Below are 121,896 nucleotides of genomic sequence, written 5' to 3' on the forward strand. Positions count from 1 at the left end.
ATAGGTAATCAAAGTTAACTAGATGTTAAAGTGATGACAGCAAATTACATAGAAAACTACTATTGAACCTTAAAAGTAACTCACTGAATAGTTTTCCCTCACACTGTTGCATTTGCTTTACGTGTGTGTCTATGTGTCCTTTCTATTGCCTTGTACTCGTTTGGCCATCAATTACGTACTCGCCCAAGCCCTTGTCAGCTTTATTAAACAGGGGATTCAATTCTGTTGTATCTAATAGTGCAGGTCTAGTGACTGACGTGTTCTTCATTTTATCTAAATATTATGGACTGGCAGTACTTGGCAAGCACTAAACCACAATATTTTTTGTTGTACGTAATATGCGGATGGTAATAGATTGCCGGAAAATTTTGATAAGGACAGCAAGAGATCGGGGAATTTTAATATGACCACATAGGTATGCTGTCTTGTTATATGTTATACAAAGTTTCCAGATAATCTCTCTCTTAAAGATATGTTTAAAATTTTTCACCTCATAAAAAGTTTAGCGAAATCGGTCCCATTTATTGAAAAAAGAAAGAATGAAAGTCAAGCATACTGACATGGCATTTCTTACTCAATATTTTTTTGCGTTAACTAAAGTCCTGAACCTCGAAACTCTACAATATTTTTTCATCTTTGGGAGAACCTTAAATAATTTACTGTGATAGCATTCATTCGAACTATAGTATCAGTTTTGTTTCCTAGGAGGTGCATATCGGTTTGTCCCATGACACAAAGTGCTTGCGTGGTATTTCGGGTGGTCGTGTGGTATACCTAACTTGGAAACCTGTTAGCATGCCCAAGAAGCCGCATTACCTGTAAGAAACTAAGCGACCATATCAATACAATCAATCCATCTGCCTTCTGTTGAAGTTATGGCCAATGACCCATTCATTTAAAAGTATGAGAAAGGGATTTATATGTGTATTGAGCAAAATAAATTACAATCTTTCGCATGAGACTGTGAATACTCCAGTCACTTCGTCTGAGCATATCCCTCTGCACGGGCATATTAAGCTAATTGCCAAAGAAATGTACAGACAGTCCGAATGGGTAACAGTTCAGAAATTAATATAGATATAATTTGGGATAAGTACAATAATGCATCATATATGAACTTGTCATAAAAAGGAACACACTATTGCTTGCACGAGTAGCAGTTGTGACTGTTTAATTGTTCACAATACCATAAAACATTGTATAATTGTACTGATTTGTATTGACAAGCAGCCATGAGTCATAGTTAAACCGCAGTAAGTATTGACTTAGATGGTTTGAGCAAATGTATTAAGCTGCTCAATGAACATGCAAAGAATACACCCTTGTTATTTTTGCCTCCCATTGCTGCGTCTACTTATTTGCAGCATACACCTGCATCGCCTTTGGGTCTAATGACACAAAAGTCAAGGCCAGCCTGGCGACCATGCTTGCCAAGGGGAAGTAGAGTAAATATTTAGTCGCTTTCCATATTAGCATAAGACAAGTATTTTAAGAAATTCATCTATTACATCATGTAATAAAAGCAGTTAATTCACTGCCGGGGCATTTGTTTGCTTTTTTGCCCTGCATGATTCAGCACTTCTGTCTGTTTATGCAACATATATGAGAGTACAGCTGGTTCAGGAGCATTATTATTCTGCTAACGTCAATGCATAATTGCAGACGAAAAGCAACAGGTGCACATGCATAAATACATGTAAAATTTTTTGCTACCACATGTAAACAAAATGTAAACTCACTTGTAGATAGCAGATAGCTATGGACTTCTGGCCTTATACACTCTTTGTAGACTTATCTACAAAATGTCCGTGTCTATAGCGTGTCTATAGATTAATGAAAATTCATATTTGTTGACAAATCTCTGCAGATTGTCATAGAAAAAGTGTATAGGAATACATAGTTCTGTTTTGTAGACTGAAGTCTATATAATGTCTCTAGACAAATGTCTATAGGTAGTCTGTAGACATTTGCTTATAGACATTTTATGCACTTCAGTCTACAAAAGCAGAACTGCATTTAGTTCTATTTTTGTAGCCTAAAGACTATAGAATGTGTATAGACAAATGTCTATGGACTATCTATAGACATTTGTCTGTAGACATGCTATAGGCTCCAGTCTATAAATATAGAACAGTATAACCCTGTACACTTTCGTCTATAAACATTCTGCGGACATTTGTCCACAGTCCACAGCGTGCTATTTACAAACGAAATCTGCTGTTGCTGGTGGCACGACATTTCCTTAGCCCACTTCAAAAGTTCCAAGTCTAGGCCTCTACTCCATATCACTCTTTACACTGGAACAGAGAAAGCGCTGTTGCATATATGAAGAACATTTGTTTTCTATTTTCAAGCGTGGGCTTGAACGTCCTCCGTGTCGAGCCGGTAGACATAACAGCGCGTACACTGCGTCTGCAGATTGACATCATGTGATCGAGTGCCTACTTAGCGCTTCAGCTAAAAACCCCGGTAATTCACGGCCGTGTTGGTAGGCTTTGACTGAGCCGCGTGGGAGTCGTGAAGCGTGCGAAACGCGGAAGAGGGTTTCAAGTTTGTAGAAGAACAAGGATTTGGCTTCCATGTTGAAAGAGTCATTCAGCAGCAGAGGCAAGGGTCAATGATGCTGGTCTGCTGAGCTTGTCGGCGCAGGCATCTGGCGTGGTGCAGGCGGGCGACTGCCGTACTGATCGTTTACAGCTGGCCCTAATTCTAAAAAAAACATCAGGACCTGTGATTCGCAGCAGGACTTCTGAGCTAGGTTCTTGTGACAGCTCCCGCTGTGCGTAGTGGTATCGTAGCTGCGGGCGAGTCACATTGTTTACGCCGAACTGGCTCTCCCGCGGGATAAATGAAGGTCCAGCATGTCAACGAAGAACGACCAGAATCTACACAAACGGGTAACTCATGCCGATGGGCGCAAGGCCTGGTCACTGTCCCCTTGGCCTAGTGTCGTCGTGCTGTTGGTATGTCAGGGTTCGCCATCGCATTTGTTCTTGCGCTCGGTATGCGTGCTCTACAGGAGTGGGCAGGTCTCGAGGTTTGATCAGGTTTCCACCAAAAAGAATCCCCGTGAATACCTTGTGCGAGTGCCAGGAGGGACGAGGGAACGGCAGGTTGCCGTCCAGCATCCGGTTTGAGGAGCGTCAAATGTCATCACTTATGAGGTGCTTGCTTCATAACATTGCAATTCGAGGTCACATCTGGGTCACTAGTTGTAAAAACAGCCTGAGGCAATTCGTTTCCCACATTTTTATTTGAGTGGCCCCACTAACGGACGCGACGCTACTCTGTGTGCTGATATAAAGCTGCCCGTACATTTCCCTCGCGTGCCACCTGGCTCGAGATCGCGTAGCCTGCTTCGGACTAGCTTCAGCGTGGTAAGCCTAGCGATGATGGCTCGACAAACCCCAAATAGAATCCGTAATCTCTGACTGATTATTTGTTGCGTACAGCAATTCTCATATGCCACGAACACCCTCTCAGTGAGTGCGCAGCGAGAATTTAGATGTCCGAGCACCGAAAACAAGATTTCATGTGAGGCGCCATCGACGGTGTCCTTAAACTCTAGCTGTAGAATTGCAACTCCATCGTGTATGACCTGAGGGCCCTTAATCGCGCACTTGAACTTATGGATATAGCAGAAATTGACCCTCCGCGAATTCGCCTAACTGGTCGGGCCCAGTTGATCCATTTTAACTTCGTTTCGAGGGCAGTGTACTTGGCCCTGGAAAGACCTAAATAGGGCATTTGTTATGTCATTGCACTAGTATTGCAAAAATGCAAAACCTAGAAACGGTTTCAACATTCTTTATGCATTAAAAAGAAGCTTCACCCTATTGAGCTTCACCTTATTGAGGTCGTTAGTTGAGGTCTTCCTCTTTTTTCGAAAGTGCTAGAAAAAATTCTGCTCAAACGTCTGCAGAACTTCTTTGATGCTAATCAGTTAATATCACACTCTCAATTCGGTTTCCGCAAAGGTTTTTCTACAGAATCAGCTTTATTAGTCCAAAAAGAAATTATTTTACAGAATATTGAAAACAAACTCTTAACACTAGGAATCTTTGTGGACTTCAGTAAGGCCTTCGATTGTCTAGACCATAATATTCTCTTAGACAAGTTAAACAAGTACGGCGTTAGGGGAAGGGCACTTCAAATTTTCAGTTCATATCTTAAAGACCGTGAACAAATAGTGAACATAGATGGTTTTTGTTCATCCAAACGTTATCTGAAATGTGGCGTCCCTCAGGGCAGCATATTAGGACCTTTTCTTTTCAATGTCTATATAAACGATGTGATAACAATTTCGACAGAAGCTGATTTTGTAATTTATGCCGACGACGCTTCCCTATTTATCTCTGGTCTTTCGGTTACAGAAATAAATTCAAAAGCAAACAATGCCCTAAACAGCCTTTTAAATTGGTCTAAATTAAACAATCTCAAAATAAATACAACTAAGTCAAAAGCTGTTATTTTCCGCGCTATAAATCGTCACATAGGGACTAACTTAACCTTTAACCTAGGCAATAATATTATTGAGGTCGTTAGCCACCATAAAACACTGGGTGTTGTATTTGATGAGCACCTTCGATGGACTGAGCACACTAATTACGTATCCCTAAGTTTATCTAAAGCTGTTGGAGCACTTTCCCGGTGTCGTGGCATTCTTCCAGTGCACATTAAAAAACAGATATATGTTTCATTATTTCAATCACACATTGCATATTGTCATCTTGTTTGGGGCACGGCATCACCGACTAACATGAATAGAATTGTGAGCCTGCAAAAGAAAGCCATTCGTATCATTGCAGACGAAGAGTACTGCGCACATTCCAAACCGCTTTTTATTCGGTTAAAAATTCTGCCCATCAGTGTTATGCTACCGCACATTATTGTATCTTTATTCACCGCTAAAACCACGTTTCGTACTAACTTCCTTATCAGAATATCAATGCTCAAGGAACGTGTACCGGCAGCCAACACTCGACAATTAGAAAAGTGGTGTCTTCCCAAAACTCGAACGAATTACGGTCAACAAATGTTAAAGTATATAATACCTTACACCCTGAACAATAATACAACCTTAATTGATGGCCCCGCAATAAATAAACGTGCTTTAATTGAATACTTTTTAAACAGTATAGCTTAATCGGCAACAGATTTATATCATGCAGTTTACATTGGGCATTTGGCGTTCTTTTGTGTGGACTAGTGTGGAATGATTTTGCACACATTGTCCAATTTCACTTTCTTTTTCTCGCTCCCCGTTTTTTATAACAGCTCACTCTTCATAAAATATTTAACTTGAAGTTAAGCATGTGTGCACTTGAATGGTGTGTGTGTGTATATATACCATGTACGCGTGTATATGTATATGTAGGTGTACATATATGTATATATATAGGGGCGTATGCGCGCCACTTCTACAGGTTTTTGCGTGTGTACGTGTGAATATAATATGTCAGTGTACAATATTGGTTTGTTATTGGTGTATGTATGTCTAAATATTTTTTTTGTTGTCGTTCTTCACAGCTTGGTGCGAACAGTTTCTTTTTTTCTTTTTTCTTTTTAGTTCTTTTTTTTGTTTCTCAAGTTGCTTTTTTTTTCCTCTTCTAGTCCGACATACACTGCTGTTTTGCCGCTGTTGCCACTGCTTGTAGGGCCTCAGGCCTCGTCAAGCTGCTCAATGAGCAGCTTTTTGTCTGGGGTCCATTTTTCCTTTCCTTGAGGAAAATAAAACTGATTCTGATTCTGATTCTGATATAGTTTACAACACGGTGCATTGCATCTGCTGTAGTATTCTGATTTGTAACAAACACTACCCTTACAAATATAAGATGTTCACATCCCTCACCGTGCTATGTAAGGCTGGTTGTTTGCTTACAAAATTTCCGCTCTTAAAGGGAGACTAAAGACAAATAATAAGTCAAGCTAAAGTGATATATTAGGGCTGGACAAAATCTAAGGTGTTAATATCATCGTGAACAGAGCCTTAATAATCGAGAAACTGAGGTAAATGCAGGACATAATTTAGAGACTCCTGTGGGACATTCAAGCACTCACCCGATGACGAAAGCTCTCCTCAGTTAAATTATGTCACTAGCAGTCTACTACTCGTTAAAAAACATCCTCGTATTGTATTATAAGATGAAATAAAATGCTACTTGTCCAGTTCTATTTCATGTAGAGAAAAAGGAACTCATTGAAATTACCGTTTACAACGATGCAGATGGTCGAATGGTTTCGTTTTCGCTCGACTCTGCGCCGCCCACGCTTTCACGTTTCAGTACTTTCCTGGTCGCGTAGTGATGCGCTGCATTTGCTGTCGGTGCTGTTGATGTCGCGGGATGCCCGAACGGTGTACGCCACTTGACGAAAAAGCATTTGCAGCGGCGAATCCGCCGCACCGTCATAGCAAGGAGCCGCCGTCTGTCCGGCGTCCTTTTACTCACCGATGGCGGCAAAGCGTGGTGATGGCGTATGCAACGCCACCACTCCTCCATATGGGTGGCGGGATATTTGAATTTCGAAAAAGGCATTCGGACCCTCCAGATAAAATTTGCTCATAAACTAAGTTTTTTTTTTCTTTTCACGAAATAAGCGTTGCGAGGTTTCTAGTAAGGTACTTATACAGGCCACGTGGACTTAGTAATTGCCTCTAGTGTTCCTTTAAAGTCATCTAATATAGTTTCATGTTCTCAAGAAAATGAGCATTAAGTGAGCGTTATTGGGGCTAAGCATTCCGATTATTAATACGTGACCTCCATATGCTACAAAGATCGAGAATCACACAGAGATTACAATAAACAATCAATTTTATGACTTGTTTTGTCACTGGTCCTGTGAGATACCCTAAACTTACGGTGCATAGCTTTCCTACCAAGGATTCCCTAAAACGGCGCGTTATTCACTGCGCCCGCTCGTGTGACCTGTCACAACGCGTGCATTATCAAGGCCGACGACTGCATCGCATACTTCAGCGTATCGATACCCAGGCACAACGCCAAATCACAATATGTAAAAGCTGCCAATACAAGTGATGATGGAGATATTGACGGATGATTCAAACAGCGTTGGCTTTCAGGCATAGCTGGCAATTGACAGTGCTACTGTTTCATGCGAAGTCACTTTTTACTTGTTTGATGCACTTGAGATTTGGCGCAGTAGTATGACCAGGTACTGTGCTCAGTCAAACCTAACGGAACGTGTCAGCCACAGCGTCAAGAACGTGCTTGTCGCAATCTGAAACGCATCACGATAAATTCCAGAGGTTTCGTTTGGATTGTAACCCACTATGAACACACAATGAAGACAACTGAGGTATGAGTGCAGCTTAGAAGTGGCATCTATACCTAGTGCTGAGTCTTTTGAGAAGGCTCACCCAGGTTGAAAAGTTTGCATAGCAGCGTTGGGAGGCTAGGCGTTCTAGCGATGGAGCCTGGGCCTCGTATACATCGTTGTGAAAAGTGCAAAACCGAGGCAACAAACTGATCTATCTTGGTTGCTTGCGGACGTCATTTGCGATTTCACTATTTCTGGGATGCAGCCCAACTTTCATCGAGGCCCGCTGTGTGATGCTCCAGAAGTCGCAGACAAATTTTGAGAACTGCTTCCACGTCTACACTTCAAGATCAGTAAGCCAAGATTATTATAGCACTGCGGTCGCATTTTCACTGTAGTGTCTCGGTACAGCCTGGCCTGGCCGTTGGGACTGCCTAATCTATTAGACTAAAGCAGATGGCACGGCTGCTGGAGCTGTTCTTTGCAAACTGAAGACCGAACCAGAGTACAAAGCTCTCGTAGGATCAAACTCGAAATCATCAAATCAGAAACTCGTGATTTCACCAAAAACCGATTTATGAACACTAACACGTTTAACTTAAAAGCAAAGGGCAGATGCCTCCGCGTTTCAGCGCGCCCAACAGTGCGTGTTTCTGTGAATCAGCAACTTCCTAAAGAGGTAATTCTTTGCCACTTTTGTTAGCTTTAGAATCTGCCACATGAGCCCTGCATCGTAAAAAGACTTGACAAGCCAAAAGCCGCCCTTCAATTCAGAGTAAGAGCTGGATCGGCCTAGAATTCTGTATGGATGTTAGATATCAGCTGCACTGCGTCTGCACCTCTCACTAGTGGAATAAAGTGGGTGACAGACCACATCTGGTAGTGCCAGCTCGTCTGTCCAAATAGGAGGAGTTTTCTGGACAGCAGAGGAACACGATTCTCTCGTGAACGTGTGGAGCCATAGGGCTTCCCGGAAATACAGGAGACACTGCGCAAATAAGTGCCACACATTCTTCTCACATTTGTGAGGGAGACTGGACCGATGGGCACATGGTTACAGATTCCGTGCAGAAAGTGACACTCAGGTGGAGCAATCGCAGGCCAGGTCTCTAGGTCTGCCAGGCTAACCCTCCTGTAGCAACATCACCACAACCATGACCACTCAACAATGAACAACTCGACGCGCTATGTGCCTTCTTTTCAAAACCTGGCAAGAGGAGGACGAAATGATTCTGTAAAGAATTTTGAAAAAAGAAGAAGAGCGCATGCCCACTTGCAGTGCTGCTTACAATTGGTGGGGGCCTTCAGTTCAGCGCTTCTGCTCCCTTCGCGGCCTGCCGTGCCCGGCACACCAGCTAATTGCGTTCGACAGAACTGAATCAGAGCTCTGCGCGGGCCTAATTTTTTGTCCTGGGCCCGCTTTAAAGAGCCCACGCCCAGCACAGGTCCTTGATATCAAGCCCGGGCCTGTGCTGTTAGTTTTCCACTGGTGCGCATGCTTTTCCCTTGATCGCGCAATGTCGTCGTATGACGTCATGTAGCACGGAAATATATATATATATATATATATATATATATATATATATATATATATACAAACAGGCGAATTCACGAGGATACAGGGTAATATAGCCGCCCAAGAAGAAAGAGTCCTCACTTGCATTAGCGCAAATTGTGTTAAATGTATCGAGAGTTGTCATAGTGTTTGCACAAAATGAATTGAAGAATGTTTTCTGTATATTTTATTTTTCATTAGGCTGAACACGGTTCGTTCTTGTGGAAAATAAAAAGAATTGACACTTCTATTTTTCTATTTTCGTTGCCAAGAAAGGCTAATAGTCAACACCTTGCAAGTGCCACGTGAGCTTCGCAGATGTTACCGTCTTCATCCCTTAATGTTTTTGGCGCACCTTTGTCTCTTTCGCGAATGTTATGCAGCCAATGGGGGGGGGGGGGGGGTTCGCATGTGCGTTTAAGTTTCTTTTGCGCAAGCTCAACTGCCACCCTTTTTTTTCTCACCATTTGTTTCAGGTAAGCAGCACGTCTTCTTCGTGCAGTCCAAATTTTCTGGCTTCACGATGATCTCGAGACGCCTGCTTATCTCTTCTATACATTGATTTATTTTCTTGTTCCATAACTTTCTGCTCCCGTCTCTCCCGTCGTCACGGTTGCCCAACATCGCGACCCTGGTGTGTTCTCTGGCCTGGAGGGACAGGACGTTGACGAATGGATCAAGCTATATGAACATGCCAGCGCTAATAACAGGTGGGACCGAACGATCATGCTCGCCAATGTCATCTTTTATCTCCGCGGCACCCCACGCGTGTGGCGCCAGACGCATGACGACGAGATAACCAGTTGGGAAAATTTCAAAGAAAAGCTCAGGGAACTGTTCGGCGACCCCATTGGCCGCAAGGTTGCCGCGAGAAAGGCTCTTGCGTCTCGTGTTCAGACATCTACAGAGCTGTACGTTTCATACATCCTCGACGTCTTGGCTCTATGCCGAAAATCTGACGACGCATGTCTGAAGCTGATAAAGTGTCACATGTCCTAAAAGGCATCGCCGACGACGCTTTCAATTTACTTGTTTTCGGCAACGTCTCGACAATCGACGCCATCATTAAAGAATGCCGTCGTCTTAAACAGGCTAAGAGCCGCCGTATCACACACCAGATCACGAGGCTACCCAACACTGCTGCTACGTCGACATGTGATGGTCGACAACGTCAGGCTACCACCTGTGATGACGTCACCCGTATTGTTCCCCACGAGCTCGAGGCCACCTGTCCGCCAGCTTTTGCCGCGACGCCTCCCGATCCGCCAGCAACCACGATTGCGATTATTCAGGCCGTAGTCAGACAGGAATTTGAAAACATGTGTCTGAACTCTGTTTACGTCTCAACCCAGCATTCCCCAGTTCTCTACCGGCCTTCCTCGTCCCCAACAGTCCTTTTCTGCCATATCTCGACGCAACCCGTCCGAATGGCGTACCCCTGAAGACAGGCCGATGTGCTTCCACTGCTGTCACATCGACCACGTCGCTCGTCACTGCCGCAACCGATGGCCACCACCTCCTCGGACATACGCCGCCACTTATTCCCACACTTTTGGACCTTTTGTTTCCTATGCCACCCACCATGAACCCACTGTTGCTGATGCGCCTGCTCCGAACCTTCGATACAGCCGCTCGCCATCACCTCGACGCCGTCAGTCTCGTTCGCCCCAACCCCGCCGCTTCTCTTCGCCGCCTATCGCCTCCCGGACCCAGCCGGGAAACTAGGCACTGCCGCTTCTGGAGGTGAAGCTGCGTTGTCGACCCTGTTCTCAAGTCCTCCGCTCACGTTACCAACGAACCAAAACCTTCTTGACGTTGACGTTGACGGCTATCCTGTCACTGCACTCATCGATACAGGCGCACATCTTTCTGTTATAATTGCTTCCGACGACGACTCAAAAAGCTCCTCACCCCAGCGTCGGCACGCGTAGTCTGCGTTGCGTATGGCGGTAGTGTGCCTATTATCGGCATGTGTACGGCACAAGTCAGCATTGCCGGCCGCCACACCCCTGTCCTCTTCACCATGATTGCTCATTGCCCCCACGACATAATTCTTGGCCTCGACTTTCTCTCCGCGCATTTTGCCCTTATTGACTGCCCTGCCAGTACCCTTCGCTTTGAGTTGCCGATTCTCGCAGAACCTTCTGACGCACCCCAGTGCCGCCTACGCCCCGCCGGCTTTATTCGCCTGCCACCAAAATCAATAGCCTATATTGAACTCTTGTCTTCCCCACCAGTCCCTGGTGGCGAGTACCTCGTCCCTCCTCTGCCCGACATTCCACTACAGTATGACGTTACCGTGCGTCACAGTATACTTACTTATACTGCGAACTGAACTCGCATACCTATCTTTAACTTTGAATTGGCAAAGCAAATTCTACTGCAAGGTATTTGCCTTGCCAACGTTGATTGTCTCGGCGACCGTCACGAGGCAGCATTAACAACCGATGCTTCTTGCGAGCTTCGCAGGCCCATCGTGCCAGCCTCGGCCGCCGATTCCAAGATACAGAAAATAGTTGCGATGGACCTGTCTTCTGTGCAGGCTGAAGACCTTTACCAAGTATTATTGTCCTACAGAGATATTTTCGACTTCGATGATCGCCCTTTAGGCCAGACGCTCGCGGCCAAGCATCGGATTCTTACTGGCGATGCTACTCCTATTCACCGACGACCTTATCGAGTTTCTGCCTCGCAACGCCGACTAATTAAATGCGAAGTCAACAAGATGCTAGGCAAAAACATCATTAAGCCTTCTTCGAGTCCATCAGTGTCACCTGTAGTGTTGGTTAAGAAGAAGGATGGCACGTGGCGCTTCTGTGTAGACTACCGCCATCTGAACAACATTACTAAGAAGGACATCTACCCGCTCCCACGTATAGACGACGCCCTTGACTGCCTCCACGGTTCCAGCTATTTCTCTTCTATCGATCTTCGTTCTGGATACTGACAGATTACTGTTGACGATATGGACAGAGGAAAAACCGCGTTCATCACACCTGATGGCCTATACCAATTTAAGGTAATGCCGTTTGGATTATGCAACGCCCCTGCCACCTTTGAGCGTATGATGGACTCCATGCTCCGTGGTTTCAAATGGTCCACATGTCCCTGCTACCTCGACGACGTCATCTTCTTCTCGCCCACGTTCGAAACTCACCTTGAGCGTCTAACAGCTATACTTGATGTATTTCGAAAGGCGAAGCTGCAATTTAACTCGTCGAAATGTCGTTTCGGCCACCGCCAAATTATTCTTCTGCGCCACCTCGTTGATGCTTCCGGAGTACAGCCTGATCCCGACAAAACTCGCGTTGTCCGAGACTTACCGTCGTAACCTTCATCCGGACGGCTTTGAGTTCCTACTGATCGTACCTAAACACCTCCGCTCAACCGTTCTAGAAGAGCTCCACGACGCACCAACGGCAGGACACCTCGGCGTATCTCGAACCTATGACCGTGTATGTCGCCGTTTTTTCTGGCCGGGCCTTGCCCGTTCCGTACGACGTTACGTAGCCGCTTGTGAACTTTGCCAATGACGCAAGAAGCCTTCCCAGCCCCCCGCTGGTTACCTGTAGCCGCTCGACATCCCTGCCGAACCCTTCCATTGTGTTGGCTTATACCTTCTCGGCCCATTTCCGGAATCTACATTAGGAAACAAGTGGGTTGCAGTCGCGGCTGACCACGCGACCCACTACGCCGTAACCCGCGCTCTTCCGACCACTTGCGCAACTGACGTTGCGGACTTCCTTCTGCATGATATCATTTTGATGCATGGTGCTCCGCGTCAATTGCTAACAGACCGTGGCGGTATGTTTTCGGCGAAAGTCATTGACGACATCATGCGGGCGTGCTCCATTCAGCATAAATTTACTACCTCCTTCCACCCTTAAACGAACGGCCTCACTGAGCGTTTGAACCGCACCTTTACAGACATGCTATCCAAATACGTTTCAGACGACCACCGTGACTGGGACCTGGATCTACCCTACATTACCTTTGTATACAACTCTTCCCGTCTAGAAACTGCCGGCTTTTCCCCATGTTACCTCTTGTATGGCCGCGAACCGACGCTACTACGAGACACCATGCTTCCGTCCACCACAGCTTCAACTAGCAATTATGCCCGTGATGCAATCGCCCGTGCTGGCCATGGTCATCAACTTGCGCGCGTTCGTCTACAAGTCTCTCAAGACGACCAGAAGCGACGCTACGACCTCCGTCACCGTCATGTCCATTTTGCGCCCGGCACCCTCGGGTTGCTTTGGTCACCATCGCGTAAACTTGGCGTTTGTGAGAAACTGCTTTCCTGTTATACCAGCCCATATCGCGTGCTCCGCCACGTGACCGATGTCACCTATGAAATTGTTCTAGCCACGCCCACTACGTCCTCCGGTGTGACAACCAGTGACATTGTCCTCGTCACCCGACTGAAGCCCTACAACTCTCCACGTGCCTTGGATATTTAAAAGCACCATGACGGCGCTTTTGCCGCCGGGGGGTAGTATTACGATATGATGTGTAGATACCCGAGAGACGAGCCGCCGCGAGAACGACGACGAAGTGGGTCTTTGCCCTTGGCGCGAGAAAATGTCGGCCTGGCGCTCTGGCTCCAGTCCAGTGTAAATGGCTTGTAAATAGCCTCCTCCGTCTGTATCTTTCTTCACGCAACAATATATATATATATAAATATATATATATATATATATATATATATATATATATATATATATATATATATAGTTGAAGATATCTGTAGCGGCTCCACAGCCACCGTAGTCCTCCATAAAGAAAGCAACAAAATCACAATAAAGAAAGGCATCAGACAGGGAGATATGATCTCTCCAATGCTATTCACAGCGTGTTTACAGGAGGTATTCAGAGACCGGGATTGTGAAGAATTGGGGATAACAGTTAATGGAGAATACCTTAGTAACTTGCGATTCGTTGATGATATTGTCTTGCTTAGTAACTCAGGGGCCAACTGCAATGCATGCTCACTGAGCTGGAAAGGCAAAGCAAAATGGTGGGTCTAAAAATTAATCTCCAGGAAGCTAAAGTAATGTTTAACAGTCTCGGAAGAGAAAAGCAGTTTACGATAGGTAGCGAGGCACTCGAAGTGTAAGGGAATACATCTACTTAGGACAGGTAGTGACCACGGATCCTGATCATGACACTGTAATAATCAGAAGAATAAGAATGGGCTGGGGTGCGTTTGGCAGGCATTCTCAGATCATGAACATTAGGTTGCCATTATCCCTCAAGAGAAAAGTGTATAACAGCTGTGTCTTACCAGTACTCACGTACGGGGCAGAAACCTGGAGGCTTACGAAAAGGGTTCCACTTAAATTGAGGACGACGCAACGAGCTATGGAAAGAAGAATGTTAGGTGTAACGTTAAGTGATAAGAAAAGAGCAGATTGGGTGAGGGAACAAACGCGAGTTGATGACACCTTAGTTGAAATCAACAAAATGAAATAGGGGCATGGGCAGGACATGTAATAAGGAGGGAAGATAACTGATGGTCAGTGGGGGTTACGGACTGGAGTACAAGGGAAGGGAAGCGTAGCAGGGGACAGCAGAAAGTTGGGTGGGTGGATGAGATTACCAAGCTTGCAGGGACAACATGGCCACAATTAGTGCATGACTGGGGTAGTTGGAGAAGTATGGGAGAGGCCTTTGCACTGCTGTGGGCGTAACCAGGCTGATTATGATGATGATGATATATATTACAAGCTTTATGTCTCATACGCAGTTCGGTGTAGCGCCGTCTTTCTGTTCTCGCTGTCGCTGTTAATATTCCTTTTTGGCTTTTTTTGCGCTGCAACGTACAATGTAATGGCGTTCAGAAAGCACCGACTCGCCCAAGGAAAAGCTATTGTGCTCTTGCGCGAGAAACTTGTGACATCTGAAGGTACGAGCTATTTTGGCACGTTTGTTAGCACATACCACAATGTGGTTCTTGTTGAAAAGCGCAGGTTAACCGCAGCTTCACCTGGACATGCTCGCTTTATTGCGGGGATGTTTATAAGCACAATTTAATGAAAATGATGGTGGGACCACCATCTGGCCACCATGGACTCAACAAGCAGATAGGAAAGCGGGGCCCGCAGCCATTGTTATTGCATTGCTTTTACGCAGTCGTCTTTCCGGTTTCGTCATACCACTACCGTCATCACACTTTCCTTATTGCTTTCCCACCACGTCATCTTTGTAATGCTGCAGTCGTCATCGCGCCTAATAATAACGCAATACCAAGAACCCCACAAAGAGTTACGCTTAAAAATAGAAGATTTCTAACCAAACCAAAATCCAAAATTGCATCGTTCCCGCTTTTAATTTCCAGATAGTGAAACATAAATATTCCATGCTACATGGAAGCCATGGCTGCAGTGTGCGCGAAAAGTGGAGACATATGACACGTAGCTTGGCATTGTGCTATAGGGAAAGTCAGAAATGAAACGATGATGCTTCTCTCGAGTAGACCAAACCACTATGTAGGATAAACGATGAAGGCTTCATTGTCGCGACAGCATTCTATGTTGTTTTAATTGGATATGCTTCATTGTGTAGCTGCGGACGCACTGTTGGGGCACACAAGTGATCACTTAACCGAGGTGCGTGGAGAAGCTTGTTGTAAGGTTATAGAATATCATTTGAAATGAAGTGTTAGCCCTCTGGGAAACCAAATGCTCGCGCATTGTTGGCTCTGGTACATGTGCGCTCGAGAAATGCGTCCTTCCAAACTGGCCTGGTTGACAGGTATGGTGGTTGCAATTAACGCTGTCACTCTTCAAGACCTCAAGAGTGTAAGTCTTGCTTTTGAAGTGTCCAAATGTGTGTCACAGAAAATTATTTAAGTGTTTATACTAAGTTCATGTGCTGTGCATTTGAAATTTTCTTTGCGTTGAGAGATGACCTCAAAGAGATGGGCTTATATGGACGTAAAAAGCATCTGACGCGCTTTTTAAATTAAATATCTACTAATTAGAAAAGTAAAAAAAAATAGTTTCCTGCGCAATCTGTTGTATATGTGTTGATCTTACGCACAAATGAGATATCATCCAAAATTCCTCGAAATTTCAATATGACGGTGCGATTTCTCATGTTCTTTGGGAAAATATAGGTGTAAATATTGAATTCAGTTTCAAACCAAAAACCAAACCGAACCAAAAGCGTAATAAAGCAGTTAGCATTTAGCTTATCTGCCTGTATCAGGTTCCGCACAAATGTTCCATTGATAATTTTTGTTATCGCCTGTAAAGAACGCAGTGAGCGTCAGGACTGTTCAACAAATATTAAAGAAAAAACAAGCGTTAAATGAAGGCACGCAGGGCAGTGGTAATTGGAGATCTATTGGTGAAGCCTTTCTTCTGCAGTTAGGGGCGATCCCAGGCAGTGTTTCCTCTCATTTTTAGGGGGCGGGTTGAACGGGTAGCTTTTTCACATGAAATATGGACCGCATGAACTAAAGCAAGCCTCCACGGAATCAACGGCAGACATGATCCGCTGAAAAGTTCAAAGGCTGCATGGTCATACATTAACTAAGGCAACTGCTAATTCTCCATCGTATTGCACGAGCGTGCAATGCCTGTCTTTAATTCATTGATGCAAAGCTAAGAAATACCCAAACTTTGGATTTCGAGTAGTTCGCGAACGCAGCAGACAGGCCACTATTACGAATTGTTTATATAACCTATCATCTATTCAGCTATCAGCGCTTGTCCTGTGTCCTCCGTTGTCCGTGTTTTTTTGGCGCTGTTTCAAATATGAATGAACCTTTCCGTTATCTTTTGTAAGGCCATGCAGGTCAATAGCATGGGAAATATCTCGCCGCCTGATTGGAGCAGGCAATCCTGAGGCTTTTGCAGAAAAGGTTGTCACAGAGACGTGCATATTCATTACGTAGATGGTGTTTTAACGCGAAAGCATTAGGAAACCCGAGTCACAGAAAATCCGGCGAAAATCTTTTTCGAACCACGCATAACCAGGACCTCTGTAAGACGCAATGAATTTACTTAACTAATTGAATTTCTCAAGCTAAAATACGCTCAAAAATCGCAAACTTCGAATCATATACAGCCTGATAGCTCTGGGATTGTAATTTGAGTGTAAGTGAAAACATGATTCTGTAACGTGGATACACTAAAAACCACTTTACCAGCATTGCTGCACTGCATAGACGGCCGATGGCGTCCGCCATTTGCGCGCGCTGGCGCTCAAATATCTCGGAGTCCACGCGGTGGCGCGCCTGCTTCCTTGAAACACTTCCAGATGGCACTCGCCTCCGCCGCATCGCAGCCCATGAGAGAGGCTGCGTTTGTACCAGAACACCCGGCTTCGTGGATAGCGTTCGCCGCGATCGTTTCCCGGTAAAATTACGGTTACATAGCTGCAGTTGCCGGAAAGCGTGAGAAGTAGTCAGGGATGTTTGAATGCTATTGCGCTCCAGTCTTGAAAGCGAAGCTTAAGCGTCCTCCAAATGTTTAGCTTGCCGCAAAATAAAGCAGTGTTTGAAGTGCTGTGAGCACACGCGCAAAAACCGGCGCATGGTCACAGTGACACTAGCCATTGACAACATCAGACTAGAAATGGTCAGATAGTTAGACGTTCTGATACAGAATGGGAGATGCTTAACTGTTTTCTTGAGCTCTTCACTGGGAGGACCGCAATCAGCGCTGTCCACCAAAAGAAAGGGCAGTCACTTGTGCGAACTATTGTTTATACTCGAAAACTTCTTGATCAGAAAGATACATCCTGCAATAAAATTTCAGTGCTAATATTTTTCTTTCATAAGGATCGACTATTCTGTATGAGATTTTACTACCCGACATTCACAGTTACGCGAATAGCACATAGAAGTACCACAACAGTAGATGTAAGACACATGTGTAAGCAAGTGTGATTATATAGTAGAATCTTGATGACACGAACTTTAGGCACCTCAGACAAGAATCACGTTATCAAAATTCACTGTGATATGTAGCGAGTCACAAGCATCACACGGTAGTGGACGCTATAGGTTTTGTTTATTTAGATCTGTCACCTTCGGCAGCAGACATTTTTCGTGTACTTCTGATTGGTCATTGCACTTTTCTTCAGCTATCCTTATCTAGGGCACAGATCACGAAAAGCTAAAGGTTCAATGACATGGCCATTCAACTATTCTAATCTTAATATCTTAATTTGAAGTATGGGGGCTAACAATCAGCAAGCATTTAACTAGAAATTTATATTCATACTGCTGCTTGTAAACTCTTCCCCCCAACCACGACCGTCAATTTATCGTAGCTGGTGTGATGCTCAATATTACACGCGAGCACTAGGGTGTCTCCTGCTCCAAAAAATTCAAAACAACTAATGTATTGCTTTCGACTCCGGGCGCTTTGGCACCCAATGCAACCGCAAGAGTGTCGTGGATGCATTGAGTCCAAAATTACATAACCTGAGCTACCGTGGTTGCTTAGTGACTATGGTATTGGGCTGTTCAACAAGAAGTCGCGGGATCAAATTCCTGCCAAAGTGGTCGCATTTCGATGTGGGTGAAGTCCGGAAGTGGTCGTGTACTTAGATTCGAGTGCATGTTAAATAACTTCAGGTGGTCTAAATCTCTAGAAGTCACTATGGCGTGCCTCAATATCAGCTCGTAATTTTGCCTCGTAAAATGCCATTATTAAATTTTAATTGTATTACTCACCTACATAAAACAACTCGGCTTCATCCCCGAGGTTAACAGGTGAAAAGGCAGCTACGTGTAAACCACGCACGTTGGCCATACAAAAGCGATAATTTGGTGACTTGCCACATCCGCCAGAGTGCTGTGCGGTACAACTACAATAGAACATTATGTATAAATTTTCACGGTACCAAATAGCCTCAAATTTGGCCTGCTTGTTGTGATAAGCTTATAGTTTACCCTCCGCAATAAAAGCCATGCTCGAAAGTTTGGTCTCATGAAAGTGTCAGGACCTGGCCCCTGTTTCCCTTGATCTACCATACCAATACTTGCAGTAAACCGCCGCGAGACCTTTCGAACTCCGCGGGTCTCCTAAAATATAATCGAAAATCGATTTCATACGGGGATTTTCCAACTGCATGGTAATTCCGTTCTTTAACAAATATGTGATACCTCACGGAGGCTTCGCAATTTATATCCTCTGCAGTTCGGTAGTTACAAGTCATACCAAAGCAGAAGAATTATACGGAATCATTTCATTCGGCATATCATAATATTTATGATCACCTCAAATATCGCATAAATATGACTATACCTAATGGCATGCCGCTATGGTTTATTCGAAGGTAAATCAAGTCTTCAGATAAGGGCAAGAAGAACCGAGCAGCTTTCTAAATTTTGCATTGAATATGACCGCCCTTAATATGCCTCGAAGAACGATGCACGAGGCGACGTGTGGAACCGTCATTGCAAGGATAAGTCGTTTTCGTCATAGAATAAAGCGTTTTGCTTGGATGAAACTGGATAAAAGTCGTCGAAAGGAGCAGCGTTAATTAAGAATACACGTCTGTACAAATACAAAGTTATGAGAATGAGGTTTCCTTCCACATCTACGACTTGAAGTCCCCAATGAAAACCTTGTGCTCAGGCGCATGCAGACCTCTATCGCTTACTTGGAAAGCAAACGCCAGAGAAGGACGTAGTTCAAATGATGTAGTTCTGGGTCTCTGTTTCGTTTGACTTTGCCTAAAAAAAAACAATGACGAGCGAGCTCAAGCATCTGCTATATATAGTGGACACTTTCTAAGGAGCTAGCCATTGCTAAGTATGTATTCTCGATGAAAGTCAACGCTCAGTATTGTGATATTTAAATCGACATGAAGGTCCAAGACAACTTTTCTCCATAGAAGGGTTTGTTGGATTCCGTGGGATGGAATTCAGATATAATTTTCCAAGAATAACGAATGAGCGCATCATGGGCACATGCTTCACTGGCTTCAAGAAATCAAGCAGATTCTTTTTCCGTGGGTGACATCGTCACATTTGCCGCTTGGTTCGAAAACCACATGTGTTTATTAGCCACAGTACCGGAGAAAATCAGGTTACGTAGATTCCCACAGAAACTATAATTAGCTGAGTCTTAAGAAGGGAGTGGCATTTGCCCCTCAAAGGCAAACGCACGCGAGCCTCCTCCAACGGGCGCGCACTCTAGACTGACGTCATGAGTCGCACGGCTGGTGCCGTGGCCGACGGAGAACTTGGCATCTCGAGTGTCGAACTGCGCCGAGTCGGATCAGTGGGACTATTTCTTTAGCTACGGACGCGTTGGCATGTCGCGCTTCGGTCATCTGGGCAGGACCTCTCCTGCCCTCTTAAGGTTTACACGAGTTTTGCAAAGTGACCGTCCTTTTAGACGAAGCTGCTGCGGTGCTGCCGTAGCTGTTGCCGCGGTTGCAAAATATAATCAAATTGCGCGGTTTTACGTGCCAAAACCATAATCATATTATGACCCACGCCGTACTGGAGGACTTTGCATTATGTAGGCCACAGGTGAAACAAAGAAAATTCAGGCCGAACCAGTCATTTCGTGGCGGACTAACCGACGAAGCTGTCGATCAGAGACCCAGCAACTATGACCAAACTCGCCGTGCATAAACATTTGCTTGAATTTAGAATTCGGATTCGTGAAACTTGGAGGAGGTGGCAATTCGGGCTTCGACCGCATGGTCCCAGAGTCGAACGACCCAGACTGACGCATGCGAGAGCCCTCCAGTGCGCGAACTTCATTAATCGGTAGCTTGCGCTCGACAATGTCGATTAGACCCTCGCCGCTGCTTTAGGTGTCGTTCTGCGGAGGTAAAATCAAGAACCCTATTTCGCCCTTAAGCACGGGCACGTAGTCGTTGATTATAGTCGCGTCTCTGCTGTCAACGCCTCTTCCCGTGCTCGGCTTCTTCTTTGGCCGTGTCCACAGTGTCTTACCATCTTTCTCATTTTTGTTGGCGCTGCAATTTCTGCACTGTTCCAGCTCTACAATGCACAATCCGGATCTTACACACCGCGGCGGCAAGCACGGTGCACACGCCCCTGCTTTTGTGCCGCAACTTCCCCGCCGCCATTGTATTGGGGGCAGTCGACAGCACACGCAGCCGGCAGCAACGGCGGCCAGCGCGGGTGTGACGCAGGTGGCGACGCGCAATGAAATGGTTTTTCCTTTCTTTCCTGTCCGCCGTACTGTCTTTCGTTCTCCCCTACTCGGTACTCGATCCACCATATTTTTGTTCACTTTACGGACGCCAGCCAGCACCGATACACCCCCTACGAGACCACGCAGCGCCACCATCTTTTTTGTCAAGTTTACGGATGTTAGCCAGCCGAGATAACCCCCCTCAACCTTCAGCTCATGCAGCGCCGCATACTTTCTTGCTGGCTTTACTAAACAGGCTTGCCGCAGGAACGGGTGCCTAAGAGAGGGACTCAGAAAATAAGTCGCCTTTGCTTGAGTTTGGCAGCCACCATCGATTGCCAACTAGTGGCCCTAAAACATTCACATGTTCGTAGTTTGACTTAGGTCTCTAATAACGACCCCTCAGAGTTAGGAGAAAATCCAATAAAAATACAGAAGTCTGTAATTTCACTCGATGGCAGCCCGAAAATGCGCTCTGATGTTTGCCGTAAATTTAAAATATTTGCTGTAAATTCTCGAAAGGTGTCTTTTAATGAAGGAGTCTCTTACACTAAGCATTCTTCGTCATTGCAGTATCTTTGTCATATAAAAACGGTTCTCTATTACCTTTAGACACTTACCGCTTTACTAGTTACCTTTCAGTTCACCGGGTATAGATTATATATGCAGCAAGAAAAACTGACAACATGCCGCAGTTACAAAGATTGTTGGCACTAAAAGCAAAGCAACAGTTGATGCGCACATAAAAATATACAAGCCCTGCTTTGCTGTATATTAAAAGCATTTCTAGTTCAAGACAGAAAGATCGGTATCAGTCTAAAGAAGTCAACGTGCAAACCATTTGAAAACAAAATAATAAAGATTGCATGTCAAGGCAAACGATGGTGGCATAAGCTAATATGCTGAATATGTGACAAGATAAGAAGTAACTGGTTGCACAAAACAGTTTGCTAGCACTGCTGAACAAAAATGCATTTAGGGTTATTGTTTGAGTATTGACATAGTGTATACGCAGAAAAATAGCAGGATGCTTACGAAATTGAACAGGGAGTATACGCTTTCAAGCATAAAGACTTTTTGCGCAGTGGGCTCGTACAATGTGACAGCACATATTCATGGAAATCTGGTTCTGGACAAAAATATTTCGCCCTAAAATGTTGAAACCTTTCTATGATCTGATGCTCAGTCTTTTGCACATTTCGTTGCCCATTGGTACTGCTTTTGATATTGTGCCTTGAAGCTATTCTTCCCCAAGGAACGGTTTAGAAGGAAAAAAACAAATATAAAGTAAACCTGAAGACTACGTTTTCAAAACTGCGGAATAACTGGAAATATGGTCATATTTCAGGTCTTGCTTAGCGAGACCGATAAACGTGAACAATGCCCATAGAGAGGCCCAAGCTTTGCAGGTAACATACAGACACCGGATACGTACACAACATCTGACTCAAAGCGCAGGAACAATGCCAGTACTTCAAGGATGCCGAAGGCGAAAATTCAAGGAGCGGGAAAGAAACTCTATTCCAATATACACATACAAAAAGCTGCGATTTCCTCTTTTTAGCCGCTATTTCTTGCAGCTAAGCAGCTGTTTCATTGGACACCTGCTTCAAACTATTGAGGTTTCTTTCCTAAGTTGAATTGCCGATCGCAATAATGCAAATCGCCTTCTGGCATGATGCCTAATAATGTCCGAATTAGGCCATGAATACTGGTGGTGCTATTGCGAATAGGTTGATACTTATTTTCCTTAAGACATATATAGAGCCGATTGCTGGACATATGAGCACTGGTGGCTGTGGTCTGAACCAACTAGCAGAATAACAAAATAGTAGCACAGCCTGGTCGTTTGATTTAGGTTTGTCCAGCGCTACAATGGTAATGGTGATTTGAACTAACATGTCGCTGCTGCCTTTGGACATGTGACATCGATATTGTTTAACGACAGCTATAAAAATTTACTATGATCTATAACCGGCTGATAGAATGTGCTCTCTGCATAGTGCCTAAAGAGAATTTACTACATTGCATGTGAAAAACTAGGCAAAAATTCCAGTTTTGATGGAATTCATTTTGCGCAAGAACTTTCAATTAGTTTTAAGGGCCTTTCAATATATTATCACGAGCCACTTCCTCAGACTAACGAAGAAGACGATGTTGGCCGGGAAATTTCGTGTGTTCAGCCATCTTGGTCATTCCTGTAAATTGTCTCTGCTTTTTATCATCAATTTGACGCGCCGTCACACATTGCTGGAGCCGCGGGATACTCATCCCACACGAGAGAGCTCCGAAGCGGTCGGTGGTGTGGTGCAACCACCATGGCAGACCAGCCGGAATCTGCGTCTCCGCCGCGGACCACGACTGTTTTAGCCCACCCTCGAAACCCTGGAAGGTTCAACGGAACCGATGACACCGACATTGAAAAATTGCTGAAACAATACGAGCGGGTGAGCGATCACAATCACTGAGACCTGACGCTCATGCTGCTGAATGTGACCTTTTATCTGAGCGATACGGCACAGTTGTATAACAATCATGAGGTGGAACTTGGGAGCTGGGATTCACTTAGGCAAAAGGGGGCTCTGTGAATTGTTCGGTAAAGCCTCCAATTGCAAAATTGTTGCGAGGAAGCAGTTGTCAGCTCGAGACCAAACGTCCATGGGATGGTACCTGTCGTGCATACAGGATGGGCTGGCGCTGTGCCGTAAATCTGACAGTCACACGCCAGAGTCTGGCAGGGTTGGTAACGTCTTGAAGGGGATAGTGGACGACGCATTCAATCTGTTTGTGCGAAGAAAGTGTGTTACCGTCGATGCCGTGACCGAAGAGTGCCAGCGCTTCCAGCCGGCCAAGATTCGTCGTATTGAACGACCATTCGCCCAGTTTCCCAGCAGCGCCGCGACGTCTTCGTGTGCAGAGCGGCCGCCATCTCACTTTTTACCACCACTGGCCGAATTGACTAGGATTGTCCGCCGCGAGATCAAAGCGATGGCTCCAGCTGGCCTCTTTGCTAACTCTAACGCCGGCGACTCGAACGGACCAGCGGTTTCATTTGTCCAAATAATCATACGTCTTTCTTTCGTTAGCAAAAGTACGCTCCGCGATCTCAGAAACCTGCTGATTGGGGAACTGAATGCGATCGACCTATCTGATTTAACTGCCACCGTGCCGAGCACACTGCTTGCTACTGTAACAACCGCTGGTCGTTTCCGTGATGTACTCCATCCTTTCCCCATGTTCTATACTTTCCCCATACCAACCCTTTTGAGCCACCGTCTACGGTGCATCCTTAGAATCTTGACGCTCCTACAAATGGCCCAGCCGCTCGGCCTCACCTAGAGGTCACCACTACTCGCGTTCGCACTTTTCCTCCGTCCGTCCTTCCGACCCCCGCCACCTCGCCGTGCGACGTCGTCTGGCCACTGTGGCTCCTTCACGCCGAAAACCTAGACGATTCAGAGCGCGGAGGTAACACTGCATGCACGACTCCGCCCCAAAAATAATCTAGTTGCTTTGCCGACTCGACGATATATGCGGGACGTGTAGGCTGATGGCGTGACCATCTCTGCACTTCTGGACACCGGGGCTCCTATTTCTCCGGAGATCCGGTCTTCGCCGTCGTCTAAAGAAGGTGGTAACACATGCTGTATCTCGTGTTGTAAGAGCGGCCGATGTAGGAATTGCCGCCGCCCTTTGAATGTGCACTGCCCGGATCACCATCGACTATCACCAAACTTCTACTTGATTTGGTGTTCTTGAGCAATGTCCTTATTGCGTTATACTTGGAATGAATTGTCTAACAACTTATTCTGTTGTAAAACTGCGCGACTAGCCTCCTGCAGCTGAAACTACCTCACCTAGCCGATGCTGCAAGCACGCCTTCAGCCCGTCTCTGCTCTTTCGGCGATGTGTGCATGCCCCCACCCCTCCAAGCCGCGATGTCTATCTCCATGATGTCGAGCCCTCCGGTAACTGTTGGCAATTACGTGCTGACCCCCGTGAAAGATGTTCTGCTCACCAGAAACGTCACCGTGGCCAACGCCCTCGTGACTGTAACCGATAGTCGCATCTGCATTCACGCTATAAACTTCCGCGCGTCTCCCCAACTGATTCAAGCTGCCATGTCGCTCGCCGCCATTACTGCAGTCGAAGACTGCTAAATTTGCTTGTTGGATCCTACCAGTCCCTTCAGGTCATCATTCATTTGTTCCACAACCAGTTACCCGCGCGTTGCCTTTCTCAAGATGATCCCTTGTGACCTGTCTCCTGCTCAAGCTACCGACCTTCGCCACTTCCTGGAATCATATCATGACATTTTCGACTTAAACGGTCGTTCTTTGAGTCAAACTTATATTGTCCAGCATCGAATCAACACAGAGGACGCGACCCCTATCCGCCTCCGTCCCTATCGTGTCTCAATCGCCGAATGTCAGGTGATAACACGAAGCTGACAAAATGCTCACAAAGGGTTATCGAACCTCCTTCCAATTTATGGGCGTCCCCTGTGATGCCATACAAAAACAAAGGCGGCAGCTGGCCCTTTAACGTTGACTACCGACACTTAAATAAAATCGTGCGCAAGGACGTTAACCCACAGTTCCGAATCGATGATGCTTTGAGTGCCTATACGGAGCCACGTACCTATCCTCCATCGACCTGTGTATAGATACCTAGTATCATATGCCCATTGACCCAAGTTGTCTATTCTGTCCGGTCTCCTGTGCCTCATATCCAGTGACACATTTTCGTTTTATCCGCAAAACATTACCTACGAATTAAGCAGAAGGGGCACAGCGTGCTCCTGGTTACAATATGCACGTTCCCAAATTGTGCGATTATGTCGGTAAAGTTAAACAACGTGTTCCTTCTGGGAGGTAGCCTCTTCACAATCAGGATGATCATGTTCAATACAGAACAGACTGGAAGAAAAGGTTTTTAATTGAGTAGAGATACGAACAGTCGAAGAGACATTAAGTAATCAAGGAGTACAGACCGCTTACGCAAATATCTTGGAAACTATCTACAGAGATTCCACAGCTGCCTTAATTCTACACAAGAAAAGCAGGAAGATACCTATAAACAAAGGGGTCAGACAAAGAGACGCAATCTGTCCAACACTGTTCACTGCATACTTGAAAGAAGTGGTCAAGCTATTAAACTGGGAGGGCAAGGGAACAAGTGTTCGGGATCGCCAGTCCGCTTCTATAGTCTCTACAGGAGTACGTTTATCTAGGCCAATTGTTCACAGGCAACCGCGATCATGACAAGGAAATTCATAGAAGGATAAAAGTGAGTTGCATCGCATATGGCAGGCATTGTCAGATCCTGACTTGAAGCTTACCATTATTATTCAAAAGGAAGGTGCTGACATATATGGCAGAGACTTGGAGAGGGACAAACAAGCTTGAGAACAGGTTAAGAACCGCGTAAAGAGCGATGGAACGAAGAAAGCTATGCCTAACATTAACAGACAGAAAGAGGGCAGAATGGATCATAGAGCGAACGGGTATAGCCGATATTCTAATTGACAATAAGAGAAAAAAATGGAGCTGGGAAGGTCATGTAATGCGCAGGTTAGATAATCGTTGTACCATTAGGCTTACAGAATGGGCACCAAGAAAAGGGAAGCCCTGTCGAGGACGGTAGAAGACTAAGTGGTGCGATGACAGAAAATGCGCGTGTGCTAGTTGGAATCGGTTGGCTCAGCAAAGAGGTAAGTGGAGATCGCAAGGAGAGGCCTTCGTCCTGCAGTGGTCATAAAATAGGCTGATGATGAAAATGAGACTGGAAGAGCAGAGGTAAAGTTGAACTTTGCAACCGCTCCATATTTTCTAGCGCCAGGCAATTGAGGATAAGTAAAAGGAGTAGCATACTACACTGCCAGAGAGCTCGATTACAAGCATACTGTGTAACTTATATGAAGTACGGAGTGTCAGTGGTGGGCCAGCAAAAATTATTACAGGTCATACGAAAGAACATAGATCAATACTATCCTCAGGGCGAGAAAGCGAGCGCGAGCCAAAATGCCTGCTTGCCTGTCCGATAATTCCCTGAAAGAAATCCTATCTTGCAACGGTGCACAACCAGCCCAGTTGTGCTTCAAGTCAATCCAGGCCCTGTTATTCCAAAATATATACCCAATTTTTAATTTTACGGTTGTGGTTTGCATTTGTTTACAACTGCTTCCCAGTAATCCAATAGTGCAAATTTATGAAACACGTGCGCAATTCTCCCTGGTAATTACTGTGCCTGAATATATGGCAAACTATGGTAAATAAATAATAAGCATTCGCTAGTTGGTTTCTGGTATTATGGAACATCCCTTACTGGAAACAAAATTACGCTAGTCGAAATAGTAGGAGTCAGCACCAAGTTTAAATAGCCTGACTAAGCAATGATTGGCTAAGGAAACTTCAGGAATTCTGTTGATACGTGGGTATTACGTTAAATTATTAAAACTAGGTTCCACAGTTTTTAAAACAACACCGCAACTCGCGAAAGAAATGGACGCATCATGTTATATAGCTAAAATATCTTAGATTGACCATTTTCGCGAAGCAGTGTGTTCTAGAAGAAACGAGGGGGTGCTTTCGGCGGCGCGCCGCACGTCAGCTCAGCGAGCATTATTGCATACACAATATTGCATTACTTTTCCTTTAAAACAAAGTGGCAGTATATTCCGACCAAGTGTGAGGTAAACGCTGACTCACGTCACAGACGCAGGGCAAGATCACTCTGCGACACGAAACAGCCACTAACTACAAGGACTTGTTCCTAGAGACAAACACTGGATGAACTTAGGTGGTCGACACCCCTTCATCGTCAACCTATTTTTCTTTTATATTCACTGGAGGACTAGGCCTCTCACTGGATATCTTCAAATGCTATTGTCTTGCGCAAGTAGATGCCAACTTGCGCCTGCGAATCTCCTAATTTCATCCCTCACTTCATTTTCAGCCACCCTCGACTGCGTTTTCCTCCCCTTGGCAACTTTTTTGCAACTTGAATGGCCCGCTGCTTATCTGCCTTACGCACATGCCTTGCCCAGCTTTATTTTAAAGGCGAGAGCCTTAAGTGGCTGATGGCTCAGAAAGTCCCGTGTCCGTCATTGCCGAAACTTGACTGTTTGCTGTTATGGCAGACAAATTCACTGGCCCCAAAATTGATGGTGCCACCCAGGACCATTGGCAGAACTCGAACTCAGTACCTTTGGTGGCAGTCGAACTCACTACCATCGGTGGGAGTCCAACCCACGACTTCTGATGATAATTAAACCACTCGAACCCACGACCTTTGGTGGGAGTCGTACCCTCGAGCTTTGTTGAGACCACAATTACATGGCACCATATTCATCATGTCACCATTGACGTCGAACCCACGTCGTTAGGTGTTATTCGGGCGAAGGTAAACAAGGCACAGGTACTTAAGATTGAGCAATTAAGGCCCTTAAGCCCACGACCTTTTATGGGAAGGATACCGCCAAGCTTTGGGGGGACCAACATTCAATGGCACCAAAATTGATAGTGCCACCACTGATAGACGAACCAATGATCACTAGTGTTATTTATGGAAATGTTATTTAGGCACTCGAAGCCACCTTTGGTGGGAGTGAAAATCACGGCCTGTAGTGTTAAGACAAAGTTAATTAATGTCCTCAAACCCAAAGTCGTTGGTGTTAAGACGAATTAAGGCAGAGTTATTAGGATATACTTAATTAAGACACATGAACCCACGGCCTTTCGTGTTAAGTCTCTCGAACCCACGACATGGGGTTTATTCAAGGCGCGTGTTTTTAAGCTACAGTTAAGATATTCGAACCCACTACCTATGCTGGGTGTTGAACCCGCGAAGGTTAGTCTTAATAACAGCAAATATTATTGCAGCGGTGCAGCGGTGGCGTAGAGGGAGAGCATCCGACTCGCGCGCAAGAGGACCGTGGTTCGAATCCCGGTGCCGCGTAATTCTCCACCAGGAAAAATAATAACTAAATCCGCGTGTAGATAAAATTGCATGAACAGGCCTGGAGTGCGGCCTGATCCTGGTGACAAGAACCGATAACGCACTCCCTCATCAGAGCAGGATTGGTCACCCTGGTGCAGTACTTGGCCACAACATCCTACATCCAGTCATGATGACCAGGAAGTAGAAAGCTTCTATGAAGACGTGGAATCGGCAATGGGTCAAGTCAAAACAAAATACACTGTACTGATGGGCGACCTCTATGCCACGGTGTGCAAGAAGCAGGCTCGAGACAAGTCAGTGGCGGAATATGGTACAGGGCGTAGGAATAGGAGGGGAGATTTACTAGTAGAGTTTGCAGTACGGAATAATATACGGATTATGAATGCCTTCTTCCGTAAGCGGGACAGCCGAAAGTGGACGCGGAGGAGCCAGAATTGCGAGACTAGAAATGAAATAGAACTCATAATCTGCGGTATCCCTGACATCATACAAGATGTGGGCGTGCTCGGCACGGTGCGATGCAGTGACGATAGGATCGAAAGAACTCGAATGAGCCTAGACTTGAGGAGGGAACTGAAGAAAGTGGTACATAAGAAGCCTATCAATGAGTTAGCAGTAAGAGGCGAAATACAGCCATTCCGGATCAAGCTACAGAACAGGTATTCGGCTTTAACTCAGGAAGAGGACCTTAGTATTGAAGCAATGAACGACAATCTCATGGCCATCATTAAGGAGTATGCAATAGAAGTCGGTGGTAACTCCGTTAGGCAGGATGCCAGTAAGCTGTCGCAGGAGTCGGAAGATTTGATCAAAACACGCCAATGCATGAAAGCCTCTAACCCTACAGATAAAATAGAACTGGCAGAACTTTACAAGTTAATCAACAAGCGTAAGACAGTGGACTTAAGGAAGTATAATATGGATAGAATTAAACATGCTCTCAGGAACGGAGGAAGCCTAAAAGCAGTGAAGAAGAAACTAGGAATCGGCAAGAATCAGATGTATGCGTTAAGAGACAAAACCGGCAATATCATTACCAATATGCATGAAATAGTTGAAGTGGCTGAGGAGTTCTAAAGAGATTTATACTGTACCAGTGGCACCCACGACGATAACGGAAGAGATAATAGTCTAGAGGAATTCTAAATCCCAAAGGTAGCGCCGGAAGAAGTAAAGAAAGCCTTGGGAGCTATGCAAAGAGGGAAAGCAGCTGGGGAGGATCAGGTAACACCAGATTTGTTGTAGGATGGGGGGCAGGTTGCTCTAGAAAAATGGCCACCCTCTATACACAATGATTCATGACGTCGAGCGTAACGGAATCTTGGAAGAACGCCAAGATAATCTTGATCCATAAGAGAAGGGACGCCAAGGACTTGAAAAATTACAAACCGATCAGCTTACTGTCGATTGCCTGCAAAGCATTTGCTAAGGTAATCGCAAGTAGAATCAAGAACACCTTTAACTTCTGTCAACCAAAGCACCAGGCAAGATTCCGTAAAGGCTACTCAACAATAGACCATATTCGCACTAATTATTAGGTGATAGAGAAATGTACGGTATATAACGAACCCTTATATATAGCTTTAATTGATTACGAGAAAGCCTTTTATTCAGTCGAAACCTCAGCAGTCATGGAAGCATAACGGAATTAAGGTGTAGACGAGCCTATGTAAAATACTGAAAGATATCTATAGCGGCTCCACGGCCACCGTAGTCCTCCATACAGAAAGCAACAGAATACCAATAAAGAAGGGCGTCAGGAAGAAGATATGGTCTCTCCAATGCTATGCTCAGCGTGCTTACAGGAGGTATTCAGAGACCTGGATTGGGAAGGATTGTGGACAAGAGTTAGTGGAGAATACAATAGTAACTTGCGATTCTCTGATGATATCGGCTTGCTTAGTAGCTCAGGGTACCAATTGCAATGCATGCTCACTGACCTGGACAGGAAAAGCAGAAGGGTGGGTCTAAAAATTAATCTGCAGGAATCTAAAATAATATTTAACCGTCTCGGAAGAGAACATCAGTTTACGATAGGTATCGAGGCACTGGAAGGTGTAATTGAATACATCTACTTAGGGCAGGTAGTGGCCGCGTATCCGGATCATGAGACTGAAATAATGAGAATAAGGCTGCGCTAGCGTGCGCTCGGCAGGCATTCTCATATCATGAACCGCAGGTTACCAGTATCCCTCAAGAAAAGAGTGTATAACAGCTTTGTCTTACCAGTACTCACGCACGGGGCAGAAACATGGAGGCTTACGAAAAGGGTTCTACTTAAATTGAGGACGACGCAACCAGCTATGGAAAGAAGAATGTTGAGTGTGACGTTAAGGGACAAGAAAAGAGCAGATTAGGTGCGGGAACAAACGCCAGTTAATGACATCTTAGTTGAAAGCAAGAAAAAGAAGTGCGCATGGACAGGACATGTTATGACGAGGGAAGATAACCGATGGTCATTGGTGGTTACAGACTGGATTCTATGAGGACGAAAGCTTAGCAGGGGGCGGCAGAAAGTTAGGTGGGCGGATGAGATAAGGAAGTTTACAGGGAAAACATGGCCACAATTAGCACATGACCGGAGTAGTTGTATAAGTACAGGAGAGGCCTTTGCGCTGCACTGGCGTAACCAGGCCGATGATGATGATGATGATGAATGCATCGCAGTGTGAATGTCAATAATTTAAATAATGTCTCGTGAGCCCGCAGGCTTTTACCTTCATCCTCTTTAGCGTATGCTAAAACGACTGTCAACGTTTTTTGTCTTTGGGTGATCTAGAACATCGACTATCCCCGTTTGCTCTCTGATCCACGCAACTACTTTCTGTCATTGAACGTTTGGCGTAAGGTATTTTCTTGCATATTTTTATCCGCAGTTATTAATTTGTTCTCGAGATTTTTTGATAACCTCCAAGTTTCTCCCTATATGTTACCACTGACAGATTCCAATGGCTCTACAAATTTCTTGCGATGACCGTGGTAAGCTCTTCGGAAAAAATTTTCAATGTCTGGCGCATGTATTTCAGCCCATTTTTATAATTTTGTAATTTTACTCCTCATGATTAGAGCGCATGTGGGTAATTCACCTAGATAAGCATACTCCTGTACCGACTAGAGGCTGACTGACGATCATAAATTCTGGTTCTTTTGTGAAGCTATACAACATTATATTTGTATTCTGCGCAACAATCATCAATCCTACCTTTACACTTTCTCGGTTAATATCCACACGATGATGTATTGTGGTTAGTGGTGCAAGGGCCAGATATGGCCAAAGAGCGACATGCAAGTGGTGATGTGGTGTCCATGATCTGTCAATTAGATTCACAGGTGTATGCAGTAGGTGGACGTTAGTTGACAGTAAAAGGGCTTAAATATCAAGCGCTGTAATGTTTGCAAATTAGATATGAAATAAAATAATGAACTACACAGTGTGGTACTAAGACTGTAATATATATGTTTCACATCGATAATATATTAAATGTAAAGGGTGAGAAACTAGCACTACCTCCTCACCAGAGCCCTTAAACGCAAGGCTGCGGAGGCATGTCCTCTACAAAACCTACTATCGCAGGAGGACCCTCTGGTGAGAGGGTGTGCTACGACATTCCTGGCCAAGACTTGTAGCACATCATTCAGATAATTTAGAACTGCCTTCATGTCGAATAATTGTTGCAATCATCCAATTATTGTTGGGTGTAGGGGGATAGGGTGTTCTAGGCTTGCGGAATGTGCTCTTCTCTTTCAGTTTCTGCTTTCCTGCACTCCACAAGTACGTGGAGGACAGTCAGCTTTTAACCTTATCTTTCACATCGTTTCTTGCGCCGCCCTTGAGTAGGTAATTCTGTGGTTCGAATGTGTGGCCTTATACGCAGTCAACAAAAGAATTCATCAGCTTTTCTTCATTTTATCGGGGGTGGTGCAATGCCTCATAGTGGCTTCATCAGATGGAGTTGGTTAGAAGTTTCGGCAACTCACAAGCGTTACAAATAGCACCTTAGATTTCAACGAATAAAGGACTTTAAGTCTATAGCGGTTACAGCTATGGAGGCAACAGAATCTCTTGTTGCCGTTGATGCAGCGGCTTCGTCTGCGAGCACCATTGGCCTCAATTCCTCTCTACCCTGGCACCGAGCGTATTGTTATATGCCGGTTAGTTCTGTATTTTGCACACAGTAGTGCATAACGATAGATAAATACTGGATTTTTACATTTACGAATCGACATAAGAGATCTAACGACACTTAGATAGTAAATATTATGAATTTTTATAACTTTCCTTACTTGATATGTTTCGTCACCGACAGTACTGCTTAAGCCTCAGCCGTAAATGTGCTCGTTTCAGTGTGCACAACGGCTGTTTCGGACAAAGATGGGCCCAGTGCTGCATAAGGAACACTGGCGTGCGATTAAGACGCGTCAGTCTAATGCTCGTGGCATTAGTACTTCGCCTGATGTTCTAGAAAGTGGGCTTGAATGTGTATCTCAATCGCATGCTTTGCTGCCTTCATACACGACTTGTCAAAGTCAAGAAGCTGCCACTGCCACGGTGGTAGCATGTTCGCTTCATGCAGTAGGAGACATGTAGGAGTGGCACACCCATTTCTTGGGACAATTACTAACATGAAGTGGAAAGGGCTCTCTGACTGAGCGTCGGTTACGAAATAGAGTGGCAGATGATGCGCCATTTATAGTCGAATAGCACAAATGCTGGCAGTTTGAACTTACTTTCCGGCAGTATGTAAAACTCCGATGTGCCCTTTGTAATTGTAGTGACCACTCATTTGATTAGATGTAGTGGCTGTGTATCGGGCTTGCTCTGAACACACCGGTCGCTACTCGTGTACCTAGTTTATGAAGCGTATCTAGAATCTTCAGAGCACTGGGTGCACCAGAGTTATAAACAACACTGTCGCAGTTAAATCGTGAATTTTAAGGTTCTCGTGGAAGTTGATGAGGCACTTCACATCACAACCCCATGCTGTGTGTGGCGGAAACTTGACTAGGTTCATTCTCTATAGGCATCTAGCCCTAAATAATTTAATGTGAGGAATGATTGTAAGTTCTGAATCAAAAATGATGAGGATAAATTGTTCTTCACTTTTTTAATTCGGCGGTAAAATGAGGTGCTATTTTTCAAACTGAGAAACGGGGAGAAATCGGCTTGTTGTTCTGAAAACATTCCGAAATACGTGTTTTTTCGGGTTATATCTAGAGATGTACTATACACTCAGTTTATTTGATCAGAAGGTATCACAGGCTTCTTAAGTCTAACGTGTTAAAATTGGTGTTTGTTTCAAGCTTGTAATCAGGGAGGAGGGGCCATCAGGGTCTATTAGTTAATACTCTCACAAATTTGGTGTTTGTTTTGGAATTAATCTCTAATAATGACAGCTAAGAGAATTGATAACTTCTAAAAATGAAACATTTTTATTCGCAAAAGCTGGTCATCAATTTTTTACACACCATTTTTTACATACATTATTATTGGCATGCGCTACATGTCGGTCTCCAGTCAAGACCTGTCCGCTTTTTAAACGTATCTTAGCTGGGAGAAATTTCTCGCGACATCACAGCTTCCATAAGCTCGGCACAACAATGTCAGTTCCGCATTTACTAGCCTAAGGTAGCGAGCGGTAGAGTCAATACTCAATGACTTTGACAGCTGTGTTTGTGGGGCTTGCTTCCAACAAGTACTGATTGAACTCCTCTGGAAGTTAATCTACAGTGTCGACTAGGCACATGAACAGAGGTCAGTCTTCATCAAATGACTGCCCCAACAGACGCGTCTAAAATGGATCCAGGATGGTTCACAAGTTCCACAAGGTTATCTGGTTTTCCTCATTGTCCTATACGTTCCTTTCAACATTGCAGTGCCATTTGTGGCGAGTTTCGTGCAGAACTCTTCACGTCATGTTTTTTTTACTAATGTGGTGCTATTCATGGGTAACATAGACAAACCAGCTCGGGCCTGATGGCTTTTACCGATCACCTACCGACCATCGATGAAAGTTCGCTGACAGTCTGCGGTTGCTTGACGTTTACCAGGTGATAAAAGGTGGGCATCAGAAGTTTTCCAATTTGAAGCGTTTTCTGGGCGTCTAAAAGGGGCCCCAGTGTGTCTCTCATCACTAATGCCTTCTCATAAAGAACTTCTTTTTCGGAAAGTATCACTCGAATAACTTCCACTTCGCTGACATCATGCGAGATTTCAGCAAGTTCCGTCAACGAGCTCCACATTTCTCCGTCAACCACAAGCTCTTGTTAGAACGACAGAAAGCTGAGCTAGTTGGTAAGGATTCATTATGCAAAAAAGAAGTGAGGTGTGCAGACAGGACACAAGAGTAGAGAAGTGGATGGCGTTCGTGTTGTCTACTTCTCTACTCTTGTGTCCTGTCTGCACGTGTCACTTCTTTTTTGCATAATGACTCTTGGTAGAAGCTTCCCATCTATTCGAGACAACCCTAGGTGGCTTCTTAGCATCAGGTCCAAAGAGTTCATTAGAAGTCGAAATTTCGGTGTACGTTGAGTAGAGCTTGCTAGCGTGCTTAAAGAAATGTGCCAAATTTGATCACTGCGGGTAGAACTGCTGAGAACGCAGTAGATGAATCGTGGCGGTGCTTTTGGCGCCAATAGTCCTGGGATGTGAACGAACGAGCAAGCTGGTGACATTCTTCGGCGTAAGCAGCAGCTCTAGAAACAGTCGTGCACTCCGAAGCATGTGGTCGGTAAGGCAGAATCGTGTTCATAGTGCATCAAAGTTTGTGTCCGAAAAGGAGAAAGAAAGGGGACAACCCAGTGGTACTTTGCGTGGCGGTATTGTAAGCGTAGGTTACGATAGGCAGAATGCGATCCCAATTCAAGTGGTCAGAGGAAACATACATGGCCAACATGTCGCCAAGGGTGCGGTTGAAACGCTCTGTCATCCCATTAGTTTGAGGATGATCTGCTGTGGTATTGCGGTGAATGATGCGACACTCCTTTAGCAATGCTGCAATGACGTCTGAGAGAAAAACGCGACCGCGGTGGCTCCGTAATTATCGAGGTGCTCCGTGGCGTAAAATCAGGTTTTGAAGGATAAAACTGGCGACGTCTTTTGCTGTGGCAGATGCTAGGGCTGAAGTTTCGGCGTACCGCGTGAGGTGGTCTATAGCAACAATAACCAAGAGATGGCCGCTTGCAGTGTTGGGAAGCGGACCGTATAGGTCAATGCCGACGCGGTCCAACGCGCGCGTGGGGCATGGTAAAGGTTGCAAGGGGCCGGTGGCATGTTGAGGTGGCGTTCTGCATCGTTGGCATATGAGGCAGAACCGGACGTACCGGTGAAAGACGCGGTACATACCGCACCAGTAGTACCGAAGCTGGAGGCGGGAGTATATCTTTAATACACCAGCGTGACCGCATTGGGGGTCGTTGTGGAACGTGGCGCAGAAGTCGGGGCGCAGCTGTCGGGGTATAATTGTAGTTGCGGCGGTACAGCAGGTTATCCCGCATGGTGAAGTGCGCGGCTTGACGACGGAGCGTCCGAGGAATCGGCGCTGGCTACTGGCTAGAGAGGAAGTCAATAAGCGAAGAGATCCATGGGTCTTTGCACTGCTCTGATGGCATGTCGGGAATGTTGAGGGCGAATGCTCCATAGGTGGAAATAGACGAGTGGACAGGACCGGAGGGCACGGGTGACTGGGATAGGGCGTTCTGCGTCTTAAAGTTTTCGGCCAGAGCGATAAACAACACGGATGTCGTACTCTTGTAGGCGCAATCCCCAACGGGCGAGCCGACCAGTTGGATCTTTTAATGAAGATAACAAGCATAGGGCATGATGGCCGGTCACAATGTCAAATGGACGCCCGTACACATAAGGACGAAATTTTCCGATTGCCCAAATGATGGCCAGATATTCCTTCTCAGTAACCGAGTAGTTCGCCTTTGGTAAGGCTTTGGTAAGGGTGCGGCTTGCATGGACGACGACGTACTCTTCGAAGCCATCCTTGCGTTGTGCAAGAACAGCACCGAGTCCGACACCGCTAGCATCCGTATGGATCTCAGTTTGAGCAGAGAGATCGAAGTGTCGCTGTGCTAGAGGAGAAGTGAGAACGCGTCATAGTTCTTGGAATGCGTCGTCGCACGCCGGGGACCAGGCTGATAGGTCATAACTGCCAGTGAGAAGCTGCGTCAAGGGGGCGATGATAGAGGCAAAGTTACGGATGAAGCGTCGGAAATATGAGCACAAGCCGATGAAACTGCGAAGCTCTTTCATGGTGGTTGGTTTAGGGAACTCAGATGCTGCGCTAAGTTTCGCGGGGTCCGGAGGATACCGTCTTTTGAAACTACATGGCCCAGAATAGTAAGCGTGCGAGCGCCGAAGTGCCATTTCTTCAAATTTAGTTGCAGTTCTGCACTGGAGAGGCACGCAAGGACTTGCTCAAGGCGGCTGAGGTGAGACGCAAAGTCGGTGGAAAAAACCACAATGTCATCTAAATAACAGAGGCACGTTTTCCACTTTAGTCCTCGAAGAATGGTGTCCATCATTCGCTCGAAAGTAGCAGTCGCGTTGCAGAGGCCGAATGGCATGACGGTGAATTCATATAGCCCATTAGGAGTTACAAAGGCTGTCTTTTGGCAATCGGCCTCTGCCATTGGCACTTGCGAGTACCCGGAGCGTAGATCCAGCGAGGAAAAGAATTCCGCTCCCTGCAGACTGTCCAAGGCATCGTCGATGCTCGGCAGAGGATAGACATCTTGGCGCGCTAATCGGCTAAGGCGGCGATAGTCGACGGAGCACCGAATGGAGCCATTTTTTAACGAGGACAACCTGAGATGCCCAGGGACTGTTAGAGGGCTGGATGATGCCACGCTCCAGCATGTCGTCAACATGCTGGTCGATGACACGGCGTTCAGCGGCCGACAGACGATATGGACGCTGGCGCAAAGGTGTTTGTTGGCCGGTGTCGATACGGTGAACGACTGCGGACGCCCGGCCTAAGGATGTTTGGCCAATGTGAAACAAAGCGCGAAAACGCTGGAGAAGCTTGATGATTTCGGTGTGCTGCGCAGATGGGAGTTCTGCGTAGATGGCACGAGCGAAGACCTCTACAGGGGCATCGGTCGCGGTGGGAGGAGTGACGGCACGAATCGGAAGTGATGCCGTATCACCAAACATGGCGGCCGGGAGAACGCAATCGAAAGCTGCAGAGGTGCCCAGGCACTCGCCGCGAAGTCGGGATCATGGGCAGGTGGACGGATTGTACACGTAAAGAGTAGCAGAACCGTCGCAAAAAGTGACGAGAGCAAACGGAAGCAGAAAGCTCCGGCGGCGCGCACAAGTGTCCTACGGCGTAAACAGAGCAGATGAGTTCCCAGCAGAGCCACACAACACAGGAAGCGGAGCGGCGGAGAAAGGTGCGATTCGATGTCAAAGGCGGCAACAACTTTAGGAAAATAATGGTCGTGAGGGTCAAAACACGGCACTGATAACGTAAGTTCGCAACGAGCGCAGTCGATAAGACCTTGATTGAGAGATAGGAAATTCCATCCAAGAATACTTCGTTCGAGGAACGAGGTAGGACAACAAATTCGATAACATGCATAACGCTTTGAATGACAACCCGGGCTGTGCACGACTTTGAAGGCTGAATGCGATGCGAGGTTGCCGTACGCAGAGAAAGAGAGGTATGGGGAATGGTCACTTTGTTCAAATCGCGGCAGAGCTTCACACTAATAATAAAAACGGCGGCTCCGGTGTCGATAAGTGCGTGTGCGGTAAAGCCATCTACGGACAGTTCAATTTTGTTCGCCGGTGCAGAATGAGGCCTTGAAATGTTAGACGGAAACGCAGTTCTTGCCTCTGGAACTGCGACTGTTAGATTTCCTCTCGGGGTGGCCTGGGTCGGCGAACTATCGGGGAAATGGATCGGCGACGTGGGGAAGGCGACCGGCGTGAATCGAAGGGAAGGCGACTATAAGACGAGCCCAGAGGAAGATTAGATTGGTCCTGACGCGGAAGTCGAGCAGGCCTGTAGCTTGAGGCTGTCACTGTCACTGTCAGGTAAACCGGGACTGCAATGGCGGCAGAATCGGAAAATGGCAGGAATAACATATTGTACGGTTATCATGTGTTCGCCTCGGTTTGACGACAGGAACTCCAGCGGCCTAGTAAGGGACGACAATCAGACGCGAAGGTGGCGGCGGCACATGGAACGTGCCGGTCGCCCAGTAGGCATCAGGAGCTGGAGGAGCGTAAGGCCTGGCCACAACGTCAGCGTAGATTAGCGGTCCAGCTGCAGGCTGCGGAGGAGGGGCAGATGGCAGCGTCGCGGCAACTTGCCTCTGAATGAAGTGACGAAGCGAAGGAGCCAAAGTAGTCGACGGCTCGGGTGCGCTATTCGCCAGAGATGCGCGACTTCCTGACGGATGAACTGCTTTATCTCCGGCGTTAAAGCAGAAATGTCGGCAGCGTCGCGACCGAAATCTAACGGAGATAAGTTCGCAGTGCCCTGTTGAGCAGCGCATGTTCATGCACGCTGCTTACGCAGCTCGTCGTACTTCTGACAAAGCTGTATGACGTCGGCAATCGTCCGGGGACACTTCGCGACGAGCGTCTGGAAGGCATGGTCATCGATACCTTTCATGACGTGCTTGATCTTGTCAGCTTCGTCCATAGATGAACTGACGCGCTTGCAGAGCGAGAGCACGTCTTCAACAAAACTAGTGAAGGTCTCATCCTGGCGTTGAACTCGACCAGGCAAGCGCTGCTCAGCGCAAAGCCGGCGAACTGCGGGACTGCCAAAGACTTCAGCCAACGTTGTTTTGAAAGCCGACCAGGTCGTAAAATCGGCTTCATGATTTCGGAACCATATGTTCGCCCCGTCATTCAAGTAAAATAGGACATTTGTGAGCTTGGCGCGGTCGTCCCACTTCTTTTAGGCGCTTACACGGTCATATTCGGTGAGCCAGTCTTCCACGTCGTGGTCGTCTGTGCCGCTAAATATAGCCAGATCGCGCTGGCGGATGACGCCAGAGCAGACGATGGCCGGGGGCACGGGAGCAGCAGCTTGGGAGGGTGCCGGTTCATCCATTGCAACAGATGGTGGTAACGTCCGACTGCTGAGTTCCAGGATGTCGAAGAGAAACCCAGAATCTCCATCAAATTCAACCGGGGTGTTCGCCTAGCAGCACTAGTTCTAGGTTGCAGCCGTAGACTTAAACAGGTCGGCGCTATATCGAAACGGGGAAGTTGTTGTTGTTGTCCTGAGTGGCCGTGGCACATACCCACAGTGGGGGATTGGCCAAGAATGCAAGCACTCCTCGTCGTCTTCTTCTCATTCACTAGCACCATGCCCACTGCCCAATGCCTTCAGTACAACACGTAATTTCAATATATCGCATTATTTTGGACATAATGTTTCTAGTCCTGGTGCAATTGTTTCAAAAATTTGTTATTCAGCAGTGCTCGCGCTCTACCTGGTGCAACCAGTGCAGTAAGAACGTAATGAACGTAGTTTGCAGTACGTACCAGCAAACTCTAGCGAGGACCAATATGGTTACTGAACGTGCAAGGGTGCCCCACCAAAATAACAGTGAAAACAGCGTCTCATCCAGTCTTTTCCAGCAACCTCACCGGTGTCGCTGTGACTCTCAGCGTGTGCCAGAGTCGCCAGTGTAATTCAGTGTCCAAAAACGCGCTAGCTTGACTGGAAGGAGCTGGAAGACGCTGGTATTCGCAACGGGGTTGTTAGTATAACAAAAAAATTAAATTTATTGCTGATTTTGGCTGTACGTGCTTTCTTGACTTGTCGCACTTTGCATGAGTTATATTGTTTCTCATTAAAACATACATTTCTTATAAGCATGGCGTAAGTTTTCCCTCTCTAATCTTTATTAGGCGAGTTGCTGCGCCAAGAAACAACTCATTTAGCGGTGACAGAAGGTTTTAACAAAAGCATACAAGCATTTCTTTTTCTACAGTGAACAAAAATGCCTCTATCACCAGGATATATCTGCATAGCAGATCGGCGATGCACGAAGATCTGTGAGCTGTGCCGGATTTTGTTATATATAACAAACTTTTTAAAACTGGGCAGTAAAGATTGAACCTGTCTTTCTGTAAAATCTGCACGTGGCATGTCACTGAGACAACTCATGCTTCTTCAACTCCCTCAGGTGTGCCATGCCACACCGTTTTGATTTTCGATCACCACATTAAATATGCACCGTCGAAGTATAAATAAAATCTTTAAAGTCATTACACTGTCGGTGGTGTGGTTTGCAGAGCGGCGTCACTTTACGATCATTACCTGCCTGAAAAAGGTATAGAGCTGAAGTAATATAAACTTCTCTTATGTCGCAAGTAGTATAACGCTCGTTTTTTGTCGAACTATTTATTAATACTGCACGTTCAATAATGTATCTAATATTTCTATTTTAGGCTCTTCATACTCGTCAAAAAGTCTGGATTCGTTACCGGAGTTTTGAAAGGCACACCTCGGGGCATAAGCACACTTGCTTATATAATGAAATACGCAGCCTGCGACCGATATCTTATTTATTTGCTCAGCATTATGAGGTTGATTGGAAATGGTAAGTGTTCTCATCTTCCTTATGAGAAAGACACTCCCTGGGATAAAAGAGTATATTCAGTCGTATAGTGAAGCATAGCACATGTAATACCAGAACTAACGTTGCATGTTTCTTTCTGAGTCCTACTTGACTGTCGCAATGAGCGCACTCATGAATTAGAGTCATCTCGCTCAGATTACTTCTTTGCAACTATTTAGCCCCCGTATCGATCTATTAGGACTTAAAATATCTGCAATGAAGGCAGCATATTCTAAAGGAAACAAACTTAATATACAAATGCAAGTTCTTGTGTTGTCGCCTGCATAATTATGGGGGCTCATTGCCAAACCAACTATATGAATATGAGGCAGGCCGTAGTAGAAAGGCTGGGAATACTCTCGTCCACATGTGCTTCTTTAATGTGCACGAGTGTTCTTTTGTATTTTGTTTCATGGAAATTCGGCCACCTTGGCTGGGATCCAAATAGATACCTCGAGCTCAGTAGTGCTAAGATATAGTTGCCAAGTTTACTGTCGAAATGGCTGATTCAAAAAGAGCACACATCTAAAACGCTTTCTTCAAGAAGAGAAGTGCTCCACAAGAAATGAAAAAAAAGAACGATTTGTTACAGGTTTACAGACGTCACCGATATAGCTGAAATGTGGCGTGGCTCCAGTGATGTATTTTAAGAGGAAGCTTTCTGTTTGAATCTTCCCATATTTTCCTGACCATAGTGTTTACAAAAAAATATTTCGATAAAAACGATACTAACTTCCAATCACAATGACAGCACAATTCCACCTGGGCGTTAACATATACAACAATTGTGAACATAGTATACAGGGCATGTTTTCAAAGAAATGTCCCAAGGTCACATGGCTTCACTAACATATAACCACATAAAGCCACGGAAATTCACAGTTATACAGAAACTAATTGTCAATTATATAAAATGATGTCGAATACATACAGTGTACACTGCAGTCATGTACAATGATGATGTGACCGAGCCACTTTACATAGTTGTGTAGTGATGCTAGCTGATGTGTATACACAAAAAGTGTCATGCATACGAGAGCAGGCACACGAAGAAATAACGGGCACCTACGTACTATGTCCATTGAATGAATGCTTTTGATTGCCTGGCTGCAACTAGGCTGGTCGACGATTAAGCGCATCTATCAGTCGGCTATACTGAGCACTATATATATATATATATATATATATATATATATATATATATATATATATATATATATATATATATATATATATATATATATATATATATATATATATATATATAGTGGCCTATATGACCACTATCGCGCAAACTCCTTTTCCCCCAAGAACAAGTCCTGTGAGAGAAACGACAGTATCTCAGAGTAGAACCTTGCCAGCAGTCGAAACAGAGCATTGTGGCGATGGCCCACGGCAACTGGCTTGCACGGGTTGCGCTATTGACAAAAGGCCGCCGTGGGAACTAAACGCCGCACGAAGCGACCACGTGAGCAACGACCAGATGTCATAAAGCGCATATTTCGAAGGCCACGGAAGCCCGCATTTGCGGCTTTCCAAAATACCCTGGCAACGATGCATTGCAGAAGTGAATGCTTGTTAGATTCTTGAAGGGGGCAATTGTGACACAGCGAAGATGGGGCTATGCCCTATCACACTAGTTTGTCACGAGTTGGGAGCACTTGCCAACCTAGACACCACATCAAATTTCGTAGATGGCCAGACAGAAATAACGTCTGATTGCGTTATCGCACCCCGCGGCACTCCACGACATAGTGCCGTGGGTTACAGTGGAAGCAATAACGTTGACATTGTATCCACATGCTTTTCGAAGATGTATGCGTAAGAACATACCTGCTGTACGTGCATACAAAATGCGACGGCTGTAGAGTAAAATGCTGGTTCCTTTAACACGTGCCGCCCGCAATTCAAGCTTACTCCCGGTAACGGGTAACGCATTTTGTGCCAAGGAAATAACAGGCGAGTTCATGCACGGGACACTTCTCACGCTGTAAGAGGCGGAGCAGAAATCACACAAGAAGCAGCCGGCAGCGAAACACAAGGATGAATTTTTCTGTGGCGCCCGAGCGCCACAGAAAAAAAAAACAAGAAGGGACTGCAGTTAGTTACCTTGTCACCCGTAATGGTGGCTTTACAACGTGGCAAATGCACCATACATGGCCGCAAATACAGACTCTGCAAGGTACGGTCTTCCTAATAAGGGAAATCTTGCCCTCGAGCATCCTGAATATTTCGCCTTAAATCTTCATGAATTGCAAGCGACACAGTTAGATATAGCATCATACCTGTAATAAAGGCCTAAAATAACATCAGAGTAACTTTTTTGAGGACGGAAAAAGGAATTGGGGTTTGTCTGAGGGGAACCAATGGGCAATGAGCAAAACGTTTGTGCCGTACCTTAAATATTTTCATACTCAGTGAAAATTGGAAGCCAACGGGATTGCCTATCTTCAATCCCGATAAACAATGTTATGTCATCGGCGAAGGTTGACACCTTCAGAACACCGCTACCAGGAAGTGGGAAACTGCGCACGTATGGGTCTTTAAGTACTGAGCACAGAAAAGGTTCAAGGCTGAGCACGAGCAGTGCTGGGTATAAAGGGCACTTTTGACGAACATCAGGAGTAACAGGAAACAATGCACTCTCACGAGCATTAACAATGTCTTTCGTATATTTCAGTAGGCATGCCTAATAGCTTCAATAAAATTTGACGAAAATACCTTCACCTGATACAGTGAAACTAAGTGACCACGTGCTCACCTCGTCAGCGTGTACGTCATTTTGTCCCGGGTAACGCACGAGATACAACGTGACAATGACCTGACAATGACCGAGAATGCCTGATGGTGTAGTATTAAGGAAGGCATCAGGCTTCCCAAGTTTCGAGCAAAAGCTGTCAAAGTATTCTAGTGAATGCTGAGATGCCTGGTTGGCCTCCGTTCCTCTGGAGGAACTCATGATGGATCGTGCCTAGGTATCAGCGGAAAGAGACCGCCACGATAACTAACCAGGAATTTAAAGTTCTCAAAGAAAGGGCTAATACAAGACCTGAAAGTGCTAGCAACATCTTTTCGGAAGGATAGCTAAAACTGAACAGGCAACCAGTCTGGGCCGAGCCAAGCTTCTGGAAGATAATATCGCAATCACAACACCAGCGGACGGTCGTAAATAAAGAGGGTGAGCCACCACAGGGGGAAGCAGGGACACTCCGCTAAGCATTGTACGAGATCCTTGGGCACCATGATCCATTTGCATAGTCAGATGCGCCATGTTATCAAAATTCGATACACAGAGCGAATAGTCGCGCGCCCGAAGCGACATAACAGGAAGTGCTCTTGTGGCCGAAGAATCTAGTGGATTCGGCTGTCTAAAAACAGAGTTTCCTGCACAGCTGGTGTGCACACGAATTACTTCTGCATCTCCTGAGGTTAGAACGAACTATAAGCTCCATACCTTTGAACATACCATTAGAGAGAAAGAGAGAACAACTTTATTGAAAAATGCCTGCAGAATCGGTTAGGCTCTCTGCACTCAGGGAGCACAATCTTTTACCGCGATGCGGCCACTACGTCAGTCTCGTGCGTTGTGCTTCTCGAGGTCTTGTTCCCTCGCTACTTCCGCGGGTCCGAGAGGGCCGCCGCCCCCTTCCTGGGGGTGCTGCCCCCCTTCTCCTCGGTTTCGCTCGGTCGCTGCCTCTCTAGAGCTGCCGAGACCTGGTGGATGGCCTTGAGTTGTGTCTCTTAATCATACCTCCTCGTCGAAGTCTCTAGCTGCAGCGGGATCGTCCTCTCGCTGGCTACTCGCGGATTTACGCTACAGTCCCAAAGGATGTGAGCCACGGTGGATCTCTCCTTCGTGCACAGTCTACACACGTCACTCGCGTACACACTTGGACACACGTGCTTAGCTAGCACGGGGGTGAGCAGGGACCCCGTCTGTATTTGTCTGTATAACACTGCCTCCGTCCGGTTAAGCCCCGGGTGAGGTGGCGGCATAGTGTATCTCTTCAGTCTGTACCACTTCACTATTTCGTTGAAGGTGGTCATTTTGTCCTTGGCACTGCGCCGCGACGAACACTCCGAGTCGGCCGCGCTTGCAGCTGCGCGGTTGCTTAGTCCTCTCGCGGCCGAGTTGGCCGTCTCGTTGTGGTTCACGTTCCCGCCTTCCGACACGTCACTGCCCATGTGGGCCGGAAACCACTTGACCACCACAGCACTTCTGCGTCCGATGTCTTCGGCCTTGCACAGTATGCGCGCGGCTTCACTACATACCCTACCCTTGGCGTAGTTCTTCACTTACCCTTGCTTCTCATACCATTATAACTTTCTTGAATGACAACAAAAATATCGAAACGCTAATACACGAGTTCCCAAGTAAAATACTCTACAAAAAGAGTTATGGATCTGTTACTTAGGTCATAACACACAACTTATACCTGCTGTAGTCTTAACGTGGCAGATTATTTACAGCATTGCTAGATAACGGTGGTTTACTTAGTTATTGATTTTTGTGTGCTCGCTTTCGCGTTTCTTTTCACAGCTACAATTTGAAAAAGTACTATCTCGAAGCATTTATTTACTGTATAGAATTGTAGATGTTCCTTTTTGTGCGGTTTTATTGCTACATTAGAAGAAAGCTCGTTGTCTCAAATGCACTGTTTGTCATCAAGGGGAGGATAGCCCTCGTCCGGCACATACGGCCTTTAGCATCCTTCCTGACGTAGTGACGTATGTTTGGATGCTGTATATAACATTGAAAAAAAGAGAATACATATTCTATAAATATTCAAAAAAAAAAGATCTCCAAGCATAAGCGACAAAGACGACGCTGCAATGAGCAGTTCAAGACGTTATGGTAGCTCACGCTGCCACGACCATATCAGTGGAGTCAGTCGGTTGCCACTAAAAGGCAACTCGGAACTTCGTGGGAGTACCAGCTAGTGTTTTTAACACACGGCGTTTGAGGGCATGTCTTTCAACTCAACAATGTAGGTGCCACTGCACAAGACCACCCCACGACTGTGGGGCAGTTCCATAAACATAGGCGCGCAAGACTCATGACAAAAAATAGTGCGAGCGCGCGTAATGTACAACGCGATTGTGGAGATGCCAAGGTTTCTCTGATGAAGAAACCAGGAATGAAACTTCAAGCATAACTGGTCTATGATCCGATATATAACAAGGATATGAACGTAAAAGTATGACACCTCATTGCCGAACGAGCGGAGCTAAATTGTTCGCACATAGCGACGATCTAATGCTCCAGCCGACGCGCAGCTCTGCCCTCTGGACGGGTAGGCGTCACTATATACGTCGGAGTAAACTTCGTGTAGAATGGCCAGACACGGATATGTGCCAGTCCGTAAGAGTCTAAGAGAAAAGGCTTGCTCCCTATTCAACTTGCAATGCGGGGGTGGAAAAGCTCTTCTAGACATATAGAAGAATTCCGTAACGTCGTAACTTCGCGGCGTCGACGAATCTTGCTTTGATACCTTGCAGCCTGATCTGTTTTAGGATCGCTGATGCTCTGACCTTGTGTCTGCCCTTGTTGTGGACAAAATGGACATTTTGCGGCACGGGGTCGCTTCGAACTCTTCCTGAATGCACCTAGGGATCGGGGTGCTGACCATCGAGAATCCCGCAGGATGGTATCCCAGCCCTTATAGGATGCGTTTACCTTCCGCTATAGTGGTCGGGTGAGTGAGCTGTGTGCGTTCTTCGGCTTCGGGAATGTCCTCGGTGGTGTTATTTGCTCCCAGCTTGATGAGATGCTAGTTACGGGTCCTGATGGGTAGCCCTAGAGCCCTTTAGATTGCGCATGAGAGAGTTGAGCTTGTCTCTCTCAGCTCTGTGCCAGTTGTGCATAGAAATTGTGTACGTGAAGTGCCATAGTACGAAAACGTGTACGTGAAGCGGCGTAGTACGAAGGCGTAAGTGTCGGTTTGCGATTTTGCGAACGAGGAGGAAAGCGTTGTCCGTGTTTACAATAATCTTGCCGATAGCCGTTCCGTTACCCCCATTGAACTAAACAAAGTCACCCAGAATCGCAATGACATTGACCCTGGGTACCACATCCCCCGTCACAAGTACTAACACTAATGCTGCTTTCGGTGACAAGCTTCGGGTTTGCCTCCATTCTCTTTCCTTTAAAGCCAAAGCTCCCGTTTGGCGAGGCAGCATCGAAGTTCGGTGGGGCGGAGATACCCCTCGATCACGTCGATCATGTCCTGCATGGCTTCTTCGACTCGGCCCTCCCAATGGCCGAACATTCAGATGGTTAATTCGTCGGTGTAGGTGGTGTGCTTGACATCCTCGACGCGTACCAACCTCCAGAGAACACCGATATTAAACAGCGTGGGCAAGATGATAGCGCCCTTAGGAGTTCCGCGTCCTCCGAGGGACCCATCATCGGAGCAGAAGTCTCGAATGCGAAGCTTGGCCGTCTGGTCCGTTAGGAAGGAGCTGATATACCTATGACATCTGGAATCAAGACTAAGGTCCAAAATGATTTTGGCGATGAGGGTGTGGAGCACGTTGTCGAAAGTATTCTCGAGATCTAGACTGAGCAGAACCTTGATGGCTCTCGAATGGCCTTCCACGATGTTATGCTTGATTACTTTCATGGCATCCTACGTCAACAGTCCGCCGCGGAACCCGATCATGTTGCACCGGCTACCATCTTTGTCTTCGAGGTATTCGTTGGCCCTGTTGACGACGACTCGCTCCACGACCTTGCCGATGAAGGATGTTAGGGAAATGGGCCTGAGGTTCCGATGTTCGGGGCCTTGCCGGGCATGGGAATGAGTACCGTGCAGGCCGTCTTCCATACTGTAGGAACAACGCCACTCTTCCAGGACTCCTTGATCTTGTCGGTCGGAAAAACGATCGACGGGTTGTAGAGGTTTCTCAACATTCTGTTGACGATTCCGTCCGGACTAGGCGCAGCGTTGCACTTGCGCTCTAAAATGGCCTGTCTGAACTCGGCAACGAAAAAGTCTTCGTCCAGCTGAGGGCGACGAGGGCCTCGGTAGTTCTGGAGTGGGGTCACCGAATCCCCGTCGCGTCAAACGGGCAGGTATTTGTGTATGAGTTCATCGACGGTGTGAGGTCTGGTGACTTCGCGATGGGCCTGGGCAAACGTAAGCTTCTGATTTGACTTTGGGCCGCTTTGGTCGAGAATGTGCTTCAGCATATCTGAGGACTTGCCGTTGCGCATCTGTTCATTGAGCAGATCCGCAATAATTAAAGCGCACCGCAGGGTCCAGAAGAGAGTACGGAAGCGGTTCACTGTCAAATCAACACTTCTCCCCCGCCTCGTTAGCTTTGTGGCTATGGCATCGCTTGAGGTCTTGGATTTGATCCAAATCGCAGCAGCCGCATTTCTACGGGGGCGAAATAGAAAACGAACGTGCACTTAGATTTTGGGACACGTTAAAGAAGGCGACGGTGTCAAAATTATTCTGGAGTTCGCCACTACGGCTTTCCTCATAATCCGAGTGTGGTTTTGGCATGTATAGCCCCACAATGCAATTCAAGATTAATACTTCTGCCACAGTGCGATGAGCCATGTGAGGAAATGACCACGCTCAACCTTCTCTGAGGTTATAAAATGTGGCGCAGAACACCGCCTCAAGCAGACACCTTTCCCTGTCTCTTCTGTTTACTACGTAAACAGCAGTTATGCACGCAAGGTAACGCTTAACTTCAACTCACCACTCTCGTGGTAGCCTAAACGTTAAAGAAATTAAACTTTAGCCGTTAGCATCACCGCTAATTATCGTCGATCAAAGCATCCAGCACAGAAAGCTTCGCTTACATCGATTCTCACGGTGCTTGGGATCTGCATATTTTTTTCGTCATCACTCCTGATATGCTCCTGATATGCTCCTGATATCATGGCTCCTGATAACATAGTTTTTAGCTTCTGTGCTTTTATAGCGTTACTAAACTGCCGGACTGTGACAATCAACAGCGGCGGTGATTCAATGGAAGCTTGCCGAACAGCTTTTTATTTGCACAGTTCAGCTAGCATTCTGGAGTAGAAATCAGCGGCGTCTCTTGCCAGATGAGCTCACCAGCATATAGGCAGCGTCTATTTATATACCAAGTTATAATGTGTTCAGAGAGCTGAATATTCTTATAGTGGAGTGTGCTGAGTGAAGCAAATAAGCTTCTAGCATTGCAAACGTATTTTGTATTCAGGCTGATGTGCACAACCATTTTCTTCGTAACTGTTAGCTTCCATACTTTTTTTTTTCAGTTCACGTTTAGTTCGGCTTAATTCAGTACCCGAGAACATTGGTTTTCTTGTAGCTCGGGCACGGGTTAGGGGCATGGGTTAGGGGCTTCAGTTGCTCTGCTACCAGTCATTCATTTTCTTCTCCTGCTTCAGCTATGCTCGCGGTAGATGTGCTCTGCTTGGCAAGCGTAGAGACTCCTTTAAAATAGATATTTTCTTGCATAACCTAACTTGCACTTTATCTTAGAACGCTTGGCGTGGGTCAGCCTGATATAAATGCACATTTCAGGAGAAGCCAGGAAGCCTACGCCTTGCTGTATGAAAGAAGAAGAGGACCGATAATGCGACTCAGCCAGAAACAAGGTAGTATTGAGCACTGCGCCTTTTGCGTTATGCTTGCATCAAGAGGTAGCGGAAACACTGGCATCCTAAAGAGACATTATGGAGAAAAAATTTGTGAAAATCAGTAAATCACACTGGTAGAACAAGGAAAGAACCAGTAACGTTAACAGTGACCTGCCAAACTATAAAAAGCATGCGAAAAGAAAATGTGCATTGAGGCCTAATCGTTAGAGCAAATGGCTGCTGCGCTTTGCAGCAGGGATTCAAATTGCGCCGCGGGATGCACTTCATTTTTAGTGGCACGAGCATCGAGCGACACTCTGGTTTCTTGCGCAGCACTTCCTGTTCACCCCTTCAGACGACCGGGGAGGAAGTTCAATATGAATCAGAAAAAAAAATAAAAGGAAATAGTACAGTATAGAAGTCATGGGTTTCATAATAGATATGATATCAAAGCATATCTTTACTTAACAGTTGGGTTGCTGGAATGAACGGACTAATTATAAATTATTATAAATAAATGAGACGACCGGCGACCATATTCAAATAAATCAGAAAAAAAAGAAAACATAGCATAATACCGATTTCATGGGTTTCGTTATAGATATGATATCACAGCGTAACTTTATTTACAAGGTGAGTTAATGAAGTTTCCGGAATAGTTAGAATTAATCAAACATCGCTGAGACGACCAGGAAAATAAAGAAGCGAAAAAATAATAAAATTACAATATAAAATATACGGGTTTCCTTATAGATAATATATCAGAGCTTAAGGGTATTACAAGCTGAGTTACTTAGCTGCCTGGAATAATTAGAATTAGGAGTCACTGAGACCACCAGGGACGAAATTCAAAATAAATCAGAAGGAACTTGAAAAAATAGTGCATTAATGTATTCACGAGATTCAGTGTAGATATGATGTAAGATCATAAGGTTAGATAAAAGTTCAGTTACTGAAGTGTCTGGAACAATTAGAATTAATTAGAAGTTACTGTTCACCGCACACGAAAGCAAATAATCGTAGATTTTGGGACGCATCACGTGAGCATGAATGCATTGAAATTTCTGGAAACCAGGAAGTGGAATGCGGAAGTACTGGCGACACTAATGACGGCACGCACGAAAAGGTGGCACGATATTTACCCGGCAAATAATGGAAAACAGTTGCCTCTGAGTTCGTTTGGTGCGTTGTGTTGGCTTATAGGTAATGTAAGAGTACCAACGCCGAGGCGCTAGTGCCACTTAGAGACACCTAATTCAAAGATTAGGGTCGCGTCCATTTTTTTTAAGTGAATGCTACTCTTCTCGACAAAAACCCGACCAGTGACCCGCCGACTCACGAGACACCATGGAACGGTAGGCAAAAAAAAAAAGCCTAAGCAGCCGCGGTGGCTTAGGGGACTATGGTGTTGCGCCTAAGGAGGAGGTCGTGGGATCAAATCCCGGCCGCGGCAGCCGCATTTGCATGGCGGTGAAATGCAGCAACGCCCATGTCCGGTGAAGTGAGGGCATGCTAAAGATCTATTGGTGCTCAAAATTAATCTGTAGTCCCCCACTACGGCGAGCTTCATAATGAAAACGTGGTTTTGGGACGTAAAACACCAGAATTCAATTCAATAAAAGAAAGCTTAGCCTTAAGATAGAACATCAACTAGGCAATCAAATTCCATCTTTCTTTAGACGACGCCGCGAATACAATTGCCCGTAGGCGGCTAGGTTATGCAGACAGTCCGCTGTCGTGCATTCTAAGAAGAATTTATGCCGACATCTGTTGCATAATAAACCTATCACTATTGAAATCCCATCCCCCTTAAATTGAGGCGGCAAGATATAGTCACATCACCGTTGTAGGCTACTTCGGTACTATACCACCTGCCGCTACCACTGCCCACCTGCTTTGTTACCTAATGTTACCTACGGCGCTGACGATCCCGGCCACATATTTATCACTTTTCTTTCCGGCAATACAATAAACACATCTTGCGTATATCTTTCGCTAACCATCTGATATTGCCGCACAGAGCTCTCTCCAGATGCCAGTTACGAGCACTCTCACTAGGTGCCCTTCCAAGCGTCTCATTGAATCGCCAATACAAGAGCGTGAGCTACGCCTCGCGTATGGTGAGATAGCGCATGTCTCTCGTGCACATGCGCGCGACAGCGCCCGATTACCCGGTGCAATGAGAAATCATAGCGCGTCTTGGTTTCCGGGCCGCGTGAAGGAGTGTTCAATGGTTGACTGTTGAATAGGCCCCAGTTAGCTCTGCCTGCAAATTGTGCGAAAGTGTTTCAGTCTTACGTTCGCCTACAATAAACCTGTTTGTTCAGTGTGCTTCGCTGAAAAGTGCTACACTTCTATTGGAGAAGCGGGTTATGATGGGAAGTCCCCAGTATGCAAGAGACTGAAGCCCCGGCCCTCAGCAGTAGGAGCCCAGAGTACAGACTCCGTTACACCAGCGCACAAACCGCTGCATACGAGGAGTCGCGCCTGAGTTTGCATCGCTTCGTGTTGCTGCGGCAGTGCACGCAACAGCTACCACTGACGGCACAACCATGACCAGTCGGGTGGCATCGTGCCTGCTCATCGTGTACCCTCCACGTATACCTGAGGCCTTTCACGGCGATACGCTCGAAGATGTGGAAGACTGCTTAGAACACTTCGATTGAGTGGTCGATTTCATTAGGTGGGGGAAGGCACGGAAGCTTCGCAACGCGTAATTCGCTTTAGAAGAGTCGGAGAGGACGTGGTATGTGAACCATGAAGTGGCGATATCTTCTTGGGAAGAATTTCACAATCGAAATTCAAGCCAACTCGTCCAGACAACAGTACCCGAACACTCGCAATCGATATTTGATACGAATATTCGCATTTTTGCGCTTTTGTCTTCAGGTCTCAAAACGAAACCAAATACCAGTTTTGCTATTGAAGACATTTTCTTGTGCCAATAATGGAAGAGAAGAATTACGTTCCTGAACGTTACTGCTAGTACGATTGCTATTTTTCATTCTATTGCGATTAGCATTCTTTGAGAACTTAACCCACTTTGCTGTCTGCATCTAACCTAGTACCGTGACCGAAGTTGCATACTTGATTAAGCCGCTAACTTGTCCACCTGCTTTAACTCATTGACAGTCTGTTGTCCGCTGCTTATCTTACGCATCCGACAGAAATTAAAACCTTATTTACAATTTCGCAACGCTTCTTTTATTCCTTGCACATATAGCGTGAACAACAACCGAGACAGAAAGCAGAACTGCTCTATTCCTTGGTAGATTTCAACTACTTCTTTGTGTTTTTCTTTCCTAGGTGATCTTTACGAAGTGTTCCCAACATATCTAACTGAACGGCTACTATAAAACAGATTCTACGCCTTCTCTCTTGAGAATATTGCCTAGGAACTTCCAACTTAATTTATCGTAAACTTTCTTAGTATCTATGAATACTACGAATAATGGTCTCGTTTAGTCATTATACTTTCAATATAATTATTTAGCGGAAAGACATTTTCTTATAAGCATTAGTGTGACCAAGATCTATTAAGTTGTTCCCACGTCTCTCTAAGCGATCTTGCACCACAATGTTATAGCTTTTTCATGCGTGCAGTAAGTCTTGCACGCACAAAGATTCGACACGAAGTACCATATGGACGACTATTTCAATGTGGGCTCCGAAACCACAGGTGCATTTCCACGTGCATTTTAGAACGTTGTTTTCATTTCTTTCTCGGCTTGTTGATATAAATGTTAAAGATTTGTCCAAGATTTAAAATTTAAAGATGTGTTCATTAGACATTTTGCTCGGAGCCGAGCAAATTTGTGGCCTCAAAAGGCCAATATTTCTTTGATCTGCGTACTGCAACATGACAAACAGATGTTTCCGCAAAAGCAGCAATGAAACAGGCGGTTGTTTGTAAGTGTGTGTCGGGGTAGAGGGTGCGGGGGCTGGCAAGGTGTTGGCAAGATGGGCGGGGGCAAGCAAGTTGGCAAGTGAGGGCTAGGCTAATATGGAAAAGCACAGCAGTTGGCGGAAACAGTGCCCACTTAATCTCGTACAGCGCTGGCGTGAGGCAGCTCGTACTTATAAACATTTTTTTTAATTTGGAGGTTTAAGCTTCACCTTTCAGAGTGCAAAGCTGTAGCCTGCAAAGATCCTTGACCACTTCTCATGCTTCCGGGCAACTGCAGGTTATGTAATCGCAATGTTTAGCGCGAAACGCTGGCAGTGAACGCTATGCCAGAAGGCGAGCTTTCTGGTACAAGCGCGGCATCTCGCTTGGGCAGCATGGATAGATGGATGGATGAATGGATGGATGTTATGAGCGTCCCATGTGGAACGGGGTGGTGGGTTGCGCCACTAAGCTCTTGCTATTATACCGCCTAATGTGCTGCCTAGGTTAAAAAAGAAAAAGGAAGAAAACACCACGATGAGCTCCCAAAACTACATTTTCCGACCCCCTATTGCGTCTTTGGTTTCGCACGTCATCGTTTTTTGACGTTTCCTTACTTTTCTTCAACATATCTTCCAATCGTCTCTTACTAATCTATTGCGGACTCTCGCTGAACCCAAGGGCTTCAAGAAGGCCAGTGGTGCTTAAATCGACCGCTTGGCAGGTGTCTTCACATTCTAATAAAACACGCCCCATCTTTTCCCTAGCTTTACCGCAGCAAAGCGTACACGAGCGCATGGATGGATGGATGGAAGGATGGATGTTAAGTGCGTCCCCTTCGGAAAGGGGCAGTGGGTTGCGCCACCAAGCTCTTGCTATTAAACTGCCTAATGTCCTACCGACGTTAAAAAAGAAATAAAGAAAAAAACCAATATGAACTCCCACAGCCGAATTTTCTGACCGCATAGTGCGAACTTTGCTTTTGTACATCTCCGTTTTCTGTCGTTTCCCTACTTTTCTCCTACCAATCTTCCAATTGCCTCTTACCAAACTTTATTGCGGACATATATACTTTTCCCCTGCTCTCGCTGAACCCAATGGCTTCAAGGAGCCCTGTGGTGCCTGAATTGAGCGCTGGGCAGATGTCTTCACATTCTCATAAAACATACTCCATCGTTTCCATAGCTTTACCGCAGCAAGCACATGCTTCTTCGTCCTTCTTATATCTAGCTTTATAGGTGCGTGTTCGAAGGCATCCAGATCTCGCTTCCAAAATTAATGAGCTTCCCTTTGAGTTATCATAAATTCTGCATCGAATGAGTGTGTGAGGTCTACTCAGTACCCCTGTTCTCCACTCGTTTCCACATCCCACCTCAGAAGGAACATGAAATAATAATTTCTAATCTCTCCCTCCTCTCCCCGGCGGTGACCCACTATACGATGGCGCATCGCCGCCACGCCGACTCGATAGCGGCAGATCGCGGTGTGCGCTGCCCAATCCGAAAAGCAAAACCGCCTCCGTTCGGCAGTGCGTGTTCTGTACGCGGCTGCCTCTTGTTGAAATAAGGCAGCAGCTTCACTCAAAGGTTGCTTTAGCAAGAAGCGTGATCGTCGGCAAATGTTTGATAATGCCCGCTTCCGTTTAGCTTCCCCTTTATTTTAATCAGCACCCGCCCTGTTACATGTTTTACTTTAATAATCTAGCCGACACAGTGGAAACCTACTAGCAGTTTAAAACTATAAGAACATGTGTCCGCAATTTATCCTGAAACACAAGTCACATCTAACTTTATGGAACGGTGCATCCCTATGGTATTGTGAACTCCGCCACTATTTATTTATTTCAGGAGCGCGTGGCATTGAATACACCTTGCTCTTTTGGCACCCGGTGGAACACTGTGCAGTTTTCCATCGGCCATATGAAGGTTAGACATTTTCCAATGTGCTACGCTTTCATATATTTGCCTTTAGTATTCTTGTACTTGTTTATATATTGCTGTAATAGCTCTGCGGAAATCGCAAGATGGAGATAATTATTTATCAATAAAGAGAAAATGAGAAATACAGGGAGAAAAAGCTTTTCGGTGCCTGCCAACCTTCGAGCTCATTCCCTGTTGATATAACCCTCATTTCCGGTTAATATAACATCTCCGCCATTTGTAGGCTCTGCGAGGTAAATCCAGTTCACTGAAAACGAGGGCTTCATATGTTTTAATTGCCACCTAACTGGAGGATTTTTCTTCAACTGCGAGGCTTTATCTTTCGAGGAACTCGTATGGGTTTCCATTGTAGCAATTCCTACGACTAGGTGGATGCCTCATTTTCCCTTTATTAATTGTACCTCAACCACAATGTTACGCGAAGGACGGCTCAGTAAGGCGAGCAACTATTTACAGGTTATATTTAAATAGCGGCTCCAGCGCTGACCAGTCAGATTCACAGAGCCGAGCCCAGTTCGTTCTTCCTCTTCTTTTATCGAGTGATGGTGTCCACGCGCCTCGTTCAAACAATCAAATACTACACGTGTGTAGCATATATTATGAAGTATAGTAGGCCTGCAACTGATTCTAATATATTAGCTTATGTTGACTAAGGTGGTATTTGTGTGCAAACATATTGTTACGCATGAAGAAAACGAAGACCAGTGAACGTGCTTGCGGTCCCGAGTGGAAGAAGAAAGAAGAGGACGACGCTCAGTTGATAAACCAGCTGACCGCTCTTGCGCTCACCTTCGCGACCTAAAGTAAACGGTCCCCTTCATCCGTAAGGGTTATAAACGGTCTCCTTCGCGCGTAACAAAGTGGTGGAGGTGCGGGGTATCGCTCACAACAACGGAACCATCACTGCCGCAGCTTCGTCGAAGCCATCGACTTGCCGGCGTCCCGCCATCAGCCGTGACCATCTTCGACATGCCAGAAGAAGGAGCCACTCCGAGGGCAGCGCCTAGCAGTCCGCTGCCATACTACCGAGTTCCACCCACCTTCGGAGGCAAAGCGGGGGAAGATGCCGACGAGTGGCTCGTCCACTACAAACGAGTGAGCAAATCCAACGGGTGAGATGCAACCGCTCAGCTCACCAATGTGGTGTTCTCCCTGACCGATACCGCCCTCGTGTGGTATGAGAACCACGAGGACGCGCTTGCGACGTGGGAACATTTTGTGGACGAGTTAAAGGCGTGTTTTGGGGACTCAGTCGCCAAAAAGAAGCGTGCGGAGCAGAAACTATCGCAACGGGCGCAGCTACCAGGTGAGACCTGCACAACATACATCGAAGAAGTGTTAAAGCTCTGCAAGGTGGTCAATGCTCGCATGTCGGAAAAAGATAAAGTTGGGCATTTGCTGAAAGGAGTGGCTGAGGATGTGTACAATTTTCTAATTGGAAAGGAGAGCCTCAGTTCTGTGTCCGAAGTCATTCGGCACTGCAGAACTTTTGAAACGCTCAAGATGCGTCGGATTGCACCAAAGTTTGGTCGGTTGGCAAACGTTACGACGGTTGCCAGTGTGGACACGAGTCCTTGCCTCGACCTTCCTTCGACCATCCGACAGATTGTCCGCGAGGAACTTTCCCGCCGCGAAGGGTTGTTGCATTCAACTGTTGACCACCATGGCGTGTACACGTCACGTGAGGCTATGACGGCGCCACATTCGGCCCCTTGGCAACCGATGGTTACCGCAGCGGCCGTGGAGTACAGCGCAGCCCCACAGTCGAGGATGACAACACGCCCGCCGACTCCGCGCTATGACCAACGCACTCAGCGCACGCCTTCTCGACGCCCGATGTATCGTCGTGACACACGCCACGAACCAACCCACTACACGCGGGAAAATGATAATATCGGCTTCATCGACGAACGACCAAGGTTTAGACCTCTCCCGGTGTGTTATTCCTGTAGTGTCCCAGGTCATATATCGCGGTTTTGCAACCAGCGTATGACCACGTGGTATGGCCAGCCGTCACAGTTTTTTCGGCCCTCCGAACGACCACACGGTGCCCCGTGGCCAGCACACGTATCGTCTGGCGACGACTATTGGCCGAGCAGCTCCCGGAATCGCTCCCCAGCATCTGACAGAAGTTTGACACCCCCACCACAACGTCGTGCTCCCCGTTCTCCCTCACCGCTGCGTCGCACCGCGTCCCCTTCGTCACCGGAAAACTAGCTAGCGCGGCCGATGGAGGTGAGGTCGCTGGAGACGTGCTACTGACAGAAATACCTCCTGTGTTGATGCTGAAAAACAAAGTGCGCGTGCTTGTAGATAATGTCCCTGTGATGGCTCTGGTGGACACTGGCGCAACAATTTCGGTCATGAGTGTCTCTTTTAAACACGTGTTAGGGCGAAAGGTATTGTTTAAATGGGACGAAGATTCAAAGTTCTGTGGAGTGAGTGGTGAGCCGTTGCGACCTATTGGTGTGTGTAGTGCTGACGCATTTTCGGGAGGCCATGTTATTACGACAGAGTTTGTAATTATTCCGCGGTCGACCCATGATGTTATTCTCGGCATGGACTTCTTGCGGGAGTGTGGTGCTACTGTCGACTGCCGCACAGGAAAAGCATTCTTAAGTGGTAGGATTCCATCAGGACTCCTGGAGACCCTGCAGATCGCGAAACTACACTGTGTGTTTGTGGTGATACGGTCATACCTGCATCATCTACCGTTTGCGTTCCCGTTGTCTGTTGCGGCGCCGATTCCGACTGCTTCGAAGCTACCGTAGAACCGATGCACTTTAACTGTATGAAGAAGAATATTTTGGTGCCACATTGTGTAGTGACGATCAAAGGCGGCCGCACTGGCTTATGGACCGTAAACTGTTCTAAGGAGCCCGTTATACTATCAGACGGCATGAAATTAGCCTTCGCCAGGGAACACGCGTCCTTATCAGTGGCTGAACTTACAGATGTGCCGCAAGAACCTGACGGCCACAGTTCGGAAACGGCCCTTTTGTCGATGGTAAATAAATCGCTCAGCACGAGTGAACACCGAACGTTAGAGCACGTTTTGGTATTCGACTTTGCGCAGAAGGACAATATACCTGCGATCCCTGCGTCTCGAACGCGCCATACCATCAACACGGGTTCGGCAAATCCGATTAGACAAAAGCCGTATCATGTTTCACCATCAGAGCGCCAGATTATCGACGAACAAGTGCACAAAATGATGAAAAAGGGAGTCGTACACGAGTCAGCAAGTCCGTGGGCAGCTCCAGTGATTCTTGTTAAAAAAAAGATGGATCTTGGAGATTTTGCATCGACTATCGCCGTTTGAATGCTGTAACAAAGAAGGACGTGTACCCACTCCCACGTATTGATGACGCAATAGACTGCCTTCATTCCGCCTCTTACTTTTCCTCAGTAGATTTACGATCCGGCTATTGGCAAATTCCGATGCATCCTGACAAGGAGAAGACTGCCTTTGTAACCCCTGACGGGCTCTTCGAATTTAATGTGATGCCATTTGGATTGTGCAACGCTCCGGCAACTTTGGAGAGATTTATGGACACTGTATTGCGTGGCTTGAAGTGGAACATCTGCATGTGCTACCTCGACGACGTCGTCATCTTTGGCCGCACCTTCAGCGAACACAACTCGCGTCTGGGTATTGTCCTGAACTGCATCAGAAACGCTGGTCTAGTTTTAAACTCTAAGAAATGCCACTTCGGAGACCGCCAAACCCTTCTGCTTGGGCACCTCGTCGACAAGGATGGCATCCGCCCTGATCCCCAGAAAACAGCAGCCGTTGAAGCTTTCAGTGCACCGCGCTGTGTCAAGGAGCTCCGTAGTTTTCTGGGGCTTTGTTCCTATTTCCGCCGATGTATTCCTAAATTCGCCGACGTTGCGTATCCGCTGACATGCCTGCTACGAAAGCACACTCTCTTTGAGTGGACTCCGGAGTGCGACTCTTCTTTTCGTCAGTTGAAGTTGAAGTTCCTGCTGACGTCACGACCGGTTCTTCAACACTTCAGTCCTTCAGCTCCGACAGAACTCCATACGGATGCCAGTGGCATAGGTATTGGTGCCGTCCTAGTTCAACGCTACGGTGACCGCGAACACGTGATCGCATATGCAAGCCGCTCATTAAGTAGGCCCGAGCAGAATTACACTGTGACGGAACAAGAATGCCTCGCGGTAATATTTGGGGTTCAAGGTTTCGTTCTTACCTGTATGGACGCCCCTTTACAGTGGTCACCGACCACCACTCGTTGTGTTGGCTTGTGAATCTTCGTGACGCTTGTGGCCGCCTTGCGCACTGGGCGCTGCGACTGCAAGAATACAGCTTCACCGTCTCTTATAAGAGTGGTCGACGACACGCTGATGCGGACTGTCTCTCGCGTATGCCACTTAGTACTACGGACTGTGACGCCGACGACTTCGATCACCTCGTCGCTTCTGTTTCGCCGCGTTTTCCAGACTTCGACTGCTTCAAAACCGCACAGCGAAAAGACGATAAATTAACACCGCTCTTCACCGCTACGACCGCCTCGACGGCAGCAAACCATTTCTGTGTTTGCTGCCGTTGAAACTACCACTGACGTTTCAACATTCCTGCTCCAATATGTGATCCTGCGACATGGTCCGCCCCGCGTGATCATCAGCGACCATGGACGACAATTCACAGCGGACGTCGTAGAGGAGCTGCTTCGTTTGTGTGATTCCCACTTGCGTCACTCGACACCATACCATCCACAGACGAATGGGCTTACGGAGCGTACCAAACGAACAATTGTAAACATGCTATCTATGTAAGTTTCATCCCAGTTCTTACTGGGATGACGTACTGCCTTTTATCACGTACGCATTAAGCACCGCCAAGCACGAGACCACCGGCTATAGCACTTTCTTCCTGCTGTACGCACGGCCACCCCGGTACACAATCGACACTGTTTTCCCCTTCTGCAGTCACGAAAATCACACTGTCACCGAGACTCTCTGCCTCGCCGAAGAAGCTCGTCGTATTGCTCGTTTGCGCACTTTGGCATCGCAGGACAGATCAAAAGTACGCTACGGCATTCGCCACTGTCCGGTAACCTATCGCCCTGGTGATTTAGTCTTGCTGTGGACTCCAGTACGGAAACGCGGTTTATGCCAAAAGCTTTTGGCCACCTACGATGGACCGTTTGTGATTATTAGCAGACTCACGGAAGTCACGTATAACATAGCTCGCCTCACGGCGAGTGGTAGAAGAGCTGCCAAGACACAAGTGGTCCATGTCGCCCGCTTGAAATTGTTCACGTCAAGACACATGGATTGACTCGCCCGGCGGGCTTCGTCTGCGACGAGAGGAATGTTACGCATGAAGAAAACGAAGACCAGTTAACGTGCTTGCGGCCCCGAGTGGAAGAAGAAAGAACAGGACGACGCTCAGTCGATAAACCAGCTGACCGCTTTTGCGCTCACCTTCGCGACCTAAAGTAAACGGTCCCCTTCATCCGTAAGGGTTATAAACGGTCTCCTTCGCGCGTGAGAATATTTTGGTTAATTTTGTGTAGTCCTAACGTCCAAAGTTGCGCTGTACACTTCCAACTACATCTCTTGCGATCTTGCGTGAAAGAGGAACACGAATTGGAACAGTAATATAATTTCTTCGTCAATATAACTATATCTACACGACTAACATCCCCGCTAATATTTTCAACAGCCTCCTCAGAATAGGTAATTAGGACACAACCTACGGTCTCTTATTACTGGCCATGTGAACGAATTAATAGGGGCTTCCTGATTGCAAGATTTAACCTACTTCATATTTCTTTATTCGTGCGCTGAGATTGACATCTTAGCGAAGTTCTTGTGATGAAAACACCGTTGCTACTTCGAAATCTTACTTTCTCATAACTTTCCCGCAATCAGCTGACGCGATGGACTGCTTTCATTTTATATAACACAATCACCTGATTTTTCTACACTGAACATGATAATGAGATTCAAAGCCCTCAACAATGTAATGTGTCGTTTTCTGCGGTATTTCGAAACTCAAATGTAGATAATTCAGGAAATTTATTTTCCAAGGACATGTGGTAAATGTCAGCGGCTATGCGCCGACAAAATCGGAAGTGTGCGCTCCAGTTAGGTGACAAATAAACCATCTGAAACCCTCGTTTTCGGCAAACCTAAAGCACGGTTTTACAAACATCTAAGCAGGAACTTGATTTGCCTCGCAGAGCCTACAAATGGCGGATATTTCATATTAACAGGAAATGAGAGAAACTGGAAGGTTGACAGGCATCGAAAGGCTTTGAAAGCGCTAAAAATATGTTATTTATTTACAGGCAACTGAAATTATTATTGCAACTACTCTAAAAATTCAACCACTCTCTGGAAGTTGATTGTGGTTGCTGCAAGTTACTACACCCCTGCGCCCTTTTTGCTGTATTTTTGTTCTTCAATACGCCAATAAGGTACAAGTGGGAGTTACGGTTAAAGTTCCTTTAGAGTGCATTCAGAAAAAGATGAGTTCAGTTTAAGCCAAGTTTGGCAAATTTATATCACTCCATGGGCGGCCAAACAAAGTTATTGCCACATTTTTTTCATTTATTCGGCGTTTCTGTTCAAGCGAGTTTGATTTATCCAGAGTCTTCCATTGTTCATGAAATGATTACTGGGTGCTTCTGCATGACTTCATAGACTGTTCATCCGTGTATTCCATTGCGATGTCAAGGTTTCGAGGAAGGTTGTAAGAGCAGCTATTCCGCCGTACTGTTTCATAACGCTGTACATATCTTGTAAACATGCTTCCTTCTTTTTCCCATGCCTTTGCATAGCTCGCCAGAACCGAGGCACTTGATTAAGAACCGCAATGCGCCATATTAAGGAGGCTTGGTGCCGATAAGAAGTAAACCTGATGTAGTAAAGAAGAATCGGCGCCATCGCTGGAAAAGTTAGTTCGACGACTTTCGTGGCGAAACATAAATTCGGCATCATGTCCTAAAGGAAACGACATGCATGCTGCCACGATCAATATTCTGGCATTTGCAAAGCCATCTGACAAAGCAGTTACTCCAGTCCTTGAGTAACCGTTGGTTTGTTTGTATTCACAAATAATAAATGGCAATTCAATTAAGCGATAATCGAAACATTCTGCCCTTACCTAACTTGTTTTGTTTTGATAGCGTGTTTTATACAGATACTTATCTTTACATCATCTCCATGACTTTGCAAGGCCCTTTCTATTCTATGAACGTTTCAAATTTTAGGATGGTGATCGAGATGAGATGACATCAATTGAGCAAGCAGACAGAGGCAGTGCTGTTAGCCTTTTCAGACAAAGAAGCTTGCAGGAGCTAATGCCAATGTATCTAAACATTTTATGAGTGGATGTTAGAGGATAACTGTTTATAATATTTTCTACTTCAATGTGGGAAGCGAATAATATTGTATTTGAGAGGAGGGTGGTCCTCAGGGTTCTCTTACCGTTTTTTGGCCATCCGTTTGGGGTGCAAACCACAGTCATCAGCTCACGTGTCGGTTCCAAGTGTTTGAGGTGACCTCGGTATGTTAATGGCCAGGCAGTAATAACTGTCGGCATTATCCGGAGAAGAGAGCTTTCCTGCTTACGAGAATTATGAAATATTTATTTAGTATACCCTAAAGGTCCTCCGTTTTAGGGTATTACATCGGGAGGATGTGCAATATTGCCAAATGTAACATATAACAGGTGACAACAATATACAAGGTTAAAAAAAGTGGGAAAACATTCACGCTCTAAAAAATACCGTAAGGCCGACTTGCGTTAAAGTTTCATGTTATGCAATGCACAGCAATGGAATGGTTTTATGAGGCAAAGCACTGAAATTTAGTGTAAGGAAACAGTTCTTTTAGCAGTAAGTAAATATTAAAAACGAGAAATAAGAAAACAGGAAACCAGAATACTGATCATTGATGTACACATTGCAGGGTGGTACGCGGCTCGCCTGAAATTCATAGACATTGAAGTAACCGATGTCTATGAATTTCAAAGGCGGCCTTGATTTCCACGCACCTCGCCTAATGTAAGGGTGGGAACTTGCGACTGAAAAAACAAAAGTACAAATAAAATACATTCGTAGGGTCACCGAAAAGGTTGGCCGAACAGAAGCTTTTGCCGCGATAAAAAAACACATCCTTACCGCTAAAAACACGTGAACCTGCAAGCGCGTTCAAGGACAAGACTCCCTAACAATGTGAAGTCAGCAGAAAATGTAGGGAGAAAAGTCCCATAGTCACTCCACTGGTTTTAAAAGAAGGTTTTGGAGATCATTAGTACATACATAGTTAATGCTACTTAGAGCAGCAAGTTATCTTTTCATTGCGTTAGTTTTCTTAAACTTTTCTTTAATAATAAGCTTCTGTTTTAAACATTTATTCAGACCGCTCAAAACCTTTATTAAGGATATCTATTTTCCCTAAATGTGACCCTCGTGTGTGATTATTTATACAAGACCATACCCACGGGTGTGGTTAAATTATAATTATGGCTGGTTGTCTTCATGATGTGCAACGAATCTTAGAGCCACTCGGTGTTTGCCATCCTGCTTGGTTGCTTCCCTGTTTCGTACCAGGGTGTTAGCCTACTGGAGTTGAAAAGCTAAAGTTAACCTTAGTCACATGCGGTACTAATGTAGGCAGCGCAGGGTAAAAGTGGGTGTGAAATACTTACTTTTCTGACCTGACAATATTTTTTGCGAATCGGTGTACCATAAGCCACAGTAAAAATGCGTAGGTTTGTGGCAGGAAATTACATGTTTGTGACAGTGCTGTACTTGTATCGTGCTGTGTTCTAAACCTTTATTACATTTGGAAAGTGTACTAGGTGTACAATGTTCTAATAACATTTTCTTTTTCTTTTAGGGAAGAATGAATGCGAGATGTGGGTGTGGGGTGACCATGTTCGAGCACAGGTGCCCCAGTGTTATTTACAGTATAAGCGTCACTGCAACCTACAATACCCTGTTTACACATCGCAATGCGGAAATCCGTAATCAGTAATTCCAGCAAATCTCCTTTGGTGGGTAAAGTTATCGCGTTAATACATGAGCAACGGACGTAATAAACTGCCATTTATGCTAGAATGAATATCAGGTTTTCTTATTATTCTGTCCTTTTTCATCCCAACGTGCTAGACATCCCTGTTAGTTTTCCGTTGAATATAAAGCAAATAATTACTCGGGAAAGAGCGGCTAAAGCAGACAGTGTGTTTCTGCATTGTTCCACCGCACGTCAATGCAAGTACACCGTTGCTGCCTAAACACACGCACGCAAGAAAAATATCGGCAGAAAACTCATGACTACTAATGTGTGGGAAGGCGAACTAACTAGAGCTACAGCGACGCACTTGGAATACTGAAGCAGCGCTACGGCAACAACAACTTGATCGAGTAGAAGCTCTTGGATAACCTAGGAATGCTCGCATCGGTGACATCTTCGAACAACGTTACAACTTTGCGGAAGCTGCTCGACGACATTCAACTCAACTGACGACGACTCGCAAACCTTGGGATGAGCGCTTCATCTTACACTTCGATGCTAGGTGAAATACTTCTGAAAGCTATACCTCAAGATATGGTAGTAGAGTGTTACAAGCGCGAGAGCATCGAGGCTACTATGTCATCGGTAGGCTCAAGCTATGGTGAGCACTCACCGGAACAGTAGTTAGAGCGCTTGCTGAAAGTTATTCAGCTAGAAGTCGAATGCAGAGAGAGGTGAGCTCAGATTAGAACACCAACGGTGTAACAAACACGTCCTAAACACAGTGCCAGCTTGCATATGTCGTCTACTCCTGTTACAGGGGTTCTTCAAAGCAAGGCGGATGTATTAACAGAACCATGCTTTTTATGTTCAGCCAAAGGCCACAGGACCAAGCGATGCACTAGTGACGTTCGCCTCGAAGACAAACACCGCAAGCTGAGACAAGATGGTCGATGCTTCAAGTGCACGACGAGGGGACACCTTGCGCCAGACCGTCGTCGCAGGATCCAGTGTACTGCATGCAAGCGTCGTCATGCTTCCACGATGTGCAACACTGGCGTTAACAAAAGATCGCCTTCTTCAGCACCACAAAAGAGGTCGGATGTTGTCATGCACGTTGCAACGAACGGTACACAGCCTCGACTCACTAGGGAGATTCTCCTGCAGACGTTCCGTGCCTGGCTAACAACTCCGGCCCACTGCTGTTACGTCCGCGGTGTTTTGGACAATGGCAGTTAAAGAACATTGCTGCGGGAAGATGTTTGTAAGAAGCTCAAATTATCTCCCATACTAGATATGGATCTCGTGATTAGCAGGCTCAGACGATCTCGGTCACAGGATGCTCATCGGGATAACGTAGTCAACATAACACTTCGGAGCCAGCGCAAAAATGTATACGTAAAGATGAAACCAACCATCTTGCCTTTTATCTGCGAATCCATAATGAAGTTCCGCCACTTAACGTGTTGTTCCGTGCCATCATCACGGGGTACAAGCCATTAGCAGACGCAGTGGTTTTCCTTGGCGTAACAGGTGAACCCGGAGTGAGTGTTTTGATTGGCTCCGAACAGATGTGGAATCTCACGCCGAATTCTAGTGAGGTGAAATGGGATGCCAAAACCCGATCTCTGGTAGCGATCGACACGAACATCGGATGAACCATTGAAAGGCCCTGGGCGTTCACAAGGAAAGTTAGTCGGCAAACGAGCAGTCAGGTAGGTTTTTTACGCCTGGACGCATACGAGAAGGGAGAGTTTTCCTTCCCCTTGCAACGATTCTGAGAAACGGAAGCGATTGGTATGGTGGATATGCCATCATCCAAAAAAGGAGATCTTTCGACGAAGTTTAATGAAACCATCAAATTTCAAGATGGTCGCTATGAAGTATCGCAGCCATAGAAATCAACCGGACCTGATATGAAGGATAATCGCAAAGTTGCGCTTTCGCGACTGCATTCGTTGGTTCGAAGACTTTCGTTGAACGATGAAACCTTGGAAGAGTATGACAAAGCAGTCAGACAGTACGAGAAGGATGGCTATGCGGAGAAGGTCAAGGACATCCAAACATCACGAGTAAACTTGTATTACAAGCCCCATCATGAAGACATTCGCGAGACATCTACTACTACAAGACTGCGCATGTTTTCGGCGCATCGTCGCATGGAACAGGATCATGCAGTCTAAATTAAATACTTGAAAAGCGACCGAACGTGAACGCTGACCTTCTCAGGATGATAATCAGGTTTGTTTGTACGTATTTCGACTTGCAGCGGATGTACTGAAGGCGTTCCTTTAGATATCAATCAAGGAAGAAGACAGGGATGCGCTTCGCTTCTTGTGGTTTGAGGAAGCTCCCACCAAGAACAAACCGCTTCCACGGCTTGAGGAGATCAGGGTGACACGGGTGCCTGTCGGAACCACTTCGCGTCCGTTTCTCCTTTTGGCTACGCTTCAGTAGCACTTCAATCACGTACATTCGAAATACCAAGAAACAGCTGCTCAGCTCAAGGAAAGCTTCTACGTGGAGATTTGGTATTTGGTGTTTGAACACCAGAGGAGATATTCCACTTGTACGAACAAACAACCCAGATAATCAAACTGGCAGACATGAATATGCAGAAATGGCCAAATAACGAAGACATGCTGCGACAGACGCTGCCAAAAAAGGAAGAAACATCAACCAGGGAACATATACTAACGAAGGCACTCGGTCTATACTGAAATAGGGAAGAAGATACATTTTGTGTGAACCTTGACCCACACCTTGAGGTTATCAACAAAGGAAAGAGCACAAAGCGGACAGTGCTCCAAGCCACATCAAAGAATTTTCGGCCCGTTGGGTTTTTTGCCTCCATTCACCATCAGAACCAAAATACTCTTTCAAGAGATATGGAATAAGGATAACATTGGGATGTGCCACTACCGATGGCTCTCGAAGATGATCGGAACAAGTTTGTTGAGGCGGTCGAAGACAAAATGGGTATGTCCCTGAAGAGGAGCTCATTGACCGAAGTCAACACGGACGGAGCTCACTCAAAGCTACATATCTTCAATGATGCGAGCCCTCAAGCATACGGTGTAGTCGCATACCTAAGGGTTGAAGATAGATCGGGCAACATCTATGTCCAGCAACTGTTCTCGAAAGCTCGGGTCGCTTGTCTGGGCGAAACCTCGTCGGGGCTTGCCTGGGCGCACGGATCGCGACATTACTACGAGGGACACTACCAAGATGCGACGACTATTTATGATGGACCGATTTGAACATCTGCCTATGCTGGATTCGTTCATCACCCACTAAGTGGAAACCCTTTGTTTGCAATCGAGTAATGGAAATTCAAGACCGCACCGACCCAAGTCGCTGGGGTCACTGCGCTGGGAAAACCAATCCAGCCGATTTGCTAACAACAGTGTGTCAGCCCAGAGCCTCTGCACAAACTCTTTATGGTGGCTTGGCCCCCAATGGCTCATTACACCCCAAAAACATGGCCAAAACAAGAAGAGAGATGAGAGAATTTACCTGAGGTGTTACTCGACGAAATAAACTCAGCAGAAGTAATTCTGATGGCCCTGAGTTGGACTCCTAAGCCTATATTAGATGTCACCACATATAGTCGCTGGAAGACGATCCTTAGAATTCCGACTTGGGTGAAGAGGTTCATTCATAATTGCCAAGCACCTTCTAGAACTAGAAGAGAAGGTCCAGTTTCCACTGAGGAGATTTCAGAAAGCGAAGATACGTTTACAAGCAGAAATCTTTGGAAATGATGTTGCTGTACTAACAACGGACAAATGTCACGACAAGACGTCGACCATACGAGAGTTTCACTCGTTCATAGTTGCCACGGGCATTATCAGAATCAAGACTCGCCTTGACAACGTAGCTGCTTCGGACAACATAAAATGTCCCGTACTTCTACCCGCAGATCATCGCAGTACGCACCTCATTGTGAACAGCGAACATCGACGCCTTCTTCACAGTGGTGTCGTTGTTGGACTCATTGAGCTGCTTGAGAAGTTTTCGATGGTGCGCCGTCGCTAGTGGTTCGCTTCGCCAGTGCGGGGTTTGCGCGAGGTATCGTATTCATGTGGCTTCAGTTCCTGAAGCCCCGCTTCCGAACTTCCGAGTCTCGAAATCTCATCAAAAATCAAGTCTCGGGGGTCAACTTCGCTGGTCCAGTGTTTGTGAAGGGAAGCGGGTATGGTAAACATTCATTGTATTATTTACTTGAGCTGTAGTGCGAGCTGTTCACTTAGAACATTTCAGTGACATGACTGTGAATTCCTTTTTATTGGCCTTTCGTCGATTTTTTTCGCTCCGTGGTTTGCAAAGTGTAATTTATTCTGACAATGCTTTAACGTTTAAGGCAGCCAGTCGCGAACTTAAGCTGACATAAGGACTTCTACGTGATGTCCAGGTACAGTTATTTTGTGCATCTAGTAAAATCACTTGGAAGTTCATTGCCGAGCGCGCTTCATAGTGGGGAGGATTTTGGGAAAGAATGATTCGAACAGTTAAGAACTGCCTCGCTAAAACAGAAGGAAAGCTGCTTCAGCTTCGAACAGCACCACACGTTACTAGCAGAGGTCGAGGCAGTGATAAATTCTAGACCACACACATACATTTCTTATGATGCTACCATAGCGAAAGCACTAATTCCTTCGCACTTTTTGTCAGGTAGACGTCTCACAGCCCTTCCACAAGCGCAAGTTAACGACAACTCGGGAGGTCGCAGAGACACACCGTGGGCCTAGAGATGTAGGCAACAAAAACTAAACGACTTTTGGCAGCTCTGGTAAACAGAATACCTATTGACACTGAGAACATCAAGTCACAGAAGCTCGGCAGTTGTTTAAGAAATGATGACCTTGCCATTATTAGAGATAAGAAAGTACCCATTACGTTTTGGAAATTAGGTAAAGTTGTTAAAATCTTTAAGGGGAGCGATGGGTACGTCAGAGCATGCAAAGTCTGACTAGCAGACAACACAGAGCTCACGATTCCGGTTCAACTTCTCCCTCATCACGGACTGTGCAAGTGACATTGTTGGCCGCGGAGGATGCTTGAAATCGCGCTCGCGCGGCGCATTGAAGAAGAGGAAGTGGGTGGAAGGCTGGCTCCGTGATGTCATGCTGCCTTCTATATTTTTGCTCTATCCATATTATGCTTCTGTCAGGAGCTGATGAAGCAACAATTCTTCGCACGGTCACAAGTACGTCATACTGCCTATTTCGCACACGCCAGGTTTCCCCCATGCCTGTCTGCATCGACCTACCTCTCCGACTCCGTTTCAAATGTTGACTATCCCGAACCGAGATATCTGTTATCAGGCAGCTGCGGCTAGATATTCTATTCTTAGCGCACATGGCGGTGGCGCAGTCGTCATTTTGATCCGCGTTGCCTCTCTAATCAGCTGTCGAGGCACCACATTTTTATCAATTTGTGCCGAATAAAGGAAGCATCGAAAAAAGTATTTCGGTGCATTGAGTACATGAAATTAGACGTCGAGCTGGACTGTTTTGAAGAAAATGTGTTTCTTGTTCTAGGCACCAACATTGCGATGTTAGCGCTTACAAAATATGAAAAATGGATTTGCACTGAAGGCCAGGCAATGCTTCTGACGCGTAGCGAATATGTAGTGTTCTCACGTAGAGGTCATGTCATCTTGTTAGTTGACTAAAAGATGGACAGTTTTCTGAGCCGTAGGACGTTGTGGTCCGCTGTCATTAAAATGATTTACAAATGCAATTTATAATGCGAAGAACCGTACGTAATATGCACACAACGAGGTTGTAGCATGACAGTAGAGACGCATGAGCATCACCGAATTTCGGCTTTGGATTTCTTCATGATTCTTGCTTATAGCTTTTCCATAGCTCTTCCTCGCGTTCGCGTAAGTGTTTAATTCATTAAGGCCCAAGAAAACTCTACCAGTTACATTTTCTTGATTTTTAGTGCCAGACGATTTTTCACAGTGTAAACACATTGTAAAAGTTTTGTGAGTAGCGCTTTATTCTTCGAAACGCTGCGATAGTGTACTTTACAAATTAATCTGGGTATTTGTGGGAGCGAAACCTGATGTAGTTCAAGAAATGGATATGCTATATCTTGAAGCCTTCAGAAACAAAAAGGCTTGCTGCGAAGAGTCAAAGAAAATTTTGAGCAAGCCCGCATAAGCTTCTGGTAGCAAAATTCGCATTTTAGTGGGAAATATTGTTTTTTTATGCAGGTGTTTTTACTTATCAAGTGTATAACATGACTTGATCAGGAAACAGGGAAGAACTTTGCTGTTACTTCCAGAGAATGCGCAACGCAGTAATATTCTTGATGCAGAACTAGACGCGATAATTGGCGATGAATACAGGCATTCAAAACTAAAGCATTGGACATTTGGTTCAGTGATAATAGAAAATTCAAGAGACTAGTGACCTGTCTTCTAATTTTAGTCAGCTGGAGTATGCATCAGCTGGAGTCAGTGTGCATTAGAATGCTGTTATAAGATTGCTAGGTGCACCTTTCGTCAGAATTTTCTCTCATTCAAGAGATCTCATTCACCAATCTTGGTTGCCCTAATTTTATTGCAGAACACATCTCGATTGGCATTAGAAAATACATTCCCTTTGTTGTTTTCTGTTCCCTCCCTCTCATCGTTTAATTTGTAATAAAGAATGTCTGAATCATCTTTCTTTGTAGATTCTCTTCATATGACATTTAAATGGTTTCTATTTATCTAAAGTTCCTTCAGCAATGGTCGATATTTTATTGACTGAGAAGACAAGAGCATCGTCATCTTCGCCGGCAGCAAGAAGGAAACCAGGAGAAATAATAGCAATGTTGATGTAATTATACATACATTTCTTTCCTGCAACAGTATCTGAAGTTTTTATAGCCAGCAAAAAAGTATGACGAAATAAAGGTAAAAAAATATGCAGATTCCAAGCACTGTGAAAAGCAATGTAAGCGATGCGTTCCATGCTGGATGCTTTGATTGACAATAATTAACCGGGATGTTGATGGCCAAAGCTTAATATCTTGAGCGGTCAGTCTAAGAGGAGAGTTGTGAGTTGATGTTCCACGTTACCTTGCGGGCACCACTGCCGTTTGTCTGCGTAGTACACAGAACAAACAGGGAGAGGTGTTTGCTTGAGTCGTTGTTGTCCACCATATATAATAAACTCTGAAAGGGTTGAGCGTAATCATTGCCTCACATGGCACATCGCATTGTGGCAGAAGTATTAAACTTGAATTGTATATGGGGCTCTATGCGCCAAAACAAGAAATGGATTATGAGGTACGACGTTGTTTTCGACACTGTCATGTTTTGAACGTGTCGCAATATGTCAGTGCATGTGATTTTTTTTTCTATTTCGCCCCCTTGGAATTCGGCTGCCGTGGTTGGTATCAAATCCACTACCTTTAGCAGTGTCATAGCCGCAAAGCTAATGCGGCGGGCACAGAAGTGTTGATTTGACAGTCGACCACTTCCGTGGTGTCGCCTGGATCCTGCGGAGCGCTATCATTATAGCGGCTCTGTTTTTGCACGCCCTGCGTAGTTTGTCCGCCGGACATATTTGCATGGTGTTATTCTTCTGTAAATTTACTTCTCAATCATGGTTCCCTGTGAGTAATTGACCTAGGTAAGTGTACTCTTTCACAGATTCTAGAGGCTGGCCAACAATCTTGAACTCTTGTTCCCTTAACAGGCTACTAAACGTTTTGTTTCTCTGGATATAAAATACCTAGCCCAATCCTTACAAGTGCTCTGTTAAGGTCCTCAAGCATTTGTTGCAATTCATGCCGAGTGCAGCTGAACAGGTCAATGTCATCCGCAAACCGAAAGTTCCTGAGATATTCGCCGTTGATTCTCTTTACTAAGCATCCCAGTTTAATACTTTGAATATTTCTTCCAAGCGTGCAGCGATTTGCATTGGACAGATTCCGACTCCTTGCCTTACCACTTTTTTATAGGTATCGTTCAACTTTCTTTGGGGAGAGCCAAGGTTGGTGCAGGATATTTGCATATATTTCCCAAGACATTCGAGTATGCCTCCTGTACTCCTTGATCATAAAGCTTCTATAAGAAACGGGTTTTACCGGAGCTAGTTGGTTCATTCCTCGTTGACTGTAGCAGCAGGATTTGTGGAACACCGATACAGAAATAACGAATAGTCGTGGACGGAGCTGCACTGTCAACAGATTTCTTTATTGAAATTCCAGCGCTTTTTATTTTGCCGCCACATCTTGCCTTCTACTACAAACATATCGAAATGAAAAAGAAAAACATAGGCAAGTGCGCGTGTTCACCCCTAATTGCATAATGTGCAATGTCTGAAAACGAATGACAATAGGCTAACTAGGGCTATTCTTGAGGCATTTGAGATAAGTCAAGCTAGAATGCAATATGTAAGCACACTGTCAGTGACCTTGAAAAAAAGTCCCTTTTGGAGAGAACCCTCAGGTAGATAAAAGGGACGAGATGTGGTGACAAAATAAACACCGCGGATATTTCAATAAAAATCATTTGACAGTGCAGCCGAGTCCACGTCTATTCGTTCCTTCTGTGTCCGTGTCTATGACTGCTAGTCTCTGTACCAAATCAAATACCTTTTCATAATATATGGAAACTATATGGAAAGGCTTATTGTACTCACAAGATTTGTAAACTACCTGATTGATGAAATGGATGTTATCCATTATAATCTCTCTTCGTGAAGTCAGCCTGTTCTCTAGGTTCACTGAAGTGTTGCCGTTATTCTATTAGAAATTATCTTGGTGAATGTTTTGCACAATCTGAAGGTATGGGCCTATAGATTTTCTGAATTCCTTAACGTCTCCGTTTTTGGATTGGTATAATATTGGAATGCTTCCAATTATATGAAACCCTTTAGGTCACGTAGCATTTCGTTTAAACGGCGTCAAGCTTTTCGAGCATGACATTTCCTCCATCATTGAATAACCCACCTGTTATTCCATCTTCTCCTACCGCGTTTCCCCGGTTGATGTCTTGCAAGGCCCTTCTAACGTCTTTGCTATTCATACAAGGAGCGTACGTGTCCTCTTTATTACTACTTGGAATGAAAGTGGCATGGCTGGTCCGGGTAGTGCACAGGTCAGCATAGAATGCTTTCGCTGCTAGGTGATAGGTGGAAATCAAACATATATTAGCAGTAACATATTTGTTCTGGAAGTGCGAAATTTATTGACCAAGGAAAGCCTTTGCTGCGTTGAGTTGAAGCAGGAGGCACCACGCATTCTATATGAATTCTGCATCTCATTGTTACGAATGCTATTATTCATAGAGGAAAGCCTGTCCCATGTAGTTGCAGCGTTTTTATTGTGCGCAGCGCAGTGGAACCGCTGCTACTGCGCACAGATGTTTTTTTTCAATCCAGGTTGGAAGAGCAGCACCTATTGTAGGCAAGCGCATTGTGATATCGTCGGAACAACAACAATTGATGTGAAACTTAGCCCAGAAAAATTGAAAGCCACGACCTCCATTTTTCTGAGCTTTGCACTGGCTATTAACGGACGATGTACTTTTCAAGATTTGTCTTGCTGATTACTGTGGCACTAGGAATTGACGCCATCACTATCCACGACCTTATGAGTGTAAGCCTTTCTTTAAATTCCGATGTATAGGTATTTCCTGGAAGTATTATATAACGTGCGAAAGGTCGGTATAAACAACGTGGTTTATACTTCGTGATCAAATTGGCTCAGGTGGCTTTTCACATGCCTGCGGAATTACCTCCTAGACGAATGATTGCTACAAAGCAACAGGAGGAAATGTAAATTTACTAACTATTCGCTAGGTATGTTCACCTGCCATATAAAATGATATTCTGATGCAAATATGCTTGTCTCCTAGTACGCCAATGTGTGTAGATTCTTCACAGGAGTAGGTTTATTTAGGTCAGTTGGGCAGGTCATGTAATGCGCAGGTTAGACAGCCATTGGACCATTAGGGTCACAGAATGGATACCAAGAGAAGGGAAACGCAATCGAGTAAGATAGAAGACTAGGTGGAGCGATGAAATTAGGAAATTCGCGGGCGCTACTTGGAATTGGTTGGCGCAGAACAGCGGTAATTGCAGATCGCAGGGAGAGGCCTTCGTCGTCTACTGGACATAAAATTGGCTGATTATGATGACTCACAGGTGACCCTGACTATGAAAAGGATACTTACACAAAAATAAAGGCCGGTTTCAGTGCATACGGCAGACATTTCGATATCCTGAATGAGAGCTCATCACTGTCGTTGAAAACGAAAGTGTACTATTATTTTATTTACCAGTGCTAACATATGGGACAGAAACATGGAAGTTAACAAAGAAGCTGGATAACAGGCTAAAGATCCCTCAAAGTGCGACAGAATAAAAAATGCTAGGCGTAAAGTTAGGAAACAGAAAGAGCGCAGTGTTCATCAGAGAGCAACAGTGCATAGCCCATATTTTATTTGACATTAACAGAAAATAATGGCGTTGCGCCGGCCATGTAATGCGTCGGGTATATAGCACGAGACAGGGGTAAATGGAGAACGCGTTTGACCGGCAGTAGACATAGGAATTCGATGATGCTGGAGATGATGATGCTAATGCCACGTTTGATGGTAACTCCAAAAAGAAGAATACGTCCTCTGTGTAAAAATGCACCTTTCTTTTCGCGCTTGAAAAGAACGTTTGACTAAGGTGACTTCGTGTAGGTTCTGCGTGTTACCACATTGACGGCCAAATTTCTAAACATGCCTCCAGGTAACATCTCTCTTCTACTACGTCAAGACGAGGCGATGGACCATCCTTCACTCAAGGCGCCGTTGCGTTTCGAGAGCAGTACTTCACGGTTTCATAGCCGAAGATCGCCTTTAAATTGCGCTCTCTACTCGACTGAAGTGCACCAACCGAGAAGAGCGTTTGGTATGGAGGCTATTCTTAAACGTGCTTAACAAAATGCCAATTCTTTAAGACAAATGCGTGTTTCGGTTCGTTTGTCTTGCTAATCAAATGGCTAGAGAGCGCAACGGGCACTTTAGCTCGGCAACGCGGTCACTGTAAGCGTTCGACTGATAGACAAAGCGGGAGTTGTGTCTGAGGTCTGGCAACAATCGCACTCCAGCTCAGAGCATGGCGCATGGCTAAGAAACAAGAACAGTTTCGCCGACACTAGTCTGCTGCTCTTTGTTTTCATGTGCTCCACTGTTAGTTCATGTTGCTGTTGATAATCATGGATGTTATGGGTAATTTTGTCCGTGTGTGTATCGTGACCGAGCCGGATTGACTTCGAAGGAAGCAGCAGATGGAACACAGGAGGGCTACCTTTGTTTGCACTCAAGGCCAAGTGCCGCTGAAAGTTTGCTGAATGGAACAACAGGACATGAAATATGGGTGAGTCAGGCATTTTTGCATGCAAGCACATTATGTTGATGCGCTTTTCGGGAAGTTGCCTCGGCTGTGCATTTAAATCGTGTCCGATGTGTCCAAATATCATTGGCTCCAGTTACTTATGCTGCGACCATTAGCATCTGAAGTATATTATTCGAGGCAGCATAAGCTTGGGTGGGGGGGAGAAACAGTTTTCTTTCTTTTTTGTTTGGCTAATAGGAGCTTGGTGGGAGATTCGGCACGACAGTCTCTTTTTGGTTCCACTTGTTTAAAACAGAAATGCGGAAGGTACCCACCGGCGCCTGTGTCCAACGGTCATTCCGGGATCGCCTATGAAATCCCTCGGTAGAGGAGAAGCAGTTATAGTAAACATGCGGCTGAATGCATATGGTTGAGTGCGTAGCTCTAGCAGATTGAAGAAAGCGTTTTCGAGTCCTGTACTTTCTCTTAGAAGCCGTGGTGGTTACTCTTTTTGTTCAAATTGTAGCACGTGTTATTCAGCCAGCATCCGTGCATCCATTTCCAGTGTTTCCTTACTTTACATATGCACTACACAATGCATTAGTACTAACCTGTCAATAGCTCACTGCCAGCATTACTGTTTTTTCGCCTTATTTTTTCAATGTGCGAAGTGGTATCATTTGATGCACGTTCCATAATAGACTTTTATGTTCACGCAATGGCCACGTTTTTTTAGTGGGGCTATGTCTTTTCATTTCGGTGGCTTGGGCACACTGAATTTAGTTAGTTTGCGGACGTGCTGTGTACGCAAATTTTTTGGTGTTCTGTGCAGGATGTGGGCCTTGGAAAGACCAGTTGATGAAAAAAAATATGCGTCTGTGCTACACAGTGAGGCTTGTGGCAGGCCTGAAAGCATCAATAGATATGGTGCCTAGCTGTTCGAGTTGCACCAGAAGGGTTCCCCCAAAGAACCCAGCTTCTGAAGTACTTGACTAACCTACCGGGTGATTATTCTCTGCTCATTTTCAGAAACTCTGTACCAATAATGATGTTACTTCTCCCCACCTTCATAATACGCCGAAATGAACACCATGTTATTTAGAACCCCATGCATGAAACAATTATGCGATATTAAAATCAAATTCGTATTATTTTCCTCTTCCACAGGTCTTAAGGAGCATATGTTCATGATTATGATGTGTGAAGTCATCCATTGCTCATGATGTGTTTTCGTTGCAATGTGAGCTTTATACTTCCAAAAATTTGTGATGCCGAAATTTGTAGCATTTGTAGTTAGCACTTTAGTATTTAGCGGTATGTTGAAGCTACCCTACTGATATAATGGTAGTAATGTACTCTACATTGTATTTTTCAGCATCCTCATTGTGACAGTCTGCATCACCATTTGGCCTATTGTGGGACCCGTAAGATACGGCGCTAGACTGGTTTTTTTTCTTCTTTCACTTGCTTACTTTCTGCAAGCCCCATGGATGCCAACTTTCATCCTTATCCTATGGAAAAAATTCATTATTCTAGCTGTCATAACTCATCTTAAGCTGGCGCTAGAACCAGAGCAGAAACAGCATATATTCTTGAAGGATTCCCCACTGAATGCCGTTGGATGCCTACATCCGATAAGCTGCTGTCTACAGCACGGAGGATGTTTTATTTGAGAATATATTTGTCAACAGTACTAGTTCTACTGCTTGTAGGATCGGATTTCACGCTGTATTGGCAATCTTATCAAAGCACAAAGAACGGGCATAATGTTAATGTTTTATATGACAATCTTTTCAAAGCTTGTCCAGAAGGGGTACATACTGATTTTTTAAACATGACTGTAGAAAAGAAGCCTTGATGAAAAATATAATGAACTCAGCTTCAAGGTGTCTATGCAGGCCAATATATGCAGTAAAATTCTTTTAGTGGTTATGTTTGAGTTGAAAGAATGTCAAAACGAGGTAGACGTCTTAGCCAGAATAGTGCGAGAACTATTGTAGTGTAGCAACACACATTAACGGGAGCTCTTCTCACTTGCGCACCATTGCAAGCGCAGCCCACACAGCGCACATAGAAAGGCAATTGCTCCGCGTGCTTGCATTGGCAGCCTGGCCGCAGTATATGAGAAGCGGTTGGTGATCAACATACAATAATGGTGAGGCCCATGAAAACTAGCTTAGGTACTGTATTCGTTTTCTTTAGCTTACTTTCCATACTAAATACATTCGTTCAAGACTTTTGTTTTCCAGAACTTGACGTATTACAATAATGAGCTTAGATTGGTTTTATTTGTATTTGAAAAGAAATATTATCCACGATCTCTAGCGCTTGCGCAGCCAGACCGACATACAGCGATCTAAAACTTGCATAATGAACCATCTAATAGGTGGAACGTTTGCAATAAAATATGTGCCATATATCTGCTGCTGCTTGCTAGACCTATCTGTATTAGGAGCTGTTACTGCACTACTAAGCATTCCCTATAAGTAAATGTGATATGCAAAAATCAGACTGTTGTGTTCTTACTCTAGGTTCTGAATTCAAATAAGACATTCAATTCACATGGGTATACATGCAAGTACCATTCTGAATGGCATTTAATGGTTGGTCGCTTCCTCAATGGGCTGGGATGTTTATAGGCATAACAAGTTAATTAGGCTTTTAGAGAAGCGTTTGAGCGATATAGTGTGTCTTCCTCTTCAGCGCTTTTGCTCACGAATGCCACTCGTGATGAGAGTCCGTGCCCTACACTAACGGTCGGTCCCCAACGCCGGTGATGAATGAACGCTTTCGCAAATAGTAGATGCTGCTTCGGCCTACAACGTCAACCCTGAAAGTTCTATCACGTACCCTAGGCTCATTTTGAAGAAGGGTCACGTAATAATTGTTTGTAACTTTAAATTCCACCAAATGCGCACCTTTCATTCAAAATTAAAGCACACTTTTTCCCTAGCGAAATTAGCTTCATGAAATGAAGTAATACTACCAAAACTAAAGTAAGCGTACCTGCTCGTTTGTAGGGAAGCTCGACTTGCTGTGGTGTGCTTCGCCGTCCATGAATTAGTGAAGTCAGTAAAGAGTGGACGGAGGGACACGCAATACAGAGACTAATGGCAAGAATCTTCGTAGTTGTTTTGTTTTCATACGTTTGAAGTCAGCCGAAGTTAATAATCAAGCCGTGCTTCAACGAATAGTAGCTTGGAGCACTCGCCGAATACTCGCATGCAGGTCACCATCTGGTTCATGCATGGAGTGAGACGACAGGTCACTACACTAGCTGGCAGTCTTCTTCACAGGACAACCGATCTGTCCCCACCGACGCAGTAAAATAATTTGTTGCCAAAGTGTTCCAGACGACTGCACCGGTCTATAAAACGACGCCTTCGAAAATGTGCATCATCGCTACTACAAGAAAAATTAGGGATGCAACTGGCGTCCACCGCAAAAAGCCGACGAGATGAGCGACAGATCATAAGGAAGCCATGTTTACCCGCTAACTTCACTCAATGAGCGATTCAATGTAGCTGCGGGGCTACCTTGATATTCGCGAGTAAAAAGCTCGAGATTTCCCTCCCTCAAGGCGCGTTTTGAGTGGAGGGTGTAGTCGTGGTGGGTTTGTGAATACGAGGGTCAGTCTTCACGGATCGAACCGCATGTCGAATGAAACAACAGAAGGTATGATGCGCTTCTGCAAAAGGCTGGTTGCATCTGATAAATTTTCATGTGCACTTGACCGGTTTCATTGTCTATATAGCCGAGCCTTAACTCGGCTGGCATTAGAAGGCCGAATTTTTCACCGTGAAATTTCAGTCGTCCTGGCGCCCCACATAACAGTGGACGTATCTTTGGTGAGGCCTGTTTAGGCAGTATTACAAGTGACGTCGTCTAACAGACATCTCACCTTCGGCCTAATATTGCTAGACGCACAAAATCTATATGTCTGAATGAGCCTCCTCTAGCTCCTGTCAACAATGATATTAGTGGTCTTCTGTCTACTTTTTGTTGAACAAGGTTTGAAAAATTTCCTATGTGGCTTGTACGTCCCACTGGCGCAGGTGGTCCACCTGCTGACAGAACAAAAAAGCCTACAGTGCCATGACATAACACATGTGTTTTTAGAAGTATTAAGCGCTTGAACGGTGTACAAGAAGTGGCATACTATGCCACTCATCTTAAACAGAATTCACTACCTTTTTGCGGTGAAGTCGCCAGTCTTCGCGTCTATACCAGTACTTTCTCGAAGGGGCAGCGCAATATGACGAAGACAGAAGGCAGGAACACACAGGACGGCGCTGTGTGTTTACCAATCTGTCATCATATTGCACTGCCCCTTCAAGATGTTCAACCAGTACCAAATCGCTCAAATGTCGGTCCTTCACCAGTACTTTTCTCCAACCTAAATGTTCCACGACAGATAGGAACCTTCAAAGATGCTTCAACTTGTGAGATATATCAGCGATGGCCCTTATGCGTTACATTGCAGAGGTGATTACTAGAACACATACTACAAAAGTAAAAGAATCGATGCAACCAACGTATATGTAGCAATCGCTTCTCAGCATAGTTTGATTTGATGTTTCTTAAGCGTCAATTCGTTACTATTTTCCTCTATGTAGCTCAATGCTCTTTACTAAATGCAGGCAATGATCTCATTTTGTAATCTTTACTTTCTGAACACTCGGTTACTTTTTAAGTCGGCTGCGCTACTTCTATGTAGCTGCATTATTCACTTTTCTGTTCCGGACATCGTCAGCTCTCACCCCTTTTTCTGTGTCTGTAATCGGCAGTTGCGCAGCGGCATATGGCAACTGTTGGATCTCGCCCATAAATACTCACATATTTAAGTGCACATGTCCAGTTGCAGGTAAGCAGTGGCCCAACGTGTCTGATCAAGCTATTACCCTGTGACCCGAGTTGCTTAATTCATAGGACTCGAGCAGCCAACAGCCAGCTCTTCTAAAGTGAGAGAAGTTGAGAAGAAACCATCCTTTATTAGCAAAGAAATTCAACAGAACCCATCTGCAGATGACTCTCAATGGTAATGTGTCAGCATTGAATCATTAAAACGAAACAACGTATTGCTCTGTCAAAATGAGTTATACACGAGGCTTGTGTTGCAAGGGTACTCCTCTTGCGCACTTCGCTAGGAACCGAAGAATCCTGGGGTGGCATTTGAATTATGTGGCGCGCCGATGCGTGCGAACGATGGGAAACCAGTGATGCTGCCACAGGGCTTCTCCCTGGCGCTTATTTCAGGACTCGCTGCGCCTTCAAGTGGCACCGTCGAAAAGACCGCGTGTGGCCACCGAAAGGAGAAGGGCAGAGCGTCGGTAGCTGCGAACGCTGACAATTGTTCCTTCGTCGCTTGTCACACGCTCAATGGGAGGTACGTAGCGACCTAGGTTAGCGAGCGGGTCATTAAAGAGCGGCGCATAGCCAGTGCATTTACCGCGCAGGTGACTAGAGCATTAGCATTAAAGGCCTTCATTTAAAGCGATACGTATGTTTTACATTTCTCGCGTAGGCTGCTAATGTATAAGGCTTGAGAACTCTTGTGATGTGGGCTAAATCCCGATCAGCATAGTGTCCATTTAACGGACCTTTTTCTTCAGGGTAAAATAGTGCATTTCAGGGCAAATAGTGCATAGGGCGTCAAAGAGGTTCACAAACGCGGCACGTTTTCACAAATTGCCACATACTCAGTAACCTACGGCCCTATAACGTAAAACTATTCCGATATGTTTTCATTACAGTCTCCTGACGTCAAACATGCGCAATCGCCGACGCAAGCCTCGGGCGGTGACCCGCAGGGTTGTCTGAACAGACCAATCAAACGCTCTCCTCGTTTATAGGAGCTCACTTTGCTTTAAGAACTGATAGCATTACCTACAGTGAGCGGCTTGTCTTATCTAATTGACTGACAAGAGGTGAGGAACAGGCTCAAGTGGAGAGGGAATCGATGGGGCCGAGCTAGTGCATTGAAAATCGATAACTGGATGAAGAGGGCGGGATCAGCGTCTGCGATTGGTGCGCTTCCCCTTACTTCGCTTGATGTGGCTGGTCTAAAATCGCGGCGGCATGATGCGGAAGGTTAAGAATGACGCTAAACGGATGCTCAGCAAAGAAGCGTTGGTAGAGCGAGGTCGTAAACGTGGCGAAAGTGCTTGAAAGCCACGCAGAAAGGTTTATTGCACGCAAATAAACCCACGCTTTCCGGCAGATGCGAGTAGCCAGTGCCGGAGCGATCGGTGGCAGCCAGCTTTTAGTTCTTTCAGAACGGGGCAGCCCGCGGCTATTCAGGCTATTCCTGTGGTCGCCATCTCGTCATCACGTCGTCATCGGTCGTTGTCACGTCGGACTTTCGGAGAAGCTCCTTTCGCGATACACAGGGCCCTACCGCATGCTGCGCCAGGTGACACCTGTGACGTACGAATTTGCTCCTGTGGGTTCAACATCGTCCTCTCCTATGGCATCTAGTGATGTCGCGTATGTCAGTAGGCTCAAGGCCTACTACACTGCTTCCGAGTCCGGCCTTTAGTCGCCCCGGGACGGCGCTTTCGAGGCCGGGGATAGTGCTACGAAACACTATTTGCGATCACGAAGAGGCGAGCAGTGTGAAGAAGACGACGGTTAGAGACTAGCACGGGCTGTTGCCTCTTGGCCAAGCGTGGCGTATTTTCTTGTAAATATACTTGTATATAGCTTTTCACCTGCGTCTTCCTACGTAACAATATTCTACAAAACCTTGCTGCGTAAGACCCGCACATGCAAGTTTTGCTACCTACCGCATTGTGACATCAGCGCTCATCATTTCTTCGCTTCCTCTCAGCTGATAGAACAAAATCTTGCCTCACACCATTGCCGCTTCAGGCGGCCGTATTCCGAGAGACACTAAATGTACAAAGGCGCATACATTTCAATTTCAGAGACCGGTAATAGTTCACGGGCTGGTGGCATCAGGACCTGCAGCCCCTAACCACACTGTCTGTCATAGCCCAGGTGGCGCCTCACAGAAGTCGATGCTAATCAGTCGACAACACCACAGAAATCAGCGGCAATGTTTCCATAAGTTCTCGAGCCCCATAAGAACCTATGTTCAAGTGCACGTCGGAATAATGCGCAGCACCGTACACAAAGCACATAACGGTTTTACATTATAGCTCGTTTGAGAATCAATCGGTTCAAGTTAATGGTCTCGTGGCAATGACAGGCCTTGCCAGCGTAGATAAATGATACATGATCATACATTATTGCATCATCATGATCCGTGATACACGAGATACAAGATACTTAATGTTCACATCAATGTTGGTATGGGATTTTACTCGACATTTATTTCTTTTTATCTGACATCGTATTGAAGTCCTACTTCATATCATAGACTGGATTGCCGTCCGTTGTACGCATACATTCAATCCCATCGTAGGCAACAGGATGAGCCAAACTGTGGGTGTAGACACTACGTCGCTTTGACTTAGTGCGGACTTGAAGCTATGAGCTGTATAATAGACGACTGAGGCTAAGAGCATAGAATACGACAGCATATTGTGCAACTGCAACAGCTTTGATATTTGGAAATATATAGGTGTTTTATTTCGTTGCATCATATGACGCGCAGAATTATAGTCTCAGAAGCGTCGGGAAAAGTATTTGTCCGTGTCCCTTTGAGCGAGGGAAAGCTCAAAGTAGAAAAAGAAACAATAGAAGTGCTTGAAATACATCAACGGTAGTCTTGACGGTTGTCGCAGGTGGACACCACTTATAAATGCTATCACCCAATAGAGCGTCATGACCAATTTGACAAGTTAGGTTATTGCGCACCTAAAAAACTAACACCTTATGAGACAGTAAGCAGAGGTTCGCAGCACAGCATTTATTTTAATGCCTTGCGCAGCAGCGCACGCGTATATACAGTTAGGCACTAAAACTTCTCAATGCACTTCGCACTTTAAGATTACAACTCAGAGCACGCCGCACCGATATAAGCATACGCCATCCTCTGCTATCAGTAGTGACCTCTGGCGAGTCAGCCCCAACAGCGCGCCCTACCATTTACCGTGTCAGCTGGAGTGGTTCAAATAGATATAATTATGCTCGTAAGACTGCTACCTCCTTATCGTTGAAATTTATTCTTGCGGTGGCAGTTCCGACAGTTGTTTACGTTTTCTCAATCGACCTACTCTTAATATCGCGTGTGCAACCATTACATACCCACCTTTTTTGATTACGGCGCTCGTTCTTGCAGCCGTCGGTTTCGCAAGCTTGCTGATGCAACAGCTTTAGCATTGTCAATACACTTTTCTCGTAACATTTTCCATGCGCCAAAGTTTCTTGGTAAGTTCGCTTAGTGAACTCCGCCCCAGTTTTCTTCTTCATATCAATGACTCGTTAAAGCGTACTCTCTGACGTGGTAAGTTTTCGCTGTTTTGTGAGGTTTCGTAACAGATAGACGATGTGGGCGCAGCCTGCAAAAACTTTGACCGTTATTTGAGGCCTAATGGCAAAATAGGCGCATTATGACAGATTTCTGCACGTTTAGTTCTCCAAAATCACGTCCTTTACGGCAGGAAGTTCTCGTGGTTTCGTGACGCACAAAGTAAACATAATAGAAACACAATGGAATAGCTTTAGATTACAGTCCCCTTGCATAAAATGAAAATTCTAAGGATGGTTACTAATAATAATTAAGGAGAATGTTTAGTTGTTATCTGTGGTCCGAGTTTAGCGCATCCGCTCGCTGTCGCGAGCACCGACGATATTTTGCGTCTCTTGAGACTACGGCCGTAATGGATCTGTTTAGCCGCGACATGGTTGAGCGTATCGTTGATGGTGCGTCTACTTTGCTTCGTCGGTTTCGCAACAAAAGGAAGGTGACCTTCTATCTCTCCGCGCACGTACCATGCATGCATCCTCAATTTGGAATGCACGACAATGTCCAGAAATCTGCGGGCGCAGTAGTTGTGTTCGGCCATGTAGTTCGGCCACCGTGACTTCTCATTCTTCCCTCACTGGTGGAAGTGCACTGACAACGAGCCAAACAAGCGAACGTCTTAAAACATTCCATGACTTGCAATACACATAAGCGTCAATTTTGACTGTCCTTTCTACGATTATAATATGGAAACACATGAGACAGTCTGAGAAGAATTAAATGCAAAGCATTTCTAGGCGGACATTTTCCACTTTGACAGCGCATATCTAGCAGCTTCCATCTTGGTGCTCTCATGGTTGTTCTGTTAATTTAGTATGTACCAAAATTGGCATAGTATGACAAGAATGTATGACAAACATAAATGATAGGTCATTCCACGACTGTTATGCTATTCTTATTATGTAGGTGATAAAACAGCTGCCTACATCTTGGTGCTCTCAAGGTGTTTCCTTAACCTGCTATGTACCAAAATCGGCATAGCATGACAAAAGTGTATGACGAACAAAAATGATAGGTAATGGCATATATGTCATAATATTCCTGTCATGTACGACGTCATGAAATAGCCGCCTGCGTCTTGGTGCTCTGATGGTCCTTTCTTTAATTTGGTAGCCTCCCCGCACACTGCTTCGAGTGACATTGATTTCCAAAGTGCGCGGAATCTGCCGGCTGTGTTTCCTGCGATATTTAAGCCAATGTCTCATGCCCTGACCTGTACGCCTGAGCAGCAACACAGGAATGCTCTGTGGACATTAACGTGCCTTTACGTTTAGTGTCTAAAAGATAGTGCACATCTCCGTTGAATACGTATAGATTTATGCTGAAGGAAGCAAACGAACGATTGATTTGTGGTGTCTGCAATCGGTGCAGTTTTTGTTTCTGGGTTCTACCAATGGCCACTTTCAACATTTCGGCAATGATAATAAAGTAAATGAAGCAGGATGAAAAATAACTGGGTGGTTCAGCCTTTAGAAGGTCGGTGGTTTGGCTCCCCGTGCAGACTGTGCTCACGGCCAGTACTCTCTCTGCAAGTGCAATCCTGCTGCAGTGGTGTGTACCCATTTTTCAATTTTAGCAAGCTGCATAGAAAGGGCTTGTGCTTTGAATGCCTAATGTACATTTAAATTATTGATGCTCCTGCAATAATTCCGCTTGTTTAGGCTCTTCATACTTTTGAGAAAGTTTGGGTCCGTTACCGGAGTTACAACAGACGAACTCTGGGCCACGAACACACATGCCTCTATAACGAAGTACGCTACCAGGGACACCGATCTTATTTATTCGCCCAGCATTACGAGGTTGACTGGAAGTGGTAAGTAATTTATGATGTCTTTAAGCAATGCACCAGCGAGGTACAAAATTTTCATTTTCAAGAAGTAAAATGAGAGTAGTTCACATGAGAACATAATTGAAAGCTACTGTTTCCATAGCGATAATTTCTACAGCCAATGAATATTTCCTTTCTGACATTGAGTATTGGAATTTGAACTAGAATTACATAGTGTGCAGGCCACAGTGCAAGTTGGGTATATCAGCAGACAATATTATTTTGTATCGGTCTACAGCTTAATAACCGACATTGCAACATCTTATGGGAAATCCAGTTCCCACCACATCACACATAATGCATGAAAAAAGCTTTACCTAATCAGTAATAGTTGGTTCTTCATCTCAGCCCGCAAACACTGCCTAGACGGCAAGAATCTAATAACAAAATTGCGCGTACAGGTAATCCATTAAAAATTTCAGCATGCTTCTCGGACTTTGCAGAGTCCCAACCTCATATGCAGCTAGGGTACATTTATGTGGCAGTGTTATTGGCAACAAATATAATGTTTTTACCATGTATTTCAGTGCGATTGGTGTTTAATATGGTGGACCAGTGGACACGGCACCATCGCCATAACTATGTCACTTTATGTTAATTTGCTTGTGCAGGTCTTTGCAGAATTAATTCTCACGGACCGAGCAGTAGCCCTTTCCATCTCTTGAAAAAGAAACTATTGTGCCAGGCTACCTTCGAGGGTAGCTACCTTCGAGGGACAGCCATCTCCTTCCCTTCTAGCTTCAGTAGACACGGCAGCATCGCCGTGAATATGCGGCCTTACGTTCATCTTTTTCTACAGGCTTCTTTTCAGGTTTTTTCAGAATAGACTTCCACGAACCAAGCAGCTGCCCTTGCCCTGTCTGGAACATGGAACGATTGCGTCAAGCTGGGGAGTGCGCAACTACCTTCGTTGGAAAGTTGACCGGAACATATAAAAGAACCTTCACTTCAAGCTTCAGTGGACACGGCAGCATCGCTGTGACTATGTCGTCTGACGTTCATCTGTTTGTACAGGTTTTGGCAGAATGGATTTTCACGGATCGAGTAGTGGTCCTTGTCATCTCTGGAAGACGGAAATATTTTGCCAGGCTCGACAGTGCACAACTATCTTCGAGGGATAGCCATCCCAGCGAAGATAAATTGAAGGCAGTGACAAAAATGATGTGCCACGTGAATCTGGTCGACCGGCACTCACTTGGAACGCGATGACGTCCCAGGCAGCCCCACTAGTAAGTTGCCAGGATTATATAAAAGCAAGAACCTTCACGTCAAGCTTCAGTGGACACGGCTGCATCATCGTGACTATGTCGCCTTAAGTTTCTCTGTCTGTATATGTCGCTGAGGGAAAATATGGCACGCGGAGCAATTGCATTTGCTTGGTAGTGCTGTCCATTCCACATATTGTCCTCAGTTGCTTGAAGTACTGCAATTTAGTAGTGCGTATGTTGTTCAAATTGTCGGGCCACGTCGTGCAAAACCTTGGGCCTGATACTGAATTAAATCTCGAGAAAACATTGAGCAATAAGAGTGAAATATTAGCAAAGCTAAGTGAAAACAAAACAAGGCAGACATCTTCAGATACCTGTATTGCTTAGGCAAAAGTTAGACTACAGACTATTGAGAAACAAACTAAGGGGATAGGTGAAACTCCAAAGCGGCTTGAAACGATAGAATTGAGTTTTCGTAAGCATGACTATGATTTACCTGCTCTTGCAAAACACATCGAGGAATTAGTGAACGCTTCTAGGCGGAACAATCTCATCATACATAGAATAGCGAAATAAAGATTCTGAGAATTCAGAAAATTGAATGAAGAAATCTTTGCAAATTAGTTAATGAAAAGTGTAACTCAAATTAGTGAATGCGCAGTTTGGGTATGAAAAAGCCTGACAAGAACGATCCGGTCATTCTGAAAGTGGGGGACTCCACGGATAACAATAAAATCTCGAAAAACTGTCCGAAACTCAAGGGTGTACAATTCAGTATGAGTGAAAATTACTCTAAACTAGTAGCGGAAATCAAGTCAGATCAGGTCGGTTTATTTCCTTAAAGGCCCTTTATCAGGGGGTGTTACATAAGGAGAGGGCGTACATAATGCAACGACAGTTCAACGTGATAACAAAAGGGACATTTGAGAAGTGGTACGTGCCCTATATAAACAAATACATACTCGCAACATATGTGAATTAGAAGAAAAAAATAGTATTTATTTTGGCCGAAGAGAAGAAACATCGGCAATGGACAATTCCCTTCAGTAACTAGCGGAACATTTGAAAAGAGGTAGATACATTGCATACAATCGAAAACGCACTGTAGATGAGGGAATGGTACAAGATAGGGTAATTAATTCGACAAACCTGAAGCAACATAAGCAATGAACACATGGTGATTATTTGTAGGCACAAGATGGCGGGGCCATTTCCATCAGTTGCTGTTCGAGAAAAAAATGAAGCAGAGAAGGTAGTTTGGGGATGGGGGGTGAGGGTCGTTCCACAACTTGGAGCGGATGACGAGTGCATTGTGATATTCTTGCAGGTGGAATGATGTATAGCACACGATTAAGTGAACTCTGGGAAAACTTATGAAAAAGATCAACGCCGGCTATGTTACGGTGATGCGAGAGCGACTGCAACTCAGATTTCTCTTTTAAGGATGATATGCTTGCCTCATATTGCCGCGATGTAAGCTTCCCACTACGAGTGCCATTCGGCAGAGGTCAGCTGGCCACTACAGGCACCGACTGCCAGAGAGAAAATGAAGGGCGCAGTTGTGTCCTGGTATTTTTTGGGCGTCGGCCATCTTTAAAGAATGCTACTCTGTTTTGGCGAGACTGTCTTAGTTATTTTCGTGAAATATTACTGGTGGAGGTGTGGGGTGCATGCTACCATTTCTGGAGACGCAGTGTACACCTGACACATCTCCTGTGAGTAGCCCGGGAAAGATTACCCCTGTGCACGCACGTACCAGCCGCTGTCTGCAAGGGCTCCAACCTGAGCAAGGTCTTTTGCCCGGACGTATCAGAACTATAAACCCGACTCCACCGCCTTCTGTGCTGCGGCTGTTGTGCCAACGTAGTTCATCATCACCCAGCCGCAGGCGCCAATTGTATTCCACGGAGATGCTACAGAAGACGTAGAAGATTGGCTAAATCATTTCGAGCGGGTCGCCGAATCCAACGGATGGTACGAAGACCCCAAGCAGCTCAACGTGTACTTCGCGCTCCAAAACTCTGCGAATACGTGGTTTCCTGACGATGAAACGGCGTTGTCTTCGTGGGACAAATTTCGACGACAGCTGTACGCCAGATACTCCAACACAGTCAAGAAAGAGAGAGCTGAGTTGGCAGTACAGGCAAGATTCCAAGCCCCGAACGAGAGCGTCACCACGTATACTAAAGACATGGCTTGGCTTATCAGACGTGCGAACACCTCAATGGTTGAAGACAAGGTCCGATTTCAGATGCGAGGTGCGAAGCAAGGTATTTTTGCTGGGCTTATTTGAAATCCACCCACTACACTTGCGGACTTCCTCGCTGAAGCGACAGCAATGGAAAGGGCCCTTCGAACGCGTGCCAGACCTTACGACCGCAACGTGATGGTACTTTTGGACAGCCCCCCTACCATGACTTGTGGAAACCACCTCGAGGACCTGCGCGACAGGATCAGGGCTGTGGTGCGAGAAGAGCTCCAGAAACTTCAGGGAACCGGCGCGCCGACAACACGAATTTCTGTGGCAGAGATAGTGCGTGGCGAGATAAGACAAGTCATTCAAGCTCCTGAACGCTATGAGGTACGACAACGGCGGAAACCAGTCGGAATGACTTATGCGGACGCGGTAAGACGACTATCGCTGTACGGCCCCTCAAACGTCATGCGCATCACGGAACAAACGGAAGTAGCATTCAGGCGTCGCGGTCCACCGTTCATCGAGAAGTCGAGGCCACGGAAAAGCGACGCCTGGTGGCATCCTGACCTCAGGCCCCTTTGCTTTAATAAAGGAGTGGCTGGCCACGTCTGCAGGATGTTGTCCTATCGGCTCGGCGGTCTCCGTGGGTTCCCTCCAGGTGATCCTTCTCCACGACCTGGTCAGCGCCCTATGGAGACAGAGAAATTCATCGCTCGTCGTGGTAATTCATTCGACCAGCGAAGGAACGAGCCCCGTTCTTCATCGCCCGCTCGATACCGATCGCCCAGTGCCGTGTTTTACTCGAGACGCTCGCAGGCGTCGTTCGCCTAGCTTTACAAACCCGAAAAACTGAGTCCAGTGACCTCCGGAGGTGAGGTCGCTGACACCGAGCGCATTGAATATCCTCCATCACGACTGCTATGACGACAACGAAACGACGTTCAGGCGCATTTCGGTGATCAACGACAAGATGTACCGTCGGATATACTGTTTACCATGGACGACTAAAAAGCCACCACTTTATTGACACTGGTGCTGACCCCTCAGTTATGAGCAGAGAGCTTGCGTCAAAGTTCGCGGATTTACGTATGTAGGGGTCTTCATTATTCGCCCGGTTTCTCGAGGGACTTGATATTCGACAACGACTTTCTACAGGCGAATGGAACCATAACCGTCCTGGAAAAATTTAGTGTTACGTTCTCTACGGCGAAAGTCATAGCAAGCGATGCTGGCAACAAAAACCACACCGAAAACGCCTTGCGCATCGTCAATGACAGCACAGCGGTACCGCCAAGAAGCAGCCTACTGACCCTGTTAACGTGCGACGCATTCGACGGCTATGAGGGCATCGTCGAGGCAAACATTCCATTAATGCTTGAGCGGAACATCCCGCATTGAACGGGGCCTCGTCCATCATCAGAACGGACATTCATTAGTCCTGCTAACTATCTTCAGCAACAAAAATAAGCACTTACCGCAAGGCACAGCTGTCGCTTTCCTCCATGAAACTACTGCCCTCCCGGATGTTGCCTCGCTCGGAAGTGCTTCGCTAATTCATCAGAAGTGGTCAACCTGAGTGATCGCATTCAGATTAACTCCGGTTCATCGGAAGCACAGAAACAGCAACTACTCGACCTTGTCAATGACTTCTCTGCCTGCTTCTCTACCGAGTCTAAAGTACGGCACAAGTCCGTTGCGAAACATGGTATTCCTACAGACGAGTCCACACGCCCCGTAGCTCAACATCCGTATCGCGTTTCGCCTACGGGAAGGGAGGTGATAAAGCGCCAGTTTCAAGAGATTATCAATGACGACATGACTCAGCCGTCCGTAGGTCCATGGGTGTCCCCCTTCATGTTGTTTAAAAAGAAGGACAATACTGTACGCTCCTGTTTAGGCTAACGACGTTAACCATGTCACCAAACGCGACGTTTATCCCCTGCGACGGATCGATGACGCTCTGGTCCGTCTACACCATGCCCACTTTTCACCCCTTTGGATCTGAAGTCAGGGTACTGGCAGATGGCAGTAGATGAGCGCGACCGTGAAAAACAGCATTTCTGACGCCTCATGGATTATATGAATTGAAAGTCCTCCCATTCAGCCTGTGTTCCGCACCTGCTTTTTAGTTCTCTGCGCTTACTACCGTCGTTTTGTCCAAGAATTTTCAAGGATCGCTCAACCATTAACGAAATTAACGAGCCAAGTTGTACCCTTCGAGTGGACGGACGAGCAACAAGCAGCACTTACAGAACTGGGGAAGTGACTGCCCACAGCTCCCATACTCACGCATTTCGACGACAAAACTAACACAGAAATCCATACAGACGCCGGCAACGTGGGGCTTGGTGCCGTAATTGTCCATTGGCAAGAGGGCGCCGAAAAAGTAGCCTACGTGAGCCGTAGTCTGACAAAGGCGCCGGTCAACTATTACATGACTGAAAAGGAGTGTCTCGCCGTCATTTTGGCCAACGGCAGGGTCCGACCCTAACTGTACGGCCAACATTTTTAAGTAGTAAGTGATCACCTCTCACTGTGCTGGTTTGCAAGTCAATGAGACCCTTCAGGCCGCCTCGCTCATTGCAGCCTCCCTCTTCAGGAGTACGACGTCCCACTGGTATATCGATCCGAACAGAAGCACTGCGACATCGACTGCCTTTCACATGCACCTATACCTTTGAAGCCAAGTGACTTAGAGTCAGACTTCCCGTTTCTTGGGGTAGTAGGCACTGTCGAGATGGCTGGCCTCCAATGTGCAGACAGTACATTGCTTCCTCTCATCCTAAACCTCCAGGGAGCCGACGTTGTTTTCCTACAACCGATATCGTGAGGGCTGACGTCTTACTACCTCCGCAACAACGTTTCCTACAAAAAAACTTTATAAACAACCAAGGAACGTTCATCTCGTCGCAACACTTTCACTGCGCGAAGAAATGTTGCAAGCGAGTCATGACGACCCATTTGCGCACACTTAGGCTTCGCCAGAACGTTAGCACGCATACGCCAGAACTATTACTGGCCGCAGCTGTTATCGTCCGTTCAGCGTTACGTGAGCATTTGCCGCGATTGTTAGCTGCGCAAGGTTCCACGTTTGAAATCTGCTGGTCTTCTGCAACCCATGGACCCTCCTCCAGGACCGTTTCAACAGGTTTTAATGGATCCTCTCGGTTCATTCTCTATGTCGTCCGCAGGCAAGAAATGAATAGTCGTCGCAACGGACTACCTAACCCGGTACGCAGAAACAAAAGCTATACCCCAGGGAACATCTGCAGAAGTTGCCATGTTTTTTGTCCATGACATTGTATTACGTCCCGGGGCCCCTTCCGTCTTCATAACCGATTGAGGGACTCTATTTACTGTTAACTTATTACAGGAGATAGTCACACTGACCCACCCCAAATATCGGAAAACTATGGCCTATCACCCACAAACAAACAGACTTACAAAGCGCCTCAATAGGCCTATCGCATCGAGATATGATCTCGATGTACGTTGACGTAGAGCGCAAGTTATTGGACCGAATTTTACCGTACGTGATATTCGCATAGAATACGGCTGTTCAGGAAACCACCCGTCTCACAGCATTTAAACTGGTATCTGGGCGCCGCGTAACAACATTTTTAGGTGCCATGCTCCCAGTCGACAACAAAAAAAGAAGTAGCAATGCTAACGCCATCGTCCAGAAGGCTGAAGATGCTCGACCGCTTGCTCGCAACCACATCCGCCTCCAGCAGAGTATTGACGCACGCCATTACAACAGCGGCCGAAGGAGCATTAAGTACAAACCCGGCGACTGCGTTTGGGTCTGGACACCCATCCGTCATCAGGGGCTGTCGGAAAAATTACTGCGTAGATACTTTGGCCCGCACAAGATTGTCAGGTGACTCAGCGACGTGAACTACGAGGTAGACCGTCAGAGTACTACTATGAGCTTGAGCCGATGAAGGCCACGAGCCGAGATTGTCCACGTCGTGCGGGTCAAACCGTACTACGCCCGCGAAGACGTGTCCGTCTCATACACTTACCCCCGCGCCCTCTGTCGCCCCCCGATAAGCGACCGGGACGGTCGCTTTTCACGTGGGAGCTAATGACACGAAGTAAACTGCCCCCTACAAGTCCTGATCGCCAGAATTCAGCTGCCAATTACAGGCACCGATCACCATAGGGAAGACGACGAAGGGCGCAGTAGTGCCCTGTCTTTTTTGTGTGTGTCAGCCATCATTAAAAGAAGGCGGATCTCTTTCGTCGAGCCCATCTTCGTTATTTTCGTGACAATATGAATAAGGTGAATGAATGTATCTTGCTGCACGATTTTGGAAGGACTCAAGTGCATTAACAAGATATTTTTGATATGGGTCCCAGATTGGTGACGCCTATTCGACTTTGGGCCCGATAAGGGATTTGTACGCCACAAGTCCTCAAGCGCATAACGCAAGTGGCGCCTCATAAAGCGGAGTGTTTTGTTCGCCGATGATGCTATGCTGTTGATATGCGTTCCCCAGTTAAGATCACAGGAAATTAAGAGGCCTAAGTAGTTTATTAATTTTACTGTTTCATTAGGATTGTTGGCTATTGTGTAAGATAACAAGAAGAGTTTACGGCTATGGGTAAATTACATAGGTTTACATTTTTTGGGATTAGGAGTCGTTAGCCAAAGGCACACAAAGACTGCACATGACAGAGATTTTGTTGCAAGGTATCTCCATCAGTGTCATATTTAATGGTGTGATAAATCACGCAGTCATCAGCGAACATCTGAAGTTTTCAAGTTACATGAAGGGGCAACTCATTGATGTATATTAAAGAGAGAAGCGAACCAAGAAGAGACCCCTGAGGGACACCTGAACACACGGGAAGGAGGACGGTGGACTGGTCGTTGATAGTAATGAACTGCTCGCGGTTAGTAAGGAATATTTCGAGCCATTTTAATACAGCCATGTTTATATTCAAGAAAGAAATTTTATGTAATAACTGACGATGAGAGACCTTGTCAAAAACTTTTTCAAGGTCGAGGAAGATAGCGACAGTTTGTTGATTACAGTCAATATGCGCATGAAGGTCGTTAAGGTGAAAAGTTAGTTGGGTCTCGAAATAAGATCCCTTAGGAAATCCATGCTGTGCAGGATGAAAAAAAACGGCTGGCGTCTAAATGGCCCGTGATGAGTGAGGAAATGACGTGCACCCTTATTTTACATGGAACACTCGTTAAAGAGATGGGGCGATAATTTAGTGTATTATTCCTGCGGCCACCGTTGTAGATAGGAATGACCTTTCCTGCATTCCAGTCATAAGGGATGCAGCCTGCTGAAAGTGACTGAGCAAATAAGAGACACAAAAATGCAGCTGAGATTTATTTAGTATTTTTTAACAGTTCCGAGTTAATACCTTCGATACCGTTGGAGGACGACGGATTGAGATTATCGATTACATTGGAGATGCCATCTACGCAGAACGAGTTGGCGCCAGAGTAGCGCGCGTCGTCTGGGATGTGTGTGCGGCGACGGCTGTAAATTACGGCCCCGCGTTATGCATGCGCTTGCCCTCGCTATCTGCAGATTAGCTAGGCCATCGCGCAGCACTTGAGCTCTGTTTGCAATGTGCCCCAGGAAACAGATTGTCAGCGCCGGCGAATATATCGTGAAATGGAAACACGTATAGCGCTGCGCTCAAATTTCACATCAGGGACTATCGCAATCACCTGCGAAAGTCTCTTTTAGCGAACATATTCTACATACCGTATTTTGCAGTTGGGCCCGCAAGAGTACATTAATTGCAGATATAGTAGCCACGCTCATCTTTACTGGTAGTGCTCAAAATGTCTTCGAGCTAAAAGCCGTATTTTGTGAAACACAAGACTGATTGTTTAAAAATATTTTGTGTCCTTAACGAAATTTTCTTTGGGGTGCAAGAAAATGAAAAGTGGGCGTCATCCTGATATGTATATATATTTCAGGAAAAGCCAGCAGATCTATGGAAGATTATTTCAAGGCAGAGGTGGCGAAGCAATCATGCGACTGAGCCAGAGACCAGGTAAGGTGGAAAAGTCCGTTTTATTGCTTATATGTTCACAGCATGGGGCTGGGAAAGATCGCAATTCGTAAGGGGCACTAACGGGAAAAACGTTTAGCTTAAAGCTGAGTAGCATAGCACTAAATGATGTAGCTGCATGAACCATGACCCCCCCGCTCAAGCAATGTCGTTCAGATACACTCCTTCCGGTTGAGATCGCCGTTTGCTATAGAGCCAGGCCTGTTGCACCGCAACACTTTCGCAAGCCGCCGATAGCACTCGGACTTAGCAAGCACGGCTTCCTAGGCAAGACGACTGTTGGGCAAACTTCCGGTCACAGCTGGAAATTGGCTTCATGTACAGCGCATCATCGGGGTTCCAGGTGGAATTACCAGGATTTGCCTAGAATCCGACATTGGACAAGAAGGACTAGTGACTGCATGAATACTAATCGCACAGTATTAACTAAACATGATCATCTAATACCCACTAAGTCGTCGAACCTGAGTCGAGAGCCTTTACAGCGTTGTCGGTATATCCCGACGACCTGTGGCCAGAATTCTCTCAGGTTCATGAAACTGCCGTTACAACTTTCGCTGCAATAAAAAACACGGCGGCGCTAAAATATGTAATGATCACGGCACTATACGTAGAATAAGGAAAACAGGATTCACAGCCTAATGACCACGCATGGAAAATATATATATATATTAGAATCAAAACAACCGACCTATGATCCCGCTGCTATGACAAACTACGAGTGCTATGTGCTCCTGAAAATTCCATATTCTAAAGCACTGCTCACACAACACGATTCTAAGAACAAGATTCGCAACCACCACGTGGTAGTCACTGACTCTCTAAATCAATGTAATACACAGTCGATGGACTAATATTTTTGACGCATAAGACCCAGACGCACCGTGTGGTCAATTTATTTCGAATAAATAAGCGTTCTCGTCGTTCTGCGTTATTATCTGCTTTGCTGCCGGAAAGGCCAAGAAGACAGAAGTCATCGCAGCGAGCATTCAACATTCGGTGCTTTTTTACTTAAGGGTATATGGGAAGGTAATAAGAATGTCATTAGGAACAAATGGACAGAAGAATTTGTTGAACTCAGCAACGCTCACCCATAACCATATTCTCACCACCTTGTCGTCGCCGGCGTTTCCAACCCATATTCGAGGTAGTATTTGCAATATTATGGTAGAATCTCCCAGCCGCAAACAGCAACATCTCGTGCGCCTTCGCCTCGAACATCTTTTCGTGTTATCAAAAGTCGTTTAAAATGCATTCGTAAGCTGTCATATAGGGCCTACACGTAACGCTCACATACCCTGCAATACACCCTTCTGTCATTCAATACTGAAAACCGAGGTATGAATGAACACTTCCTGGCACGTGCTCCCTTTGAAGGAAGACGGCTACGCTATTACGATTACCCATCTATGTTATAATAGGTGTGTAATTGTGGATGATATGTTTTTTATCTTTGATGGTGGCAATGAAAAGCGGTGGCACGTCAGCTATTTAATAGAAGCTCAATCAAACTAACAAATTGTAATTCTAGCATAAGCCTCACTCAGACACTGACTCACCGTAATTTTACTCAGCCAGATTTACTTGAATTCAGACTCAAGAACCTTCTGTGGGACCGGGCTCCCCTAACTGAAATTCCCCCAAATTCTGCTCATCCGGGTTCACTCCAAGCTCGGACTAACAAATATTCAACTGAGTTGCGCTCACTGATGCTCAAGCTCACAAGAATTTTATTAAGCCAACTTTACTCCCGCTGAGACTCGCAATACTCAGACGACCTGACTCTGAGTCCGACTCATGATACATAGCCAGCTTCGCTCGGAGTCAGCTTCTCCGAAATTTTGTTCTGCCGCTTTTTATTCATGCGGACTCGATAGCCATAATCAGACTCAAACAGGTCTACTTGACCGAGATACTTTCACAAACTCACGCTTCCTCCTGAACTGAACACATCATTTCTTATATTTTCATACGATAACAATTATGTATCCGCTATACGATAAACATTTAGAAAAACGTGTGCGTAAGAGTTTCAAACATATGAATACGTCAATTATTGGACAATGTGCATAGGAAAATAATTATAGCCATGCAGGCGACACCATACAATAAATGTTTAGAAAAAGACATGCACAATAGTTTCAAACATTAAAGAAATACCTGTATGTGCTGTGTTTCTCAGTGTTTCTAAACAAATATCTGGCACATACTATCTTGGCAGTGCCGCAAACATTTTCCTTCAAAAGTAAATGTGCTAGAGATTCTTCAAAATATAGAAATTCTTATTTGTGTGCATGTGCATGCGTGCATGCGTGTGGCAGCGGGAACGCATTTTTCTTAGAGGGACGAGCGCGTGCGATTTTGGCAGCCATAACAGTGAATATCGCTAGCTGGGTCCTACTAGGCTGATGTGTCCTCAACCTAGTAGAGAGATTGTCATGAACAAAAATGTAGCCCGAAGCTGCACTGAAAACCACTGTGGGTTTCTCCGAAGGAAAGCATCGCAGTTGAGAAAAAATTTGTCCGTGTCCTGGATTCGAGCCCTAGATCAGCACCTTACCAGGACTAGCAGGTCAACGAGCAAGTAGGAGTTCAGAAAAATCTTGAAGCACTCAGACACTGAACATTGCAAATGTTCAGTGTCAGTGAAACAAAGAAGAAAAATTTATACTTTTTTATCGTCATTGAACCACGAATTTGATGCGCTGGCTTTCACTGAAACCTGGTATACTGAATCGAATGATGTTGTTCGCTTTCCTGGTTATAGGTGTGAAGCGCTGTTTAGGAAAACCAAAAAAGGGGGTGGTGTAGCTTTGTACAGTAAAACAGTTTTTCGTACGGAATTATTCCACAGTGCACAGTTTTGAGCCCTTCCTATCAATCACTTTTTATTCAGACAAATGCATTCATCTTTGGCGTAATTTATCGGCCAACTTCTGCGTCTCTTCAAGAGTTCAACTTTTTAGAAACATTATTGTGCGACCTCTCCTTACAAAGTAGCTTTGTGGTAATAATGGGTGCTTTTAATATTACCCTACTAGAACAGTCAAATTCTGTCAATGAATTGGTTGATATGATGTTGGCTGATGGCTTTTCCAATATAATCACAACGCCTGCTCATATCACAGGCTCCAGCGAAACACTTATTGATCTCTGCCTAACAAACAGTGATATTCGTGGTACCACGGCAGGAGTACTCCTGAGTGACATCAGTGATCACCTGTCAACCTTCTGCTTTATGGAAAGGTCAACTAAGCAAATATTCGAACATACTTACCCACCAAATAGTTACCGCGTTATAAACCAAAGCAAAATTGAATATTTTCGTCAGATCGTCTTCTCTGTCGACGGGAGCCAATTGCAGAGTTATGAAGATCCTAATATTTTATACGATAAATTCTTGCACACGATAATACTGCTGTATGAATGCGCTTTCCCAGTTGTAACAATGGCAAAGTGCAGAAAAGGAAGGAAGCCTTGGATTACACGTGACCTGCTCAGGCGAATCAAGGCACGAAATAGGCTTTTCTCTAAGTTTATAAAATCTAAAGACTTGACAGTTCCGAAAGAGTATAAAAAACTTAGAAATCAATTAGGTGCAGATATAAAGAAATCTAGAATTCAACACTACACTCATAAATTTTCAGATATATCCTTTGAACCTCAAAAAACGTGGCATACAGTCAAAGATATTTTACAGAAATCAGAAAGTTATATACCTACACAAATCACCATTGCAGGAACGGTTCTGAGTGGTAAAGCTCTTGCCAATGAGTTGAACCGACATGTTTTGCCATTTGGAGATTCTCCTGCTGGAAAGCCCAGTAATATTGGAAAATACATGGAATATAATCTTCAGCACAGCCTTTCCTTATATCCAGCTACTCCAGCAGAGATTTATGATATTATATTAGGTTCCAAAATTAACTGTTCTTGCGGTTTTAATGGCATTAAGGTATCACCAATTAAAGCAATTTCTTACCTAATAGTTAATCTACTTTGTCATATAACAAATCTAATCTTTACAACAGGTATATTCCCCGAAAAAATGAAGATGGCAAGAGTTGCTGTTTTGTTTAAAGGCGGCGCTGCAAATATAATTAGTCATTATAGACCTATATCACTTCTACCGTTTTTTTCCAAAATAGTAGAAAAAGTGACTAATACACGGATTGCTGCCTGTCTTGACAAACACAATTTAATCTCTCTAAGCCAGTACGGATTTCAGAGGAAGAAATCAGCTGAATCTGCCTTGTTCAGTATTAAGGATAAACTTCTTAACAACATAGAAAATCAATTGTACACATTAGGTGTTTTTCTAGACTTCAGTAAAGCGTTTGATTCTATTAAACATTATATACTTCTTAGCAAACTACTGTATAATGGAATACGAGGCACTTCACTTAAATTATTGCAGAACTACCGTTCCGGTCGTTCTCAGTAAGTTGTTATTAATAATGTCACGTCTAATTCTGAGATAATAAAATTTGTGGTTCCTCAGGGGTCAATCCTAGGACCTACTCTGTTTCTTTTATACATCAACGACATGGTATCTATACCATAAACTCCTTCTATTATCATTTACGCTGACGACACAAGTGTATTTCTTTTCTGTTGACAATTTAGGTTCCTTAATTGAGCGTGTAAACTTATGGTTCAAGTATCTACCTGACTGGCTTGTTACAAATTTTGGCAAAACTATGTACATTGTTTTTATCCCTGTTAAGAGACCTGTTTATATTAATAATGACCCGGCATTCAAGTCGCGACCGCTAAAGAAGGTAACACAAATTAAATCTTTAGGTGCTCAGTTTCACGAAAACCTTCGTTGGTCTGTCCATATTTACTTTATTAAGCGCAATATTGCACAATGTATTGGTATGCTTAGTAGGATTCGCTTATTGTTGCCTTGTTATACACGACGTCAACTGTATTTTAATACTGTTCATTCGCGACTGCATTATTGTCTGCTTGTTTGGGGCACCACTACTAGGTCTAACATGGAACGCCTCCATCGATTACAGAAAAAAGTGTGCGTTTTATTGAAAATCTACGACAACGTGATTCAACATCTCTATATTTTTCGCAGAATCACATCTTGGACATTGAATCACTATATGAACTGCGATTATCAGAGCTTGCATATACAGATTTCAAAATTGATCCACAACTATTCTCTTTGAGGTATACCAAACATGAATCCCATTACGAGTTTAGGAGAATCAAGTTTAAAGTAATTTGTCCTGCATCAAGTTTAAATGCAGGACAAATTACGGGACACAACTGTTAAATTGACAAATCCTAATCTGTTAAACCTATATCCTGCTGATTGACTTGACGGAAAACTGTTCCTCTTTGCCTGCTCTCCGAAACCAGGCAAAGTGATTGTTCTTAAATCATGCATAAACCTGTTAGACATTTTTTTTGTCAAGTGAACATATTTGTCATATGAACATTCTTTTTATTGTCGTAGAGGAGATCCAGTTAGGATTCCTTGCTTTGTTTTTTTTGGTCAAGTGAACATGTTTGTAGTTATTATACATTCTTAATTAGATTGATTTGAATGTACAGTGTATGTATATTGCTGTATGTGAATTGTTATATTCTTCCTGTAAAAAAATGTACTTCGTAACTTACCATGTCGAAATTGTGTCTGCGTGAATTCAGGGTGTCTACGGCCTAGTCAGGTGACCACGCGTGTCACCTTTAGCCCTCTTCACCAGGACAACTCTACATTGTGTAAATTTCAATAAAGCCAAAGTCAAAGTCAAATAATTTCTTCGGAAGTGCTTAAGTTTAGAGAAAGTTTATAAACAACATAACTTGGCATTCACGAAAATGTAGCGCAATGCTACAAAAGAAACCAGTTCCTCAGAACCAAGGCTTCTTCATTGCACAAAACTTCGTCCTCCGGCAAGTTTGCAAACTGTGACCTAATCCTTAAAGGGGCAGTCGCTCTCATATCTAAGCTACCGAGGAGGCTAGCAGATCAAATATAAAATTTTTCCTCAACTGCGAAGCGTCATTCCTCACTAACCCTGAAAAGTTTCCCTCGAAGGCTCTTAGTAGCACGAATCGTGTTGGCATCGGTCTGTGCTTGGCGGCGCCAAATTGCGTTGCCGGAGCTGGTATCAGGACTTGTGTAAAACTGGTGACACGCGCTCGGTAGGTGGTGGTTTGAAGCGCGGCACTTAGCCGGACGACAATGCAAAGGAAGGCCCTGTATTCCCATTGTCGGTCATTTTTTTAAGAATACGGTTCATGGACGTCGCTTTGCGGTGATGCCGTCGCTGCAAATTTAGCGGTTCTTTAAGTGAGCGAAATGAACAGAAGCCACTCAGCATTCCTTTTAAAATACTTTTTTTCTGACGCCTCACTCGACCTCAGTTTTGTCCAATTTCTGTTCAGTCGGACCCCTTCGAACTCACATTCACCAACATTCTACTCAGTTGACGGCACTCGGACTGAGCGTCATAAAAATTTCACTGAGTTGGGCTCACTTTGACGAGTTTCGGGTGCCGGCCTGAGTATATGAGACCGAGTGAGTCGAGACATCGGTGCGTTGGCCTACCTATGGAAGCGCCATGCACCCACTGACTCAGGTTAGGGTGAAAAAGGTCCACTCAAGAGTACTACACACCCAGTATCCCTTATGCAGTGATACCAATTGATATGATGGTTGGTTCCGAACCCGTTTCTCTAAGCGTAGCAGCCTGGTGATCCACCAATTAGACTATAGATAGCCGTGTCACGCAGCTTCCTGCCAAATAGGTTAGGCGTGTTCAGGCAAGCTGGCCGGCAGGCGGGCAGGCAGATAAGAAAGAAGGTTGGCCAGCAGGCAGAATAAAACTAGGGGAATTACTCTAACGTTTTGATTTGATATAAAATCGTTAGAAGTACAGCTTACGAAAAACAACTAGGCCTGCAAGCCTACAGAGATAACTTGCAGCCACATTGAATAACTTTAATGTTCAGAGTTTTATGTGTATTATCACCACCTGATCATATCTATTAGGACGTCTGTCGTCTTCGACAGATAAAGGATGCGCTTCAACGGCGAAGCAATGCCTTTAGAACCGTTCTTTATTTGCCTCTTATACAACTTCACCGCGTCTGCTGCGGCTACTGGCTACTGTCTTGCCGAGAAGCTCTTGTCGATTATGCTGGTCGCACTGAAATTTATGCCACTATCACAGTTTGTCGTCGTATCATTGTCATGCCTGCTGACTCCCGCTTACAATCTAAACTATTCGTTTGTATCAGACATAGTCCACGGAAGCAAGGCATATAGTACTAATCGAATCGAGTTACAGCGCCAGTTAGGCACATGCCGTGGATGGTAGCTTCAATCCTAGTACGTCGCTGTTATGCTGTCGTCGTCATTCTATTGTTTTCAGTGCTTAGTTATCACTTCGTTATGGTCATTCCGTCGTTGTCACAGAGTCGTCGTCATGACGTCGGGGTCGTTCAATTATCACGCCGTCGTTCTACGGTTGGCACCCTTTCTGGCTGCTGCTTATATTCTTCGACGATTTTGAGCAAAGTATTTTGAGCACACTCTTACAGACGATAAAGTAAAAGAAACATGAACTTTCAAATGCAAGTAAATAAGTAACCCGTACTCGAAGCTTCACGCGTGTTCAGTTAGTAAGAGCGATGGCTTGTCAACCTACGCAGCTGTGTTTTTAACACATCAGCATGTCTTGCATGTTCTTACAAGCTGTCACTAGCATAATTAGAGAAAGCGCGCCATCGCGCTGAACCAAACAAGTATAAATTTTCATATATGGGAATATTGAGAACGATCACTTTCAGCGATACTTTCACTTTGGCGTAAGCAGTATGTTGGATGATTCGAGAGGTTTTCCTAAACCAGCCAGTTAAGCGCCCATTGTAAATGATCATCCGAGAATAGGTCGCATGTTAGGCTCTTATTACAATGCATACTTCAAATGTGGCACAGGTAAAATGATTGTGCTGTGTTTCGAACGTGTGTGGCCACACCAATGCAACACATTCTGCCGCAGTACAGAATGTGACATCATAAGAACTGCGTTTTCACTGACATGGGGAAAATTAAACTCACATCGACAAAAATATGCCGGTGGCATGTCCTGCTGCCAACCTCCAACACGTTCCCTTCGCCGAATGGCTTCCATCTGCCAACAGACGGTGACCTCCAATGGGAGTGCGTGCGCGCTCCACTCGAGCGAATTCAGCGTACACTAAATTTCGCGACCCAGTCTGCCATGATGCCGCCCGCACCGATCTGCACGCAGGCGGAGCGCGTGTGGAGCGGAATGCGGATTGACGAATTTCAGGACATTATGCATGCACCGTTCCTTTCGGATGATCAACTGAAAACGTGGGGCGTAGTCGGCAAGAAATATTAGGGGATCCGTAAGATGGACTTTCAATAAATGTTCATGCATACCTCCGCTGCATATTCGGCTGTTAAGCTTTCAATATCCTACATTTCAGTTGTTGTTTATTTTCCATTCGACGTGTTGACGTAACCTGTCATACCATAATACTCCGCCCGCGTAAGCCTAATCTTATCGTGTAGCCAACAGAGCACCTCTCCCTAAACTTTTTATATGCGCAGTGTCGGTACTCTCCACAATCAATAAACAATTCTCCCCAGTATACAAAAAACTGCGCTTGTTAGAAGAAGGCGGTTCTCTTTCAACTATTTGAACAACAGGTCAGTAACAATGTTTCCCTCCGAGTACATAAAAATTTATTGAGTTAATATCAGGGGCGCAATAACACATGTCGTGCTCCGTCGAAATTCTGTATATAATTCTGTAAGACTATCCGAGCAAGGGCTCCCGGATATGCCTTGTACATGGGCAAGTACACAGCAGGTAATACGCAACCGTATTAAGTGCCAGGGCTGTATGGCTTGAGCAGGAGTTGTCATTAGCGAAGCCCTTCCAATTGCAGGTGACGGCCGAGGTAGGCACTATCACAACCTATATCTTTAACAAGGCAAACTTTCCCCACATTAGATCACTTCTTTCGCGTCTGAGAGAACTCATTTGGGCTAAGAAAGAGGCAAACTAGTGTGGCACAACACCTGTTGGCGGGTGCGCTTTCTTCGTGTTGTGTGTTCTTCTATTTGTTGCTGCGCTAAAAGGGTCACAGCTGAGTCCTTGCATGCAGTGTACGTGAACACGAAAACAATAGTTTTTGTGATGCTTACGTAGCTTTTCGCAAATAAGGGTAGTTTTTCTGACTCACTTTATATGTTTCATGTCAATCAAGGAATTGTGTTTGTATACTTGTGCGACGCATGGTTATAATCAAGCTGCATCAATGATGTCATGTATGGCCTGGATTGCAAGTAGAGTCAGTTAGTCCCTACAAAGCTGAAGCGTTTGACATACATCTCTTATTCTATCCCTTGTAAGTTATACTTTTTAGTGTGAGGTAAGACGTAACAATTATAAAGAACCTTCATTTGTTTTAGAAAGCAACGCTTTTAGGGGACATTCCTTGTGAACCAACATGGCAGAAATTTAGGGTTACTAAAGTACATATAATTTTCTGCCGAACTTTCCATTTGGAGCTACACACCACAGCCAATCGTAAAATTTTGTATGTATGATACAGATTGTGTGAAATTGTGTATACCTTAGCTAGTAGGCTTATGCTAGAAGACCACGTAGTGGGTTTTCTCCTCTAGCAAAGGCTGTGGCCGTAACTGTACTGAAAACCGAACAAGTCGACTATAAAACAATTCGATAGAATAAGGCATAGACATATCATGCTTCAAAATAATCATATTCCTATTTCTGTGTTTACTTTCCTAATGTGTATTAGGGTTTGGTAATTTACGTCCATAAGGAAAATCCTTTCAGAGCTGTCTCCTTGCTAAAGCTTATTGGTGGGCTAGTTGGTTGGGATTCATGATAAAACAATGTAGTGTAACAGGGCGAGAGCTAAGAAGGACTGGACACACACAGAGGGCTGCCTATCAAAGTTCTTCGTTGTCCCCTTGGTGTCGCTCTAGACTATGTTATGAGTTCTGCGTGCCTCTGTCTTGGTACTGGACGTCGTCAAGCTGCTATAAAAGTTCTTTGGCCATGTTCTTTCCAGATCTTTCTCATGAAAATAAATGAAATGTTGAATGAAGAAAATGTGACTTAACATCGACTTTATGTCCTATCATGCTCACTAACACTCTGATTGTTTTCTTTAGGAGGTTATGGCGTTGATCACACCCTAGTTTTTTGGAATCACATAGAGCACTGTTTTGTGTTCAACCGAACATTCGAAGGTAAGAAATCGCCTAACGCGATATGCCTTTTCTTTAATCGCCTACGTTCCGCCTATAGATTATAGACAATGATAACCAGACAGTTTCAAATGCCGTTTTATAGAACGTCACAAAATAACGTGGCTGTTGGAGTACTTACATTTTCCAGTGGAGTTAAGAGTAAAAATATTCTACGAAACACAAGTGCAGAAGGAGAAGTAACTTTCTGCGGCTATGCCATTTATTACTGTCTTGTGATGTCTATGTCAACGCCTAAGTTTTGGAATTGTCTATTGTGTACTCTCAAACTTTTCTTAAAATTTTCCACTACAATTAGTAACATGAAATATTGTAAAGGCATCACTTTCAGTTTCCAAATTAACTTGTAATGCCGGTAGAAATGTTACGCCTGTGTTAAGGAATGTCAAAGTGAAAGGTGGTTACCACTCTAGTTCTCTGTATACAAAGTATGTTTGCACCCATAGTGCAAAATAACGGGCCTTCAGGACGTTATCATTATGATATATGCTTCCGGTGCTTCCAGGCAATTCACTTTTCTTATAATCGAGAAAACTAACCTCAATTTTGTGGAATGTGAAGTACAAAAAAACACGATTAATAGACACATAAACATTATGAATTTTGAACCAATTTTATTTCACATCCGCATGGACAAGTAATACGTATCTTATGAAGCAAACCTACTATATTCCATAAATAATTGAACAAACAAGGCACCAGCAATTTTCAGTGCTATTATTCATGGTAGCCTATGTATATTCTTTTTTTGCGCACGACTCCTAAAAAGCAATTTTTCGAATTCATCCCTCTCACGCTAAGAGACACAATCCCACATCATCACGAGACATTTTCTTGATTTCTAATATGAAGCTCTGTAACTAATTAACCCTTGTTTGAATCAGTACAAATCCGGAAAAAGAAAGGGTGACAAGCGCTCTTGCAGTAGTGAAGAGCAGCGTATGCTCTCTGCCATAGCTAGATTAGATATGTGAGCACAATACCCATGTCTGAAGCTAGCTCCCTGAACACTCTCGCATTCACTGTACCAGCGTAAAATGCAGCTGTGTAATTTGTGGGAGATGCAAAAGTTCTAAAGATAAGTGCAACGATGACGATGAGGGCAATACCTGGGACGTATGCAACATTATAGCACCAGCGCAAGAAAGAGAATGGCAGAGCTAATAACCGAGACTGTGCTTTGTTTATAAAAAAAAACTGAAAGAAATGGTTAAAAACTGATACGCGTAAGCAGTTCTATTCCTACCAAAACAAAGTAGATGCGCACTCGCGCGGCAGAAGTACCTGTGCGTTCTGGTACCGGATTGCGAAAGCGGGATAGGATGGCTTCAGAATCACGAAGGCGTGCTGGCCACTTGAGAAAACTTTGTCCAGTAATTGAAAGCCCACTTTGGATACGAATTCCTATAAGAAAATGGAAACATGCGTCCTTGCGCAGAGCCCAGTTTCCTGGCGAAACGAGTGCAACGCATATATTCAAGGAATATTGAGGGAAGCTTTGTGTAATCGTGAATTACGGAACAAAAGCAAAGTAGGATATTTGTTTGAAGGCATCGCCGAAGTTTTCTAATAACAAAACCTGAACAGTCTTTTCGAACTAAGGCTCCAACGTTGCGCGTTCAAGGCTCCGAAGACCATAAATATCTATCCCAAGTTTTGGTGCCTTTTAATACATCACCACATTTCCAAGTATGGACCTGGCCGCCTGCAATGCCGTCCCCTCGACTGTGCATCGAATGGTTAAATATGAGCAAGTGCAATTTCAAGGCGTAGGCGCTAGTTACCAGTGCGCGTTTGGCGAATGCATTCTCGAACCTTCACCATCCTGGTAGCGAGAACGTCACATGCACAACCGACCGCATCAGAAGAAAGACACTTGAACACCTGTTTTCTGTCCGTCCCAACGAATGTCAGTCGCTGCAAGCCATCACGGATCCAACGTGATACTGCGGAGTATTAACCAGCGCCATGACGTGTTCCTACGGAACAACACCCGACGCTGGGACAAGTTTGTGCGGGATTCTTCACATCATGTCATATTTCTGCGGAGTTCTACCCAACTGCATGTGTACCTGTTCCCGTTAGTTTAAGCCATGACCTACCTGGCTGCTACGCATACATTCTGAAAACATAGAGTTCCGGGTGCTCTCTTCGAGAGAGTATCTGTTTGCCCCATATTTCACTTTCTTTTCGAGAGTAGATCGACCCTCTTTGACAGAGAGGGTCGATCCCTCCAACGCAAGGGAGCGCGCGTACTCTTTCGCAGAGCGCTAATACTCTTCACAAGGGTAATAGTACTCCCTGAGACCGAATGTTTCTACACCTCCAAGCCGAGTGCTTCTACTCGCCCAAACAGAGTGCTAGTACTCTTCCGAATAGTGTGAAAGCACGATGTAGAGCCATGGTCACGTGAGAAGGCATTCACAATTCTTACATGCGGGGAATATTTGATTCCTTCATAAGCATCTCCTGAAGTTATGTTTGGTAAATTGGATGTAATCTGCAGTCGCCTAGTTACTCAAATGAAACATTTTTCTCTCTTAAAATATCAAAATCTTCACTGATCAGTCACAAAACAAACTGAATAATACTTTGAGAAACATACTGACAAACACATCAAATCAGATTACAATGATGCCTATGAACTTTACGACACATGTTGTGATAAAACTTAAGCATATTCTCTAAAGTTTCGTCAGTATTATAGTGTAGAAATATCCTTTAATTTCAATTGCCTCCACCTTCTGAAAAATAAAGTGTACCATGGAAAGTTAAACATATAATAAACGTGTGTAAACTCACAAAGTATTGACAATACGATGAAATACAAATATGCGCCACATTACTGGCCAGCAAACGTATTTCTGGCACAAAACGCATGCATTTATATGGCAGAGGTTTCCAGATGAGCTAGCAGCATGGGGCTGGTATTGTAGGTAAATTGTGCAAGAAACTTTGTGTGCCTCATTCTAAGACAGCAGCTCATTTGATAACGTCCTACACAGCGTATGGATGTTTCTGACTGAGAGTATGGTGCATTAAGAAATCTATTGTATATTCTCATGTGAGGCCGCAGGTCTAGCTAGCTTTGCTTGTGTTTCACATTAAGTTATTGATGTATAGGCTGGACCCCATTGTTTCTAAGAGTGCCTTGTCGTGGTTTCCCAGCAATATCATGCCCGGCCCCAAAGTGGTACAGAGGCACATGATATTTCCTATTTGGTTGGCCTCCTCACGAAAGTAGTCTCCTGGCGCTGTCGAGATTGTTCCGTTACACTTTCTCGCATATATATAAAATTAAATTTAGAATATTATCTAGTGTGCAGCAAATGAGTAAAAAGTGCAAAGAGCATTGACAATAATATCTTGCGCATAAAATTTCTTGTAATATATGGTAACTTTTTATTCCCATTATGGTAATAATGCTTTACTTCTGAGGTGAAGCTTGCATAATTACACAATCAATTATTGTGACTCGTTGAATATGCAACCTCACTAAAGTATAGAGTGGCTTCAGATGTGAACAAAACATAAGGTGTGATGAATAGGATGCATCAAAGGCTACATAAGCACAAGTACCGGCAGGGATACTCATGGGATAAACATGGGATACTCTGCCCACAATGCTTCCGCTTTCTGGAACCTAGGAGGAAGCCATACTTATAAAATTAGGTGTAAAAAATCGATAAAAGAGAATACATGAAGATATGCCTGCTTCATGTCAGTATATAAAATACAGAATGACAGTGGTTTGTATGTGCACACTTGCATTCACGTGCTCTTTATCTTAGCACCTAACCAAGCATGAGCTGCTGCTATTTGTAGTGAACACAGGCATCGTGCTCATTTCAACTATGTATTATGTCACAGAGGAAATATGGAATTTCATTGTACCACTATTTTTTTTTAATATTGATATATCTGTTGAGAGGCAAGATAAAAACAGTCACTTCTCACAAAGCTAATCAGCTTGTTCTTAAACAGATTTCTATCTTTTCAATGGCACTTGATCCTACGTGTTTGTCTCCAGAGAGTATACTCGATCTTGACTTTCCCATCAGAGACATCACAAATGTATCAAGTTAAAGTGACTGCCTAGAGCACGTGATAATTTTCATCTTGGTGTGACATACTGTATTTTGAATGTTTTGGTGACGTTTAATCAAATGGTGCACCCAATATACCCACCTTCTTGTTTTCTTGTCCAAATTGCATGGCAATGTATTTTGATTCTGTGGAGTGCGGTACTCTACATCAAGTGGAGTCGCGCTGGCCTGGCTCTTTGACATCCTTGTGTCCTTGCACCTGCCTTCTTGCTTTGAATAAAGCGCGTGCCTGAAAAATATTCTCCGCAAAAGTCAACACGAGGACATGGTGTAAAACAACATCAAGACAGTCAAGAAATAAGGTCACGGCACTAAATGAAAGCGTTAGCTCTTAGTCTTCCTACTCAAATGCATGCGAAACATCTAAATGACTGGAACAGTCAAATTGGCAGCACATGAAATATGTCCCCATATCTATGGAGCCATGAGTGACTTGTCATTATATCAAATAAGCCAATTAGTTGCCCTCCACCCCCGACCTCATTTCCTCTGCAACAAACAACTCTCGGCGATAGAAAAGGACGAGGGCGTGGGCCCGCTTAGTCAGCTTAATACGAAGGTCCGGTATACCGTAACGCAGATACCAAGTTTTTGGCTCTCCGTTAGAGCAAGAAAGCGAACCTCAGTCTGACACCCGAGTACTAAACACGAACCCATGACCATGACCCATGACACCCCGGAGTGAGGCCGGACTCAAAGTCTTGCATATTGGCTGCATCGTGTGCACTGTCGCAAGGCAAAATATGCAGTTACGAGGCGAGTGTTTAAGCTTAGTAGCTGTTGCCACAGACTCTACTTTAAATGAGGTGCGCTAATGAATCTAAATCGTGAGGCTTATCACTAGTTAAGCGTTGCTAAAACCCAATCTCACTCAGCTTATTTCCATTTCTTATGCAGTAAGAATTTCGGTAGGCTTATGTTACACGTTCTTTTTGATCAAATGAAGAGGAGAGTGAAACTTTTTATATGTACGAAAGAATCATTATCAAATTTGTTTGTATTACGACTGAAGGGTGTATAATTGCAAATAATATTGTGACGATGAATCGTATTTATTTACCAAATGACGTGAGCAAAGGGATCACTCAGCGAAAGCAGTTCACAGTGCCGCACGCCACCCGGACGGCTTCGTTCTCCCCTTCATCCATACTCCGCTCGCACGTTTCACTTTCCCGTGCGCAGACGATGTCTACAGTCAATCGGCATTGTTTGCGGGCGATATCCGTCAGCTGTATCTTTCTAAAGCAGCGACCATTGCTTGTGATGCGGGAGATTACATACGTAACGTCACTGAGGCAGTCGACGATGAGGAATGGACCGGAGTATAGGGCCAAGAACTTCCGCCAGACCACGTTTGTGGACTGGTGTCCACTACCACACAATGTAACTTTTAATATAAGACACGTACTGATGGAAAATGTCGTTACGTATCTTTGAAGCTGTGATGTAACGGGCTTTTTCCGCTCGTCACTAAGTCTCTGCAACCTTAATTTCCACGTCTAGCGTAAAAGGATAAATCGCGTCGAAACAACGCTGAGGAGTGCTATTATAGAGAAAATAAAATTTAGGCTACCCGGTGGTCTCGGCTTTCGCGATGTTATAAGCCCGAGTGATAAAAGGTTTAGTGCTTGGGGTCGACATACATGGATAACATGTTGGCCTAGAGGCTTGTCCGTACGCTCTACGAGTCCCTTGTTCGGCGGGTGATATGGAGTGGCATTGCGGAACTGGTAGGCACACAGACGCACGATCGTCTCAACGACGTCGGCGAATCACTGTCACTGAGAATTACTCGTGGAGGACGATGACGCAAAATCACAAAGCGACGCCTAATCGGCGATATGTGGGTGGCCGTATCTGCAGGTAACCGAAATTTGCACTCTTTAAGCAACTATTGCCGCAGTTTCTTCGTACTGCCTCAGATGGTCGACACAGACGATTACCGATCGATTCGCATTGTTTGAAGTTGAAAATGGTCTGAGAATGCGGACACGAAAAGCCTAGAGGGGAACGTTAGGAGATGCTACGGGTTGAAAAAGTCCGGGTGTCGTAGTCGTGGGACGCTTCGAGCGTTGGCATTGTTCGCAACTTCAGACGTATTTTTCCTTGTCGTTTCGCATCTTGGGCTAGCTGAACATCTGCTGGATGCGTTGAAACATTCGGACAAAGCACATGCATATGTAGCCACAAGTTGCGGCATTGTGCGTGAAGCAGAGAACGTGAGAATGTGGAGTGCGTGGAACGACGGGAAGCAGGCGGACTCCTTGGCGTGAATACTTCTTTTGTAGAGGATGTTGTCGTTCATAACAAAACAGCTCGGGTTGGCGTGCTCATTCGCAGAGGCGAACAGATAATCTAAGCCACCGTCGTCATGTTCTGCTTGCCGGAATGGCGCAAGATCAGGGAACTGATCGTCGATAGCGTCCATATACTGATCGAATTTTCAGCGTGGCACTCAGTCTTAGCGAGAGGTAAGCGCGATATGCTGTCAGCATCCGCGTAGCGGTTATCGCTTTTGTAGCGTAGTACAAATAAAGCTCTCAAGCCCCTTGCGTAAGTCGGCCAGAGGAGTCATGTAGGCCCACCAACCAACAAAAAGAATGATGGTTGGGGATTAACGAGAAACGACGAGCTTAGGCATAGGGGCGAAACTTGTCAACGGCGAAAACGACTGCCAGGCAATCCTGTACTGTCACTGTGTAGTTGCATTCTGAAGCCTTGCTCAATAAACGGCTTGTATTGGCTACTACGTGTTAAGTTGTCATGGCGTTGGATGAACACTGCACCGACGCTGATTCCGTTGGTATTGATATGAATTTCTGTAGGAGCAGAAGAACCAAGGTGGTTCAGCACCGGTCATGTTGTCAGCACGAAGTTTAGCTGCACAAATGCAGAGTCACAATCCGGTGTCTAGTGCAAAGGCACATCTTTTTGCATCAAGTTATTCAGTGGGTGTACCCTATAAGTAAAATTTGGAACAAGCCGCTGGAAGTGTGAGTATAGGCCCAGAAAACTTCGTAGGTCCTCAAGAGATTGAGGCTTCTTGATGTTGCTGACAGCGGCGACTTTCTGCAGATCTGGTCCAACGCGATTTTTGTACACAAGGTGTTCCAGAACTAGTGTTTCACGTACTCCAAAACTACATTTTTTGGAGTTCAGCGTCAGTGCAGCTTTCTATGGATTGTTTAGGACAAGATCAAGGCGATGTTTAGGTTCCTGGAATGTTCAGCCAAGAATGACCACATGGGCCATGGTACATGAACAAATGTGCCATTAGGAACCCCGCAAAATTGTGTCCGTGTGTGTTTCAAACGTTTCGGGGGCAATGCACAGCCTGAACGGCATAACATAAAATTAAATCAAGCCATCTGGCATTGCAGAAGCTGTCTTCTTTTTGTCAGTCGAATTTATAGGAATTAGCCAATACCCGGATCGCAAGTCTAGCGAGGAAAAATAAGACGCCGATTGTAAGCAATCGATAACGTCATCGATGCGAGGAAGTGGGTAGACGTCCATAGTCAACATGGAAGCTCCATGATCCGGATTCATTTCATTACCAAGATAAAAGGCACAAACCCAGGGATTCGACGATTCTTGAATAACGCCGTTCATTACCATCTCGCTGACTTGCTCTGAAATGACTTTGTGCTCCGACGCGGATACTCAGTAAGGCTTCTGAACAGCTCGGGACCTGAGTTCTGTGGGCCTTCTATGCAAAGTCACATGTTTTACATGTCTGGCCGGCAATGTAGCTAAGCCATGGCGCTTCTGGGAAGGAAGAGATTTGTTGATCATTTTTAACTACTCCGATTCTGTATTAGGAACATCACCAAGGTCAGACTTAGCGCAGTCGCTTAGGGCTGCCATGAAAATGCCACACTCCTTTTCAAATAGGCCGAGCCGCATACCCCCCGGGAGCATAACGGACTTGACTGTACAGTTCAACACCCATAGCTGTGTTTTTTCGCCAGTACGCGATACAAGGCAGGGAGGCACAAACATGCTTTTTTCACACTAGCCTAGAGCAACAGCTCAGTAACATTGTCAAAAGAACCTCTACTCGGGTCAGTTCTAGAAGCACAAACAAGCACGCAGGACGTAGACGAAGCCAGAAGTACAGAATCTTTTACAACGAGGCTGTCGCTGCGACAGGGAGCGGACAGAACTTCGCCTGTCCCGCAGTTCCGAGTCCCACTCCACTCATGCTAAAAGTCAATGGCAAGGATAACGTCGTGCGTAGAATTAGCAGGTACTGCAAATTCTGCCTTGAAGGCCTTGCCAGCGACACAAACTGACACGGCGCATACACCGACTGGACTGAAAGAGGCACTGCTGATTGCCCAAAAGGTAGTAGGTTTCTCCCAATAAAACATAACTTTACTGCCATGTCGTTCCTTGAAAACTAAACTCACCATAAGCACTGTTGCTCCAGAGTCTATCTAAGCCATTCTGGCAACACCGTCAACAAGCACCTTCTTATGAAACATCGAACCTGCTTCAGGCTTACTTGTGTGCAATGCTGTACGTTCAGTGACTTCACCTCTGTCGGCCGATCAGGCTAACTTCCGGTGGCCGAGATGAAAGCGGCGGCCGGGACAGTGGCGATGATGACAGACGCTGCTGAGTAGTAGGACGTGTCAGGCTTCGTACAGAGGCGAAAGAATTTGTACGGCCGTTCTGCCGGTACAGGGGCTGCTGGGCAGTTGGATCCGAAGGCTAGTAGGTGGAATATAGACGTTGGCATCTCCATGAGAATGCTGCCGGTTGCTCGTGAAATGCCATACTAGGCTACGTGGCGTAGGGTGTAAATGGGCAATGTGTCCACGAACACCGCACTAGTAGCACACGGGACGTTCACGTGCCATACCAAAGGTTGCGTGATTGTGAGTGTACTCGACACACTCTTCCTATTCTGGAACCAAAGGAGACGATCACTCGTAGCTGTAACTGCCACGAGGTGTAAGGCGGCTCGACGTTAGAGGCATTGGTAGTGGAGCCCATAGTTGGGGCCCGCAGTTTGAGTAGGATTGCTCGCGAAAACTTGCAGCATTGATAGTTGTGAATGCTATATGACACTGTATGTCTCCAGCTTGCACAAGAACAGAAGCATATCGACGTAGTTCCTCGCGTATAATGAGACGAATGGTGGAAGAATGATCAGCAGGTAGTGAATGATGCCATATGTCGACGGTAGCGACCGTCGTGAGGTTGGCCAGAGTTCCCAATTTCGAAGGGATGCGACGTCTTCTAAGGGCCTTCGAGGTTCTACAGTGAATAATCCCGTCAGGCAGTAACTCCAGACAGTCCCTGCAGATGAAGAAGAGATAAACATCCTCGTTAACACCTTTGATAATATGACCTACCTTGTCTTCTTCCGCCATGTGAGCGTACACCGACTTGCACTTCTGTATTTCTTCAATGTACGTTCTGCAAGTCTCATGAGAGTAACTTGATGGGCTAGATGGCGCATGGTTATGCTAGGAGAACGCCAGCAAAGAAAAATGCTGGAATTCTCCTAGCACTATTACGCAGGTCTCTCCGGTAATTTGAGCCCTCTACGACAACATCTGCTCCGCACGCTTCTTTGTTGCGGAGTCTCCAAAATATTTTAGATTTGCTCCACAAATAGTTCCCAGGTTGTCAAAGTGTTGTCGCGGCTCTCACACCATACCAATGCAGTATCAGAAATCTAAAAACCGCCTTAGCAACTGGCTAGCGGCATCCCAACCGCTGGAACGGCTGACCCGCGGATATTGGCTGAGCCATTCGGCCGCGTCGTCGCCGGGTCTTTCCGTGAAGGTCCGCGACTCCCTGTAGTGGCAAGGAGGCGCCCTCGGGCACTGTTGTTGGATGTCTCTGTTCGAGCTCGATTCTTGAGGTAGTCATGCCATGCCCGCAAGCCGATCGCTGCGACGAAGTTCGTAGCGGTGGGCTTCGTCGCTGGAAGGCGATGGCCCACAGGTCGCAGAAGCTAGTAGCTAGCTTATCCTGCACTTCCAAGACAATTGTGAAGCTAAATGACGTTTATTTACAAGATGAAGAATGCAAAGGTATAGTTCAGCGAAAGCAGTTCACACGTGAGTGAGCCAGCGCAGGTTCATTCTCCTATTTATCTAAACTCCGCTCGCACGTCTAACGAAAATCATCGGCCGATTCTAAAGGTAGTGCAGCCTAAAACTGTCGGCGTAACTTCGTTCTTGGCGCCCTTCAATGAGAAGAAAGCCTATTTAAATTTGTTCACACACGCTTCCCAAGCACACTGACTCGGGAGCTACGCATTCGGAAACAACGAACTGGATTCACGGAGGAACCTCTAGCTGGCGCTGCGCGTCCATATGGAAGTACAAGAGAGTAGCGCGGCTGCGTGCGAAGCGCATAAAAGACGCGTTTTAGGGATGGAAATAGTGTGTAAGCTAAATAGCCGCTCTGCTCATCGCATTAGCATCAACATTCATCAAGAGAGGGATTCTGTCCGATTTTTTCTGTTTCGTAACATGATCAGCGCATCTAGTGAGGCATAAACGGCGCGCGAGCGATCAGACTTGTAATTTAAACTAACAGTTTTAATTTCAAGTGACCTGTGGGATTGATCTCTTTCGCAATTAAAACCATTGCGACCACTCCAAGTGAGTGGCTAGGAAGGGTGAGCCTGTGGCATGTTTTCTACTTCTATCTTTCCAACGTGTAACTCGTGTTTTTGGCAAATAGCAAAATGATACAAGGTTGTGAAAAAGAACAAATTATGGCCTTCAGTGTGGCAGAAAAATGGCACAGAAGATAGGTTTGATTGATGGCGCACCTACTTACATTAAAGAAACTGCTTATTGCTTAACTGATCACATACGGAGCAGGTATATCACCTACAAAATACTGTAGGTGGTGCGCGCTACAGTAATTATTATAAACTGGTGCAAGCCGAAATTCAACTGAAAGCAACAGCCTGCAAATACTTTAAGAAGTTGGGCAGTAATGACTGAGTGCTAGTTTTTTTATAAGAAAACAAGAAACAATTTGACCAATTAGAAATAGTCTTGTGAATTAGGCGTTTTCTAATGAAGTACGCATGGAACACACAAGGTATATAGTGTTCTTTGTTCAACAACAATATTTGCTGGCCTAATAGTGCTACGTGCTATAATTTTGTGTTACTGGAGGTTTCGTGTACGTTTATTGTTGTAAAATCTTAGAGGAAATGCTCGCCAAGATCGTCACTAACAAGTTCCAATGCAATTTTGTCATCGCATTCTCATTCCCTCATTGAGCAAGGCTGGCTGGCACCTTGTGCGTTGGATCGGCGGAGACATACCACAAACCACCATTTTTCGGCGCACCCCTCTCTTCGGCATGTGCGAACATGACACCTTTATAACGTTAGAAAGATGATAAAACATAAGGTGGCCGTATTGTAGGCATCTCTCTGATCCCGAAACGTGGCTTACACGTACAAATTAAAGTTTAAGTTTAACTGTACATTTTCTTGCCAAATGTTGCGTGACATTTGCTGCAACCAGATAACGCTTAAAATCACTCTGTGTTAGGTTAGTCCCTAAAATTGGCTTTTGTGTTTCAACATGCCTCTGTCTCGCGGCCAGACTGCCCGTACACAGCATCAGTTATGCTAACTAAGACGCAGCTGCGTGACACATCTACGGGTCCTTGAGATTGCTGCACTCATGTCACTTTTCGTTTGACAAGTTTACAAAATGTTCGTGACCACGGCTGTTTTAGACGTATAAAAAATGCCTATTGTTTTCTTCTAGGCCACCCACATTGCGAGATGTGGGTCTGGGGTGACCACGTTCGGAAACACGTGCCTCAGTGTCAGCTAGCATACAAACGCCATTGCAACACACAATACCCTGTTTACACACATCGTTGTGGACAACCTTGAAGAAAAAAAAATATACGATTACGGTTTTTGCACACAGAGGTGCGGAGGGGAACTTAATGCCTGGTGAATGTGAAATCGCATTATGTAAGACGATATTAAAAAAGTATATCGGCTTTACAGTTTCGTGGTTTGTGTCTTCTTTGTTAACCAGCTAGTATTGTGCGTGAGTAAGCATGTGAACGTCCGTCAAATTGTGATTTGGCCAATAGCGCTTTAAAATATCTACAACGCAGACGCCATTTAGGGGAACAAGTGATGTTAACTTTATCGTGCACAAGATGGCGTTGCCACTCACGAAAGAACGCTGCCAGTTCACTGAATATCGCAAGAGGACGGTACAACAAGCGGCCTTATTTATACTGATGTTTTCTATTTTTCAAACCCTCTTAGCGCGAATGTAAACCGCAGCGCTTGCCTTGGCATCAGCTGCTTCCTTCTGCTGAGGGCTGCGGGAGACGGAAGAAAATGACTGCATTTGCGTTGCGTGTTGGCATACTGTTGTTTTTAAGAAGGTTTCTTCCCGCATCACTTAAGCTGTTTCCTTCATACGTGCTCATAACGCATCTTCCCATCGTCGGTATGTGCAGAGGGTATTCGTCCTACCTGCCCTGAGCTGTTGTTAGCTGCACTAACAATCAGTGAACGAGGGAGCTGCTCATGAAAGAGCCCTGCGATTGACGTTCACGGATACACGGGACGTTTGTGTTTGCGTGGAGTTCCTTCGGCTGTTCAAAGCTCCTGCTGTGCCTGAGAAATGACGCCATAGCATAATTGCTTTAAATAGAAAAGGCTTCATGCTTAGTGAGCTTGCTGGGGTGGATCTACGATATCAATTCAATTTATTTCAGCATACGGTGAACAAAAATTGTATTTTTGGCTTGCCGTGGTCCGCTAGTCTATTTAACAGACAGTGCAACAGCATAAGGTGAGGTATTACCTATTGTCACGTAGTAGTGACGGTGAAGGAAGCAGCAACACATGGAATGAGAAAACTAGCGTTTTATTTGGCGAACGTGTGCCCTCAAGAAGAGGCTACAATTAAAGAACGGCGCCAGCGGCGAACAGAGTCGGCGATCTTCGAAAAGTTGATCTGCCGGTCAAGTGCGTCGGCTTTTAAACACGAGCCGTCAAACTTTCCAAAATAATCGCCGGTGCCCACCTCTCTTCTAGAAAGTTCTACAGCAATCGAGTCGTGCAGACATGCAATCAAATTACACAAGGTTCGGTGACAACAGAGAGTGAATAGAACCATTGATAACATTCCAGAAACGTCTGATACATGGAGGCGCGTGCCGCGCTGAGCGATAGCATTTGACAGAGGGCGAAAAGCACTCACATGAAAAAAGATAAACCAGTCCACGTATCACTATTTAGTGAGTGAGAAACATAATTAACTTATATAGAATGAATAAAAATGACACAAAATGCGTATGTAGCATATATAAAATGCACGAATGTGATGGTACAATAGAAAGAAAGAGGAAAAATGAATTATGATAATTACGAATGTGTATTATAGATACCTGAAATGAACAAATGTGTCACGCGGTGCATAGTGCAATGCACAATTCGCAAATGTGGGGCCGCAAAAAAAAAACACAATTTTGCCCGTTTTGTGGAAACGAAGAGGATAAAATAAAAAAGCACAATAATGAATATTATACAATGTACATATTTTTTAAACAGGACGCTAACCTAAAGCGCGACATTTCGTAGGTCTAATTAGTCCTAAGTGGCAGCTCCCATAGTTCTCAAGTAAGCGTATTTAGCTCCCTATTTCTGCGTTTTATGTACGAGATATAATTTAACGTGTTAATAATTCTGTTAGTACCACCCTTATGCGGGTGAATTAGCGCATGCTCAGAAATATGTGACATAGGAAATAAAGTTACTTTCATAAATGTTGGCGCGTATGGATGTGTGGGCGCGTATGGGTGGGGTGATGTTCACCCCGTAGTGCGAGGGAAATACGCCTTGCCGGCTCTGCTGCAGCACGGGCGTCTTCCTTCTTGTGAATGTTTGCACTCCCGTTGCAGCTTGCCAATAGCTCTGAAGAGGTCTTTAGACTCAAGCTGTGTGCGCTTAGACAGTTCACTTTCACGTTTCACTCGGTAAACTTTGTTAAAGTTAACCAAGCCAGACTGCTGACTTACTTCAAACCCCTTTCTTTCACGACAAAGCAATTGACCGGGTGACTATGGAATCCTAGCTGAACAGAGAGGCGTACTTCTCCCACGTGCTTAATTTCATTTCCTCCGCAGCTGTGAAGGATGGCCGTTGGCGGTAGCGAATGGTGTCGGACATTGAATGCCTAAAATATGCCGTGGAATCAACTTCGCTTGAGCACCTGTATTAGCTATCAGCTTTACATCCAGGCCAAGGATGCGAAAAATGACAAGCCAGTCTCGCTATGACTTATCGATTCTATTGCCTCCGGCCACAAAATTTCGAGAATTTACAAAACGCTGTCGCTCTAGTACGTTACGTCACTTCACGTCAATCCATTTCGTTTTGGCATTCAATGCCCAATGAGCAATGTCTTTCTTTGCTGGCAGCTTTTCTCGCACTTCTTGCATGCAGTTCCAAAAACTGTTTCGTCTTGCACCGCCGAGTTTCGCAGTCTCCCAAAACTACAGCTCCTAAACCTTCAATTGCAGGTCCCTGTAGAACTGGTTGGGAAACACGTGCGTGGAAACACTCTTCTGGGAAACACGTGCCTCTCATACGTCTCGTTGCTTTGTGGCAGGCAGCAGGCTTCGAAAGCTTCCATCAGCTTGTAGTAGAAGACTTTGTCCTTTTTTTCATGCGCATGGTATTGAACACATTCGTGGCCTTTTCTAGATAGCTGGGTTGTGCCCCTTCCTGCTTGGCTTCTGTCATTCCTTTGGCTCGGTGGTGGAAAAGTAAAACTGTATTTCTGCTTGAACTTCAGTCAGTTGTCGAGAACATTGTTACCAAGCTGTAGTGGCTCCGATGGTGGAAGCTCTGTCATGTTGCTCGTCGTGGGCGTCAACGTGGGCCCGGCCCTTCTGACACCATGTGTTTCACTGATTACACGCGCGCGTTAGTGTGCCAGCAGCCAGTGACGTTTATTATTAGTAACACGATTTTGTAAAGGTGGGACTTGTAGAGCGTTGCCAACTTTCTACACGTTAGAATCGCCTAGAATGTGATTAGCATCCTTTGGGAACTTCTCTAACTTTTCAGTACATATCTAACTCTCTGACGCCATCTTTGGCCACAGGGTTTGTGGCTGAATAGACAAATTCGGCGAGTAAGCCTGTGTAGACTACGTGGGAAATGACATCTTGGGCCATTGGGTATGTGCAGCCGTGCATGCGATATTCTTTGCCAGCACGCAAGAATTTCTATGTGCCATTTGGTAGGTGCTCGGATAGCGGAGCAGGAGGCAAGAAGTGTAAAAGTTAACATGAAAAGCCACTGAGTGTGAAAAACGTTAAGTGAACAGAATGGGGCCAGTGCGAGCATTAAATGGAGAGCGTTGAGCTGCAAAGAAGGGAAGAATTTGAAAGCATGGCGCTTTGTCACATTGCTCGAATGCTAATTGCCAAAATGCATAGTGAGATAGATTGGTTCTGCCGAAATTTTTTACCTTGAAGT

General features: G+C 45.3%; 2 protein-coding genes across 15 annotated transcripts; both read left to right on the top strand.

Moving 5' to 3' along the window:
• The first annotated feature begins 15,262 nt into the window (after positions 1–15,262).
• Positions 15,263–65,016, top strand: LOC142589057 (uncharacterized). Of its 3 annotated transcripts, none has more exons than XM_075700848.1 (5): positions 15,263–15,444; positions 41,357–41,508; positions 50,055–50,128; positions 55,844–55,921; positions 64,814–65,016. In XM_075700848.1, the coding sequence occupies exons 1-5, from the start codon at positions 15,385–15,387 to the stop codon at positions 64,942–64,944; spliced, it is 495 nt and encodes a 164-aa protein (XP_075556963.1). In that variant the 5' UTR covers positions 15,263–15,384; the 3' UTR covers positions 64,945–65,016. The 3 variants fall into 3 exon arrangements, 2 of the variants coding, with proteins under 2 accessions (XP_075556963.1, XP_075556962.1); XM_075700847.1 differs by lacking the exon at positions 15,263–15,444 and adding an exon at positions 15,451–15,636; XR_012829803.1 differs by lacking the exon at positions 15,263–15,444 and adding an exon at positions 32,417–32,518.
• A 9,298-nt stretch (positions 65,017–74,314) lies between these two features.
• On the top strand, positions 74,315–118,394 carry LOC142587461 (uncharacterized). 12 transcript variants are annotated; one of them, XR_012829540.1, is made up of 7 exons: positions 74,318–74,536; positions 75,679–75,840; positions 81,523–81,652; positions 86,359–86,510; positions 95,884–95,960; positions 106,183–106,260; positions 118,145–118,394. XR_012829540.1 is itself a non-coding variant. In XM_075698499.1 (7 exons), exons 2-7 carry the CDS (start codon positions 75,714–75,716, stop codon positions 118,273–118,275), a joined length of 615 nt encoding a protein of 204 aa, XP_075554614.1. In that variant the 5' UTR covers positions 74,325–74,536; positions 75,679–75,713; the 3' UTR covers positions 118,276–118,394. The 12 variants fall into 12 exon arrangements, 3 of the variants coding, with proteins under 3 accessions (XP_075554615.1, XP_075554614.1, XP_075554617.1); XR_012829539.1 differs by lacking the exon at positions 81,523–81,652 and adding an exon at positions 77,642–77,690 and having other exon boundaries at positions 74,321–74,536; XR_012829536.1 differs by lacking the exons at positions 75,679–75,840; positions 81,523–81,652 and adding exons at positions 77,099–77,270; positions 77,642–77,690 and having other exon boundaries at positions 74,323–74,536.
• The last annotated feature ends 3,502 nt before the right edge of the window (positions 118,395–121,896 follow it).

This window comes from Dermacentor variabilis, chromosome 7 (genome assembly GCF_050947875.1).
Source record: "Dermacentor variabilis isolate Ectoservices chromosome 7, ASM5094787v1, whole genome shotgun sequence".
NCBI classification, from domain to species: Eukaryota; Metazoa; Arthropoda; class Arachnida; order Ixodida; family Ixodidae; genus Dermacentor; species Dermacentor variabilis.

Coding starts and splice junctions, on each gene's coding strand:
- LOC142587461 (XM_075698499.1), top strand. CDS start 75,714: ATGGACCATCCTTCACTCAAGGCGCCGTTGCGTTTCGAGAGCAGTACT. Junction 86,249..86,358: donor AGTGCAATCCTGCTGCAGTG/GTGTGTACCCAT, acceptor CCGCTTGTTTAG/GCTCTTCATACTTTTGAGAA. Junction 95,961..106,182: donor GCGACTGAGCCAGAGACCAG/GTAAGGTGGAAA, acceptor TGTTTTCTTTAG/GAGGTTATGGCGTTGATCAC.
- LOC142589057 (XM_075700847.1), top strand. CDS start 15,517: ATGCTCGCGCATTGTTGGCTCTGGTACATGTGCGCTCGAGAAATGCGT. Junction 41,509..50,054: donor TATGAGGTTGATTGGAAATG/GTAAGTGTTCTC, acceptor TGCACATTTCAG/GAGAAGCCAGGAAGCCTACG. Junction 50,129..55,843: donor GCGACTCAGCCAGAAACAAG/GTAGTATTGAGC, acceptor TATTTATTTCAG/GAGCGCGTGGCATTGAATAC.